This window comes from Neomonachus schauinslandi, chromosome 9 (genome assembly GCF_002201575.2).
Source record: "Neomonachus schauinslandi chromosome 9, ASM220157v2, whole genome shotgun sequence".
In the NCBI taxonomy this organism is placed as follows: domain Eukaryota; kingdom Metazoa; phylum Chordata; class Mammalia; order Carnivora; family Phocidae; genus Neomonachus; species Neomonachus schauinslandi.
In genome coordinates this window covers 7,691,589-7,835,767 of record NC_058411.1, presented here as the reverse complement: position 1 = coordinate 7,835,767, position 144,179 = coordinate 7,691,589, and the positions used below count along the sequence as shown (strand labels likewise).

The 144,179-nt window shown below is 42.1% G+C and overlaps 1 protein-coding gene across 4 annotated transcripts; it reads left to right on the top strand.

Moving 5' to 3' along the window:
* Positions 1–28,939: 28,939 nt before the first annotated feature.
* Positions 28,940–110,781, top strand: VRK1 (VRK serine/threonine kinase 1). 4 transcript variants are annotated; one of them, XM_044917978.1, is made up of 14 exons: positions 28,940–28,995; positions 60,968–61,132; positions 73,102–73,157; positions 80,819–80,888; positions 81,669–81,756; positions 85,273–85,381; positions 85,500–85,592; positions 87,879–88,011; positions 88,791–88,911; positions 89,209–89,267; positions 93,397–93,575; positions 98,717–98,719; positions 105,384–105,471; positions 110,366–110,781. In XM_044917978.1, the coding sequence occupies exons 2-14, from the start codon at positions 60,973–60,975 to the stop codon at positions 110,395–110,397; spliced, it is 1,191 nt and encodes a 396-aa protein (XP_044773913.1). In that variant the 5' UTR covers positions 28,940–28,995; positions 60,968–60,972; the 3' UTR covers positions 110,398–110,781. The 4 variants fall into 4 exon arrangements, 3 of the variants coding, with proteins under 3 accessions (XP_044773913.1, XP_021535362.1, XP_021535363.1); XM_021679687.1 differs by lacking the exon at positions 98,717–98,719; XR_002479789.2 differs by lacking the exon at positions 98,717–98,719 and having other exon boundaries at positions 105,341–105,471; positions 110,366–110,621.
* The last annotated feature ends 33,398 nt before the right edge of the window (positions 110,782–144,179 follow it).

The window sequence follows — 144,179 nt, the reverse complement described above, 5'->3', positions numbered from 1 at the left end:
CAGGACCAGGCATCAGCCGAAGCTAAACCACGGCTTGATCATGGGGCATGACACTCTCTAGGAGGATCTTTAAGGGGAATATTATCATGGGGCAGGGTAGGAACCAGGCCCTGGATATGCACAGAATAGATGTTCATTCCTGTCACCTTGTGTAAGATACCAACTTCCCTAAATCTTTGTCTCCTTCTATTGTAGGAAAACTCAGGAAATAATTCCTCTTCTGCCCAACTCATGGTGACGCTCAGGGTTGAGAATCACATGGTGGGAGGCCTGTGAAAGCTGTCCATAGAATCTATCTGGAAGAGGTGACCATCAGCACTAGTAGTAACCTAGGGATGCCTTGAGAGCTGAATAAAACAGGACAAGATGTGGCTCCCCCAAACTCAAATCCTGTTTCCAGATCAGGAGGCAGAAGTTTGTATCCCCAGACACCCTGCCTCTCAGAAGTCCTTTACCTTGTGTTTCCTGGGTTGTGCATTTCTGTGCACTAACAGAGTCTGGGTCATCCAAGGTTTTTCTGAAATTGAAGTCCCAGCTTGAAGGAGGGGTGAAGAGAGGTCCACTTGCTGAAAGGAGGAGTTCAGGTTTTCCCTGAACCTGCAGAGAGATCAGAGACACTGCACAGGAGGCCCCAGTCTAGAATGATCCATTTTACTTGAGCGCATATATACTATTTTCTCTCTAGCCATTAATATCAAAAGGTATTTTTCAGGAAAAATAACTAAAGAAAAGAGACTTCTCCATTAGTCAAGGGCACAGGGCAAAAACACAAGACAATATAAAAAAAATAAAAAAGACTTGATGCCAGAAGTAAGAAAACCAACACTCTTTCTACTATGAAAGCAATTCAGTTCTTAAAATCTGGTGTGCACTAAAATGGTATCATTCATTCATCCATGTGTTGATGCGTCCATGCATCCATGTACCCCCCTAGCCATCCATCCATTACTTCTTTAACACAGTCAGCTGTGCCCCTGGTCGTACCCATACCAGCCTCTGTCGGAGAAAAGCTCCAATGCCTGGGAGAGGCCTGGAGAGAAATTCTTAGAGCAGAGAAATAGTTAAAATAAATCAAAATAAAATCGGGAGTTGGCTGTGGTACTTATTCTTAATGACACACAGGAAACTATAAACCAGGCATGCTACATAATTGACCACTGAGGATTTTTCGCTCTCAGTCAGTTTGAGATGTACCGAATCCAATATCATATCAGTGATTTGATTTGTTAATAATCAAATTGCAAATACCTTTTCATTTGGCTTCAAAAAGCAAACAGCCATTCGGAATAATTTTTATGGGTCTTGGAAAGCAATATAAACTTAAAATACTGTGTTTGCAAGTCCTATTGGCATGACCATATTATAATTTATATTGGCCTATTTTGATGTACAGTGGCATAATGAAACTTTAAAAAATATATTCTGCAAAGCTGCATCTAAGCCCAAGCCAGCAGCATGGATTAATGTAAGAACATCATGGGGATTCTTTGCATATTTTCTTAAGGCGATTTCTAGGGAATGATGGTTGTACTCAACAAAACTTTAACTGAAGCAGAGATTACAAAGTCTTTCAGAGTTTTGCCTCTTGCCACATTTTCAGAACCCCTGTCTGGCACTCCTTCTCCTGCCCCGTGCACCCCCACCCCTGCCCTACTATTTGTAGTTTTCTGAACGTGTTGTGTATGTACATTTCTGTATTCAGTTTCCTGTTCCCTCTGTCTGGAATGTTCTTCCTCTCTTCTCTGCTTGGAGAATATCTCTTAGATATTCTTTAGCTCCTGGCTAAAATGTCATCCCTGCTGGGAACTTTCCTTCACACTCCCAGCAGTTATTACTTCCATTCTCCTATAGCAATTTAAGGGGGACTCTATTATAGCACTTGTCACAGTGTGTTATTGTTATATGTTTACACACAGGAGTATCTTGACCAAGATATGTTCAATTTGAAAGCCCCAGTGCCTACCACTGTGGTGCATAATACATGCTCAATAAGTGTCTGTGGAATGGTGTTGTGGATGGGTAGATGGGGTGGGGGGTGGATGGATGGGCGGGTGGTAGTAGATGAATGAATGGATGGGCAGGTATTAGATGGGTAGATGGATGAATGGGTGGGTGGATGAATGGATGGGTTGGTGGGTAGTGGATGGGTGGATGGATGGATAGATGGATGGATGGATGGATGGATGAATAGATGCATGGATGGATAGATGGATGGATGGATCGATGCATGGATGCATGGATGGATAGATGGATGGATGAGTGGATGGATGGGTGGATGGATGGATAGATGGATGAATGGGTGGGTGGGAAGGTGGATGAATGGGTGGGTGGATAAATGGATGCATGGGTTGGTGGATAGATTGAAGGAACAGATCCTCCTAGAGGATGATATTTTCTTTGGCATTGGAAGCATTCCAGCACAGGTTGTAGAGAGCCTTCAGGACCTAGGTGGGTTGTCAGACAAACTAATCTGTTAGATTTCTTCCAACCAGAGAGCCCCTGATTCCATTATATTCCTGTAGGGTTTTGCCTCTGCACAGAAATGCAGTAGAGACTTATTTTACTTCCAGAAACTTAGAAATCTTTTTTTCTCTTGTAATAGATAGATGTGTGGGATTCCCGATTATAGCTGAATAAGAAAGAAGGGAAGGAATAGTATTTACTGAACGCCTACTATATGTCAGGCATGGGGTTAGGCATTTTCCAATCATTTTCTCATTTAATCTTCATGATAATCCCATGAGGAACTATTATTCCCATTTTGTAAACAAGGAACTAGAGTCTCAAAATCTCTTATATTTTAGCCACTTATCTCTTACCATTTCTAGTACTTCTTAGTAGGAAAGCAGATAATATTGCCTACACGTAATGGAAATTTTAAAGATTTTATTTATTTGAGAGAGAGAATGAGAGAGAGAGAGCACATGAGAGGGGGGAGGGTCAGAGGGAGAAGCAGACTCCCTGCTGAGCAGGGAGCCCGATGTGGGACTCAATCCCAGGACTCCAGGATCATGACCTGAGCGGAAGGCAGTTGCTTAACCAACTGAGCCACCCAGGAGCCCCCGTAATGGAAATTTTAATTTTCCTTTCTAATAGTTATTATTTTTTTCTCACCTAATTGCTAGGACAAGGCTAGGACATCCAGAAAAATGTTGAATAATAAAGAGAGCAGGTATTCTTTTCTTGTTCCTAATTTTAATGGGAATGCTTCTATGATTCATGACTGGGAATTATGTTTGTGGCGACTTATGGTAACTACTGCATTCGTGCACTGGTTAGGGCATTGGCTAACTGGCACAACAAAGCGAGTTTAGACTGCTGTGGCTTAAGTAAGATAGAAGCTAATTTCTCTCCTACATAAGAGTTCACAGTGATGGTCCAAGGTAAGCAGCCCAGGACTAGTTCCCCCAGTCCCCTTAGGGAGCTTCCACACTCTCCAGGAATTGCTATTTTCCGGCCAGCTGGAAGGTGGAAAGGGGAACTCAAAGGAGAACAAACAGTTCCCTCTTTGGAGCAATAACCTAGCAATTGCAGGTATCATTTCTACTCACATCCTATTGGCTTGAACTTAATCACCTGATCACATCCAACTGCAAGGAACGCTGGGAAATGTAGTCTCTGGCTCAGTGGCCATATTGCCCTCTAAAACTGGCAGTTAGGTACAACAGGGGAAACAGAGTGGATGATGGGGGACTAGAACAATCTCTGCCACAATATCTACTCACATAAATCTCCTTCTATTTCTAGTTAACAAGCAGTTTGTTTTATTTTTAAATCTAGTATTAGATGCTTGGTTTCACCTGATTATTTTTCAGTAACTTTTGAGGTGACCATATGATTTTCTCCTTTAATCCATAAGTGAGATGGACTTCCTCATGTTGAACCATATTTGCATTTCTGGCATTCGACTCTAGTGGATCAAATTGCATTACTCTCTTAACAGACCACTGATCATGTTTTATTTAGGATTTGCTTCTATATTTATAAAAGATACTGACCTATAGTTTTTATGTGTGCACTATTCTTGGTTTTAGTATTAGGGCCACGCCAACCTGAAAGGTCGAACTAGGAAATGTTCTGTCCTTTCCAAGGCTCGGTAACAGGATTGGAGAGGATGTATCCTGAAAGACTCTATTTCTTGAAGGTTTGGGATAATTTGTTGTTGTTGTTGTTTTAAGATTTTATTTATTTATTTGACAGAGAGAGACACAGAGAGAGAAGGAACACAAGCAGGGGAGTGGAAGAGGGAGAAGCAGGCTTCCCACTGAGCAGGGAGCCTGACACGGGGCTCGATCCCAGGATCCCGGGATCATGACCTGAGCCGAAGGCAGATGCTTAACAACTGAGCCACCCAGGCGCTCCGGGATAATTTGTTCTTAAAACCATCCAGCGTGGTGTTGTTTGTTTGTTTGTTGTTGTTTGTTTGTTTTTAAGAGATAGATCTTTGGCTCCTGTGTCACAGACTGCTGGTTGTCCACGGTATCTCTTCTCTCATTTTTCAATTTTTAGCTGGGTATAAATGCCTGGAATGAGACAACTTTTCCTAGCTTCTCTTGTGGCTGGGTGTGACCAAGTCCCAAAGTTCAGGTTGTGGGAGATTTCAGAATTCAGGTTGTAAAGGAAGTGAGGTTTGTGTGCAGTTCCTGGCACATGCCTTTAAATGTGGGCGTGTTCCCCTTCTTCCCTCAGCATGCTGCTTGGAAGCGGCACCTAGAGGTGAGTCAGCTGACAAGGAGCTGAGATGCAGATCAATAAAGCAGAAGGAGCCTAAGATGAGACCTTAGTGCTATGCCAGAGTTGACTTCTCCTTTGTTTTGTTTTTTTTTTCTTGCTACAACCACTGACCCACATCTAATTAATATAAGCTACATTTTCAAAAGCTTCTATTTAAAAAAAAACAACAACCTCTTGTATGCCTCTTCATTGTATATTTGTTCTCTCCCCACCCCTCCGCATCAGTATCTTTCTTGCCTCCTTTGCAAACATAGCAGGTATGCCCCTCCCTCAGGGTATTTGCACTTGCTCTTTTCTCTGCCAGGAATATTCTTCTCCAGATATCTGCAAGGCTTTGTTCCCTCCTCCCCCTTGGTCTTTTCCCAAATGTGCCTTCTCAGAGAGGTCCGACCATCCTCTTCGTAATTGCAAACCAACCCAATCTAAGGTTCTGTATCTTTCTTCCATGCTTTTTTCCTCTCTAGAACACTCATCCTCATTAGACATATTTAGATTTACTTGTTTATTAATTTATTGTCTCCCCACTTCCACCAGAGTCATCTCCACAAGGGCAGGGGCTCTTTGCTCTGCTCACTTTCTTTTCCAGCGCCTAGAACAACACCTGGCTCATTGCCTGTGCTCCCAAAATTTTCAGTGAATCTCTGATGAAACATACTTGCGGAAAGTATGTCTATTTCATTCCCCTCTCAAAGTGCAAGTGTTTTGTTTTTACTGACTATTTTCTGGTTTTCTATTTAATTAATTTCTGCCTTTGTGTTTATTAATTTCCTCCTTCTACCATTTTTAAGTTTATTTTCTTGTTCCTCCCAGCTCTTCAGTTTCCCAAGTTAAGTGTTTAGCTCTTATTTTCAAACTTTCTGATAGAAAGATTTTAAGATAGAAGATTTAGGGCTATAGGTTTTCCTCTGAGTATTAATTTGGCTGCAATCCATGGGTTTTTATATGCAGTGCTCTCATTATTGCTCATTTCTGAAGAGTTTTTAATTTTGGTTTGCTTTTCTCTTTTACTCAGGAGTTAGTGAGAATGGCATTTTAACATTTTGAGGCAGATCGATCTATTTAGCTATATCACAGTTGCTGTTAATTTCTAATGGTACTGAATTGTGGTCAGAAATGTGTTTGTTTTGTTGGGGCACCTGGGTGGCTCAGTCATTAAGCGTCTACCTTCAGCTCTGGTCATGATCACAGGGTCCTGGGATTGAGCCCCATGTCGGGGCTCCCTGCTCAACGGGAAGACTGCTTCTCCCTCTTCCACTCCCCCTGCTTGTGTTCCCTCTCTTGCTGGGTCTCTCTCTGTCAAATAAATGAATAAAATTAAAAAAAGAAAAAAAGAAATGTATTGTTTTCACCTTTTCTTTTAAAAAAAAGACTTTCTATACGGCCTACTATATGATCACATTTTATGAGCATTCCTTGAAAAGAACATGAATTCTCTGCCTGCTGGTTCAAATTTCTATTATATCAAGCTTGTTAATTGTGTTATTTAAATCTTCTACACATTTCTTGCTTCATTTTATCCCTTCATTTTTTTTTTCTTTTTTAAAGATTTTATTTATTTATTTGAGACAGAGAGAATGAGAGAGAGAGAGCACATGAGAGGGGGGAGGGCCAGAGGCAGAAGCAGGCTCCCTGCAGAGCAGGGAGCCCGATGCGGGACTCGATCCCGGGACTCCAGGATCATGACCTGAGCCGAAGGCAGTCGCTTAACCAACTGAGCCACCCAGGCGCCCTATCCCTTCATTTTTGAGAAAAGTACATTTAAGACTTGCAATATGATTTTATGGGAGTAAACTTCCTGCTCTGCATCTGTCTTTTAAACTAAGACTTTAAAATAATGTTGTCAGGTGCAAAAAATGTCATAACTATTACATTTTCTTATAAATTATGCTTTTTATTAATATGAAATATGACTTTTGGCTTGTATCCAATGCAGTCTTATATTAACATTACCACAACGACCTTCATTTTTGACTTGCTGCTGGTCTTATGTCTTTATTTTCAGTATTTGCGTGTCATTTTTTAGTTGTACCTCCTAAACATGATAGGTATTTGCATCAAAACAACTCACTCTGAGCTTTTGACTTTTAATGTAAGAATTTAGTGCATTTACATTTCTTATTCCATAGACATGATTTTATGTTTTTGAGTTACCATACTCCCTCCCCATCTTTCCAGACTTTTATTGAAAAGATTGAGTTTTCTTTATTCCATTCCTTTTTCTTTTCTCAGCATTTGGAAGCCATATGTCTCATTCATATCTATTAACCTTTACCCTTTAATTATCAGCACATATATTTTAGCATATAGTCCTAGCATCAGCTAGAATGGATAATCTCCTTCCACACAAGACAAGAACTGCTGTTGATTTGATGTATATCCCTGCAGAGCATTTTCTGGGCATTTATACACATGTGGATAGTCTCCTAAGAAGTAGACAGAAGTCTAAGAATGACCGCTAATGACCCTTACCCTGTCTGCTCCCTCTGGAGTGTGGGTGAACCCCGCCAATATGGTGAGCTATCAGTCCCATGATTATGTCACCTTCCATGACAGAGGAAGGTTATAAGGGTGGATCTAACTTAATCACATGAGCTCTTTAAAAACAGATATTTTCTCAGGCCAGTGGCAGAAGACAGATCTGAGGTACAAGAAGGATTTGATTTGCTGTTGCTGATTTGAGCATGGACGGGGCCCCAGGTGAGGACTAGAGAGTGGCCGCAATGAGCTGATGTGAACCCCAGTCCATAGCCAATAAGGAAATGGGGGTCTTGGACTTACAACCATAAGGAACTGAATTCTGCCAATAACAGGAATAGCTTGGAAGAGGACCTGAGCTCCAGAGGAGAAGGCAGCAGGCCAAAACCTTCATTTCAGCCATGCAAGACCCTGAGCAGAGAGCCCGGCCACACCATGTGTGACATCTGACCTACAGAGCTAACTCCTCCCTTCCTCCCTCTCTCCCCTCCTCCCTCCCTCCCTTCCTTCCTTCCTCCCCTTCTTTCTCCTCCCTCCCACCCTCCCTTTCTTCTTTATTTTCCCTAGGTCATATGACATAAGACTACCATATACATATGCCATTACATAAGACACTTAGACCCAAGGTTACTATTAAAATGGTCACAGCTTGGGGAAGGAGGCCACGGAAGGCACACTCAGGTGCCTGCATTAAATGGTATAAGACAACATCTTCCAGCTTCAAAGCAGGTGGGCCTTGAATAACCAGGAATGGAGGGGCAGCAGGGAATGAAGTTTCTGTCCATTCAGTGACTTGCCTTATGGGTGTATCTCTCTGGTAGGGCTGCCATAACAAAGTACCACATGCTGGCGGCTTAAGCCACAGAAATGACGGCCTCACAGTTCTGGAGGCCGTAACTCTGAGATCAAGGTGTCAGCACCAGGGAGGCCTGCAGGTGCCCTGGGATGGCTGACAGTGTGCTTCCCAGGGTGGGCGTTCAGTGCTGTGCAAAGCTATTTGAGGTATGGTCGCCTGGGACTCGCACTGCTGACCCATCTGAGCCTCTGTCCTGGACCCCCGGGATTGGCTTTTGAGCTGTTTTATGGCCCCTTCTATTGATGAAACGCACCCAATGTTATGTCCTAAATAAGGATGCTTCTAGAAGAAAGCTTTGAGTAAGGACCGTTCTCCTCAGATCTGAGCTTCCTCCTTCCCTTGTCAACTTCAGCTGTTCAAGTAGGTGGATAAAGGGGTTTTTCCTGAAAGAACAGAACTCTATGAAAAAAACAAAGCCACTCTTTGAACACTTTGAGGATCTGTCTGGGACCAAAGACCAAGCTCTATCTTGACATGAACACACAGAGGTGTGGGTGAGGGAGAGGAGGGGGTCATGGCCAACCCACCTGGAAAAGTCAGAAGTCCAAATTTTACAAGTTCTCAGGCACGGATTTTACTTTTGAGAGTATTATACATGAATAAACTGACATACAGCAAGGAACTAATAAGGAAAATGAGGTAAATTAACATAAAAGATCAACTCATAATAGGCCTCCGTTTCACAATAATGTCTATGCACAAAGGCCCCAGGTTAGAGCATTCATTTTGAATTTGTTACTCAATAAGAATAACATAGATGAGGCTTGAATAATTGAAAATTCCCAATTACAGTTCCGACGAGTGGGGTTTTCCAGCCTCTTGTGAGTGACGTGCTAGACAGTCTCGCTAAACCCAGTCTTCACGGGAGAGGGAGATGCTATCCGTCCTACCTTTCTTCCTCCGAACAAAAGCCGTGATGGCTTTGTCAGGTCCCATTTGGAAACACAATATCAATCTTGCTTGATCCATGTTATTGATGGGTTGTGGGTATTCTACTGTAATTATGTCAAAAATGAAATATTTCAAAATGTGATTGGCAGGCTGATTACAATAATGCATGTGATTAAAGCCAGGGCTTGCTTGTGTAACTAAAGGGAGAATGTCAGTGGCAATTAACTGTATTTTCTTTAAAGTTTGCCAAGATTTCTCTTGTTTTTCATTGTGTCGTCGGGAAATAACCCACCGAGGCACCTGGCGGTAGACATACTCAGTATTCTTCCTCAGAAGAGCCAATGGGATTGGAGGCAGGGACAAAAGGACTCCTTAGCTCCTGTCTCTGTCAGGAAACTTGGACAGCCTCAGGAAAGGACTAGAACCAGGGATAAAGACCATTCAAATTCTCTCTCCATCCCTCTCTCTCTCTCTTTCTCTGGGTCTCCCTTTCTGTCTCAGGCTCTCTTGGAGTCCATCTGTCTATGTCTTTCCTCATCTCTTCAGCTGAAAATCCTTGGGAAAGGTCCTTACTGGGTGGGTCAGAGGCCCATCTGGCTGCCATTTTGTATGATGCACCCTCTCCCTCCCACTTCTCGCCCATCACATTGGCCACAGATGTGTGGACTTGATGAATAGGCCCACAGCCAGATGGAAGGAGCAGGTGGTCACAGTGGGCTATGTGAGCTGTGCAAACACTCCTAGGCCCCTTGGAGCCTGATGACCCCAGAAATGGGCTGGGCTTGAGTTCAGTTCTGCTCTCATTTCAGCTCCATAAACACCTTCAGAGAACCTACCAGGTGCCAGGCTCTGATGTGGACCCTGTTGGGTTTAGAGTCCATGCGCTACAAGTCTTCCCTGCCCCAGGGAGTTCGTATGGAATCGTGAGGTCACTCGGAGGCCTCCGTGACCTTCTCCATGCCTCCAGCCCCTCTTCTGCTAACAAGAACCCCTGTGAAGAAAAAGGAGTCTTGTCTTGGACACACCTTGCCACTTGGGCTTTTATCTTGAGATAGAAGAGCATGAGTGAAGTGCCAGAATCCTCCAGGTGAAACATAACAGTGGGCCTTATCAAATGGGGAACCTGTTCTTCACAGCCTGAGGGGTTCCCCACATCTGCTACGCCACTTCCTTGCAGGGCCTTCTCCGACCCCCTGGGCTGGGAGAGGTGCCTCTTCTCTGCCACTTTTGCACCTGCCGTGGTTTTGAACTTGCATGTGGCTTTGGGATGTGTTTTTCTCTTTGGAAGGCCCTTGAGCGCAGGGAAGGAGTGTGTCTTGGTCATCTCTGTGTATGAGGCCTGAGACATAGAAGAAGCTTGAGAAACGCAAGTTTGTTAAATGAATGACCCCTCGTATGAGTTTCCTCTGGCTGCCATAACAAAATACCACACTGGGTGGTGTACAACAAAGGAACCTTATTCTCATGCTTCTGGAGGCTGGGAATCTGAGGTCAAGGTGTCTGCAGGGTCATGCTCCCTCTGAAGGCTCTAGGGAAGAATGTGTTCTGGGCCTCTGTCCCAGCTTCTAGTAGTTCCTTGGCTTGTAGCAGCTTAACTCCTCTCTTTGAATGGCATTCTCCATGTGCACCTGCGCGTGCATATTTCTGCTTTCTTTATTATTATTATATTATTATTATTTTACTTATTTATTTTAAGTAAATAGGCTCCACACCCAATGTGGGGCTTGAACTCACGATCCTGAGATCAAGACCTGAGCTGAGATCAGGAGTCAGATACTTAACTGACTGAGCCACCCAGGTGCCCCCATACTTCTGCTTTCTATAAGGACACCAGTCACATTGGATTAGGGGCCCACCCTGCTCCAGTATGGCCTGATCTTAACATAACAAATTATCTCTATAATGACCCTATTTCTAATAAAGGCCACTTTCTAGATACTGGGAGTTAGGACTTTAACATGAATTTTGGGAAGACGCATTCCACCCATAACAACCCTTGAGGAAGCTGATCTCAAGGCTCCTTCTTCCGGATATAACAGACAATTTGCAAGTTTCCCTCTTCATTGTGTTCCCACAATACTCCCCGAGACGGATAAATAGCTGTCATGTTACAGAGATCCTTAGGTTCAGAACCAGAACCTGAGCGCAGGTCTCTTGATCACAGAGCTGGGCCAGGGCCTCTCCAGGTGTGGCCTGGTGAGGATGCTCTCTGCAGGGTCCTCTGGGACTATGTTTCTCCCTCCTGCAGAGTGACCCCAACACCCACCCAAGGACTCTCTCAGCCCCTACATTTCCGGTACAGAAAGCCAGGGTGAAGCTGAGCTTTGCCTTTGGCTATTCTAGGCCGACTTTGAGCCTTGGGAGGAGATGAATGGCTTGAAATTCCCCCAAATGCCTTCCTTGAAGGGAGATTTTTGCTGGCTTTGCACTGAGGTCTTGGATTTGACCCAGGAACATAAGAAATTGCCGCATAGATGATCTTGCCATGGGAACAAAATGCCGACTGACATGGTGTTCTTGCTGGCCTGGAATTGCATTAAATTCTTATCAGTGAAACCCACCTACTAATAACACTCTCTATGTTTACACTGTGCTCCTTGTCAAATGGGCCACCATCCATACACCTTCAGAATTGTGGCCACAGGGAGACTCATGCTAGAGTGGAGGTCAGAGTGGGAATGAGCTAGACATAGGAGGTATGTCTGAGAAGTGTGAGCACGTATGTTTGCGTGTGTGTGTGCACACACATGTGTGCACTACTTCCTATCTGTTCACAGGATATATATATATTTTTTTACCAGATCTGATGCTCTGAGCTTGTCCAGTGTTCTGTTTAGCTCTTGCTGTGTAACAAACCACCCCTAAACTTAGTGGCGTAAGACAATAGCCATTTAATCACATGCACAATTTTGTGGGTTAGAAATTGGGGCAGAGAGGCATGCAGGACAGCTGGTCTCTGCTCCACAGTGCCTTGGCCTCAGCCCAGATGACTTGAGCAACTGCAGATAGCTGAGCAGCTCGACTGGGGCTGCAGTGCTTGGCCTTGGTCCTGGCTGTTGGCTGGGCTCCTTTGGTTCCTCACATTGTGTTTACTTGGGCTGGATTATCCAAGATGGCATCTGTCCTCACATGTCTGATGACTGGGCTGGGGTGACTAGAGCAGCTGGGGTGGCTGGGCATCGTGCTGTCAATACACAGCTCCCCCAAGTGGCCAACTTGGGCTTCCTTACAGCATGGTGGTCCTAGGGGATTTGGACAGCTGGTCTCCCTCCAGACTGAGTTTTACTCAGTATTCCAAGAAGGCTGGGTGGAAATGCCAAGGGTTCTTATGACCTAGACTTAGAATTCACACACTGTCTCTTCTTCCATGTTCTTTTGGCCAGCAAATCACTAAGGACAGTCCTGATTCAGGAGGAGGGGAAATACACCCCACCTCTCAGAGGATTGACAGAATTTGCAGCCATCTTTAACCTTCCAAGCACACCCTGCCTATTAGCTGTTGTCCAATGCTTCCAGTGTCTCCCCAAGCCCTTCTCCATGGGGTCTCAGAACCATCATTCTTAATCACAGATCTAACCATGTCGTCTTCCTGCCCCCTCCCCACACGTGTTCACACATGCTCACACGAGCACACTCCCTCACATATGTTTGTGAGCTATCTGTTTAGCTCTTCAGTTTCTCTGAAGGATTCCCATGCTCCTTGGCACACACACTCAGTAAATTCTTCATGGCCTGCCCCCTCCTTACTTTTCTACTCCTTTCCCCTCAGCCTCTGTTCTCCATCCTAATTTTTTTACGTGTAATTCCAGAAATCTCTTTATCTTCCTCCTGGGCCTTTGCACGTGCTGTCTCTGCAGTATTCCTGCCTCCTCTGACTGTTTCTTTGTGCAGCAACTCATCTTTCAAACAAGGCTTTCCTGACATCCACCCCGCCCCGTCCCACCCCACAAGGTGCACATTTATCTTATGGGCCTTCTCACTTTGCATATAATTATCTGTTCTTCCCTTTTAGACAATGAGTTCCTTGCAGCCAGGAGCTGTATTTTGGAGGGTGTTCTCTTTGCCTAGGAGAGACAGAGGAAGCAGAGCATGCTCTGTGAATATGGAATACATGCATGAAAGAATGCTTTGGGAATGGATGGATGGTGTGGCCCAAGGAACGGCTTCATATTGGAATACCTGAATGAAAGCATATGAAGTATTGGCAGGAATATCACAACTAAGAAATCGCTGAAAGATTCCATTTCCGCTTCTGGAATCTTGGAGCCTTGCTCCCCAGGTGTGCTCTGCCTTCCATGAGTGCTATGGATTGGTGACAGATGTTCTGTGGTAGAATTCGGGAGGCCCCAAACTAAACAAAATTAATTTTTTCCCTTTGACTATAAAAGCTAAATATGCTGATGTGCATTGGCGATCTCACAGAAGGTACAGAATGCCATGCTTCCCAAACTTATTTCACCCTGGAACTCTGGTAGGGCCACTGGTCCATGCTACGTTCTCTGGGAAACGCTGTTCAATTGCTCCGACTTCTCGCCGCTGCTCTGCCCACAGCTCCTTTCAGGGGATACCCCTGCCTTTAGCCCCTGACAACCAGGGAGTGAGCCAAACATCCCTGGTGCTCAGCTATGGGCAAAGGGTGGATCAGTAACCAAGAGGTGCTAATCATATTCCTCTTTTCCATGGCAGGTGACTGAGCTGAAAGGTCTCATGGAATCAGTGTTGGAAGTAGCCATAATCATCCATGTACAACATGAGTGACCATGACAGTTCTGTGACATATTCAGCTGTCCCTTTACAACAAGGAAGTGGGGGCTTAGAGAAGTGAATGGCCTGCCCAGGGTAAAGCTGAGAGATTGGTGGTCTCTGGGCTCCAAGTGTGGGGTTCTTTCCACTACATCACTGCTCTTAGGGGGACCCTGAATCCCTCAGCTATTGAAGAATCACATCCACCAGGGACGGGGACCCCACATTCACAGAGCACCTATATGTATCAGGCTTCTTAGCAACTGTAATCAACTGACCCCTCACAAGGATGCTGGGAGCTGGTACTACTGAACTTATTTTGTAGAAGAAGCGACCCAGTGAACACACACACTGGGGGTAAAGGGGACTGAGAACTAGGACCATGGGCATTCTGCATGGCTGGATGTTTTTGCTTGAGCCATGTGCCTGAAGAAACTCATTACGGTCCAGCCAGAATGCCTTCAATATCTGCAAACGGGCGCATGGGAAGTGTGTCTCACTCACTAGCTGGAGGTCCAGCCCCACCATGGGATTTGCTACCGCAAGGGCTGCTTCCAGAGCAGTCTTCTGGGGAAAAGGATCAATGGCAAAATTGGTGGATCCAGCAAGGCTTTTGCAATAAAAGCTCTTTATGCCTCTTGTTCAAAGCATTTAAGTGCCTTTTAGATCACAGATTGAACCATCGACATTATAAAGTGGAGCCTTTTAATACCAAAATACACTTCCAGAGTAAAATTCCATTATGGGGAAAAAGCATTTCATGGCACTGGGCTAGATAATAATTCTCTCACGTGTAATAGGATATATGAAATGTTTGATGATAAACAGAGTTTCTCAGCATTGTAGTAAGACGACTCACACAGCAGTGTGTGTGTGTGTGTGTGTGCGTGTGTGTGTGTATGTGTGTGTTGTATACACATAACAATACACGTCTCATTCCGGATACCAGTTTTTTTATCTGTAAAGAGTGGAATTGGACTTGATGGGTCCTGAGGTGCTTCCTGCTGTCAGATTATAAGGAAAAGCCACTTTCCACTCCCAGTCTCCATTCCTCATCCTTAAAATGAAGGCTTTTGTATCAATCAGGACACTTAGTTGCAATGACAACTTAAAGTGGCTTCAGACACCACGCGGGGACTAAGCAGCTCTTGTAACCACGAACCTCGGAAGTGTTGTGGGTTCAGGCAAGGGTGCATCCTGATGCTCCAACAGGCTTCCCAGGACTTGGTTTCCCTCCCTCTCTTGACATCTCAGCTCCTCAGATGCGCAAGCTGGGGCTACCCTCTCTTTGCTCCGCACTCACATTCTCACACCGTGGCAACACCAGCAGAAGGAGAACTTCTTTCTCCCAGTATTTTCAATAAAAGCCCTGGGATTGGATCTCACTGGTTCAGATGGAATAACACTCCTGTCCCCGAACCAGTCCCCGTTTTCTGGGTGCAAACTGCCCTGAGGGGCCAGATCTGGGTCACAGGCCCACTCAAGGGCAGAAGCAGGAATGGGGTCAGTCCCTCCCAATAGTAAAGTAAAAGTTACAGAGGGAGGTTCCTCCTTGGACTAGAGAGAGGCCGCTCTTAGTGGAAGGGAGAAAGGCTAATGGGCAGAGCCAACACCAGACATCCACTGGGGGTTTGAACCAGCTCTATTTGGCCCTGAGGCTTGCACAAGCTCTAGAAGCCTTGCGCCAGAGGCAATTTTGAGATGATTAAATTCAACCTTTTTGCTTCAAGTTGAGGAGACTGAGGGAAGACGTGACTTGCTCGAAGTCACTTGAGTTGTTCGTAGCAGGCCTTCCATTAAGACGCGGGTCTCTAACCCTCAGCTCCCTGCTTTTTACTTCTCTCTGAACTATGCAGGGAGGGAGGCCTCCTGGGAAGGGTTGGCCCCAGGGAGCCTCTTGGCAGAGTCTGGTGAGGACTTCACTATTTCCACTTGCCTCCACCAACAGCAACCCTTTGGCACAGCCAAACTGGCTGTGCAGAATCAGGACTCCTGGGTGTGGTGTTTGGTTATGCTGCTGATTTGCTGAGTACTCTTAGTGAAGTCACTTAACCTCTCTACACATCAGTTTCTCAATTTGCAAATTTACCCTCCTCCTTATTGTCTCTCTCCCCACATGCATACCCCAGGGATCGCTTGTGTTCTTAAAAAGGTGGTCTAATACACATCTCTACAACCTGGGGTTCTACGAAGCCTTGGGTAACCTCTCTCAGGAAGTGTTTGCATTTTAGCAAAGATATTTAAAGAATAAGGTGACTTTCGGGGCACCTGGGTGGCTTTCGGTTAAGGGTCTGCCTTCGGCTCAGGTCATGATCTCAGGGTCCGGCAATTAAGTCCTGAGTCAGGCTACCTGCTCAGCGGGGAGTCTGCTTCTCCCTCTCCCTGTGCTTCTCTCCCCCCTCCCCTCTGCTGTCTCTCTCTCTCTCAAATAAATAAATAAAATCTTAAAAAAAAAAAGAGAATACAGTGACTCTCTAATAATGGGAGTGTTTCAGGCAGTGTGGGATGGCCATCTCCCTGGCTTTGAAGAGGACATATCTAAGGTCAAACCTTGACTTCTCCATGTGTGTGACCTTGAGCAGCTGATTTAACCTTTTTGGCCTCTGGCTCCTTCTCTGGAGAGTGGGAACCTTGCTGAGTGGACGTACATGAGCCAGAGCAGCTCCAATTTGGGGAGGATGCATCGCAGCAGGAGACATGCCCAACAGCACCTGGGGTCAGTGGGCAATTGTCAGAGCAGGCTCCTCTCTTGATTCCATTAAAGGCAATGATGGCAGCAACATTGGCCATGGCTACTGTAATGGGTTCAATAGTGTTCCCCCCAAAGATATGCCCAAGTCCCAACCCCTGTACCTGTGATTGTGACCTTGTTTGGATGTAGGGTCTTTGCAGATGTAATCAAGGTAAAGATTTCAAGATGAGATCGTCCTGGATTTAGGGCGGTCCTAGGTCAAATGACTGGCGTCCTTAAAAGAGAAAGGAGAGGGAGATTTTGCAGACACAGAGAGAAGGTGGCCATGAAGACAGAGGCGGATATTGGGATTATGCAGCCACAAGCCAAGAAATGCCTGGAGCATCAGGAGCTGCTAGAGGCGAGGAAGAATTCTTCCCTGGAGCCTCCGGAGGGAGCATGACCCGGCCAACACTTTGATTTTGGACTTCCGGCCTTCAGAACCGTGTGAGAATAAATGTCTCTTAAGCCACCCAGTTTGTGGTCATTCATGTGGCAACCACAAAAAACCAAAACAGCTGCCAACCTGTTTATGATAAAACAGGAACTTCGTAAGTTCTGTAGCGTTGACTCAAACTGCCTTTCTAGCTATAAAAAAAAAAAATTCTTATCTCTGATCTCTGTCTTTCTCTCCCCTCCCCGACCCCCACTCAGTCTCAGCATGCCCTATCTTTATGTTCAATCTGATTACCCATGGAAATTTTCCCTACTGAGCTGATTAATCAAAATACTGAGTCATACATATTACACTTAGAAATTCCTGATCGTGCTTAAAAATAGTCAGTAACAGATATGTACAAATAAGCCCAGCTACAAGCCAGAGTGATTATTGGTGATTTAATTCACTCCAGGATCATAAGGGGGTGTGTGAAATTATATGGCAGGAAGGCATTTTTAATCATATGTCTTCACTAATAACAAATATATTAATGCATTATACACATGCAAGCTTTGGTGAGTCATTATTCATTCAATATATATATTTATTGGATGGTGTGTCAGGCACCATGCAAGCCCTCTGCTTGTATGGAGCTTCAGTCTAGTGCAAGAGATGAATAGCTCCATGTGCAATGCCATCAGGTATTGAATTTGGTGACGAGTGCTTTAGAGGAAGGATGTGGGCTGCTTGGGTTGAGGGTTGAGTGTGTGGTTGAGGCTGAGGGCTTGATTCTGGAGCCGGGGCCCTTGGGTTTGAATCCCAGCCCTGTCTGGACAAGCTACTGACATGGTGGGGTCTCTGTTTCTTAGTTCTCTAGTCCTTGAGGCTAGCCTTTCTTCTCAAGTCATGGTCTTTTGTGGGTTTCAGTGGACAGACAGCCTGACATGTCAGTCAAGCTCCGCCAACTTGATAGAACTCGAACTCCTGACTCAGTCTCCCCTGTGGTGGGCAGCAGCTGAGATCTCTGCCTGCACTTTCAGCCTGCCAAATGTCTCCTCCTTGGGCTTCTTGGAGTCTTATTCATGCAGGGGCAATTCATTAATCAGCCAGAGATTTCAGGGGTGTTTTTATGGGGGTCTTAGGGCTGCCCCCGTGGCTCCATTCTGCAATCCTTCTCCATTTCCAATTGCTCTAGCAGTTCAGATCCCATCCTCTGACTCCTAGGGCTAGTAAGATTGCGACTTTCCTTTTGAGTTCTAGTCACCATGTGGTGTGTAGACTGCGGAGTGTCCTCAGTGGAAAGGTCAGATAAACATGGATCTTCCTCTTCTTTCAAGGATCAAATCCCCTTCAGTTGGCTGCCATCCCATGGGAGGTTAGTATAGTATAAGCTCCCCCCCCAACTACCAGCAGAACTATCTGACTTCTTTCTTCAGTCTATACTCGCTCCTTAGGTTAGTTCCTCCATTCTCATAAATAACCCATCCTCATTTCTAACAAGCCAACTATGTGCTGATGACCCCCAAGTTTTTATTGGCACCCTCTGAAATCTGTGTGGATTTGAACAGAGACACAGAGAAAAGGGCCTTAAAGACTCAGAAGTTGGAGCCAAAGAGGAAGTGCTAGCAAAAGGCACAGGAAAAAAAGTTTTCGAAAAGGAAACAGAAACCAGGGCAGAGGTGTGTTCTAGAGGCCAAGAGACCTCAAGAAGAGGAGAATGGCAGGTGGGGGGGGGGGGCTGCTGTGAGGAGGCCCAGTGACCTGAGCAATGGTCACCATAATTAGTAACATGGGGCCACTGGCGACCATTGCGAGAATGCCTTGGTGGCATGAAGGAGGCAGAGGGCATACTGGAGGGGTCAGAGAGAGGGTCAAAGAGGAGATGAAGGAGCAAAGACATAGATGTAGAAAGAGGGCCACAGTTAAGGAAGGTGTAGTCCATGGAGCATCAAAAGACAAAGGTAGCTTTTTACAGTTTCTCAAAAGCACCAAGCCTCATAATCCCATGCCTTTGCTTATGTCTTTCCCCATGCCAGGAATGTCCTTCCCAGCCCCGTCTGCTTGACTCATGTCCACACCTCCTTCAAGACTTCATTCGAGGGTCCAGCTTTGCCTATTGGCCCACTCCCCCTGCTTGGTTAGATATTGCTCCTCATTCATTCATTTTTATTCTCCTTCATCTCTTCCTGCTTACCCCTGGTCACAGCTATTGGAGTTCAGGAATCCAATGAACTAACACCCCATCTCCTTTCCTCTGAAATAAGTTGAAATACGGACTTAGGATCAAACAGATGAATAGCGGAATGCCACCTTTATGATTGGTAAAGCTTCACTGAAGAATGTGGTTTCACCTGTGGACTTGTGAGCTTCCTTGAGACTTTGGCCCCTGATCTAAACCTTAGGATGAGCCCCCTGCCCCATGCCCATGTTCAGTGACTTCTCACAGTCTACCCATCTGACAAGTCCCTTCTTATTTGGGAGGACTCAGTGGGGGAGAGGGCTGAAATTCCTTCCTATTACTGCTTTTCCTGGGATGCGGGATGGAATTTTCCTTGTGGGAACTTGAGGGAAGGAACAGCAATCTCCTCTCATAATGCAGCCACCACTGACCTGTAACAGTCACTTTGTGTCCATCTGCCGCAGCAGAGCGTGGCCTCTTGGAGATAGCAATCTAGTCCTGTCCCTCCCCATCCTGAGACCAACACTGTGCCTAGGGCATAGTAGGTGCTCAGTAAACCTTTGTTCAACAGTACATGTATAATGTTAAGCATGCAGATGCATCAAAGCATGCACCGCAAATGGATGCCAAATGTCCCGAATCCTCTTAAAGCTGCTTGACAAATTTTTAAAACACCTGAGGCCTTATTGCTATGCTAACCTAAGACCAATGACAGCCAGGGGAAAGAATGATCAAGTTCACAAATTATCCTTTGGCTTATATTTTAATTCCCAGAGATAAATGTTACCTCGGTTAAATCAGGCTTTACGCTTCTATTGCAGGTGTTAGCTTATGAAAATATTGGCTGAGCTCAGCTCCCTGGTGTGAAATGTAAATCCTGGGAAAGGCAAACATACCAGTGGATTGCAGCCCGAGTTTCTTTTATTAATGGTCACTAATGGTCTGCAATCAAGCCACACCTGCTAGCGGCAAAAACAATTGGCTTGTTTGCTTGAAGTGAGTATAATTTATCAACTTGCTGATTATTCATCTCTCTCAAGGCATTAGCCAGAGACATTTATGCAGAAAAAGAGAAGAAAGAAAGTGCACTTACCTAGGTTTAGTGGGCAGTGTGGAGTTATCATGGTTCTGGAGTCAGACCGTCCTGAGTATAAAGCCCCATTCTGTCACTAACTAGCTCCAAAGACAGTCAAAGATTCTGTTTCTCAAGTGCAAGGTAATGACAATCAGACCTGCCTTTCAGGGTTGACAGTAAGGATTCAAGAGGTCAACACCCTCTCAAAGTCTCCCTTAACAGACATACACCACATTTCCATTCCTGTGCCCTTCTGCTATTTCCCCGAAATTTATTCGTCTAGCTTACATCTGAAAGCACATTTGCGCCATCTCTCCCTCCATTCACACCTTTGGCCTCATAGAAGTTTCCCTCTAAGCAGAAAAACAGAAGAAGCAGGGGCATCTGGCCTGGTGCACAGCTGGTTTGCCTTACCTGCTGGGGCCCAGTAGAGACAGAGTGCTGAGCCCGGAGCCGGTCCCGGAACCTCGGGAGCGGGCAGGAGGAGCAGACCTGTGCTGTGGGATTGGCCGCCCAGCCCTGCAGCTCGAGGGCTTGGTCACCGTGTGTATTCATTTGCTTGCGCTGCCAGAACAAAACACTGCAGACTGACTTCAACAGAAGAAATGTATTTTCTCTGCAAGTTCAAGATCAAAGTGAAGGCAAGACCGCTTTCTTCTGAGGCCTGATTCCTTGGTTTGTAGGTAGCCCCATTCTCCCTGTGCCCTCACATGGTCATCCTTCTGTGCTTGTCTGTGTCCTAATCTCCTCTTCTTATAAGGACCAATTGGGGTTCCCGGGTGGTTCAGTGGGTTAAGTGTCTGCCTTCGGCTCGGGTCATGATCCCGGAGTCCTGGGATCAAGCCCCACGTCGGGCTCCCTGCTCAGTGGGGAGTCTGCTTCTCCCTCCCTCTGCCTCTTCCCCAGCTTGTCTGTGCTCTTGCTCTCTTTCTCTCTCTCAAATAAATAAAATCTTTAAAAAAAAAAAAAAAGGACACCAGTTATATTGGATCAAGGCCCACCCATATGACCCCATTTTAACTTAATCACCTCTTAAAGATCCTATCTATAAATAAAGGCATATTCTGAGATACCGGGGGTTAGGACTTCCACATATGAACTTTGTGGGGGGGACACAATTCAGTCCAGAGCACCGTGGAAGCAGTGCTAGAGGCCCAACAAGCAGCCCAGGGTCTGGAGACAAGGTGGGACCCATGCCTTGAGGCACATCAGATGTGTCCCACACGGGGTTCTAGCATGCCCACTGTCTGGGGTTGGCCTTCGGAAGGGGCAGGACACACACAGGACCTTCTCAGGGACACCTTGGCACCTCATCCTTTCGCCTCCCTCTTCCTTCTCTGCTTCCTCCATCCTCAGTGTTAGTCTGCGGAAACCTCTCCTATGCTCTGGCCTTACCCCCGAGACCTTGACCTTTGACACTTAAAAACCCAACCTTTTGAAACTCACAAATCTTTTCTGAATTATATTGCTTCTGCCATGAGTTTCAAAAATGTATTTTAAAATTAAAAAGCTGACAGTTGCCATCTCTGCTCTCTGGCTCTCTTCCTTGTGGCTTTCTGTCCCTGACACACAGGACTGGAATGTCCTTATTGCCTGAACCGGGGAGAAACCACAGGGCACAGAAGAGATTAATGGGGGGGAAGGACAGGGGAGTAAAGTGATTCATATTAACAAAATCTAGCCCACTGTACTCTGTCTTCTCAAAGAGCCCTGGCTCACTCAGATTTCTCCTGCAGCTGACCTTGACATTACCTCAATGACCAGATCCCAGATTCCTGAAGGTCAGGGGCCATGTGCCAGCCTACACTGTGGGATCCCACATTCCCTTTGACATAGAGGAAGAGCATAATCAGTGACATTGTACAGCTGAGTTCTAATCTGCTTCCACTACTCACTAGCTATAGGACTTTGGGCAAATTGCCCAAGTTCTCCAAGACTCAATTTCCTTGCCTGGAAAATGGGCTAATAATGGTAGAGCTCCTGGGAAGACCAAATGAGATGTAGGTATAATGTACTTAGGACCATGCCTGGCACGTGGTAACTGCTAAAATCTTTCATGTTTTTAAAAAAATTATTTATTTTATCTTAGAGAGAGAGCACACATGTGTGGGTGTGTGTGAGCGGGGGGAGGGGCAGAGGGAGAAGGAGAGAGAGACTCCTCAAGCCGACACCCCACTGAGCATGGAGCCCAACACAGGGCTAGATCCCAGGACCCTGAGATCATGACCTGGGCCAAAATCAAGAGTTGGTTGCTCAATTGACTGAGCCTCCCAGGCGCCCCATCTTTCAGTTACTACTATTGAAAAATATTTGCCTGTAGATTAATTGACAGGCTATGAGTTTAGTTAAAGCAAGGTAGTGGTGATGGTGATGATGTGTGGAAATTGGGAAAAAAGCATTTTCCATGCAGTGACTATATTGGGCAACAAGTCTCTCCAATTCTCTTGTGATAAAACGATTTTTGTTTTACTTAGGGCCCGTTTGAGTCTCATAACAATGCTCACAAATAGTGTCTTTTGTTCCAGAATCTTGGAGCAGCCCTGAAATCAAAACATAATAGGAACTGGATGGTTGAAAAGAAAAGCAACAATTTGCTTTTGCCTTGGAAGAGCACACCTTCCTTTCCTAAGTTTGCAACCTGGTAGCTGATATGAACATGGCTGTGTATTTGACCTGAGTCTATGGCTAGTCACTGGCAATCAATGATGACAGCCTCTGGTGGCTGGCTCCTGGAGGTAGAGCAATGTGAGAGGTGGACCTCATGATGTTTAGAAGGAGAGAAGTAAGAGAGGGATGAACAGAAGGAGGAAAGCAACTTTTACTGAGTGGCTGAGGGGGCAAGAATTTTACACACACTATCTCATTTAATCCCAACAACTACGAGCAGTTCCAGGCAAGGAAAGAGGCTCAGCGAGGTTAGTAATTTCTACAAGGTCACACAGCAATTAAGAGGCAGAAGGAGTTTCCAGACTTGGGTCTGCCTCATTCACAAAATCCATGCTGCTATCATATTACCACACTGCTTCTCTCTTTCTCTAAGGGCATTTGTATTCACTTTCAGAAAGTGTGGAGTGGGAGAAAGGAGGAATGCTCATGCCCCCAGGAGTTTGAGAGTATCAGATCCAGTGTGCAATGTGGGAAGTGGAGCGAACAGGAGAGATGATCTGGAGAGAGGTTCTAATGAAGCAAGCACCCGGTACCCTGGAATTTATTCAAATCCACCAATCATAACATGCCCCATTATTTTATATGCCTCTGATAAAGATGAAATCACTACCAATTACAATTGGCATTGATTGTGAGACATATCCTGATTTTGGAGACGTTAAAGAGTAAAAAGCTTGCATGTTAGAATTGATACGAGATGTCCTTTATCAAGGCCAGCTCCTATCCTGTCTTGAAGTTCAACACAGGACACAACAACCATTTGAGGTATTCTAAGCACAAAGCAATTTAATGCAAGATTTTTATAAAATTGCTGAAGGGCTGGACTAGCAGAACTAGCTGGAACTCTGCAGAATTGTCTTGTTAGGGAAGCCACAGTCGAAGAGGGGAAGGAAAAGGAGGCTGCCATTGGGATTTGCAAGTTTAGATAAAGTTGTGAGAGTTCTAGCAAAGTCATGGTATATGCATGGGTAGGATACAGATTAAAATTGCCAAGGGAACGAGCGGAGCCCAGGATTCCAAATGCAGAGCATCAGTTGTCCTCTCCCCATGGGGTTAGGAGAGCATTACTTTCCAGCACCAACATGTGATGATACTGTCAGTTTTGCCAACCAGACACCCAAGCCTCAGGGTCCAGAGTTCTTATTGGGGCTCTACCACAAAGGCATGACTGATTGCCCACATGGCTGATCTCAGTCTCTAAACCCTCTGGAGGTTGACTGATACTGCATGACCCAAAGCACCTGCCATAAATTGTGTTGTTGGTTCTTCCAACGTGGTCCCACCCTAAATCATATTGTTGGACCATCTGGTGACCCAAGGCTCCCAGGCAACCAGAGACACTCCTATCAAGCGTGGCATTTCAAGGTCTTCGAGATCACCTCCCAGAAGCCGGGATGATGGTCAGAGCTCTTTTTGGGCAAGGTGAAATTCTTTACTACACATAACAACTGTACTTGTCACCCAGGGATCAAGAAGCTGCTCCTTCCACCAGAGCCACTGCCTTCTGACACTTACGGAATAAGACATACAGGATTGGAATATGGTGGCAAAAAACTTCCAAGGCTCCAAGTCTGTGTTGATGCCTCACTTCTGCCCTCCAAATCTTCCTGAGGAGTCTCACCTGGTGGAGCCTAATATACATTTAGAGCCCTAAGTACTTAGGGGGTCTGGGAAATGCAGGTTTTACCTTTGCAGCCTCTGCAGTAGGAAAGGGCAGTAGAAGATGGTAGAAATGTGTGCTGAGTGTCAGTAGACCTATCTGTCACTCCTACTGAGTAGGAAGAGAGCAATGCATCTACCGGTGTCCTCCGCTGAGAGCTGGTGAGCCAGCACACGGAGAAACAGCACAGTCGTTCTTGGAGGTGCACACATTAAATTTTCCTGTACCATTAATCTCTCAAAACTTGGGGAAGACAAATAACTATGGCATCTTGAAAACCGGCTCAGGAGATAGAAACACACGAAATGATGAATGGTTGGTGCACTGCAGGGGGAGGGGTTAAACATTCAGTCTTCTGCATTGGTTGAAACCTTGGCTTAAAGTCCAGCTGCATCACTTCCTAGCTGTGTGACCGTGAGCCAGTTACTTACCTTCTCTGAGCTTTAGTTTCCTTATCTCTGCAGTGGGGGAAGGGGTAGTAATAGGAACCTCCAAGGGCTATTGTGAAGATTTCTTGAAATTTGGCTGGGAAAGTATTAGCACAATTCCTGGAAAATGCTTAAAACAATGAATGGAAGCTGTTATCATCACCGTCACCTCCATCATCATCATCATCATCATCAGGATAAAGAAAAAAAGGAGAAGGAAACAGTTTCCTAGGCCTTTAAAACCCCCTTCATCCACTTCTGACCTCAGAATAATCTGTAATCATCAATTATTGTGTCATTAAATCTAAAAGGACCTGTTTCTACTATCGTGGAAGTCACCAGATTAGTTCAGTAGAGTAACTAGGTCAATGTTTGTCACCTTGTCTATGAAGCTTGGCAGGAACAACTTGCTCTTTTTTCTGCATTCTCACTGCACAGAGTCTGTGTGCCACCAGTTAGTCCTTACGTCCTTTTCCAACATCAGCAGCTGTAACTGATATCAGGATGGCTATAGAATCAGACAGCTCTATTGGTCACCAGCCCTGACCTTGAACAAATCAGTTCCTTTCTCTGGGGCTTTGTCTCCCCACCTGGACACTGGGGATCATATTATTCACTTCTCAGGGTTACCGGGAGTAGTTTTCCCAGCACATAATACATGCTCATAAAAATTCACAGCTCCTAGAATTTGTAGACATGGCTGGCTTTCCCACTGGATTATAAATTTCTTAAGGACACTGTGCCTGGCATATGGTAGATGCTCAAAAGTCCTTACTAAAATGGCAAGAATGGCTCTGGGCATCTGGGATGAAAAGAGGCATTGAAACCAGGGGCAGGGGACTCAGAAGACCCTCATACACATTCCACTCTTCCCTCCTTTTCCTTTTCCTTCCTCCCAGGAGGTAATGTTTCCTGGGATTGTTGTTAGGTTGCCTATACTGACTAATGACACCCTAGCAGCTTCGTTCCAGGTAGATCAAAGCCCTTTCAAAGCCTTGGGGAAGGCAGAGAACTGGTTGGCCCAGGATGATTATTCCTATTCTATGGATGAAGGCAACAGGGACCAGGACTCAGGAACAGATTCATGAGCAGAACCAGGGACTGTTGGGCAGCCTGCCAGGGCAATGTTGCCTCTTGGTGACTATCATATTTGTTTGGACTTCCCAGACCTTTTCCAGCATGGGCTAGCCAATACCAACATTCTCTCTCTCCTTCAAAGTGCCCTGTTCTATTGTTACCTTTCTGTGCCTTTGTACTAGGGTTATAAGAGCTGGCCGGGCTCCTGGAATAAAAAAGGGCAATCTGGGGCCTGGCTATCTGGCAAATCAATACAGAGCCCATGCATAGATTTTTGGCTGGTCTGCCTTTGCTAGGAAGCTGGAAAATTTTTATTCATTGAGCTGAGCCCACTTATGGGTCACCCTGCTTTATCTATGATGATCTGTTAGCTAGGAATCCCATTAGCTGACTATGACAGCCTTGTGCACAAATCTCTATTCCTGCATTGAAAATATCTCTTTATTAGAAGTTTCCTAATGTACTGGGGCTGTGCATAAAGAGGCAGTGAAAACAGTACTTTGTAGATTCAGGGGTCCTGGAATAATTTGAAGTCTTTGAGATATTTCTCCCCCTTTAAGAACTGAAATAATGTATGTGAAAAAGCACAGTGTCTAACCCATGGTAGAGGCTCCTTAAACATTAGTTAAATCAGAATCCCCAGAGTCCCCAGAGGTTAGCTCATACCCTGGCTGAGAGTAAGTGCTCAGTAAACATTTGTTTGGACTGTAGATGTTTTTGCATAGATAACAGGGTTATATTCATGGACCTTTCCTCTCTAGTTCAATTCTTTTTTTTTTTTCTAATTTTTTTTTATTCTTATGTTAATCCCCATACATTACATCATTAGTTTTAGATGAAGTGTTCCATGATTCATTGTTTGTGCATAACACCCAGTGCTCCATGCAGAATGTGCCCTCCTCAATACCCACCACCAGGCTAACCCATCCTCCCACCCCCCTCCCCTCTAGAACCCTGTTTGTTTTTCAGCGTCCATCGTCTCTCATGGTTCGTCTACCCCTCCAATTTCCCCCGCTTCATTCTTCCCCTCCCACTACCTTCTTCTTCTTCTTTTTTTTTTTCTTAACATATATTGCATTATTTGTTTCAGAGGTACAGATCTGTCTAGTTCAATTCTTAAGTTCTAAAACCCATCCATAGCAAGTTCTCACTGGTCAACTTTCTGCACAACCCTGATCTTGATACCAAGCTATCAACTCATCAAAATTCATTGATGTCCTAGGGTTGTATCCCCATCTACAGGGGTGTATCCCAGGGGTGTCTCCCCATCTACAGCATTTCAGACACACTGTCTCCATGAAGGCAGCTTGGACTGGTCTCCTGCCATGCTCTGCACTGGTAGGACATTCTCAGCATATGTGGGTGGTGTTGGAGGTGTTAGCAACTGCCTGGGAACTTAACTGCACTTAAGTAGCATTTAACAGTAAGCCATCCAACTGAGAGTGACATAACCACGAGCTCCAGAATAAATATGTTCCATTCTCACCTTGGAATACTCCATGCACTGCTCCTGGCTTAATTGTGCTTTAAGGCCAGCCAATTGTGAACCCAGCGTGGAAGCAGGGACATTTCTTCCATATGTGTATGTTGAGGTTAGGGGAACATGGTCACAATGTGAAAGATAAGTCCTGTTCCAAGTCTTCTTAGCACATGAGTCCATGCGCGTGTGTACGTGTGTGTGTGTGTATGTATGTGTAGAGTGTCTTTTTCTCAATGGATTCTAGACACATTGTTTTGCTGGGGAATTCCACACCCATGAGATGTGTGAATCTTGAGACCTCTTTGCTGACAAATACTCATTGAGTGCTCACCTTGTGCATGTGTTTCCTTTGGGGTCTCAAGAGAAAGCAGATGACACATTTGAGATAAGATGATCTGAGGAGGGTTTATTTGCAAGGAGACTATTAACAAAAGTGTGGGTGTGGGAACCACAGGAGTGGAACAGTAGCTTGTGGCTCAGAGTAGTTGTGGTATTCGTCTGCAGATCTGAGGCACAAAGGGAGGGAGCTGTCACTGTAAGCTGGAGGGGAGGGCCAGGGAGCCACTGCTCCTTCAGCTGAGGCCCCAGCCAACTGGAGGTGACCTTGCCAACAACACCTATCCTCATCAATGACCCTTCTCACTAATATCCTTCTGCCTATGGATTTGGTGATTTTGAGCTAGAACATTGTTCCAGTCCGCAGTAAGCTTACAGCTGCATGGCTGATGGAGGTTTAGACAATTTATTGTAAATACAAAGGAAACCATGGCATAAGATAATAGATGAGATGCCACGGAAGGTTAGGTAGACATTGAAGTAGGCTTTGAAACACAGTTAGGATTTAGATGTATGACAATCGTTGGGTAGAATAATATTAATATTATCTACTATTTATTGAGCACCTACTATGTGCAAAGCACTGTCTATAGATCATCTCATTTAATCCTGACGGAAACAGGAAAGCAAAACTCACAGGAGTTAAGTAACTTTCCTTAGGTCACAAAGCTACAAAGTGAAAGAGCTAGGGTTTGCATTGAGGGCTGTTCGATTCCAGACCCAGGCCGTAGTGCACTGAACCAAGCTGCTGGGGGACGAGCCTTCCAGGGTCGTGGAGCAGGAGGTGGGAAAACGCGAGCGCAAGTAGGCAGAGGAGACCTTTAGCCCACGGGACTATAGGGCTTCTACTACATCCAACCCTTTGCCAACACACTTAATTTAATAAATCAAGCTACTGCGAACACTGGCAATACTTATTTCGGTTCCAACATCATTGGAGGGTACAGTATCTCATCAAGACTGACTCGCAGGCAGTAAACCACACTTCCCGGAAGCTCAGGCGGGCGGAGGGACCCGGATCATTTTGAGCCTGGGAAAGACTCCATTTCCCAGCATGCAGCGGGAGCGCCGGCCCACAACTCCCGGCATGCGTGGGGAGGCGGTGCGGGCTGGCGCGGGCTCCGCCCCGCTCCGCGGCTGCCCCGCCTCTCCCGCTCGCCCTCAGCCAATCGGAAGGCTCTATATTGCAGTGTGTGACGGGGCCGACGCCGCCGTGGAGTTGCAAGTCGGCGAAAGCGGCGGGAAGTTCGTACAGTGCAGAAGGCGGCGCGTCTCCGGCTCGGGGTAGGGAGGCCGCGGGCGGCGCGGTGCGAGAGCGCGGGCGCCGAGCGGTGACCGCGGAGGGGCGGCCGGGGGCTGGGCCGGTGCTGGCGCCGGGCGTCCGGGAGGCCGTGACCTCGGGCGGCGCCGCGCGGGCGTCCCTTCCTGCAGGTTCCCCTGAGGCCCAGCAGCGGCCCCGGTTTCCTGCACCTGCCCCGCCCCCCTCCTCCGGCCTAGTTGCTCGTTCTCGCGCGCTCAAACCTGCCTCGCGTCCTGGGCACTCGGGGCCCAGTTTCAGGGCCGGGGACCGGGTGCCAGCAAGGACCGACGAGGTTCCTCTGGCATCATGAAGTTCACATTCGGGAGGGGAAACACCGAATAGAAGCAAATGCTACAGTTTGCAGACCCCGAAAAGCTCCCTTGAAACCAGGACAGGTGATCGTAGGCCAGAGTGATGGGGGTGAGGAAGGGCATCCCAGAGGCGGTGACGTTTGACTTGAGAACTGAGAGGGGAGAGGGAGCCTGCCCCCCTGAGGATAGCGTTCCGGGCCCGGGAACCTTAGGGTGGGGGACTGTCCCCTTACCAACCTGTCTGTCCGGGTAAGGCCAGGTAAGAGCTTGCCCTGGAGGGCATGGTGCAAGGCGGTAGAGCTCCGTGAGTCGTTTATACTGTAAGGGATTTCGTATGCCTTCTCTCTCCCTCCCTGGCTGACACGGTGGCACCCTTTACTGATGCAGTTGTATCTGAGGGCAACACATAGTTTTTCCTACTGCCGAAATGGTTTTTGGTTCTGGTCTCAAAGCTCTTAGGTGATGTAGTTAAAATCGACGGACAGCACCAGAGGCGTTGGGCTGAGAGGCAGACACTAGGTTCCTGTTGAGGCCCTCCATTTTTCTAACTTCTTTTTTGTCAAGTCACTCATTTTTGGTTTTTTTTGTATCGTCTCTTCCCTTTCCCTCCCCCATCTTTTTTTCTTGGAACAACTTGGAAATACCAGTTTTGCTGTTGGGGTGGCGGTTTTAGGGAGCTGTTGACGAGCCTCATTAATCCATCCTCCCTCCCTCCCTCCCGCCCTTCCTTCCTTCCTTCCTTCCTTCCTTCCTAAATTGCCTATCTTTTGAGTCTGAATTCACAAGAGGGAAAAAATGTCACTATTTTTCAGAGTTCAGAATCAAAACACCTTTTTATCATATGCTGAGCATCTCTTTGGGGAGAATTTAATCTACAGTTTTAAAGCAATTTCAGAGGGAAGCTAGGGTTCTTTATATAATCATTTTATTTAGATTATGCTGTTCAAAATGGCACGTAGTAATTGGAATTAAATTTCTGGATAGATAAGGTTATGTTCATCTACCCATAGAAGGAATGTAACTTAAGTAGTCACCTAATAATAGCTTTCTCTGCTGAAGCGATCACAGATGGTTATTCTCTGTGCATCTCAACATTGCTGATCCCATTCTGTTTTAATACAGTAAGACAACTTGAATTTAATAACAAAAAACTTGTGTGAAGTATCACTGTAAATTTAGTGCTAGTATCTGGTACAGATACTAGGTTTATAGTGTAGTGGCTTCTCGTTTCGTACTGCAAAAATTATGAGAGGTTATTTGTTAAACAAATGGGATAATGGAGTAATGTGTCAAGCATAGAACCTGGCATAGAATAAGTTACTAAGTGCCCAGGAAATGGTTCTGTGGAAAGCTTAGGCTAAGTTTTATTCCAGGATGCAAGTGTATATTTAAAATCAGCAGTACATTCCAAATGTTGACAGACCCTAAAATTTTTTAAATAGGCCACTTTTTTTTTTTTTTTTGTATTTGAGAACTAATGTGAAATAAATATGTAAGTGAATGTCTTAGATGTCTAGAAAAGAAAAAATAAGAGTTTATTTTGATAACTGTATATTTTTGCCTTAAAGTCATCCCTAATAAGATACGGTGTACCATGAATAGAATTTTGAATTGAAAAATAAAATTTTGAAAGGATTTTTTTTTTAAAGGATTTTTGATATGAAAAATAAAACTTACTGGAAGCTTTAAAATTTACCTTATATCAAATGAAGGATGAGTCCTGAAATTATGCAAATGTGCAAATGCTGATAACACCATATATCAGGCAGTGAACCTAATGGGAATTAAGTGCTGCCTCTGTGTATGTGGGTGAGGCTTTCATGCAAATTGGTTTTGGTGGGTTATGAGAATGGATTGGTACCTGAATAGGACTGGAGAGTATTTTTTGGACTGGTAGGATATTTTCCACGCTTGCTGAGGTTATTTTTCAGAGTGAGCAGAAATAGACTCATTTATTCACCAGATATCATGCGCCTGCCTACTGTATGTCAGGAACTGGGCTAGCTGGGTATAGTCTCTTCTTGCCATTGGAGTGTTGTGTTTAAACACGTTTTCTTTGTTTTAAATTAATAGAGGTCATTCTTTTTGATTTCAGTTGTCTAGCATCCAGCGCACAACAAGTCAATATATGTATAGGACACATTTGAAAAACTACACCGTTATTGATAAATTTAGAAAATTCGGAATTTTTAACTTTCTTTTTTTTCTTTTAAGATTCCATTTATTTATTCATGAGAGACAGAGAGAGAGAGAGGCAGAGGCAGAGGGAGAAGCAGGCTCCCCGCAGAGTAGGGAGCCCGACGCGGGACTCCATCCCAGGACCCTGGGATCATGGCCTGAGCCGAAGGCAGACGCTTAACCGACTGAGCCACCCAGGCGTCCCTAGAAAATTCGGAATTTTTAATAAGGATATAATATTAGTTTAGAAAGGTGACCGAACCTGACAAAGCACTTAGTTAGGATATGTTTGTATTCTAGAATACGTTTGGCCCCTTGACTGAAACTCCTGTGAATATGTTCCTCCTTGGCATTGTAAATATGAGAAGAGGGCTGCGCCCTTTAATTTTTCCCCAACTTGGTTCCTGAATGCTGTTTACCTAGCACTGAGGTTGCTATTTTGAAGTAATTTCATGCACTTTCCCAGTTCCTCCTGCCCCAGCTCTCCCAATGTAGTCTGTCATCTCTGCACTCAAACCAAGCACAGTCTACTACTCTTCTGGATGACATGGGCAACCCTTTTGAAAAGGAACACTCTAGAGAGCCTAGAGAGGGATGAGGTGTGCCCTTCCCTCCCAGTAAGAGTTAGATTTTTAATATTCATCAGTAAATACTAATGACAAGAAACTACTTAGTAGTAGCATTCTCCAGTAAATTTATTAAGAAATTTGTTAGTCACAGCATCTTTGTCAACTTGGAAAAACACAGTGTGAATTATATTGTTTCTTTAGTCTTTATATAGATACATGGACTTTGATGATTCTTTGCAGTAATTCCTGCCTCTCCATGGGTTTCTGGCCCATTGGATGGGAACCAGTACTCTAGGATTTAAAAATTAAGATAGACACTGTTAACACTGGCTAATATTTAGGGGGAATATTAAATATACGCACATACTAAGATATTTACCAATAAAGCCGTATACCTTAAGTGGGATGATGTAGTAGGTGGAGTCATATAATTAAATTGCAAGGTTATTAGTTGGGAGATTTAAGAGCGTTCTGTCCTCTACCTTTTAAACAAATAGCGTATTTTATTGGAAAGAAACATTTGTCTTAGGACCTCACTATCTAGTTGGTCCCACAAGAGATCTAAGAACTGGAAAGTCGTTAGGAACAAGGACAGCAGCACCCCCTGCCTCCCACTCTTTTGGGGGAAGTTAGAGTTCTTTCTGTGCATTTATTTCATCTCTTTGTAGACTGGCTGTCTTGCTGCTGTTTGCACGAGGATGTCTGCTCCACAGCTAGCTCCTTGTTTTAAGAACCCAAAAGAGATTCCATTATCCATCTTTGTCGTTTATATTTAAAATTAAAAAAAATCACGAAGTTAGAAATTTTACAGCTAACTACAGCTTTATTTCAGATTAATTGCTTTTCTCCAATTGTTTTACCAAGTAACAGCTGAACAAGTGCCATTGTTTGATGATACTATGTATAAATGCATTGTGAACACATTTCACAATACTAAGAGTTGGAAAGTGCTGTTAAACCTTCAGTCTTCATAGGCTATGGCTGGAAGACATAGAAACAAACTTGTACTGTTTCTGTTGGCAATATTGCCTTTTTTTCACTTCTTATTGCAGTTTATAATATGGCAACAGAGCTAGCAACAAAGGGATTATATCTAAGTATACATTTTTTGTTAAAGGTAGTAAGGAAAAGTCTATTATTTGGGAATCAAGATAAAAGTTTTAAAAAATTCATTTTTTTTTTAGCAAGCTAAGCTCAGGTTATAACATTTTAGAGGTTTAATCTTACTGGTTTTTCAGGCCCTTAGAAAATATTTTAGAAATTGTGACTTTTTTTTTTTTTAAAGATTTTATTTATTTATTTGTGAGAGAGAGAATGAGAGAGAGCACATGAGAGGGGGGAGGGTCAGAGGGAGAAGCAGACTCCCTGCCGAGCAGAGAGCCCGATGCGGGACTCGATCCCAGGACTCCAGGATCATGACCTGAGCCGAAGGCAGTCGCTTAACCAACTGAGCCACCCAGGCACCCTTTTTTTTTTCTTTCTTTTTTTAAAGATTTTATTTATTTATTTGACGAGAGAGAGAGGGAGAGCACAAGCAGGGGGAGCAGCAGGCAGAGGGAGAGGGAGAAGCAGGCTTCCTGATGAGCAGGGAGCCCGATGCGGGACTCGATCCCAGGACCCTGGGATCATGACCTGAGCCGAAGGCAGTCGCTTAACCAACTGAGCCACCCAGGCGCCCAAAAATTGTGACTTTCAAACTTACATTACCTCTCATGCTGCTGGTGGGAATGTAAAACAGTACAGCCACACTCTGGAAATGAGTTTGGCAGTTTCTTAAGAAGCTAAACATATACTTAACAATTGTACTCTTGGGTATTTATCCTAGAGAAATGAAAACTTACTCACAGGAAGACCTGTACATGAATGTTTACAGTAGCTTTTTTTATAATAGCCAAAACCCAAAAACAACTCCACCTGTCCTTCACTGGGTAAATGGTTAAATAAAATGTGGTCTAGCCGTATAATGGGACACCCGCTCAAAATAAAAAAAAGGCACAGTATTGTCGACATGCGACAGTTTGGGCGGAGCTTAACGGGCATTCTACTGAGTGCAAAAAGCCAATCTCAAAAGGGTGTGTGACTGTATCATTTGTTTATATAGTATTCTTGAAGTGACAAAATTGTAGAAATGGAGAACAGATCAGTTCCTGTGGGGTTGGGGCTGGGGGTGGTGGTGGGTTAACTCTGAAGAGGTAGCGCAAAGGAGTTTCTGTGTAGTAACGGTTCTGTATCCTGATTGTTGTGATGGTTACACAAATCATTACATGGTGAACTGTCCTAGGACTATACATAACACTCATAAAAAGGGTGTAAAAACTGAAATTCGAGTAAGTAGTTTAGTTACTAATACTGTATCAATGACAATTTCCCGGTTTTGCCAGTAGTAGTGTGCTTGTCCAGTGTATGGCTCAACCACATTTTATTTAACTGTTAACCCACTGAAGGAGCTGTGGATTTTTTCTAGTCTTTGGCTATTACACATAAAGCTGCTATGAACATTCACGTTCAGGTTTCTTTCTTTTTCGTAATTTATTTGAATATAGTTGCTACAATGTTACGTTAGTTTCAGGTGCGCAAAAGTGACTGGACACATGTATGCATTCTGCTACCTGCACCACAAGTATGTAGCTGCCATCTGTCAGGATATATCGCTGTTACGTTATTAACTATATTCCTTACATTGTGCTATTCCTGTGACTCATTCATTCCATAACTAGAAGCCTGTGTTCATGTACAGGTTTTAGTGTGAATATGTTTTTATTCTTATAGGATAAATGCCTAGGAGTGCGAACGTTGGGTTGTGGGGTAAGTGAATGTTTAACTTAAGAAACTGCCAAATGTCTCCACTGTAGCTGTACCATTTTACAGTCCTATCATCACTCTATGAGAGATGCAGCTTCATCACATTCTCGCCAGCATTTGGGGTTGGCAGTATTTTTTATGTTAGCCATGATAATAGGTGTGCAGTAGTATCTCATCATGGCTTTAATTTGCATTTCCCTAATGCCTAATGATGTTGAACATCTATCTTTTTTGGTATGTCTATCTTTTTTGTGACTCGTCTGTTCATATCTTTTGCCCATTTTGTGATTGGATTTGTTTGTTTTCTTACTGTTGATTTTAGAGTGTCCTTTGTATATCCTGAATACAAGTGCTTTGCCAGATAAGTGATTTGTAAATACATACTCTCAGTCTGTGGCTTGTCTTTTCATCTGTTATACTGTCTTTTGTAGTCCAAAAGTTTTTAATTGATGAAGTCCAGCTTATTGATATGTGGGTTGTGTTTTTGGCATCATGCATGTGTCAGAATTCTTTTATCTAATCCTATGTCAGAAAGATACTTATAATTTGATGCCTTACATTTAGATCTATGATCCATTTTGGGTTAATTTTTGCACAGGATATGAGGTTTAGGTCTTCGGTCTTTGTTTTTTCTTTTCCTTTTGCCTATGGATGTCCAACTGTTCCAAAACCATTAGTTGAAAAAACTACCCTTGCTTCATTGAATCATATTTTACTTTTATTAAAAAAAAATCAATTGGCCATACACGGTAAACGTCATACCAAAATGAAGATAGGAAGTGAGTGTGCAGTGAAGTATGAAAATTAATACAGATTTATGAAAGTACGACATGGCTTGAGTCTTAAGTATGTACAGATTTGAGAGGAGTGGGAAAACATTTTAGAGAATAGCATGAGCAAAGACAAGTCCTAGAAAAAATAAGAACTGGCTCTCTTAGGGAGCAGGTAAGTGAAGGGGAGGAGGAAGAGGAAAGATAGTTGCTTCATGAATATAACCATTGGCTAGATTATAGAGTCTCTAATTGGTTTCATTTGCTCCTGCGGTTCTTGAGCAGGAAAATGATCCAGTAGAAATGGGCATTCATAGAGGTTGTTGTAGGCCCTGTGTGGCGATAACAGGTTCACAAGGAAGAACAGGGTATAACCATAGCCCTTGACTTAGCGCTTTGTGTCAGGATGTCTACTGGAAAGCTCGAAAAGTGGTGTAATGTCGGTATTAAGTCCCTAGTATTTTCTAGAAGAATCATGGTAGATTTCAGACTTTTGCCACTGTCTTTGGCAAAGAGAACTCTGCTGCACTTCCAAACTCTTTCAAATTAATACTACTTTCGGTACATTTTACATGTGGGAAGAAGAGTAGTTTCTATTGACTCATTGTTGACATGGTTGACATTTCTTCTCAAGCCTGAAGGTCCTCGAGGTGAGCAACTTAAACGGTGAAAGCATAAAGAGTTAAGAAATTGGTCTGATGAGGAAAGCTAATGGCACCGCCTTTATTTAATCACGGCAGAGAAGAGTCTCGGGTTATTCAGTCAGTGTGTCCTGCTGCTTGTGTATGAAGAACTCTGCAGAGAATGAGGGCCAGCAGTCTTTCTAAATTACTGAGGCCTAAACAAGGACACATGTTCCAAATTGCAGCATTTGGGATGAGCCTTAGGTCAGAATCTGGAAGAATTTCCAGACAATAATAACATTGGATATTTCACGCAAGCAATCCGAAAGATCTTTAAGGCCAGAATAGGAACCTCCATGTACTTTGGGAACATTTTGCTTTAGTCAGGGGGATGTGACAGGGACAGGCCTTGAGTCCTCATTTGTTAATTTTGTGACCCAAATTACTCAGTTTTTGTTTCTTAGCACTCGTTTCATTTCTTGATTTCTTTCTCTGAACAAATTATACTTTTTTCTCCCTATTCATCTGTGGGAATCTCTTGGTTTCTGCTTTCTTGCATTTAAAAGATTATCTTGGATATTGATTGGACTTCTGTCATTTAAAAAATAATCAGCCAACAAATAGAACTTAATCTCAGGCAGACTGCTAAATATCAATGCATTTCTGCTTTCTTACTTAGAACATGGAAAAGCATGTCATCCCATTTTTGAAAACAATGATGACTTCTTGAGCAAGGATTTACTGCCTAATAGATCACCGTGACGTGTGTTCATGAAAGATTGGCAGTGTGAAAAGCTTTAGCGCGACTGCTTGTCTTCAAAGTACCTTTCCTATTTGATATAATTTCTTTAGTCTGATTCTTTTCTACCAGCCTAGATCTTTTTCCCACTGAAATGTTGAGATTGACCAAGAATGTTTCTTTTGTGATTGCAACCCTTCAGTATTACCACAGAGATTTTTTTTTTCTACGCAGAAGAGCAAGCTCTTATAGTGCTATGCAAGCTGCCCATTTAAAACTATCATTGCTTGGCACCTATGCCCTAGTGACAGTTTGACCAACATGTGAGCAGGCACACTGCCATCCTGACAGATGGGCGGGAGTATAGGCAGCCAAGAAACCATGTATCTGCATCTAGTGTATTTGTTAAGGGCAGGATTCCCAGTCGGGGATGTTCAAACGTCTGTCCATCCTGAGCTTTCACGCCTATGGATAAAGGGATGTCATCATTAATTTCAGCTTCTGACTGAGATTCCGTGGGTATATAAGAGCTTCTTGGCTCTTACAGAACTAGGCAATTGGGGACAATCAGGATAATTGTTCTCTCCTTCATCACAGGACTACTTCAAATAATCCTTTCCTCTTTCTTCTAGCCAGCTAGGTTTGCAGTGAGTACAAACCTGTCCAGACATTGTCCCTATCTATACTTCTAGAATATGTGCTGCTTCACTTGTTTTCCAGAGCACAAAAGCCTTGGAAGTCATTTAATGTTTGTGCTTTGGACAGCGATGTATGTGATTGAAGTCAGGTAGATCTGGGTTCAAATGTTAACCCCTGTATGACATTACGGCCACCTGATTTTACCATCAAACCAGAGTAAAATAATATCTATCTCAGGGTGGCTGTGAGAATGAACTGTGAGATGTGTGTCTGAATTACTTGGTATAATGTCTGGCCCACAGTAAGTGTTCATCATTACTACCATCATCGTTGCTTTAACATACCTGAGGGTATTTTGCTCTGGAGAATTATTTGAAACAGGAAATCTTCTTTCAGCTCATCCCCCACCATTTTTGAAAGTCATGTACTGAATATTAGCATGTTGTCTGGTCTATAATGGAATGCTTCCAATGACAGGGAACTCACTACCTCTAGAGCAGGTTTTGGCACTAGTGACATTTTAGATGGGTCATTCTAGTTGGGGCAGGGGGTTCTTTGAATTCTACGATGTTTAGCAGCATCCCTGGCTATGGGGACAAAATCATCCCAGATTGAGAATCACTGTTCTAGAGACAGCCGATCCTGTTTTTAATCAAGTTAGCAAGCTTTGTCTTATATTGAGTGGAAGTCTTCTTTATTGTTTCTCCTACCCAATTCTGTCTTTTGGAGACACTTAGAACAACTGGTGCTCTGTTCTGTATAACGTCTTTTCAAATACCTGGAGATGATCATCAAGTTTTCTCAGTCTTCTTGAGTTGAGACATCTCCAGTTCATTAGCTGTTCCTTACAAGGCATGATTTCATGTCATTTCACCACATTGATGGCTTTCTTTTGATTTAATTCCATTTTTAAACTGTAGTGCTTAGAATTGAATGCAGTACTCTAGGGCTGGTTTAATAAGTAAAAAATAGAGTCGCATCTCTTGTTTAGCATTTTCCTTCTATTAGTGTAGGGAAGAATAATACCTTTCTTCTACATACTTTGTTCTTATTATCAGCTATATAATAGCTTTGATGACCACATCATACATCAAACTTGGGTGATGTTGAGTAGATATGTCTAAGCTGTATCTTCTTCATCCTGTTCTCAGGCATTAGTTTTGGGGTCCAACATGGGAGCTTATGTGTATCCTATTAAATTTTTTTTTTTATTGGATTTCGCTAACTGCAGTATTAATTCTTGGTTGACTTGGAAGTTTCTTTTAAAAGAAGTAGGTGATGATGCCGTCAACTGAGATTGAAAATACAGGAGCAAGGGCTGTGTGTTTGCATGTGTGTGCATGTGCGCATGGAGATTGAAAAGGGGATTAAGATGGAAGCCTGGGGAACCCTGATATTAAGAGGCATTTATGAGAAAGGAAGGAAGAAAGGATATCAAGGGAGGGGTGGGCAGAAGGTAGAATGAAAATGAGAGGAGTGTCTTGGAGGCTGGAGTGACTGTGTGAAGTACTGTGGTAGATACTTGAATACAAAATGAATAGGACGTGGTCTGCTTTCTCTGCACATTTGTATTTGCCCTGTCATTTAACTGTTCAGTTAATGGCACTACCTAGTCAGTTATGCCTGGAAAATTAGTCGTCCTCAGTTCTTCACACTCTTGCATCCATTTGAATTACCAAGTTCTACTGATTAAAAAAAATTTTTTTTCTGAAGTGTAATACACATACTGGAAAAAGAGCACAAATATTAAGGATCTAGCTCAGCAATTTTTTTTTAAACAAAGTGAACACACTGAAATCACCACCACCCAGAGCAAGACATTCACTATTCTAGCACTCCAGATGCCCCTACTGTGCCTCTTTCCAGTAATTACTCCCACCCGAGGTAACAACTAGACTGACTTCTATTGTTATAGCTTAGTTTTGCCCACTATAGAATTTTACCATATCTAATCCTTCTTACTAAGCTTCTTTTATGCAGCATTGTGTCTGAGTTTCATCTTTGCTGCATGTAGTTTGTTGTTTTTTTGTAGCTTTGTTTTTCTGGTTATCTGTTACTGCATAACACACCACTCCAAACTTAGTGGGGGAGAACAGCAACCATTGTATTGGCTCATGGATTCTGTGGGTTAGGAATTTGGTGGGCATAGCTTGTCTATGCTCTCTACGGTGGTTGTGGTCTAAAATCATTTAGAGGTTCCTTCATTCACATGCATGGTGCCTTGGCTGGGATGTCTCAAAGACGAGGATCATCTGGGATTGTTGGCCACAGCAGCTGCATGTAGAATTCTCCACTAGGCCTTGGGTTTTCACAGCATGTCGGCTGGGTTCCCAGAGGAAGCTTCCTGAGAGTGACTTATCCTTGAAAGTCATATAATGTCACTCTGCTATACTATTGGTTGAAATAGATACAAGAGGATTCAAGAGGAGGGAACATAGACCTCATGTCTTTCTGAGAGAGGTGTCAGAATTTGTGGCCATTTCTAAAAGTCATCACAAATTATATACCACAATTTATCCACTGTATTGCAGATGAATTTGAGTAGTGTGAATTTGGAGCAGTTATGAATAATGCTGTTGTAATAATTCTTGTTCATATCTTTTGGTTCACGTATATATTCATTTTAGTTGGGTATATAAGAGTAATTTGCCATAGTGTGTATGTATCTTCAGCTTTGATGGATAGATATTGCTAGACAGTTTTCCAAAGTGGTTGTACCAATTTATACTCCAACTAACAGTGTATGTGAGATCGAGTTGCTCTGTAGTCTTGCCTCTACTTGGTACTGTCATTTAAATATTTAGATTTTTTTTTTTAAGATTTTATTTATTTATTTGACAGAGCAAGACACAGTGAAAGAGGGAACACAAGCAGGGGGAGTGGGAGAGGGAGAGGGAGAAGCAGGCTTCCCACCGAGCAGGAAGCCCGATGCGGGGATTATTACCGAGCGGAAGGCAGACGCTTAACCGACTGAGCCACCCAGGCACCCCTAGAATTTTTTTTTAACCATTCCGTATTTGTGTAGAAGATCTCAGTGTGATTTTAATTGGCATTTCCTTGATAAGTGATTTGAGCACCTTTTCATATACTTGTTAACCATTTGGTTATCCTGTGTTGCAGAGTGACTGTCAAGTCTTGCTCATTTTTGACAAATTGGGTTGTCATTTTCTTATTGAAGTATTGGGGTTTGTATATATTCTGGATATGAATTCTGTGTTGAATATATGAATTGTAAAAATGTCTTCCCATCCTATGGCTTGCCATGTCACTCTTGTAACGTGTCTTTTGATGAACTAAAATTCTAAATTTTAATCAATTCCATCTTATCAGTCTTTGTGGTTAGTGCTTTTTATGACCTGTTTACTTTTGCTGCCCCACAGTCATGAAGTTTTTTTTTTTTTTTAATGTTATCTTCTACTGGCTTTATTATTTTACCTTTCATATTTAGGTCTGAGTGTCCAGGAATTGATTTGTGTTTGTTGTGAGGTAGGGAGGTCAAGATCCTCTCCACCCTCCCCCCCCCAATATGTTTATCCATAGGAGTAGTAGAAGGTAGCATTGGGTCAGGTGGACACAGCTGGAAGTTAGGGTTCCTATATTCCTATCCTTAACCTAACCTTTCATGCACCTTCTGAACTTGGGCTTATTATTAAACCCTTCTGGCCTCAGCTTCATCTGTAAAAGGAAGGATTTGAATGAAATGTGTTCTGATTTTCATTCTAGCTCTGGTTTGTTAGATCATTCTATCTAGTTCTACAGTTTTATTTAGGCTTGTTAGACTCTCCTTAGATCTGAATTCTGTCTGATGTATTCATGATACCTCCCAGCTTTCTGCTATCACCAATTAGTGATGAGTATGCCATTTAGGTCTTCATCTAAGCTACTGATGAAACACAGCTTTTTTGATCACGTTGGCACGTCACTGCCCAAACATGGTCTTCTGATCTTCTTGGTATTTTTTGTCCCCTGCCAGGAACTCATTATTCTGTTTTAGTAAGCCATGGTTCAGGACACCAGTTCAGTTTTTGAAAGCCTTTTGCATATACTATTCCTTATACTTGTCCCTTACTTTAGTTTCTACTTGAACTTCTCTAAGAGTCACAGATACAGTGTAGAGTTTCATGAATCATCAGAAGTTGTTTGTGACCAGCGAGTTCATCTAGGCAGTCTCCCTCTGGAGCATCTTACATATGTGCTTCTGGAAAGCGGCGTACCTTTGAATACCAGGTTTACACACTATAATTGTGTCCTAAGTAGAGTAGTCAGGAACCACGTGGATGACAGAACAGGAAATCTGTTGTTTGCTGGTTCCTGTGTGTTCTTAGAGGCCTGCTTTGGGGTAACTTCTACCCTTCTTTCAGAAGGTAAAGTTTTGTTTCCATAAAACAGTATAACTCCAGTATAGCTATATTGTTCCTTCCTTTATTATCCTTGATACCACATTTTTCTTCTCATTAACTTCTTTAAACACCTTTATTGGGGATATAGGTTCACATACCCTTCGATTCACTCATTTAAGGAGTATTGTTCAGTGGTTTTTAGCATCTCCCGGGGACTGCAACTATTGTCATAATCTACTTGTACAATATTTTCATCAACCTTAAAAGAAACCTCCTACCCATGAGCAGTCACTCCATTCTCTCCTCACCCCCCACAGCCCTAGGAAACTGTTAGTCTGCTTTTGTCTCTATAATGCCCATTTTGGAAATCTTACATAATTGGGAGTTGTATAATATAGGGTCTTTTGTAACTGGCTTCTTTCACCTAGTGTAACGTTTTCAGGCGCATCCATGTTGTAGCAGGAGCTGGTAATTCATTTCTTTTTATTGCTGGGTAATATCCCGTTGTATGGATAGGTGGCATTGGTTTATTCATTCATCCGCTGAAGGGCATTGGAGTTGTTTCGAGTTTTGACTATTATGAGTAGTACTGTCATGAACATTTATGTACAAGTTTTTGTGTGGTTGTATGTTTTCATTTCCCTTAAGTATGTACCTACCAGTAGACATGCTGTGTCATGAGGTAACTCTATGTTTAACTTTTTAAAGAACTGCCCAATTGTTTTCCAGAGTCGGCTGCACCATTTTACACTTTCAGTAGCACTGTAGGTAGGTTCAGATCTCCACATCCTCACCAGTACTTGTTATATTGTCTCTTTTTGTTTGTATCTTTGTGAGTGTGAAGTGGTATCTCACTGTAGTTTGGTTTTCATTTCCCTAATGATTACTGCTGTCAAGCACCTTTTTGTGTGCTGTTGGCCATTTGTACATCTGTTTTGGAGAAATGTCTGTTTAAATCCTTTGCCCATTTTTAAATTGGGTTGTCTTTTTATTATTGAGTTCATTAGCCTTTTAACATTCAGTTTGATTTATTTTCAACTAGAAATATTCTTTTGCTTTGGTTTTCTTTCCTTTGTTTTTCTTCCATTTTGTTCAGGGACCATTCATTCTTTCTGTAGTAAGGGAGAGGGTTAAGGTGGTTTTCAAGCCTTTTGCATTCTCTTGGCAACAGCTTCCCTTGGCAACCTACATAATTGTGGAATACCTTAGACTGGAAAATGTACATCTCCTGATTACTGCAATAGATCCTTTATAGTTCATACTGGTTCTATTTTTTTTCCAGTTTAATAAGTTTATATTTTATTTTATTTTTTCAGTTTAATAAGTTTATATATATATATATTTTTTTATAGTTCATACTGGTTCTAAAATGAACCATGCTTCTTTCTCTACAAATCAGTAGGTAAAACTCCTGGCTTAGACTTCAATCCAAGTTATTTTACAGGTGAGGAAAAAAGACCTGGAGAAGTTGGACCATGTCTAGGTTCACAGCAGGTAGACCTGGAGCATAGCTTTAATTCACTCCATTCTTAAGAAAAATCTGTTGGTTTCTCACGAGGTGACAGCTTCATGTTAGACTTGGGATACCAGGGTTAGACAGGGTCCCTAACTTCCAGATTCTCACAAAATATGTCAAAAGAGAGTGACATATATGCAGTTAATGGTAATACAGTGTCACGGTACTGGGAAATGTGGGCAAGGTTGTAGAGTCTAGTGCTCTTAACACCACTCAGTGCTGAAATTTGCACTTTCCTTTCCTTTAGATTTTTGAGTAGTTGATTTTGTCTGGACCACTTAGTAAAGAACGGTAACAAGAGTGCCATCATTCAGATGCAGAGATTGCGGAAGAAACTGACCTTAGCATGTTTGGGGTTTTACACTGGAATCTGAAGATAGTCTCATCAAGTAGTGTTTTTATGCATATATTATTAACTGTTTTTTCAGATATTCTGCAGTGACTTATTACATTGTTTTTTCCCTGAATTTGTCAATATTTTTTTATTAAAAAACAACTAAAAACTTCTTTCTGAAGATCTTTACATCAGTGATTTATTTCATTACTTCTTTTATTCTTTTGATCTTTGGAAGTCATTCTTTTTATTCAGCAGAGCTGGGCTGGGTATTTATAGTAATATGTGACTGTATTTCTGTTTTATCTTTTATACTGTTTTAATGGCATTTGTAATAGTATTAGATTGTAATATTAAAGCATATATTTTACCACCTTAAGACTTCTTGTTTTGCAAGTGATTTATTCTGTAGTATGTGCTGTCTTTTAATGCTTGTGTTAAATAACAAAAAGGCATTTTTGCAGAAATTTTATTTTCCATACCTGTGTTTTGAATCTTGGTCCTGCTAACTTATTGGTTGTAAAAGCCATGAGCAAATTATTTAACTTCCCTTATTCCCAGTTTTGTTATATGCAGTCAGGATAATGCCACCTATGTTTCATGGTTATTTTAAGAGTTAGAGATAATGTGTTTAAATTAGCCAAGGTAGAGCCTGTCATATAGGTGCTTAATAGTGAGGGTAGCTATTGTTATATGTTAGTTCATTCATATATAAGAGCTGTAATTAATGGTTAATTGATTATTTCTTGTATAGATTCAGTCATCCATATTTTTACTCATTTAGGATTATTTGGGCAAAAATAAATGATCATACTAATGTAAGAACTTCATGTCAGTATTCACTTTCAGTTAATAGTCTTTCAGATTGTATTGCTCTTTAAAGACTGACCTAGGCTTTACATCAAAACACAAAGGTATGGGCTTGTCTGCAAATGTAGGCATTGAGAGTTGTTTTTCTACATAGTCGATTGCTCTGTTTTTAATTTAAGGCAGTGGCTGGGCTGACTTGGGCAGATCCTGATGTTAAAAGAGCACAGGCAGATTCCAAAGTGACAACAATGGAAAGAGCTACTTGGTATTTTATGTAATACAAGTTCTTTTATTATTCATGAAGAATTCTTTAAAGATGTTTTAATTGAAAAAAAAAAGTTTTAATTGAGGGGTGCCTGGGTGGCTCAGTCATTAAGTGTCTGCCTTTTGGCTCAGGTCATGGTCCCCAGGGTCCTGGGATCGAGCCCCGCATCGGGCTCTCTGCTCAGCGGGAAGCCTGCTTCTCCCTCTCCCACTCCCCCTGCTTGTGTTCCTTCTCTCACTGTCTCTCTCTCTGTCAAATAAATAAAATCTTTAAAAAAAATGTTTTAATTGAAAAATAACATGCACACAATAAGAAATTTAGACAGTATAGGAGGATAAAGAATGGAAACTAAACCTACCACAAAGGCATTGTTGCTAACCAATTGATTATATAGGGTACCAGTAATATGCTATATATATACATGGTACATTGTTGCACAAGTCCTGCGAGTGCTAATCATATATATTCGAGCATATGCAGCGTACATTTTTCACTTAACTGTATCTTGTAGACTGTTCCATATTGATGTATATAGGTTTACCTCATTTTTTAAATTGCATATTCATTCTATGGATATGTCATCATTCACTTAATAAGTTCCCTTTTGATGTAAATTAAGGATGTTTCTAGTCTTTTGTTATATTATGCTGCAGTGAATATCCATGTACATGTTAACCTTAAAATACATTTATTTTACTGGCAGAAATGGATTCATTCAGAAATGACAGAATTGTAATTCAGGACAAGGCAAAACTGTGGCAAAACCAGAGGCTAGTCCGACAAAGGAGAGGAACATTTTACAGAGAAGAAAGAGGAAGCTGGGAGAGGGTGTTCTGAGCGAAAGTCCACTGGAGAGAAGCAAGGGTTCTGGGTGCTGAGGTTTCTCAGTGGCTGAGCTGGGCCCCCGATCTATTTCTTGTGGGAGATGCAATGTACATCTTTCCCTGTGGGACCTGTAATTGATGGTTCTTTTCTGTTGACCATTCTTCTGCTGGGTCTGTAATTGACAGTTCTTCTAGTAATTGATGTTGAGTGGTCTGGCTCCCCCTCTGGCCTCCTGACTCCACTTTAGTGAGGTTTCCGTTCGTTAATTTTCACATGCATTTGACAGGATGTGAGTGTACCTATAGGACAAATTGCTAGAAGTGGACTGAGCCATAGGGCTGTGTATGTAACATTTTGGTAGCTAATGCTAAATTGATGGGCCTCATACTCCTACCAATCCAGTGTATTTTCTAACTCTTTGAATTTGGCTAATCCGATAGCTTAAAAATGTGATTTTAATGATAAATTAAGTCATACTGTAATTTTATTTTGCATTTTATTAATGAAGCTGAGCCTATTTGCTGTTGATCTTTAGGTTATAGTGTTAGTGAAAGAAATCATGGTGACAGACAAGGTATATAATGTTTTCCCTCTTAACCTAAGACACAGGTGATGCAGATAAATGTATTTTATTTGTTGCTTAAAAAGAAAAAACGAAGGATAAACTAAAAACTAACAAAAGCAGTTACATGGAGGGAAAGGACAGGAAGGCTGGAGAATGAAAGCTAGACTTCTGAACACACTGTGTGTTGTTTTGGTTTTGGAAGTGTAAATGTTTTACAAAATTATAAAGATTCAAAGAGAATATGTATCAGTTAAATATTTAGGTTAATGTTGTTTGGAACCAAGGATTTTAACAGAGAATAGAGACAAATATAAAGGCAAAGAAGTTAAGCAAAAACCCTATAATCCTAAGTTTGAACAGGAAATATCAATATAAACTTGTGATGTATTTTCTCTTTGAAAAAAATTCTTCTAGCTTTGTCCACTCAAAAGATCTAGAAATAATGACAACTTGGGACCAGTGAATATCGTTGGGCCCAGATTTTGGTCTCTAATCCATTTTCCACTAAAAGAAGACAGGCTCTTTGTAGAAGTGATTAATTTTAGGTTTGGGACAGGAAAATGAGCCTGAGGAACCTGGAACATCTTATACTAGGAAGCAAGGAAAACGTCCAGGACTGTTGGGGTTGAATCAGAAGGATATGGTGGCCAACCCAAAGGGCTTCCATTGTTCATTGCAAAAGAGAAAAGAGCAGCCCTGGCTGCAGAAGCTGCCTGACATTCGTAGACAGGCCATGTCCTCCGGTTAAATGTAAGCAATCTCACAGCATACCTCAGACGGGGTTTCATTCACATTATGATAAAATGAAACCAGGCACAAAGCCAAGGTCTCTGTGTCGTCCACAAAATTCTTTTTTTTTTTTTTTTTAAGATTTTATTTATTTATTTGAGAGAGAGAGAGAGAGCACATGAGACGGGGGGAGGGTCAGAGGGAGAAGCAGACTCCCTGCTGAGCAGGGAGCCTGATGCGGGACTCCAGGATCATGACCTGAGCCGAAGGCAGTCGCTTAACCAACTGAGCCACCCAGGCGCCCCGTCCACAAAATTCTTGATCAAAATGAGTGATGGCTGCTTCTTTACCACTTACAGCCTTATCTTCATTCTAGTCTCCCCTCCCTGACATACCCAGTCATAGAATTACCCCACTTTCTGACATCCAATTTAGGGAAGCTCCTGCTTCCTTAGATCCTCCCCCAAATTACCCAGCCAAAGCCTGAATCCTATAATAGATTCCTTTTAACATTCTCTTACTGAGCCACCCTAGTGTTGTTCCCTGTGGAGTGTGTTCTCCCAACTGGTTTCACTGTAGGTTTGTTCCTGGTGTTCACTGAAGGGCACTGACACCAGATTGATGACGGAGCAGTTTGAGCAACAACAGTAACAAAAGGTGTCGGGGAACACATTCAGTGACAGTAGAGGGACCCAATCAGCAAAATTCACAAAGGGGGAAATTTTACAAGACAAACGACAAGGGAAGGAAAAAAAAAATAAAAGAGGGAGGTGGCATTTGTCCATTAAAGAGATTCAAAGACACATCCACCAGATGCAGCAAGTAAAAAATCAGCTATAAGGAGACACTTCTTGAGACAATTAGGGAGTCTTTAAACTTGCTACTAGATGATATCATAGAATGATTGTCAATTTTGTTAGATGTGATGATATTTAGTGACTACATTTTTAAAAAAGTAACTGTTAGAAGAATTTGCGTATGAAACGATATGGTATGTGGGGTTTACTTTGAAACTGTCTGCAGGGGTAAGTGGATCGGGTATAGGGAAAAAACAGATTGGCCTTGTGTGAATAATTGTTGAAACTGGGTGATATGTATGCAGGAGTTCATCATACTGCTTCTCTACTTTGTATGGATTTGAAAATTCTCCTACTAAGGAGTTTCTAGACGCCTTTTGTATTTCTTTTTCTGTGAATTTCCATCTGCACCTTACTTCCCCATTTTTCTGTTGGGTTTTTGTCCCTTTTTTTTTTTTTTTTTTAAAGAAGGAATCTTTACTAAGAAAATTAGCCTTTTGTCATGTTTTATATATAGTTTTCATTTGTCTTTCGGGTTTATGCTACTTTTAACCTGTGGAGAATTTTTATTTTGTCAAACAGTATGGCTTGACTGTTTTATTTTGTTGTCTCGAAAAACCTTCTTGTCTCTGGGACTCTTTAAAGTTTTTCTTTTATGTTTTCATGAAGACTTTTTTAATGACTGAAGTACACTTCTGATATGCTTGGACTATTTGGTCATCCTAATTTACTTTGCAAGTATTTAGAGCTATTCTCCCCTTGAGCCCTGCCACAAGAATATATAAGGAAAAATGTTGTGCAGTTGCTATCCTGTGCAGATTTAAATGTGAACACCCAGAGAATTAACTGTAAACAAAGTTTGGTTGCTAATTTTGTCCTCAAATAGGAAAACTACTGGGAAATCTATCGTTTACAAAATTGCCAAAACATGCTAAGTACCGTATAAACATATTAACAGTATAGTTTAACCTTTCCAATTTTAGAACAGTTTCAGTGTTTGCTTAAAATAGAGAGACATTCCCTTGTAGCTCCTTTCGTAGGGCCTATGGGTCACCTCCCTTTGAAGTCAGCATCTTCAGACTTGCTCCCCTCTTAGATGTCATGCCTTTGTACGGGCAGAGCAGGAAGTACCCAGGTACCCAGCGTCTACTCTCTGTAGGACGAATGAATGTTACTGGAATGTCTTCTTCAAGGTTGGTTCCTGGAGACCTGTTAGGACTCCAGGGATGGATCTTCTAACCATCACATCTAAAGCCAGAAAGAGAGGTGCACAGCGAGACCTCACCGGAACCTTCGCCTTTCCAGGGAAGGGGTGGTGCGAGGCCGGCCTCCTGTGCTTATGTTTGAAATTGGACCATCCTGTGTATTCTCAGTTGAAAATTAATTCTGCAGTTAGTGCTCCTCTTTTAGAACTTTTAGAAATCATTTAAAGGAAATTAAAGTTGAGGAAGTACACTTGATATACTGTATTTTAAACATTCGCTGTACCAAAAAATGTTATAGTGTAATGTAAATCAGTTTCCCACTACAAGTAGAAAACATTCTGACTAGGAAGAAATTTTTCTTCTCTGAAAATACCCACTTTCTTTCTCAGAATTAGAAGCGTGAGTCTTCACCTAGTTCTTTCCAGCGTTAGGTGTGAAAACCTGACTAGTGTGACAATTGCTTCCAAAGATGGTGTCACAGTTTGAGTTAGCTTAATGTTTTTCAGGAATAAGCCTATGAATTTATAGGATCATTATCTCTGGAGGTTCACTTCTGTATGCTCATGGATTGTTGTGCTGTATTTGACTCTTGTTTTGTTAGTGTCCCCAGAGGTACCATACAGCCGTGAAGGCTTTTCCTACTTAAATTGATACGCCTGGTTCTCAGAGTGAGACCAGGGGGACTGATTGATTGGGTGTCCCTAATAGGAACTCACAATTAACCTTCCTTTGTCACAGGTTTTTATGTTAAATGGTATTGATAATAAGTATATTTTTATTCTATGGATATCCTTACAGTTCAGTCTCAACCATAGGATTTGTGGGGATAAAAAAAGTAAGTATATGAAGACCCTTGGTATGATTGGGAAGAGGCTATATAAACTCAAGATGCTGTATTTTATTTTTTAGATGATTTCTTAGCAGTAATCAAATGCATTAATCAACTTCTGATTAGCTGGCTCATTTGTAAGAGAATTGTCTTTAAATATATTGCTTTCAAATTATTCCTGATGTAATTTAGCAAAAGAGGTGATGAAGTTCTTTGTTGACCTATTATCTCGTTTGCTTTTATTCTTTGACTTACTGTAGTTTGGCAGGAAGCCATTTATACCAAAACATGTAATTACTTTTTAATCCCAAATAAGTTTGAAATGTAAATGAATGATTTTTGATCTGGGATATGAGGGGATGGGAAAAGGGTGTTTTTTTGGGGGGGGCTCTTCTTGAATCATTCATTTACTAATTTCTGTTTTTTTCCAACTTCTGAAAAGAACTGGAGGGAGCTTTTATTGACATCCTCTTATACAGTAGAGTTGTGTGTAACAGAGCTAGTATGTGGAAAATGAGTGACTGAACGTAGAGACGAACATGTGCCATCATATCTAGATTGGTGGTCCAGTCCGTGTATCACCTCCTCTGGGTGGCATTTCAGCACATGGATGCCAGGGCTCTTGTGGAAGAGGCCCTTTCTGGTTTCAGAGTTCTGCTGGTAGTTGCCATGTAGCCAGGACTCAGAGCTGCTGCCGTAGACAATGATACTTTTGTAATTCAGTTTATAATTTTGCTCTGAACTTGCTGGCGCTCATTGAAAAAAATGAGAAAACAGGAGCTTCAGAGATCTTGCTATCTTAAAAACTTGCACCCCACTGGAAGAGGCACTTTGTCTTTGCCCTGAAACCAACAGAGTTTGGTTCTGTAGATGTCTACAACTGCTCACTGTCTTTAATAAATAGTTTTATCAGAGGATTCAGAAACATTCTTTACCTGGAGGGCTTTTTATTGATCCTTGTTTGAAGCTGATGATATAAAAATCCTAACCGTATGAAGGTGTTTCTACATGAACCTAAATGCAGCTTCTTGAGGCCAAAGGTTGCATTTTATCCGTGTGCGTTTCCAGCTCCAAGCATCAGTTTCTGGCACATATTTTGGAGGTGTTTTATAAATGCCTTTGGAATAAAGGAGTTCAAATATTAAATATTCTGATTCTGGTGAACTAAATTGTTGTAAAGATAGAGCTTAGAAAATCTAGAGTAAGAGATGATTAGCATGTTTCCTAGACCATCTGTCACTAATTTCAATTGTTTCTGCTTGGCACTGAAGACTTGTTTGGGGGGTGGGGGGACGGTAGTGCATGTAAAGTTTAAAAAAATCTAAAAAACCTCTTAGGTTATTCTGTACCCCTCTGTTTGGTGGCTAAAAGTCAGTGCAGTGTTTAAAAAATTGACATTCTTATTATCTAGGGAGGATTAATGCAGTCATTGGTTTTTCCAATAGCAACACCATTGTAATAAGTGGTAGCTGTTCTTGTTTTGCCCCCATCCAGTATGTTTGATGGATTCACCAGAGCTAGCCTTTGAAAATGTAAGCCAAAGCATGCTACTTCTCTGTGCAAAACCTTCCCAGGATTTCCCATCTCCCTGAGATCCAAAGTCAGTGTCCTTACAGTGAGTGGCCTGTGTGTTGGGCGTGACCACCAGGCCTGTGCTCTTTTATATCTCTGACATCAGCTAGTGCTGTCCCCTGGCGGATTCTTCTCCAGCTGCACCCACCTCCTTGCCACTTTGGCTTCCAGAACGAGCTGGCCATACTCTTGCCTTAGGGCCTTTGCACTTGCTGCTCCCTCCATGTGGGATGCTCTTCCTCTAGACGACTGCATGGCCAGCGTCCCTCACTGTGTTGCAGGTCTCTGCTTAAGTGTCATTTTCTCGTAAGGCTTTACCAGATCATCTTTTACATTTTACCCCCATCCCCCTCCCCTCTTCCTACTTTATTTTTTCCCTTAGCACTTATTACCATTGGACACTGAGCATGTTTTAATTTTTAACAGTTTCTCTATCTTAAATTTAAAAAAGCTTAATGAGGGCAGTGAGTTGTAATCACTGATCACAGATAACCATAAAGAGTGCATGGCTGAGGAAAAGAAAAGAAACTGGATAACCATTTGGAAAACCATTTGGTCACTGATCACAGATAACCATAATAAATAAAATAATAATGAAAAAGTTTGAAATACTGCAAAAATTTCCAAAATTACGCAGAGACACGAAGTGAGAAAATGCTGTTGGAAAAATGGCGCCAATAGACTTGCTATGCAGAAGGTTGCCACAAACCTTCAATTTAAAAAAAAAAAACAACACAGTATCCATGAAGCGTAATAAAGCAAAGCGCAGTAAAAGGCAATAGGCCTGTAATTAGCATCCGTAAGGACAACCTTTGAGATAATACCACTTGTAATGCTTTTCCAATTGTGGGTGTGCACATGCGCAGGGGAAGGGTGATTCCATAGTCACCAAGAATATATTGGTATTATACTATTTCTGTTTTACCTATTGGGTCTATAGAACTCTTTTCATTCTTTTTTTAATTGTGGGGGAAAAATAACAACAGAGAATCACAAAATTTACCACCCTAACCATTTTTTAGTGTACAGTTCAGTAGTGTTAGGTATGTTCACTCTGTTAACTTACAGGAAAAGCATATCAACCAGTTCTATTTTTGTATATGCCTCCATCTTAATTTCAAAGCTCTTAATTTTATTTCTAAGATCTTAGGTTTATTTAACAGCATGTTTTTTCTTTTATGTAATTTACTTTCACATTATAAAATGTATATTTTGGTGTAAGCTGGGGAAATGTAGGTGGTCTGCTTTTTTAACACGATTCACCCCTGGAAAACCGTATGTCAAAAAGCAGGACAAACTCCTTGAAAAAACAGGCTGTTACTCATTTGTTGTATTTCCCAAATTACCTAGACTGTGAATGGCCTAAACCATAGAATGAGCACCAGGATACCACAGTAGCAAAGGAAGAGAATGTTTCCAGAAGGAAAGAATGAACAACAGTGTTGTATTCTCCTGAGCAGGCAGATGGGCGGGTGCGCTGTCATTTGGATTCAGTGCCCTTAGCAAGAGCAGTAGGAGCGGATCCTGAAGGTGAAGTCTGGACCGAGCCAGGTGTGGCGCCAGGGAGGAGAATGGACAGGTTGGTAGGGGCAGGTGATTATTGAGACATTTACATGAAAGGAAGAAGAAAGTTAGGATGGTAATGGGGAGAGACTAATTAATAGTGTAAGTCCTAAGAAGGTGGGAGGGGATGGGATACGAGGCAGAGGTAAAGGACCTGACATTTGGTAGAGGAGCAGAGCTTCCCTGAATTGTGATACGAGGGAGGGAAGATAGGATGGATGCCCCAGGTGGGCTTGATGTGGGTGAAGGTGGTATGTAGGTTTGGGTCTTAGAAAGATAAAAGAATTCCCAAACAAACAAACAAACAAGTAAGATAAAAGAATTCCCACTTAAACCTTCAGTTTTCTCTGTGAACTGGGAGATGAGGTCATCTGTTGAAATTTATGAGTTAAGAAAGGGAAGGACGGTTTTGAGGAGAATAAACGGTTCGACATAGTCATTGTAGAAAGTGGGAAGAGATGTCAGTTGCCAGGCTTATAGAAGGAGGGCAGTGTCCATTGCAGTTGAGTGAGGTACATTAAGCATAAAGTTAGATACTTGAGAAGGAAAACCCTTTTTGCTGTTTAATTTCACACATTTATTGAATTCCTACCTACTGCATGTGTTGGAAGACAGTTCTAGTACCCAGGGAGCTTAGAAACTTACAGAACATTTATTACATAAAATAAGAGGTGAGAACAGTCCTAAAACTTAAGAGATCAGATCTGATTGAAAGAGAGAGATCTTTGGGTTTGGAAAAGACCTGAGTCAATGTAGATGGGGGAGGGCGAGAAAAAGCTTTACACCCCTGAGTGAAGAGAAGAATCCGTAGGTACCATGTTAATGGTTGGAATGGTGAGTAGTCCAGTTTGTTCAGAATTATCCCTGAGTCAGTATGTCTCCATGCAGTTTAAAAACATAGCAGAGAAGCTTAGTGATTTAAAGAAGATTTCCTAAAAGTATGTGACCACCCCCCCCAGGGGAGCTTATGTGCATATCTATTGTAGGGGAACGTAGGACTAGTCATCCAGTGTATAACAGGCTTTATTGCTGTACTGTAAATTCCCAGTTTGGATCGGATGAATTTGTAGAGCTCATCAAGTGTAATTGATACTTTTCGATCCATTCAAGCTTTTTTTCTGTCTTGAAAATTATTCCAAATTTGAATCCAGGACTTGAGAAAAATGTCAGTTGTCTAAATACAGTACCATATTGTGATAAATATAGCTATTGAAATTTAAAAAATCTCTTCACAAAACTTTATTTTAATATTCACAGCAGAACTTTTTTGGGAATGTTATCTGAGAAACAGGACCATTTTATTATCAGAGCTGACTATTAATTAGGGTATTGTTTCAGATATAAAAGTTGATCTGCCACTGAAATTCTATTTGAATATGTATAGTTCCAAGCTTGCTTTGTGTATTTAATAACTTTAGTACCATAATTACTCTGTTTACAATTAAATTTTGGTGAATATGCTAATACGGAATATGGCAGTGAGTGATTTCAGCAAAGGGCAGTGCTGATTTGCATCTTGATGTGCTTTTCACTTGCATCTGCATTTCATTTACTATCACTGGGAAAAGAAATGGTCAGATTATGTAATGGATTTTGTGACAGTGAAGTTTTCCTTTTCTTTGAAACCTCTTTGTAAGCTACCATAATAGTGGATTTGCTTTGCTCCCAGTGGGCAGAAGTGATGCAGAAAGGTTGAATTTGGTTGAGGTTTGTGTCCTCCAGTGTATTGTTTAATAGAAACCTAATGTAGGTATGGGTTTCATCATTAGAAGAAACCTATAATATATTGAGGTGATTGTAGAATTCAAATTAGTGTTTTAAGTTCTTTATGAACGTCACTGAATAAATGAGGCAGATGCTTATTATGGTTGTAAAACTTAACAGTTTTTGAGCAGGGGCTTCTGGTGTTAAATACTTCTTTCTTCTTTTCAGAAATCACCTGAAAAGGAGCAAGGAGATTGAGAAACACAGCTCTCATATTCTCTGAAACTAGGAGACTTCTGTGACCCTGAACCAGGAAATAAGACGGGTGGCCAAGCGCTGTGAAAGTCAAATGGGGGTGTGGTAGGATGTGGAAAGGGGACACTGGCGGGGCTGGGACACAGACCTCAGACCAAGCTGGAGGACGGGTGTTCACCAGAGTGAGTGGAGCACAACCAGTTGGGGCACAACCAATAAGCCTTTGGTTAGAAGAATAAGAAATGGTGTTCTGGTGTTGGCAGAAAACTTTATATGAAAAAAAGAGAAAGAAAAGAAAGAACAACATTGTGCGAACTTTTTTTGTCCTTAGTTTACTTAGGCCGTATGGTATATTTAAGTTCCTTGAACCCTGTGGATCTCCCTAATGTGCACGCATGGCTGAGGAAAAGAAAAGAAACTGGATAACCATTTGGAAAATTCTGGATTCCTCTGATTATCTTATACCAGTATAAGTGTAGACAAATCAAAATTTCATCAGCAAAATATGAAACCATAAAATAACTAAAAGAAGACATGGGAGATATTTGAAAAGAGTAATTTGACTGGGAGGGGACTTTCCAAGGATGACATAAAGTCCAAAAGCTAAAAATAAACAGTATCAAAAGATAAATAGGGAAGACTGTTTGCAATATAAAGAGCTAATTTCTTCATAGAGAATATATAGAAAGTACCTATAAATAAAAAAGCAAAAGGCAACTGATAGTTCTTAGGAAATGAAGTACAGATTTTACTTCGTGCGTGTGTGTGTGTGTGTGCGTGCGTCTGATTGGACAAGCTCATAGAGTATGAAAAGATTCTCAGTTTCTGTCCCTTGGTGATTGTTAATTATAGGAACAGCAATTTTTTAATGCTTAAAATCATAAAATATTTCACAATACAGAAGACCTTATTAAGTAGATACAGACTTAATGAATTATAAGGTACTGTTAGAACCACCACCCACATCATGAAATAGAACCACCTGCCCGTCCTCATCACAACTTTCTTACACTTCCTGAAAGTAACTTTTGTCTTTTATGGCAATCGCTTCCTTTTTTTATCGGTTCACCACACAAATACGCATCCCTAAACTGCGGTGTAGATTTGCCTGATTTTGTTTTGTTTTGGATATGTTGTATTAAGTCTTTTTGCATCTGGTTCTCTTCTCCCCCATCTCTTCTTTTTTTCCCTTTATCTGTTGAAGAAATGGGATTATATGTACTCTAGGGTTTCTCACCCTTGGGACTTTGCTGATTGCATTCCTGTGCTATAGTTTATCATGTTCTTCTGTTCTTTTCATATCCTGTGAATTGATAGGCTTGATCAGCTTCAGGGTCTATTAATTTTTTATTTTTCTTTTTTGGCAAGATTACTTCATGGGTAGTGGCATGTACTTTTATCAGGAGGCATATAATATGTCTGGACATCTCTCATATTTTGATGTTAGTAGCTATCAGTGCTCAGTGTCTAGATCCATTAATTCATTAGGAGGTGGAAATGGTGTTAACCTAAAACCATTCTTACTCATTTATTAGCTGAAATTTTTCCATAAGGAGAAATTTCTCTTCATCTAATATTTGGTTACCCAGTGGTACAATTCATATAAGAAAGAAAGGATAAATGCTTGATTCTTTTCCTTCCCTTTTTTTTTTTTTTTAAAAGAAGCTTTCAAAATTGAGTGGTTTCCTATTATTCTCTAGAGGTGACTGCTTAGGTTTTATTAACTATTATAAACTCTTGGATTTACCCATTTTATGTGTTTTAATCCATAGTGGTTATTATCTTTATTGACTCAGATTGGCCCATCTCTGGTCAGTGGGAACACCTAAGTTGGTTCCTTAGACATATCTGACATCACTCTCGTAGTTTCTGATAGCTTCCTTGACACCTAGAAATGACAAGATGTTCCAAGTCTGTCTTGTACATTTCTGGCTCCACATCTGGAATCGGTCCTCTCTTCAAGAAATCTGGTTTCTTTGACAAGAAACAGTATTTTTAAGAATACAATTTGTATACTGTTGATACTCATTACTACTGGGTTGGTTATTTGTTTCTAAGCTTTTTTGTGGCTAGGGCTAGGAAATGCAAAGGTGGTGTGTGTGTGTGTGTGTGCGCGTGCGCGCAAGAGTGCATTTTGTAAAAAATAAAATAACCTCTGAAAACTATTTTCAAATAAAGCATTTTTAGTCTTACCTCTTCTCTCATCTGTATCCCCTTTCTTTTGTATTTGAATCTCGATTTTTAAGGATACAAGGGGATGGCAGAATTAAAATATCACATAATTACTCATTTGCATTATTCCACAGCTCTGTGTATAGTAACCTTAGTCTACAAAACCAGGTATCACTTATAGTATGATTACTGGAGAGTTGGGTGTTTTTGCATATGTTCTCCCATGTTTTACAGTTGTACTGTATCTACTTCATCAGAACATATGCCCATTATATATTCTGTCCTCTCCTTATAGTCCTTATTGAGTCTTCTACAAATCAGTGTCTGCTTACTGCTCACTATCAGTTCTTACAGCAACATATCTTTAGGCATTTTGGATATCTGAGGCTTGTTCTCTGGTGGATTCTTATTCCCTTTTTCCATGTTGAGAACACTCTGGTCTTTATACTTGAAATTTAACTTAGTATAAAATCTTCAGTTCTTGTTTTGTCTTAACTATGTTACTTCCCCTTTTTTTTCTGGCATAAGTGTTGCTGTCAGAGTGATGACAGTCTGATTTATTTTCCCTATAAAAGATCTGTTTTTGGCCTGGATGCTCAAAGAATACTTTCTTTTTCGTGGAGTTCTGTAATTTTACTAGGTGATGTTGGAGTGCGGGTTGTCCTGGGCTGATTTCTCGGTGTACTCTGTAAGGTGTGACCTTTAATTTTGTAATTTCACTTTTTTTTTTTAAAGTTTAGGAAAGTCTTCTTAGATTAAAGCATTTTTAGTATTCTCTTCCCTTGCTTTGATTGTCTTTGTTATATGTTCACTGGCTTTTCTTTTTCTGCATTCTAAATCTCTGATTTTCTCTTGAAATGTTTATCTTTTTCACCCTTTTTGATTTTTAAATTTTTTTCCTTTTCACTTTCTATTTTTGTTAAGTCACTGTGTTTAAATTGTCTTCAGTCTGATGTTCCTTCTAGCTTAGTTTTCATCTCTCAAATGTTTGTGACTTTTTAGTTATTTCCTTCTATCCCTTGGTCTCTGAGTTTTTCTAAATCTGATCTCTTGTTAATCTTTCTATATAAAGATTTTTAAGCTTGTTTTGAAATATTGGTTCATAGCTCTCAGCTTTTTGGCAAGCATGTTTTATGTATTTTTTTGCAGGGATTTTTAAAAAAATTTCAATTTGCACGGGACTAGGCCTTGATCCTTTTTTGTTGCTGAGTTTTATAAGCAATTATTTTTCTTTTATGTGCAATTAGTTCTAGATGGTATAGTTCAGGTTGACTTTATGTCATTTTCTAGAGCCTCCTCTTCTGTTCTGTTTTGTTTTGTTTTGTTTTGGTATAGTGTTCCAAAACAATGGAGGCTAACTTATAAATCCACTTTTGTGTTTGAACCTTCTTTTTCCTTTCTTTGTATTAGCTTTGTGATGCTCAGTTTGGATTCCATTCCCAGCCATTTCTTGTCCACCTGGGGAGGTTTTGACCTGAGAGTGTTTTGGCTGGTTGGTCTTGCGAGTTGTGGAGGTCAGCCTGCTCCAGCCCCTCCAGCAGAGCCCTGCATGAGCCCGCTGCTGGAGTGTGCACAGCCCTTCCCAGCTTGGGCTGCTGTTCCCACGTTGTCTCTGTGCTTCTGAGAAGTAACCTGGGGTTACTTGGGGATTCTCAGATTCATCAGAGACACCGCCCTCGCTTCTGCTGCTTCCCTCACAGCTGCTGGTAGCACGTAGGTCATCTTGCTGTCTGAGGCTTCTTCACCCACTCCCATTTTGGGGTTTGTGGATGTAGGGAATACTGTCGCTTAGTTTTGTTGTAGATGTTGCCCATCGGGTTTGCGTCCTGCTCTCCAGTTGTCCTATTTGGTTTTATGGGGAAATTTCGGGAGATTAAACAGGTGTGCTGCCAGTCCCACCATCTTCAGTAGCAGCAAACCTTTGGAAGCAGTGGTTTGTTCAGGGATTCAGGAGACTCACAGTGATGGCTGACTCTGTGAGACTGCTTTTAGGAAGGAAAGAAAGTCATTCCAGACTGCATTAATTGTTACAAGTAGGCTATAGGAATAAAACTCAGAATAAAAGCTAACCACTTAATTTGGAGGAAAAACACTTTTTGTTGACTGCAGTTTATGTTGAGTAGAAGGTGAGCTAGCATATTGCATTTGAAATATGGTCACTTTTGGAAAGGAATTCCAGTAAAACACAAAAGATAGTCTGGTTACTATCTTAAGTTACAGAAAGAGGAAAAGATTTTTTTTTTAACTCATTTTAAATTGTCTTGACTACTGTAAGGAAATCATCAAATAGGAGATTACTCTGATGATTTGTTACAGTGAGGTAAATTTAGAAGGCATCCATTTTAGTATTTGGAAGTGCTATGCCTTGGTTCGTTTGTTCTTTCTTTCTTTCTTTCTTTTTTTTTCCTTTTTTTGGTCTTGGTTATTTCTTGCACTCAGTCTACAACCATCGCTGTAAAAGTCACCTTGTCTGGTGTATTGAGTCTGGTCTGTTACGGTTTACACTGAAATTCCATTCAGGAAGATTTTATAATGATTAAAAATACACATTAAGAGAATTGTTTGATAGGAAGAAATAATAGCCACATTCATTTATTTTGAAGATGTTTTGTTAGAGAAGATTTAGACAATGAAGAGGGATTGGTATTCTATAGGAAAAATTAAATTTAAAAATCCCCAATAAGTTAATAAAGAGCATTTGCATATATGGAGTTTATGTATGTGGTGTGGTAGTGGGTGGAGATTTGCTAAAAAAAAAAAAAAAATCCCCCTCTAGTATTTTGTATAGTACTTAGAATATCTAGGCTCCAAAGCAAACCACCTTATGTAATGTAACAAACCTGTCTTTCACCTGAACAACCATTTCAAGTGTTGCAGACTATAGCCTCTGAGAAAGTATTTGTTTTAAATATTTATTTATTTGAGAGAGAGAGAGAGAGAGAGATAGCATGAGATGGGGGAAGGGGCAGAGGCAGAGGGAGAAGCAGGCTCCGTGACCGAGGGACTCCATCCCAGGACCCTGGGATTGTGACCTGAGCTGAAGGCAGATGCTTAATTAAGACTGAACCACCCAGGCGCTCACTACCCGAGAAAGTATTTGTTTTAAATCTTTTCAATTAGTAATGTAGAACTGAGAGTTTGAGCTCCCCCCCCCAACCTTCCCCCGGGGGTTCTTTCTCTACATCTCAGCGCAGTTAAAGCCCAGAGAGAAGTGACTTGATCACAGTCTCCAGACTAACTGGTATCATAGCTGCAGTGGAATCGGGGGCTTTTGAGTCTAGCCCAGGCGGTTTTCACCATAACACGCTGCTTTCTCTGAATGTTATGTTCACCTTGGCCGTGAGTGAGAAAGGTGAATCCAGATTCATTGCCAAGGGGTGAGAAGGGAAGCATGGACCTCTGGGGGTCACCAGCTTGGCCTTGTCTGTGAAGCCAAATGACCAAAGAGCCACTGTTCCCTTGTCACTGTTTTGAAAGGTCCTCTCCTTCACTGTGGTGACTTTTGTAATTGTGGGCCGTGGTGTTGAGGCTTTGAAGCCAGAAGCCAGGTTAGTCCTCAAAGCAGATTTCTGTTGCTTTGCCACTTTCTAGGTACATAGCCTTGGACAGCTTGCTAAACTTTGCCGAGCCTTCATTTCCTCATCTGTAAAATGGGGATGATAATGTAATCTTCACAGAGATGTGAGGGTGGATCGGGGCCTGTGTGTAAAGTATCTCCTGTAATGTCATAAATCCTCGTCCACATTTGAAAAGCACCTTTGTAGCACAGAGCTTTCCTTAGTGGAAAATGTTTATAGCATTTTGAGGATTAGAATTCTGAGTGTCGCTTTCTTTCATTTTATAGTGAAAATGCCTCGTGTAAAAGCAGCTCAAGCTGGAAGACAGGGCCCTGGAAAGAGACGACTTGCAGAACACTTTGCAGCTGGGGAGATAATCACTGATATGACGAAGAAGGAGTGGAAACTAGGATCGCCCATTGGCCAGGGTGGCTTCGGTTGTATATATCTTGGTAAGTGTACCAGTCCAAAGATTTACATGTTTCTTATCAAAATAGTTTCTCAGTTAGGAGCTTTTCCAGGATGTTCCTAGTTATCTACATTCAATACTGTATGATTTGGCAAAGATGCATCAATGACACAGGAGTGGAAAAAACGGTAGTTGATTTAGTCACAGTAGAAAGAGAGGGTGATACTATCCTTTAGATTTAATTTTATTATCCTTCAGATTTTTAAGAGATTCTGTATAATCTTAACTCTTCTGAGACCCAGAGAAAACCATGGCCATCTTTCTTTCCCCACCTCCACTCAGTTGGGATTTTATTCCCTCTGTTTTGGTTTAATTTGGAGATTTTCAGATAACAGGGATGGATTTTTTTTCTTTCTATATAACCCCTGTAGTCATTGTAGTGGAATTGAGAGAATGACCTAAAAATTACATACTAGGCCTGATTAAATGTGCTATTAATTAAGATACTTAGCCTGAAGTTTTGAGTGACCTATGTGGAACCCTGAGTTCTGTAGGCTAACTAAATTGTTGATATAAAAATATTTTACCTGATTGCTTCTAAAGGTGACTGCTTCACCCAGAGTATTAATAGTGATACAGTATATTTCAGGTTTGCTTTTTTTTAAAAATTTTATTTTGTTATGTTAATCATCATACATTACATCATTAGTTTTTGATGTAGTGATCCATGATTCATTGTTTGTGTATAACACCCAGTGCTCCATTCAATACGTGCCCACTTTAATACTCATCACCAGGCTAACCCAACCCCCACCCCCTCCCCTCTAGAACCCTCAGTTTGTTTCTCAGAGTCCATCATCTCTGATGGTTCATCGCCCTCTCTGATTTCCCCCGCTTCATTTTTCCCTTCCTACTATCATGTTTGCTTTTGAAATTTCTTTCTAACTTTTCCATGATAGGCCTTTATTCCACCTCTAATCTCGATTTAGTTATTTACTTAATTATTTAATTTCTGCCATGAGGTTTATAAAATATTATTTTTAGTAAAGGAACCCTTTTTTCTTTCAAGCAACATCTTACTCAGGATACTAGTATTAGTTACTAGGTCAGCATTAGTAGTGGAAACTTCTTAGCTCTGAGATTCTCGGGTCCTACTCTGGGCCTAGGAATCAGATGCTGTACGTAGGGAGAGGGCCTAGTAATGCGACTGAACAAGTCTCCCAGGTGATTCAGATGCTTGCTGACGTGTGAGAGCCACTGGTGGAGATCAAGAACTCTTACTCAGGAGGGTCCGACTCCAACTCCTCCAGGACCAGCGGGGTGTAGGGTTAGTTGCAGCCTCTAGGTGTGTGTTCCTGAGACAGCTTGAAGCCTAGTACTCTGTTGTATGTTGTAGATTTCTCTAGGTCAGCTGCACCTGCCTTTGGGAGACAGGTATTGATTCTTTAGGTTTGTTCAGGGCCAAGCCTCTTCTAGTAAACTAGGCTATCTGTTAAGGTGAAAATCCTCATAAACTATGAAAGGTTAGCAACTATCTTGGCCAGGTATATAGGTTTTGACCTTGTGGGTTAGCGATGGTAGATTCTATAAGCTGTTTATGCTGCAGAATGTGTGGACTTAGGATATCCCATGTTCAGAAGGGGAACTTGAAGCAAGTAGGTTCTTCATTTTGTATTAGTTAATTTGCTTTTGTAACTTTTGGAACATTTGCAACTCACATTGCATTTGTGCTATTTTATTGGTATTTATATTTATCATTAGAAAGTGCCATCTAATAGTGAGTACTATTTTTAAAAAAATTTTTTATTGTTATGTTAATCACCATACATTACATCATTAGTTTTAGATGTAGTGTTCCATGATTCATTGTTTGTGCACAACACCCAGTGCTCCATGCAGAACGTGCCCTCTTTAAAACCCATCACCAGGCTAACCCATCCTCCCACCCCCCTCCCCTCTAGAACCCTCAGTTTGTTTTTCAGAGTCCATCGTCTCTCATGGTTCGTCCTCCCCTCCGATTTCACCCCCTTCATTCTTCTCCTCCTGCTATCTCCTTTTTTTTTTTTTTTCTTAACATGTATTGCATTATTTGTTTCAGAGGTACAGATCTGTGATTCAATAGTCTTGCACAATTCACAGTGCTCACCATAGTACATACCCTCCCCAGTGTCTATCACCCAGCCACCCCATCCCTCCCACCCCACCCCCCAATCCAGCAACCCTCAGTTTGTTTCCTGAGATTAAGAATTGAGATTAAGAATTCCTCATATCAGTGAGGTCATATGATACACGTCTTTCTCTGATTGACTTATTTTGCTCAGCATAACACCCTCCAGTTCCATCCACGTCATTGCAAATGGCAAGATCTCATTCCTTTTGATGGCTGCATAATATTCCATTGTATATATATACCACATCTTCTTTATCCATTCATCTGTCGATGGACATCTTGGCTCTTTTCACAGTTTGGCTATTGTGGACATTGCTGCTATAAACATCGGGGTGCACGTACCCCTTCGGATCCCTATATTTGTATCTTTGGGGTAAATACCCAGTAGTGCAATTGCTGGATCGTAGGGTAGCTCTGTTTTCGACTTTTTGAGGAACCTCCATACTGTTTTCCAGAGTGGCCGCACCAGCTTGCATTCCCACCAACAGTGTAGGAGGGTTTCCCTTTCTCCGCATCCCCGCCAACATCTGTCGTTTCCTGACTTGTTAATTTTAGCCATTCTGACTGGTGTGAGGTGGTATCTCATTGAGGTTTTGATTTGGATTTCCCTGATGCCGAGCGATGTTGAGCACTTTTTCATGTGTCTGTTGGCCATTTGGATGTCTTCTTTGGAAAAATGTCTGTTCATGTGTTCTGCCCATCTCTTGATTGGATTCTTTGTTCTTTGGGTGTTGAGTTTGATGAGTTCTTTATAGATTTTGGATAGTAGCCCTTTATCTGATATGTCATTTGCAAATATCTTCTCCCATTCTGTCGGTTGTCTTTTTTTTTGTTGACTGTTTCTTTTGCTATGCAAAAGCTTTTTATCTTGATGAGGTCCCAATAGTTCATTTTTGCCCTTGCTTCCCTTGCCTTTGGCGATGTTTCTAGGAAGAAGTTGCTGCGGCTGAGGTTGAAGAGGTTGCTGCCTGTGTTCTCCTTTAGGATTTTGATGGACTCCTGTCTCACATTGAGGTCTTTCAACCATTTGGAGTCTATTTTTGTGTGTGGTGTAAGGAAATGGTCCTGTTCCATTCTTCTGCATGTGGCTGTCCAATTTTCCCAACACCATTTGTTGAAGAGACTGTCCTTTTTCCATTGGACATTCTTTCCTGCTTTGTCAAAGATGAGTTGACCATAGAGTTGAGGGTCCATTTCTGGGCTCTCTATTCTGTTCCATTGATCTATGTGTCTGTTTTTGTGCCAGTACCATACTGTCTTGATGATGACAGCTTTGTAATAGAGCTGGAAGCCCGGAATTGTGATGCCGCCAGCTTTGCTTTTCTTTTTCAACATTCCTCTGGCTATGCGGGGTCTTTTCTGGTTCCATACAAATTTTAGGATTATGTGTTCCATTTCTTTGAAAAAAGTGGATGGTATTTTGATGGGGATTGCATTGAATGTGTAGATTGCTCTAGGTAACATTGACATCTTCACAATATTTGTTCTTCCAATCCATGAGCATGGAACGTTTTTCCATTTCTTTGTGTCTTCCTCAATTTCTTTCATGAGTATTTTATAGTTTTCTGAGTACAGATCCTTTGCCTCTTTGGTTAGATTTATTCCTAGGTATCTTACGGTTTTGGGTGCAATTGTAAATGGGATCGACTCCTTAATTTCTCTTTCTTCTGTCTTGTTGTTGGTGTATAGGAATGACACTGATTTCTGTGCATTGATTTTATATCCTGCCACTTTACTGAATTCCTGTATGAGTTCTAGCAGTTTTGGGGTGGAGTCTTTTGGGTTTTCCACATAAAGTATCCTATCATCTGCAAAGAGTGAGAGTTTGACTTCTTCTTTGCCGATTTGGATGCCTTTTATTTCTTTTGTTGTCTGATTGCTCTGGCTTGGACTTCTAGTACTATGTTGAATAGCAGTGGTGATAGTGGACATCCCTGCCGCATTCCTGCCCTTAGGGGGAAAGCTCTCAGTTTTTCCCCATTGAGAATGATATTCGCTGTAGGTTTTTCATAGATGGCTTTTATGATATTGAGGTATGTACCCTCGATCCCTATACTCTGAAGAGTTTTGATCAAGAAAGGATGCTGTACTTTGTCAAATGCTTTTTCTGCATCTATTGAGAGGATCATATGATTCTTGTTCTTTCTTTTATTAATGTATTGTATCACATTGATTGATTTGTGGATGTTGAACCAACCTTGCAGCCCAGGGATAGATCCCACTTGGTTGTGGTGAATAATCCTTTTAATGTACTGTTGGATCCTATTGGCTAGTATTTTGGTGAGAATTTTTGCATCCGTGTTCATCAAGGATACTGGTCTGTGATTCTCCTTTTTGATGGGGTCTTTGTCTGGTTTTGGGATCAAGGTAATGTGGCCTCATAAAACGAGTTTGGAAGTTTTCCTTCCATTTCTATTTTTTGGAACAGTTTCAGAAGAATAGGTATTAATTCTTCTTGAAATGTTTGGTAGAATTACCCTGGAAAGCCATCTGGCCCTGGGCTTTTGTTTGTTGGGAGATTTTTGATGACTGCTTCAATTTCCTTAGTGGTTATAGGTCTGTTCAGGTTTTCTCTTTCTTCCTGGTTCAGTTTTGGTAGTTGATACATCTCTAGGAATGCATCCATTTCTTCCAGGTTATCTAATTTGCTGGCATAGAGTTGCTCATAATATGTTCTTATCATTGTTTGTATTTCTTTGGTGTTGGTTATGATCTCTCCTCTTTCATTCATGATTTTGTTGATTTGGGTCATTTCTCTTTTCTTTTTGATAAGTCTGGCCAGGGGTTTATCAATCTTGTTAATTCTTTCAAAGAACCAGCTCCTCGTTTTGTTGATCTGTTCTACTGTTCTTTTAGTTTCTATTTCATTGATTTCTGCTCTGATCTTGATTATTTCTCTTCTCCTGCTGGGTTTAGGCTTTATTTGCTGTTCTTTCTCCAGCTCCTTTAGGTGTAGGGTTAGGTTGTGTACTTGAGACCTTTCTTGTTTCTTGAGAAAGGCTTGTATTGCTATATACTTTTCTCTTAGGACTGCCTTTGCTGCATCCCAAAGATTTTGAATAGTTGTGTTTTCATTTTCATTGGTTTCCATGAATTTTTTTAATTCTACTTTAATTTCCTGGTTGACCCATTCATTCTTTAGTAGGATGCTCTTTAGCCTCCATGTATTTGAGTTCTTTCCTACTTTCCTCTTGTGATTAAGTTCTAGTTTCAAAGCATTGTGGTCTGAAAATAGGCAGGGAATGATCCCAGTCTTTTGGTACCGGTTGAGACCTGATTTATGACCTAGGAAATGATCTATTCTGGAGAATGTTCCATGGGCACTAGAGAAGAATGTGTATTCAATTGCTTTGGGATAGAATGTTCTGAATGCTTGTGAAGTCCATTTGGTCCAGTGTGTCATTTAAAGTCTTTATTTCCTTGTTGATCTTTTGCTTAGACGATCTGTCCATTTCAGTGAGGGGGGTGTTAAAGTCCCCCACTATTATTGTATCGTTGTCAATGTGTTTCTTTGCTTTTGTTATTAATTGCCTTATATAATTGGCTGCTCCCATGTTAGGGGCATAGATATTTACAATTGTTAGATCTTCTTGTTGGATAGACCCTTTAAGTAGGATATAGTGTCCTTCTTCATCTCTTATTACAGTCTTTGGTTTAAAATCTAATTTTTCTGATATAAGGATTGCCACCCCAGCTTTCTTTTGGTGTCCATTAGCATGGTAAATGGTTTTCCACCCCTTCACTTTCAATCTGGGGGTGTCTTTGGGTCTAAAATAAGTCTCTTGCAGACAGCATATCGATGGGTCTTGTTTTTTAATCTAATCTGATAGCCTGTGTCTTTTGATTGGGGCATTTAGCCCATTTACATTCAGGGTAACTGTTGAAAGATAGGAATTTAGTGCCATGGTATTGCCTGTAAGGTGACTGTTACTGTATATTGTCTGTGTTCCTTTCTGGTCTATGTTGCTTTTAGGCTCTCTCTTTGCTTAGAGGACCCCTTTCAATATTTCTTGTAGGGCTGGTTTCGTGTTTGCAAATTCCTTTAGTTTTTGTTTGTCCTGGAAGCTTTTTCTCTCTCCTTCTATTTTCAATGACAGCCTAGCTGGATATAGTGTTCTTGGCTGCATATTTTTCTCATTTAGTACTCTGAATATATCCTGCCAGTCCTTTCTGGCCTGCCAGGTCTCTGTGGATAGGTCTGTTGCCAATCTAATGTTTCTACCATTGTAGGTTACATATCTCTTTTCCCGAGCTGCTTTCAGGATTTTCTCTTTGTCTCTGAGACTCGTAAGTTTTACTATTAGATGTCGGGATGTTGACCTATTTTTACTAATTTTGAGAGGGGTTCTCTGTGCTTCCTGGATTTTGATCCTGTTTCCTTCCCCAGATTAGGGAAGTTCTCTGCTATAATTTGCTCCAGTACACCTTCTGCCCCTCTCTCTCTTTCTTCTTCTTCTCGGATCCCAATTATTCTAATGTTTCATCTTACGGTATCGCTTATCTCTCGAATTCTGCCCTCGTGATCCAGTAGTTGTTTATCTCTCTTTTTCTCAGCTTCTTTATTTTCCATCATTTGGTCTTCTATATCACTGATTCTCTCTTCTGTCTCATTTATCCTAGCAGTTAGCACCCCCATTTTTGATTGCACCTCATTAATAGCCTTTTTGATTTCGACTTGGTTAGATTTTAATTCTTTTGTTTCTCCAGAAAGGGCTTCTCTAATAACTTCCATGCTTTTTTCAAGCCCAGCTAGTATCTTTAAAGTGATGATTCTGAACTCTAGATCCGACATCGTACTAATGTCCGTATTGAGTAGGTCCCTGGCAGTCGGTATTACCTCTTGTTCTTTTTGTTGAGGTGATTTTTTCTGTCTCGTCATTTTGTCCAGAGGAGAATAGATTCGAATGAGAGAACAAAATGCTAACAGGGTAACAACGTCCCCAGAAAATATACTGTAAACAAATCAGAAAAGACCTGAAGCCAGGGGAAAAGAAAGGGAAAGAAAGAAAAAAGAAAAAGAAAAAAAAAGAAAAAGATAAAAACAAAAACAGAACAAAACCAAAAAAACCAGAATATGATCAAATATGATCAGGCTGGTGCATAGATCAGTGCCACACACTAGATTTTGGGTGTATTTTGGTCTGTTAGAAGAAAGTGCCTCCCAAAATTTTAAAGAAAGAAAAACTTACATATGTACAAAAATAAGGGTTGGTATGATGAAAGGATGGAATATGACTGTAAGGATGGAAATTATAAAAAATTTTATAAAAGGAATTGATAAGAAGTTGTTTGAAAAAAGAAGGAAGAGGATTTAAAAAAAGGAGAGAATGTGATCAGGCAGGAGAGTAGAACAAAACCATACAGTAGAGATTTAGGGTATATTTTGATCTGTTAGAAGAAAGTGTATCTCAAAATTTTGAAGAGAGAACAACTTATATATATATATGCCAAAAATAAGGGTAACTACTATGAAGGGATAGAATATGACTCTAAAAATGAAAAATGAAAATGTTTTTTAAAAAAGGGATTGATAAGATGTTGGTTGAAAAAGGGAAAAAGAAAAATTAAAAAAAAAAAAGACAGTTAAAAAAAAATTAGCTTTGAAAGACTAGAGAATCATGGTAAAAAAGCCATGGATTCTATGTGCATTATTCGGAGTTCTGCCGTTCTCATTGATCGGTAAACTTGGTCTTGGCTGGCTGTTCTTGCTGATCTTCTGGGGGAGGGGCCTGTTGCTGTGGTTTCCAAATGTCTTTGCTGGAGGTGGAATTGCCCCCCCCCTCCCCCGCCCTTGCCAGTCCGGGCTAAGTAACATGCTTTGGTTTGCTCTCGGGAGCTTTTGTTCCCTGCAAGCTTTCTGTACAGCTTTGGAGGCCGAGAGTGAAAATGGCGGCCTCCCAATCTCCACCCTGGAGGACCCGAGAACTCGGGGCCCCGCTCCTCAGTGCGTCCCCAGAGAAAAGCCGTCAGTCACTCCCGTCTCCCCGGTCTCCGGCCGCACTCCGTGCTCACCCGGCCTGTGACCGCGCGTTTCTATCTCTGGCACCCGACCCCGGGTGGAGTCTCCAAACCCAGCAGATCCCTGCGGCGCACTCCCGCGGGGCTCCTCCCGGGGGAGGAATGTGAGTCTCCCCGGATCTGCCGCTTGTTGGGTCCCTGCTGGAGGAGCAGTGGCCCGACTGTGCCGCGGATCACGGTTTATGGCAACCCCGAGCTGAGAGCCTGTGCCTCGGCTCTGTCTCTGCAGCCGGCTTCCCCGCTCCGATACCTGGGAGCTCTGCCGCACTCAGGCACCCCCGGTCTTTCTGTGACCCTGAGGGTCCTGAGACCACACTGTTCCACGAGGGTTCCACCCCCTGCTTAGCCACCAGAGTGACGTCCCTCAGTGGAGTAGACTTCTAAAAGTTCCGATTTTGTGCTCCGGGGCTCTATCACTTGCCAGAAGCGGCTGACGGAGGCCCCCTCCCCCACCGTCTATCCTCCCAAATATCGCCTCGGATTCACTTCTCCGCACGTCCTACCTTCCAGAAAGTGGTCGCTTTTCTGTTCAGAGAGTTGTTGCTCTTCTTTTCTTCGATCTCCTGTTGAGTTTGTAGGTGTTCAGAATGGTTTGATCCCTATCCAGTTGAATTCTTGAGACCAGACAAAATCCAGGTCTCCTACTCCTCTGCCATCTTGCTCCGCCCCCTGAGTACTATTTTTTAATATTCAATGATTTGACAGATTTCTGTAATAAAGCTTGGCTTTTGTAAAGCTGGATTGATCAGTCTGGATTTGCTTTAGTATTGCTGCCTCCAGTTTGTCTCTCTGTGCCCACTGATACTCAAAAGCAGCCATATTCAAGATCATCAGCAGTTTTTACTGATGAATTAAAAAGATAGCTTTTGAATTTTCTTCGGATATTTTCTGCAGCATTTGCTACTGTTTATGTTTCCTTCTCGGAAAGATTGCTCCGGTGTCTTTCACGGGAACATGTCCCCTCTTGCTTTCCTGCTGCTTCTGGAGGTCCATGGTCATTCTCAGAGCGACCTCTGTGTTCTCCAGCTTTCCTTCCTTGGCTCACTTTTCCTTCCATGTGTTCTCTCTGAGTTCTCTCATCGATTTCATGGCTGCTCTTGATGTCTTTTTACTGTCCACTTCCCCATCTCTTATCTGTAGCCTGGGACTTGATCTCCTGAGTGCAGGTCCACGGCCAGGGGCCTATAGGGTGCTCTCCGTGGATGCCCGCCAGCTCTCTCGTGACCAGGAGAGGCGTATATCAAGCCAGACACCGGAAGGCATTCTCAAGTCTTCCTTCACCAGTGACCCTAGTACTTCTTCGTCTAGTCCTGCAGCTTTAACTCTGCGCTTTCTCTTCGTCTTTGCTGACACTGTCTTGGTGCCTGTCATTTTCAGGTCTTGTTGGGATCCTCACTGCGGCAGTGACTCTTCTCTGCTCGGTCTTGCCCCCTTGTATCCCACTGTTCACGCTGTGGCTTGAGTGATCTAGCCTAGTTAAATTTCCAGAATGGCTCGCCCTGGGCTGGGGATAAAGTGCCAGACATAGGAGAATGGCATACGAGACCCTCCCTCTGGTCTGGTCCCTATGTAGCTTTAATCTTCATCAGTCTTATTTCCTCAGGATCTGTGCTTCAGCCATCCTGCTGCCCTTTGCCGCTTGATCTCCATATGTAATGCTTTTCTTGTTTCATTTTTCCCAAGCTGAGGTTAGGGCAGGTACTATCTATTTATATAACCTTTGTGTTAACCCTTTCACAGTTCTTTCCATACTGTATTGAAATTACTTTTCTTTCTCGGCAACAGGGCATCTCTTCTTACTGTGTTCCTAGTACCTGGCATATTTTGTAGCACATAAAGTTTGAATTATTGAGCTTCCTTTTCCTCCTTTCCTCATTTGAACTGTGTCGTATTATTGGGATACTATCCTTATTTTAATATTTAATACATTAAGTGCTTATTTAAAAAGATCTAATCTTGCTTTATTACTAATCAGCATCTGAGTGATGTGTCTTGGAGCTCACACCTTTCCATCTGCCTATGGTAGCTGTTTTTGTGACTCGCGTTCCTTCTTCACTCTGAAGTACTGTAGCTGCGGTTTCTTCAAAATCCTGCCGTTCCCAGCCGATTTGTGGTTTCTTGTTTTCCTTTGCTGGTCCTTCTTCGTCTTTTCACTGTCTAACGGGAGAATGCCTTAGGGCTCAGGCCTAGGGTTTCTTCTTTTCTCCACTACACTCATGCCCTAGGGTCTTGGCTTTAAATGAGTAGTGTTTCGATGTTGGTGACTCTTAAGTTTATTTCTCCAACTTGGACCATTCTTCTGAACTCAAGACTTGTATATCAACTGCCTGCTTAACATGTGGACTTGGATGTTTACTAAGCATCTCAGGCTTAAGGCTCCCTAAAGCACCAGCTCTTCCTGCAGCTTCCTCCATCTTAGTAAGTAGCAACTTCCTCTTTTCAGTTGCTCAGGCTGAAAACCTGGAGGTCTCCTTACCTCCTCTTCCCCTCTTGCGCTCCATACCCAGTTTATCAACATCTCCTTTTGGCTCTTCTTTGAACATATGTCCACAGTGTGACCACTTATCACCACCTTATCTGCTACCATGTCTCGTCATAGCCTGGCCAACCTCCCTGCTTCTGCCCTTGCCCTCTGCACTCCATTCTTCACTAAGAAGCCTGAAGAATTCTTAAAAAATCAAAAGTCTGATTTTGCCAGTCCTCTTCTTAGAACCTTCCAGTGGCTCTCTCAGTTCATAGTGACAGCTTTACATCACCTGTCATGCTGGTGTTTGGTCCCTGCTGCTTTTCTGATCTGTCCCTTGTTACTTTCCACCTCACTTTTCTCACTTTTCTCCAGCTACTTTGGCCTTCTTGCTTTCCACAGACTTGCAGAGGCTTCCATGTCAGGGCCTTTGTGCTGGTTTGCCTGGAATGTTCTTCCCAGATATTTACATGACTTATTCCCTCCCTACCTTCAGACCACAGCTCCAGGGACACCCTGTCAGTGAGGTTTCTCTTAGGAGCTTGCAACACACCTGCCTTCCTTTCCCGCTTTGTTTTCCCCCTGTAACACTTACACCATCAAGCATACTTTATACTTAATTGTTGTCTGTGTCCTACCACTGTCAGCTTCCTAAGAGTAGCATAGCGATTATTTCTTCCTGTTCATTACTAAATCAATTTCCTAGAAACTGGCATATCGTAGGTACCTGGTTAAAAATATTTGTTTCATGAGTGTGGGCAGCCTTATATTCCTGACTGGGCACCTGTGCTTTACTTGCATGAAATACAGTGACAGCCACATGATGATTATTATGGATGGCAGTTCAAAGTTCTAGTGCCAACAGCCTGAACTATTGATACAGATGAATTCTTTTCCCCCCAAATTAGTGCTTTTTCGAACTTTAGCTCCCCCTTACCTTTTTTTTTTGCCCCTTCTTAGAAAGGTTCCCTGGTTTGTGAAATTTAAGAAATGTCATCAGTTACCATCCTCTTGGGAATTCACAACTCACATTAGCATATCAAAGGCCATGAGTACTTTTGAATTAAAGAAATCTTTAACTCAGAGTTTTCCATACTTAATTGATGATCCTCTTGAAGATACCAGCAATTATAAAATGCCTTCCAATTTCAGATATGTTAAATCATGAAAAAAAAAAAAGGCTTCAAATTGATGAAATATACTGTAATGATATCCTGAGACACCTATTTGGGAACTGAAATTTATTCTATCAAGGAGTTATAGATATACAGACCTAAATATTAACAAAGGGTTAGTAACAGGCTAATTAAAATAATGCTGCTTCTTGTTCTGATATTACATATATCCCTTTTTCAAACAGCTGATATGAATTCTTCAAAATCGGTGGGAAGCGATGCACCCTGTGTTGTAAAAGTGGTAAGAAAATATTTTAGCTGATTTTCTTGTTTGTTGAATGGGTGTAGTATTTATTTTGTAAGACATCCTCTTTGATAACTAGAATTAATGAAACCATAAGGTACTACATTTTTAACAATGTTTGATAAATGTTTAATAAGACACAAAAGTATCTTTATAGTTTTAAGTAATTTAGTTCAAAAAGTCCATTTCCTCTCTTTTAAATTAGAGTGATCCTGGTATTTGGGGGAAAAATGAATGAAAGTATGGAGGTGTACAAATGTGGAATAAAAATACTCAGCTCATTCTTTTTATTTCAGCTATATTTACAAAAGATGAGCTACTTTTTTATTTATATCCCACAAGACTATACTACTCTAATGAAATTTTATTGTATTTTATCTTGCATTTGCTTCTGAACTTCCACTTGGTCAATTTTTTTCATTTTATTTCCAGTTTTCCCTTCCCCATCCATTTTAGTAAATTTTTTATTTAATTGTGATCACTTTGAACCTTCTTTTTGCTAAACTAATGTTGAAATTAGTTTGTGATGAGTAAAGGTTGACAGCATCCCGTCTGATATAAGCATACTTTGAATAGTCAGGTCAGCTTACACACTGGTGCACTAAAAGGCATTTTAACTACTATTTTTTGTTAAGAATATATTATGCATCTTTCTGCTTGCAAAGTTACATTTCTAACTCCTCTCAAAGTTCTTTACTCTGTGTGAAGAACATGTTTTTGTTAAATAATAGAAGAGATAACAGGTTCTGTTAATTTGGGCAAATTACATAAGTTCCCCACCCCTCTTTTTTTTCTAACGGCTACAGAAATCAGAATTATCCTCAAGTTTTGTGTTTTGGTTTGTTTTATTTCACTTTCTTTTCAATGAGGAATATATTTGATCCCTTGTGAATTAACTCTTTTGGACCTGAGTTGTTTTAGTGATTGTTTTTAATACTTTTTATTCAGGCATAGTTTTTACAAGGAAATCCATGGATACTAAATAATTTGAATACTTTTGACAAGTGCATGTACTTGTACATCTCCCACCTGTATCAAAATATAAAACATTTCTATCACCCCAGAAAGATTTCTTATATTGTGTTCTGGTCAAACCCCTACATCCTGCACCCTTGGAGGTAACTACTTACCCGAGTTTTTTTTCTGAAAAAAAATTTTTTTGTGTGCTGTGGATTATTCTTGCCTAGAATGTCGTATAAATTATACAGTATATACTGTTTTGTTTCTGACTTCTTATGCTCCACAAAATGTTTAATAGACTCCTTCATGTTGTTGGTGTATCAATTAACTCGTTCAGTCTTACTGCTCAGAAAATTATATAGACATAGTCTTTTTTTCCATTTCCTGGATAGAGTTTTTGGCTATTATGAATAAAGCTTTTATAAAAATTTTTGTACAAGGTTTTTATTTCTCTTGGATAAATATCTGAAAGGAGAATTGCTGGTTTATAGGAAAAGTGTATATTTAACAATTTATAAGAAAGTACCAGACAGATTTCCAAAGTGGTTGTGCCATTTTACACATCCACCAGTGAGGTAGGAGAGTCCTGCTCGTTCCAGATCCTTGACTGTGTGGTTGTCAGGTGGGCGGGATTGTTTTGCAGCCATGGTGTTGGGTGTATAGTAGTGTCTCAGAGTTTTACCTGATGGCTGATTTTGATTAGTTTTCCCAAGGAATTGTGCTTACTGGCCATTGATATATTTTGTGACGTGCCTCCTCAGTTTTTGTTTGTTTGTTTGAAATAACTAGGTTGTTTTGCTTTTTATAATTGAGTAGTAAGAGAGTTGTTCTGGATGCAAGTCCTATTCCAGATGTGTGCATTGTAAATATTTTCTCCCAGTTTGTCGTTTGCCTGTTTGGTTTTTTGGATGCTTTTTCTGCACCTTTTGAGATGGATCATAGGATTTTTCTCCTTTATTCTGTTAATGTGGCAGTAATATTGATTGGTAATTTGAGTGTAAAACTTTTATTCTTAACATACACTCCACTTAGTTATGTTATATTATGCTTTATACATAATGCTGACATTGATTTGCCAGTATTTTGTTAAGGATTTTTCCATCTTTGTTCATGAGGGATATTGGTCTTTAATTTTTTTACTAATATTTCTAAATTTTAAAAATGTCCACTCTCATTGTTTAGTTTTGGCATCAGGGTTATTGGCGCTCGGTTTCCTTCTTGCCCTGCAGAACCCTGGATCACCTCCTTTTTACTCCTGGTGCCTCTGTGAGGAAAGCAGAGTCTGGCCTGGGGCTCATTGTGTTTGTTTCCCCCTCCCCTTTTTTTTTTAAGATTTTATTTATTTCTAGATAGAGCGAGAGAGAGAGAGAAAGAGAGGGAGAGAGAGAGAGCAAGGCAGAGGTAGGGGCAGAGGGAGAGAATCTCAAGCAGACTCCCTGCTGAGCGCAGAGCCTGACTCCGGGGCCCTATCTCACGACCCTGAGATCCTGACTGGTCACCCACATGCCCTGATTTGTTTCCCAATTTTTAAAGACCACGGTCTATACTGCCTGAAAGGAGGGATTCCATCTGTTTTGTCCAGTTTTTATATTTGTTTATAGCAGTGGGCTAATTGGGTCCCAGTTACTCTGTCAGGCCTGTAAGTAAAGTTGATACCTTGATGGGCATATCCAGGCATTTTGCTTTTCTTTAAGCCCTTTCATTTTGGATTTTTCTCTCTCTTTGTGGACTAATATTTCTTTTGAAATACTCAGTTTGCTGCTGTATCAGAGGAAGAAAGTTCTTACTATTAAATTGGGTTGTTTGTATGGAAACACAGAATGTTATTTGCATTTGTCTTTGATATGACAGATTAAAATTAAAATCTGCAGGCAAGACCACTTTCTTCTTAGGATCTTAAAGTTTCCATTGTTAGAAGAGAGCAGGTCCACTTATGACTTCTCACAGTCTTGAGGTTCAAAAAACGTGGTTGGCTGTGACTACCTTGCCGTTGGCTGACCTGCACTGCCCTCCCCACGTGTTGGAAGGACAGCACCAGGGCCACACCTGACAGGTGGGGCTGGTGTGTCACCGTGTCTGTCTTCTTCTGGATAGCCTGAGATTTTTCTAACCGTGGTTTGGTTTAGAGTGAAGATGCTCTTCTTTATTATGGGTCATTCTAAGTATTTTAGTTGTTATTTAATGTAACCTCACTTGTACTCCCTGTTTTACTTAAAGAGTTATGAAAAAAAATGAGTAGGAACAAGCATTTCCTAACTGCTTAATAAGGTAGTAAATTACTCTTTATTTCTAGTTTTAAAGCCTTTTGTTATCAAACCTAGTTTAGTGCTCTGCATCTCTCCTGTCTCCTAATTTAGTTCTGTTTCCATTGGCCTGTATTACTTCTCTTTGTCATTAGGACAATGGTAAATAGTCAGTTGATTTCTCTTTTGCATTTAATATCTTAGCAACATTTTCAGTGTGGTAGTTTGTGATCCTGGAAGAATGCCATAAACAAATCAGTGTTACTGACTTTCCTTTTCCTCCCTCGGGGAGAGCCTTGTAGCTGCTATTGCTGGTTCCTTCCCAGATCCTTATCCTCTCTGAATTCCTTGGAACTCTAGTAGCATTCATTCTGTTTACATTTATTTTACCATTTCAGATGCTAATATCCTTCCCACGCCATAGTTGCTTTTAATTTTGTATGTGTTTTTCTGCTTAGCAGGATTTCAAGTTGTTTAATGCTAAGGACCTCGTTGTAAACTTGTTTTCTTTATCACGTTTTTAAATGCCTATTTTATTCTTCTGAAAACTTTGTAGCCATAATTTCCCGTCACCTTTTGATTTCTTGGGGCCACCCACTTTCATCTCTGGTCTGTGTCTTTTCAAGTAGCATCATTTGCCTTCACTTGTGACGTGCTGTGACGTAGCTCTGTCTGCTACTTATTCTGTAAGTCTTTTGCTCTCAGAGCTTTATAATATTAAAGGTGGAAATGGTTCACCAAACACAAGCCTGTAAAATGAGTATCAGATCTTTCCAGTATGAAAATCAAATGTTTATGAACATTTGCCATTTAAAACATTAAGGTCTATTAAAAATCATGTTTTCAAAGAACAGGTACTACTCTTTGGAGGAATTTCATAAGTAATTACTAAAAAAAAGCAAGATACAAAACTACATGTAGTATGGAGGTAATTTTATAAAACAGCCATAAATGTGAAGAAAATATGTCAAAATATTTCCAAATTTTCTAAAATAAGCACATATATTATCTTTGGAGAAAAATCACCTTAGCAAATGTTATTTAAGAAATAATCGAAGGCTGGGTGGCTCAGTCGGTTAAGCGTCTCCCTTCAGCTTGGGTCATGATCTCGGGGTCCTGGGATTGAGCCCGCATTGGCCTCCCTGTTCAGCTGGGAGTCTGCTCCCTCTCTCTCTGTGTGCATGCCCTCTCTCTCTCTCCCTCTTTCTCTGTCTCAAATAAATAAATAAATAAATAAATCTTAAAAAAAAAAAATCAAAGGCAAGTTGATTTTTAATGTGAAATTAGACTTAATAATGCAATGGCATATCAAATCAAACAGTGGTTCTCCACTCCGGTTGTGCGGTATAATCAGAATCTCTGAGTGCAGAGCCTGGTTATTTTGGTTATGGTATTTTTAGTAAAGCTCCCCACAGGATTCTTTTGTGCCTCAAGGTTGAGAACCACTGGTAGAGTGGTTCAGCACCTTCATTATTTTCAGTGGAATCATGCATGCTCATGTGTACTTTTGGGGATCCTTTCATTCAGTGAGGCGGCAGGTTCCCTGTGCTTCTGGTAGGGCTTCCCACCTCAGTGTGGAAGATTTGTCAAAAAATGTGGTTGCTGCTAATATGCATCCCTGCTCTGGGAAAGAGCTTCGGATAGTGAACCCACGAATTTCTTACATTTGGTCTTGAAATGAAGTTAAGACAGACATATTCAAGATAGATGTTTAGGTACATACTGAATATTTTCTCTCTCCTACCAAATGACCGTTCTGGTTTTGTTTAGGGCCTTATTCCTTATTGACTTAGGGGAGCAGCCTTGGAGCCGTGGTGCTGGGGTCACCAGAGATGGTAAACTTGTATTCTCTGCCTTTAGATAACTGAGATACCCTATCTGTATTTTATCTCAGGAAAGATGATGTGCAGTGAGAAATGGGAAATTGGTAAAAAGTTGGATAATGGAAGGAGGAAAAAAATATTCTTTTGTGTTTTCTTGTTAACAGCCTTGATAACGAATTAGTTTTCAGTTACACTTCCCCTTTGCAGTCATGTCAGTGAGCTCAGAGCAGAACTGAGGGGGAGGGCGGGCTTTTGGGTCTTGTAGCCTAACATAACAGTTCCTTATTTCGTGGTCCCTTTACAGTGTGAATGGACATAAAGTCTGTATTTTGAAGTTCCCTGGCAAGAAGTTTGCAGACTGATGTTTAATTTCTCTCACAGACTTTATGAGAAGTGACCTGAATTTTCAATTCATATATCATAATTTTTTGGTAGGAGGGGGAAACTTTATACAGCTTCATTTTTAAATGGCAGCCAGTTGCTTTTAGAGGGTGCCATTGAAATATATCACATTTTAATTTTTTTTCTGTTGTCATCTTCATTTTGACACTTAGAAGTCTTAAAGAAATGTTTAGTGATATTCTAGTTAAAATGTCAGTCCCAATTTCTTTTCTAAATCTTGGCTATTATAGAGTTGGCAAAGTATTTTAGATTTGAAATATGTTAATAAAATTTTAGTTATGAGTTAAGGTATTTTCTTCCACAGAAATAGCGAGCTTTGGCCAGAGTGCAATGCCAAGGAAGTAGCTCCTTTATTTTGTTATAATGGAACCTTATTGGATTAGAAAAAAGTATGAAATGAGCTCAAAGAGCCTTCATTGTAGTGGGGCTTTCATTATAATAGTCTGATTTATATAGGTTGATTCTTATTATTATAAGTTTAATAAATTATTGCCCGAAGGGAAGCTTGGAAATTAAAGTTGATATGACATAGGTCGAAATGGAATGAATCAGAATTTTATACGATGGTAATAAGCCAGGATTTGTCTTAGGAAAACCCCTTTCAAACTTGAATTATATTAATAAGCTATTCTAAAAGTTAGCCTTTGGAGAGAACTTCACCAAAATGTCTTCTCTTGAATTTCCACTACTTTTTTCATTTCTTTCATGGAGACTGCGGCTTCTGCTGAAGGCCTGGCTGTGGGCTCTGAACAGGTACAGGTGTCTATCCAGAGAGCACTGATGGCAAGAAAAGAGCCGCAGGTTATGGTGACACTAGAGGTACTTAGTCCAAAAATTAGGGATTTGGACTCATACCTTATATGTTGGTTAGCTTCTACTTCTTAAGAGGTGATGAGATGCCAAGCCCTGTGTACCATTCTGTATACTTACAGACAAGTATACTTACCTGGAACAAGGCAAGTTTATTTTCAGGTTCTGATCCACGTGTTAGTTGTGTATGTTGCCTATTTGCGGTTGAGTGCTCGTTCTTAACTAGATGCTGCCTGACTCTTTGCAGATTGGCCGACCAGTCTTCCTATACGTGCTTTAACTAGGGATTCCTAAAGCTAGTGAGCCTTATTGTCATTTCTTATAATGCTCTGCTGACCTTGGAACTCCAGCTGCACAGATATTCTGTCCAAAATGACTTTCTTCCCATATTTCGTAAAGGAAGAGCAACCCTAGAATTAGTTTGGAAATGTTAGCTTCCTTATTTGAAGTTTTCACTGCTTTTCAGAATTTTTCTCAGGTTCTCAATAAATAAGATAATACCAACAGAAATGATCAAACATGACATACTAACCACTTTTGATTCAGACACAACTTACTATTTAAAAAGTCCACAAAATTGTAAGGTCTTTTTTACCCTTCCCATGTGTATTTAACAAGGCAAACTCCCAACAGGCTGATACTTCTTGTTTGTCCATGCCTTTTTGTGCATACATAACTCTTTACAATCATTTTAACTGTTACTATCCCTTAAAATGTAAAATGAATGTAGTCCAGTAAAGTTGGTGGAAAACAATTATTACCGAGCCCCAGTTTCCTCTTGACTTTGAATTATCACGTGGGAAGTGAATTGTGGGGCTCCTTAGTTTGAAAAAGGCGGGAATCAGTGCCAGCAAGGAAGGGATGTCACTAAGTGGACAGTGCTTGCTCGCTCTGGAGTTCCAGAAAATTCCCTTTGTGACAAGGTTGGTTTCTGCCAGTCCTGATCAACTAGATACAAGTGTACTGAGAAACAGGGAAAAGAGTTGGATTTTGCCACTAATTGGTTAAGTCGGGTATTGGAATTTTATTAGATCTCAGAAATAAAATTCTGATAGCCCCTTGGTGAAACAGTTTACATGGTTGCCAGTTATTGCTTAAGAGAAAGCTTAACAAAGATGAAAATGAGTTTAAATATTTTTCTTAAACTTCTGTGAAGATGGAGCTGTATATCTGATTTTGAACGTTTTATCACTTACAGAAGTGGACCTTGACAAAAATACAAGATTCATGGACTCTTCTGAGAATATCTAAAACATTTTGAAAGAGGGTGTGCCTTAAACATAGTTACAAACTTAAGTTATCACAATTACATTGGAAAGAAACACTGATGTTTTTTGACATCAGTGCTTTTTGAAGTTTCATTAAAAATGACTCCATAATGTTAACGACTGCTAGCGCCAATTACCTCTTATGTTTTAAGGAGCCCAGTGACAATGGACCTCTCTTTACTGAGTTGAAGTTCTACCAGCGAGCTGCCAAACCAGAGCAAAGTAAGGAATAAGGCACACTTACGCCTACACTCTTAAAGTGACTGCCGCTTGTTGTGTGAAGTCAAGACTAGAGCACTGGATCTGATATTACCATGCTTTTTGTTTTTTACTTGTATGAAAGAATTCTGATCTCTTACTGGGTTTGATATGATAAGATTTCACTTATATTGATATATAGAATAAAGTTAGTAGAGGATATAGGATTTAGTAAATATTGTTAAAAATTGAGAAGTAATCCTAATTCATGTATGGGACTCCCAGTCTTTTTGAGAATTTTTTCTAAACTCTGGAGAACATAACCTGGGCAGAGGGGGATGCTGTAATTGATGAATCAGAACAACCTGCAGGGAAGACAGCTAGACCTCTTCAAGCCCCCCCCCCCCCCCCCGCGGGGGCTTTATTTCCTGGTTGACGACCTTTGGAAATGAGGTAAACAACTTCCATATTGGGTAAAATGTCTTTCTGGAGAAGTGAGTAACCATTTATATCATTAGAACTAGTAACAGCAACTGGCATACTGTGGTTGGATTTTCTTTTTTTAAATGCCTTTCGCAGATTTTTCATTTTAAAGACAATGTTTAGAGCAGGATAAAATTTTGTGGGTTAATAAAAATGTTTTGATTGCAAAGTACTTGTTATTTGTTATTATAATGTATTGTTCACTTTTTTATGAAAAAAGATGAAATCTTATTGCATGTATAAGTACATTCTGCTCTTAATGATTTAAAAAATCATGTAAAACAAAAGTGAAATCACAGGCCTGTGTTTTTTAACTTGTAGTTCAGAAGTGGATTCGCACCCATAAACTGAAGTACCTGGGCGTTCCTAAGTATTGGGGGTCTGGCCTACATGATAAAAATGGAAAAAGGTAAAAATTTGCATGTTTTGTGTTTCTTCTCCTCCCTGTTTTGAGCATTCACTGTCCATGGTTTACTGAGCACCTGCAATTCTGCCGGGCCTCCATCTGGGCTGCAGGGCATGCACTTAACAGAGATGAACAGGACATTATCCCTAGTCTGGAGGACTTGTGCAGAGCACTAGAACTGACTAGAGCCCAGCTGATGAGTAGGAACAAAGCAAAAGCACCCTGCATTTTTTTCCTCTTACAAATAAGCAAGCAAGCAAACAAAAACTCCATGTCATTTATGGGAAAGGGAGCCCTTCAGGCTTCAGTTTGGTGTTTCATATTAGATACATGATCTGCCCATGGCAGCATCCTCCTCTTTATGACATTTCAGTCTAGCTGGTGAGAAAACACAAACAAGTATGAGACAATTATAACCACTAAGTGCTACTAAACTGTGCGACTCTGCTTCGTTCGTGTCTTAGGAGTTCTGAGATTGGAGAGAGAACCTTGTTGGCACCGCTGAATTGGAGAAAACCTCCCATACTTTGGTGCATGATTGACATTTTAAAAATATTTGAATGAATGAATGGAACTTCCTGGAGTAAGGCTGGCAGCTGTCCGAGAAGTAGATTTAGTTCGGTCCTGGGGGTATATTGGTTAGGGTGCTTTCAGCTGCAAGTAAAGGAAAACTTTGACTCTGCTCTCTGAAGTGATCGTCAGGGATCCAGGTTCCTTTATCTTGCCCTTTTTCCCCTCCTCCTCTTGGCTTTGTGCTGTATTAATTCTCCATTGTGTGGCCTCAGGGTGGCTGCCCCATTTCTAGGCATCACATGCAGACACAGCAGCCCATGGCAGTAGAAGGTATTGCTTGTTCTGTGTTTCACTTCCCTGGCAAAGGAACCTCCCTTCCTCTCATGTTTCTTGGTCCGGGTTTTATCGGTGCTCATTCTTAAACCAGTCACCGACAAGGGCCAAGCGATCACAGTGATTGGCATGGCAAAGCATGCGGCCATGTGGAAGAGGATGGAATGCTTGAACCCAGTTGGTGCTCTGTTGGAAAGGATGGAGAGGAGAGGTAGTTGTTGGGTGGGCAGCCAGCGCTGTTTTTCTCTTGGCAGTTCTTATCCTGGGATCTGTGTACCTCTTAGGGAATATGGCGAACTTCCTGAAATGATAGCATTTTTTGGTTACATATGGTTTTGCTGGGACAAGTCTCTATAGTTTTTATGAAAATTTCTGGAGAAGTAGTATAGAGCAAGGAATAATTATATATAGAGCAGGGATTCTAGAGCCAGACTGTTTGGTTTCAAATCTGTGTTTTGCTCCTTAAAATGTATGTGACTGGGTAAGTTACTCCTTTTGGCCTCAATTTCCTCATCTGTGAAATTGAAGAATAGCTACCCACTTAATAAGGGGGATGAAACGTAAAGCTGTTAGAATATATGTAAAATACTGTGTTAGCTTTTACTTTAGCTTTTACTCTCAAAGGGGTCTTAATCCCTTAAATGTTCAGAACTACCGATTTAGAAAACCATTGGAGAACATGATACGTCTTAGGCCGGAGAGTATTGCAAATGCAGGGGCCTGGTAGGTCTCTGGCCTGCCTTGTGGCACTTGGCATTGCTCTTTCTCAAGGTATAGGATGTGCATGTGGAAGGGGGAAAGAGCCTGAGGCCAGTAATGGAAACCATCAATGTGTACTTTCCTGGAGTCTTGGATAAATGCAAATGATAAAATGCAAATGTTGGAAAATCAGTTGATGTGTATAATTTGAAACAGGCGATTAGGGGATGATTTACAGTACTGGTGGAGTGGTCTGTGAATAAAAACAAAGATGTACTCAGTGTGATGTATTAATAGATCTCATGTTGAATTAAGCAGTTGTGTTTTAGCCCTCTTTTAGACTCTTAGCAGAGGTTGTATTTTTGTTACCCCTGTATTATTTTATACTAATTACATCACTTACTGTAAAAACAAATGTGTGTGTGTGTCCTGTTCTCATCCCTCAACCTTTCAAAACCTGTTGTACAAAGGAAATCAGGAAGTCAGAATTATTGTTCCTTCTTTATGATGATAGAGTTCGCAGTGTACTGGAAAATCTTATATGAATGAATACATTTTGCCTCTCACTAATTGCATGACTTTGGACAAATCACTTTACCTTTATAGACTTAATTAATTTATTCATTAAAATATGTTTAGACAAGTTGATCTCTCATTCTCTTCCAATTCAAAAATGAATAGAATCCTGATTTTTTTTTTAATTTGGCATGTTGTCTTTTAATGTTAGCTTTCCTTCCCTGTTGAACGTGTCATGTGGTATGTGTTGTAGGCTTCTCAAATAAAAATAAGGGGATTTTTGTGTACCACTGACGTTTATTTGTTTGGATATGTTTAGTGTAGAGGTGAAAAACCATGGTGCCACCACTTCCTACAGGACAAATTACCAGTCATCGGTTTTCTTCTGCTGTAAAATGGGGCGAATAGGAGCCCCTGCCTCACGAGGGTGATGTGAGGTTGACACACACTAGCACGTGTGAAGTACTCAGAACAGTGCCGTGTTCAGACCAAGGCTTTAGTCCGTGCTCGCTGTTGTTACGATCATCATCCCTAATCTTATCCCCATTGGAATGTACATTGTGAGTGTGGCCTTGGTTTTTACTGATTTATGGAGTGATTTAACCAGACGAGTCAGAATTTGGAAAACTTGATAAAGATAAAAGTGATCCTCAGAGCATACGGTGAACTGTGTTACTGGAGTGAGGTGTTGCTTTTCGGGCACACACAGAAACGTCACTTACGGTTGTCAGATGTTGGAATTTGAGTGCCAGAAAAGATCTCAACACGCATAAGGCCCCACGCTGTCATTCCATATCTGTGGGAATTAGGTCTCACAGAAGTAATGTGACTCCGCCAAGGTGACCTAGTGGGTTTGTGGCAAAACCAAAAATCTGCACGTTTCCCCAGGATATTTGTTCTTCCCTAGCTTTTGTCCTTTGAGTATTTAACATATAGCCCTTTTATACCATTTAAACAATTTTATTGAATTTAGCTATTATTACAGCATCTCTTGATAGTCTCGATTTTAATAAAATGTTAATACTGCTAAAATGTGCCCTGAAAGTAGAGAAAAACAACAAGCTAATATCCAGAAACATAAATTAACTTTGGTGTGAGGAAAATCCATGATACTAGTCTTACATGGATGGTCTCCTCTTTCCTGTGAATGAATCGCGAGCATCTGTCTGCGGGCTGATTAGCTCACGTTGAGTAGTGTCGCAGGAAACCACCTGGCTGCCACCAGGAGGAGGCCCTCTGGGCAGCACAGGGAAGCACTCCCAACTCTTGAGATTTCTAGTTGGAAGAAAGGGTTTCAAATGTTTGTCTTTCTTTCCTTCTTTCTCCTTTTTTCCCTTTTCATTCTGCTTTCTCACTAAACATGGCCTTGAAAAAATTACTGTGAAGGGAGAGTAGTCACTGCAAAGTAGGTTTTCCAGACTTCTGTTTTGTTCATTGACTTTTCTTGTTTGTCTTTAGTTACAGGTTTATGATAATGGATCGCTTTGGAAGTGACCTTCAGAAAATATATGAAGCAAATGCCAGAAGGTTTTCTCGGAAAACTGTCTTGCAGCTAAGCTTGAGAATTGTATGTGAGCTACATTCCTCTTGTTTTAATCCAGTAGAGGCGAGTTGTGTTGAAGCTCGGTCCTCTGCTGGCTGGTGTTAGGTACTGCATTAATTTATTCTATATGATGCTTTCATAGCTGGATATTCTGGAATATATTCACGAGCATGAGTATGTACACGGAGATATCAAGGCCTCAAATCTTCTTTTGAGCTACAAGAATCCTGACCAGGTAGCTTTATTAACTTTAATTTCTACTATTTAAAAGCTGTTGTTTGAAAACAAATATGGTTGCTTTGAACTTTTGAACCTGTGCAGAAGTTTTACTTTTTGGAGTAGATATGGTAATAATAATATTTCTTCGTGACACTTTTATCTAGTTAACATTCTACATTTCTGATGCGATTTGTTGGCACTTTATCAAGTTGGCTATTTTGCCCTAAATAATATTCAGAAGAAGTACTTGTGATACAAAATGAATTTCAAATAGCTGTTTGGGGGTGGAAGCTTAAAATTATATAGTGCACCGATGAATTATGTTTGCTTGTCTGCTTTGTCATTTTTTTATTTCCTTTGTTCAAGAAATCCATCAAATATAAGTGTTCTGTTACTTGGAAAATTTGGTCTTTAACATGTTGATTATTCAAATCAGTTGGTTTACAGAAATATCTTAGCTGTCTAAATTTGTATACCCTTAGTGTTTAGAATTCAAATGTGCACTTTTTTTTAGTTTATTGTATTCACTTTGTAATTTTTACTTTTTAAGGAAAAGAGAAAAGCTAATGCTATTATACCTTTATTTGGATCAGTTTAGTCGGAGTGGAGGGGTTTATGCAATTTTCTTGAAGCTGTTTCCACAATTTCGGTTAAAGTAAGGTTTGGTTGGCACTCCTGGTCAGGCCACTGTGTGGAATCTGTCCCATGTATGTTCTTGCATCTTATTGATGGTGTATAAGAAAGGGCTATCTAAGTATTTTAAGTGTGTTTATGTTGACACTCCATTTTATTTTTTTCTCAAACCAGTCTTTAACTTTCTCTTGCTTAGTTTTCCCTTTCCCTTCACCTTGCCTCTATTTTCTACCATTTCTGGTATTGCCCCCATCCCCCGTCTCTGTCATGGTGGCGGTCAGGGATCTCCATGTACAACAGAGGAAAGTCCCTATACGGTAGCATGCTCGTGGGGAAATCTTACAGGCACTCACAGGATTCCCAGACGTCTTGTGTTAGATGTTTTTAAAAAGGTTAAAAGCAAGCAAGCAAACAAACAGAACATGGCTGAGAACCTGAACCATAAGGATTCCATTAATTGAAGTGAACTGGACTTGTACAATGCAATAAATAAAAATACAGTTTAGTTCAGTTTGCAGTTAGCTAAAATATGCTGCCTTTTGTTTGTAGGAAAATATTTTTGCAGCTCCGTTATCCTTCGGGCATATGCTTTGGATGGGATTATTTTTCTAGTGTTAGATGTGTGTGCTAGATCCATCCCCATATTTTTACTTCAGTTTCCTCTTGTGATCACATGCATACATTTGTGAGACAGTTACCCAGAACCAGAGATGTGATATGTGGCTATGGAATAGAAGAAAGCCAAATTTACTGGCTTTGTATGCTCATGAGACCCACAAGTACATGCCCACAGATATATGCTTTGTAATATTAAAATTTAGTTTTAATTATGAAACTTGACTTTAATATATATTTAAAGGGAGGTAAGAGCCTTATCTAAAGATTTTTCAGATCATTATTGTTATCGGAAATAATTTTATGAAGTGAATTGATAAATTGATTATTTCATAAGTGGAGGAGCAGAGGAATAGAAAATAATTAATTATCATGTGTCATCTAAGTAGGTAGTCTTATACTTGCTGTGGGGCAGTTGTATTGCAACAAGTATTGATGGTTTCCTCTGTGCTTAATTCTGTTTTGGACTCTGCAAGAAAAAGTATAAGATTTATAGTCTTTGCTCAAGTTGAGGAGACAGGATTAATTACAAGTATAATATATTTACCTAAAGTGTATAGAGGCAGGTGATATTATCTGGACTATAGTGACATGAGCATTCACATTTTTCTTGAAATAAAAGGTCTTTCAGAATTGGGGTGCCTGGCTGGCAAAGTCTGTAAGGTGTCTGACTCCTGGCTTTGGCTCAGGTCATGATCTCAGGGGCCTGAGATCAAGCCCTGCACTGGGCTCTGCACTCAGCATGGAGTCTGCTTAAGACTCTCTCTCCCTTTGCCCCTCCCTGCCTGCACACTCATGTGCATGCGCGTGCTCTCTCTCTCTCTCTCTCTCTCTCTCTCAAAATAAATAAATAAATCTTAAAAAAAAAAAAAAAGCCTTTCAGGATTAAGTATTTGCTTTTGTTAGCATATTGGATCTCACTTGTTTCGGGTACAGTGGGGTGGCCTTGCAAATGAATCCACCTTCGAATGACAGTATTTTGTCTCTGGGCCATAAAGGAGTATATGTGCAATCATTTTGGCTTTGATTTTTCTTGGTGCTTGGACATTTATAGGTGTACTTGGTAGATTACGGCCTTGCTTACCGGTATTGCCCAGAAGGAATTCATAAAGAATACAAAGAAGACCCCAAAAGATGTCACGATGGCACTATTGAATTCACCAGCATTGATGCGCACAATGGTGTCGGTATGTCAATGACACCTGACAGAAATAGGCTGCTAACATTTCAGTTGAAATCCTGCATGGTTCTTAATTTTGTACAAATAAACAAGCAGATAAATAAGAATCGCAGAGGCAGGTAGGGTGGGGAAAGGGTCGGGGGAGGAGGTTGGACTCCTGTAGTCGTGTAACGGGGCCACCAGGGTCTTTCCCTGGTGGTCTTCTTCTGACCTTGGTTTTAGCAGGGAACGTGGTTCAGTCAGCTCACTGAGGATTTCTTTTTGGTTCCATTTAGCTTAGTCGAATGTGGGGAATTTTTTTTCCCCCTAAAAGTCTGTAAGTTTCTTAGGCAGCCACAACTTTGTAGCAGGCACACTGACTTTGTCACCTCTGAAGTCGGCCTATTCCTTTAGCAGGCGTTTTCCTTTTCTGTGCCCAGCCCTGTGGAGGAGCTGAGACCCCAGTTCTCTGGGCCTCTCTGTAGCTTACAGCGTTTTAGTGTCTTTGAACTTTCCAAGGATAGTATTAAATGTGTGTCTGCTTTATAATCTATTTCCTAGACCAGTAGTCTCAGTTTGAAGCTCTAGAGTTTGTCTGTTTGGATTTTAAAGTAAGTTCTTAGTTGGATGTAAATTATTTCTTTCATATTGCCCAATATTTATTCAGTACTTTTACTAAATGCAGTGATAAGTTTTGATGAAAAACAAGACTATAAGATTGACTGTTTTACCTTATTGGTTTATATATATTTGAAACTATACCTCAAAGTGATTTTGGTGCTTAACCTGCTTCTTTTGTATTCATAGCCCCGTCAAGACGTGGTGATTTGGAAATACTTGGTTATTGCATGATCCAGTGGCTTAGTGGCCATCTTCCTTGGGAGGATAATTTGAAAGACCCTAACTATGTTAGAGATTCCAAAATTAGGTAAAGGAAAACTTACAATAAATTATTTTGGGCAAAATCATGATAAGGTACATGTATTTAAGTCAGAATTTCTTGATGGAGACTATAGTTTAAACTGCTACTAATGTAGAAACAAGAAGGTATTTGCTAAATGGGAAGAGTCTTCGGTCTTTTGTTCAGTTTGTTTTAGAGGAAAGCCTAAGCGTATTTAGGATGCCACACAGCGCTGCTTTATTGTGCTATTTATTGTTATTAAATATTAATACATTTCCATGGTGTAAAGCTTCAAACAATGACTCAGTCTTTAATTTTTAACAGATACAGAGAAAATATTGCAGACTTCATGGACACATGTTTTCCTGAGAGAAACAAGCCAGGTAACCTGGAAAAGACTTCTTAAATGTTCATAGGGGTTTCATTTTCTGAGGAAAAAAGACTGAGAGTCATGATGTCTGTGGCATATCCCATAATGTAAAAGCTTAGGTATTTTCAAGTGTGATCATTGTAGTGGGGCCTGTTCTCATCACGACAGCAGTTCCGTTTCCAAAGGTGGGCTAAAGGGGTACTTGAGCTTCCTTAAATTATTACTCAGCTTTCAGGAGAGGAACCAAATTTCATTCATTCATTCAATGATTTTTTTATTGAGGCTTGATTGTGTGCCAGGGACCATTCTAGGCACTAGGGATACACCAGTGAACAAAATAAAGCAAAATTCCTGTCTTTATGAAGCTTATGCTCTAGTTGGGAGAGATAGTGAACACATGAGTGAATTTTAGAGCATGTCATTTGGTTAGTACTATGGGATAAAAAGAAAGCAGGGAATAGAATTAGTGGTTGTGGGGATGAAGTGGGGAATAGAGTGGGAGGGAGTTGGAATTTTAAATACGGTGGCCTTACTGAAGAGGTGACGTTTGAGCAGTCGGAGATAGGGAGCGAGCTCTGCGGAAGTCTGGGGAACAGTATTGTAGGCAGAAAGAATGTAAGTACCTGGTGTACTTGCGGAGTGCGTTTTAGGCCATCCATCATAAGGGCTTTGACTTTTCCTTTCAGCAGGAGTGTAAGGTTTGGAGTAGAAGAGTGACATCAGTGTCTACCTTTAAGGGAAATCTCAAGCTCCTGTCCTGAGCATAGACTGCTGAGGGAGTAAGGCAGGTATGAGCAGGAGCAGGTTAGGAGGCCACCACAGTAATCCAGGCAAGGAAGGGAAGTAGCAGTGGGAGGATTGAGAAGTGGTCACTTTGCATATACTTCGATATCTTTTCAAGCCTTTGCTCATTTGTCTCCTTTTCAGGGAAGTCCACCCTGACCTTAGGCTATTTAAAATTGCAGTCTTGGGGCGCCTGGGTGGCTCAGTCGTTAAGCGTCTGCCTTCAGCTCAGGTCATGATCCCAGGGTCCTGGGATCGAGCCCCGCATCGGGTTCCTTGCTCCGCGGGAAGCCTGCTTCTCCCTCTCCTACTCCCCCTGCTTGTGTTCCCTCTCTCGCTGTGTCTCTCTCTGTCAAATAAGTAAATAAAATCTTAAAAAAAAAAAAAAAATTGCAGTCTTACCAACCACACAAGAAATGGAATGTTAGAGGCTTCTCAGAGTCCCCCCTTGTGCCTCCTACCAATCACGAGCCTCTCCCTCCGGCCTAGTAACTAGCCTGACTTCCAACCCCAAAAATTTGTTTTTGAGCTGTATAAAAATGGAATCATAGAGTGAACAACATAGATAAAAATCCCTGCCCTCATAACATTAACTTCTAGCTTTGTTAGAATCCTGTTTCTTTTCTTCAGTATAGTATTTGTGAAATTCATTCCCATTGTTGCATGGGTTTTTTTTTTTTAATGTTCCTATTTATTTTTTAACTTTATTGACAAATATAATTGTATACATTTCCAAGTGTACAATGTGGTGATTTAACATACATTTATATCGTAGAATGATTAACAAGATCAAGATAATTAACACTTCTATTACCTCACAGTTAACTTTGTGTTTGTGTATGTGTATGTGTGGTGATGCTCAAGATCTACTCTCAGCCACTTTCCAGTCTGCAGTACCAAATTATTAACTGTAATCCCCATGCTGTGCATTAGATCCTCATGGGACCCCGTTGTTGCATGTTTAACAGTGATGTGTTCATTCTCATTTCTAATAGTATTCTGTTGTATTTATATCCTATTATATAACTTATCTATTCTGCTGTTGACTATTTCCAATTTTTGGCAATCATAGATTGCCAGTTACACATATAGATGTATAGTCCACCTGTAACTGATTATTGTGCCTTATATGAGGAGGGGCCAGATTCCCCCCTCCCCCCCAGTATTTATAAACAGTTGACCCAGTAGCTTTTCTTGGGGGAAAACAAACAAAAAAACCGCTCTTTCCGTATGGTGCCACCTTTGACATAAATTAAGTGTGGATCTGTTTCTGGACTTCTTTCTTTTTATTATTGTTTTTTTAAATTTTATTTTATTATGTTAGTCACCATACAATACATCATTAGTTTTCTTTTTGTCTGTTCTTGGGCAGCAGTGTCATAATGACTCTGGCTTTATCTTGAGTCTTGACATCTGGTAGTATAAGTCCTCCAGCACTGTTGTTCTTTAAACTTGACTTTGCTATTTTGCAATTCTTGACCCTTTGAGTATCTGTGTACATTTTAGAGCCACCTTGTCAGTTCCACACATATCCCCTCCCTTTCCAGTTTGCTGGAATTTTGAGTGGGATTGCATTGACTCTAGATCGACTGACATCCTTATACTGTTGAGTCTTCCAATTCACTAATGTGGTATATTCTCCACTTCATTTCTTTCACTATGTTTTATAATTTTGTCTGCAAAAAATCTTGCCTGTCTTCATTGTATTTGTTGCTAGGTATTTGATGGTTTTTTGATGCCATTGTAAATGAGCTATTATTTTAAGATTTTTATTTTATTTATTTTAGAGAGCGCATGTGTATGAGTGGAAGGTGGGGCAGAGGGAGAGGGGAAGCAGACTCCCTGCTGAGTGTGGAGCCCGCTGTGGGGGGTAGATCTCGTGACCCCGAGATCATGACCCCAGCTGAACCAAGAGTCGGAGGCTTAACTGACTGAGCCACTCAGGTGCCCCAATGATTTATTTTTGTTAAATTTTATTTTCGAATTGCTTATTGATAGTACATAGAAAACGATTTTTTAATATTTTACCTTATATCCTGTGACCCTGGTAAATTTATCTATTAGTTCTCCTAGTTTTTTATAGAGTCCTTAGGATTTTCTGCATACACTGCTGTGTTTGTGAATAAGCCCTTCCACTCTTGATGCCTTCTGTTTCTTTTCTTGCCTTACTGTACTGACTGAAAGCATATATAACTATTACACTGAACAGAAGTGGTAAACATGGACATGCTTGACATTTTCCCCTCTCAGAAGGGAAGTTTTCCATATGAAACTATATTAGGTGATGTTTGCTTTAGGTTTTCCATAGATCCCCTTTATCAGATTAAGAAAGTTGAAGGGAGGGATTTTCATTTCTTTTTTCCTCATGTTTCCCAAGTACCTAGAATTGTGCCTGCCGTGTAGTGAGTGCTGGTCAGTGTTGGAATGAACGGAGGCGTGTATATGTGTGTGTGTAGCACTGACAAATTCTCTTGGTTTATTGCATGTGGGGTGTGGGAAGAGATTTCTGGTTTGAGGAGCTGGAAGAATGGAGTTCTTAGTAATGGGGCAAGGGAGACCACAGGGGAACAGGTTTAGGGGTAGGTCAGGAGTTTGGATTGGGATTTGCTGGGATTCCAAAGGACAGTGAGAGATCCAGGAGCCAGTGTATGAGGCCGTGGGTGCACAAGTTCCTGGAGGCTGGTGGGAGGATGAGGCTGGTGAACGTAGGAGTTGTTAGCCTAAAGATGGATTTCTGGTGTTGAGGAGTGTTGATCTTGACTGGTAAGATTTCTTTTTAGGGGAGTGGTCCTGCCTCAGTGTACAGTGGGCCTTTCATCATTCAGAAGCTGATTTTTCTCTTTTATGGGAAAACTAGGTCTTGCTTCTTTCTTCCTTCTTCAACCTGGTTTTGGTATGTTTTATTTCCAATTTATACAAAGAATGCAGCTATTTTCTATAGAACTAATGGCTTTTGTGGGGAAAAAAAATATGGGCTGTGATAGTCCTTGTACTTTAGTACTTTTTACTTTATAATCTATTCGAGGTCCTTTCCTGTTTTGTTTCTGTAGCCTTAAAAGTACAGGAGTTATTTCATGCATTTTTAAATTCTAGTATGTTCCTTACCTTTTGTCCCTTACAATTACAAAAATGTCTTTTACATTATATCTCAAAATAAGTTTCTTATTTCACTTGCCTGACAGTTCCTGACTTCAAAAGTGTACTTTTCCATTGAAAAAGTGATTTATGTAAAAACATATTCTAGCAGGATAGACATTTGCATTCTAATGTTGCTATAACCGTGAGTTATTTTCTTAGAAGAGATAAATATGTTGTATTTGTGATTAAAAAATTACAGAATAATTGTGTTACTCTTTTAGATGAGATTGCTAAATACATGGAAACAGTGAAATTACTGGACTATGCCGAGAAACCTCTTTATCAGAATTTGCGAGACACTCTTTTGCAAGGACTGAGAGCTATAGGAAGCAAGGATGACGGCAAGTTGGACCTCAGCCTCGTGGAGAACGGAGGCTTGAGAACAAAGTCAATAACAAAGGTGAATTTTGTTAAGTTATCCTTTGGCTTCCTGTGATGGTAATTGCAGCAAACACTAATTTTAGGGAAGTAAATCAGTAAAGAAAAGTGTAACGGATTGCTTGGCAATTAAGTATCTGTTACCATTAGGTAAAGGGACACTCTTTATGAGACATGAAACATGTAGAGGGCTGTAGAAGAATGAATAGATATCTATTTCTTTTTTTTAAAAGATTTTATTTATTTGTGTGTGCATGTGCCTGCGAGATAGAGTGAGAGAGAAAACAGGCAGGGGGAGGGAAAGAGGAAGAGGGAGAAGCAGACTCCCTGCAGAGCAGGGAGCCCGATGTGGGGCTCGACCCTGGGATTATGACCTGAGCCGAAGGCAGGTGCTTAACGACTGAGCCACCCAGGCTCCCAATAGGTAATCTGTTTCTTATGTCCAGTAGCAAGTTTGTAAATTCCTGGAAAGATTCTAATTTGGGATACTGACATCTGGCAGGGGGATTTGGATGGGGCACTCGATTCACAGTGTGGGTGTTTTTTTCTCCCAGGCCACATAGAAGGGTTGGTCTTGTCTCTTAGCTCTTCCTCCTTTGTTGGTGCGGTCAGAGTGTTTATCATTTGAAAATTGGTGTTTGAAAATTACTATTTGAAAATTAACGTTCGAAAGTTTCCTTGTTTGCTGGTGTGAAGTGCTTACCGTTTGAACATTATTTTGCTCTTTATAGAAATGTCATTATGTAAAGCTATGTAGCTGCATATAAAGAGGTTAATTTATCGGAGAGATAGGTTAGCAGTGAACTTTACAGGCAAATATTGTGCAGGCATGTAAATAACTCCTGGTATCACTTTAAAATTTAGATTTTACAGGTATGCATTAACTTACTGATTATTTTTAATAGTTAAATTATTGATTAACTCAGATTTCCTTTATAGTCTGAAATTATTGAATACAATAATGCTTTTAAATGGAAAAGAACTACTTTTAGAAGAAAAAAATATGTATTTTTTAAAGATTTTATTTATTTGAGAGAGATAGTGTGAGAGAGAGAGAGCACAAGCAGGGGAAGCTGCAGAGGGAGAGGGAGAAGCAGGCTCCCTGCTAAGCAGGGATCCTGATATGGGGCTCAGTCCTGGACCCTGGGATCATGACCTGAGCTGAAGGCAGACCAACTGAGCCACCCAGGCACCCCAGAAAAATAGATACATATTTTTGTACACTATTGACTATTTTTACTGTCACTGACTCTGTAAATTCCAGTAGATTCCTTTGGAAATACTGTATTCTGAACTATGAGAAAAAGGGTTTAAAAACAAATTTTCTTTCTTTAAAATAAGCAGCATTATTAAAAGGTTTTTGTAGTTCTTTTTAACTTATAAAGGAGATGGAAATTTTGAAATTGTATCTTGAATTTGACTTTTTTGGCAAATAGTAGGTCTCTTTGTAGTTTCACTCCAAAATCTGAAATTACACACACACGTCTACGTATACATTTTTTTTTCTTTTGTAAGTTTTTTCTTAATTACATCGCTCCATTTTTGTGGTCAACAAGTGTGTTGAGAACCACATCCAGCTTTGAAATTAAGAGGATAAAATGGAAGCCCGAGTGGAATTTTTCAGTAAGGTAGTGAACTTAGAGTTTGCATGTATGTATAAACATACAGAATGCATCTTCCTGCTCAGGACAGATTTCTGTGCATTAATATTTATAGATAGCTTCTGTGGTGTTTTCCTCTAAAATTTTGCTGATTGAGAAGTAAAGATCTCTGTTGCAGTGAGAACTTGTCCAGTACCATACCCACTTACTTTGCAGATCACTGTTATTTGGACTTACATGCTGGAGAAAATTTGGTTTCTGCAGCTTGGCTGACTTTATAGCTGAATAGGTCAGTCTGCTGCAGAGCTAACATCTGTGACCTTACAATTCTCTTGTGTCCTTGGGTAGTTCAGAAGGCTGGAAATTTCCTGCTGGATCATCCCCCACATGTATAAAGCTTTATTTAGAGGGGAAAAATTAATGAATAACAAGTGAACTATTAGATTTCCTTTATTAGTTTACTGCCTTTCTCCCCCCTCTCCCTCATAGCTGACACAGGGCTATTCTTTGTATTAAAAAGAAGTTAATAAAAGTTAAGATTAGGTAAGATCATGAAGCTGCTTGATGGCCATGTAACGAGGTGAGTTGTTAATTTGGTGGCCATTTGTCTTGTGTTTTAATGTGAAAGAGTTGGACCAGCCCAGTTTTCTCTTTTAAGATTTTCTTTCTTTCTTTCTTTTCTTTCTTTTCTTTCTTTCTTTCTTTCTTTCTTTCTTTTTAAAGCCCCAGGACATTTTCTTCAAATAAATTGTAAATACTCCTTATTTAAAGCAAATAAAAGCAGAGCTCCACCAACTGAAAAGTTAGGGGCTCTCTACAAGGAAAAGCTTTTGCTTTGATAAGTTAGTATGCCATCTCTTCTTTTAGCAAGGGGTATGTAATCAAGATGTCATTTTTTGCTCTGGTTACTAGGAAGCTCAGAGTTAATTATGATGCTTAATCATAGAAATTCTGTTAATCCTTATAATTAGCATATTTTCTCCTTTCCCTTTTCATGATTTCTTAAAACTTTTTAAGATACATTCTTTGTCTTTATGACATTCAAATCTCTTTTGAAAAGGGATAGTTTTAATTAATACAATTTGTATTTCTCTTTATGTTCCTGAGAGTTGTCCATTATGGTAAAAACCTATGAGAATTGATTAGCAGTGGAATGAAACAAGGTTTCTATCCATTTTTAAATAGCCATGCTTGATTATGGTACAGTAAATTTGGAAACTAGAGTGAAATATGAATTTACCCACTTGAAAATGTTTTCAACCTCAGTAGCCCGAGTTTTATTTAAAGCACAGGATTTTGGGATAACATAAGGCTGAAGTGGAAAAAAACTAAGCATCAATTTACCCTTAGGAAGTACACAGCCAAAGATTTTCATTGTTAATTATAACTGAACACTTGCGTTAGAATTGGGCAGTCCAGTTCCAGCAGTTACTGGATTCAGTGTGTACTCTTAAACCAACATTCAACAATGTAAAGGTCTAATTTATGTACCTGGTCTAGGCTAGGTCCCTGGGGCTATAAAGATCAATAGCATGTAGTTCCATCCTTAAAGAATTCCTTCCTGTCCCATCTGGGTTAAGAACAGCTTAATTTACTGGAAAGAACTCAGCAAGTTAAAAGGACATTAATACCTCCATTAGCTATTTTCTTGTAAGGTTTTGATTAAGTTGCTTGCCCAAGCCAACAAAAAGGGCTGTTCATTAGAATTTCTCGAGTCTCATCCCTGGAGATTCATTGAGTAGGTCTGGAGTGTGGCCCTGTGATTTGCATTTTTTCATTTTCAGACAGTATATACTGTTGTTTCCTATGAATGACTCGCACATACCCTTCTCTCCACTCCCATATTTTTTAGTTCTTTTAAGTTATATTATGCTAGTTGGCCTTCCTAGAGTTTCTCTGAAAAATGATTAACCATTAAATAAATCCCTGCTGGCACTCAGCTTGGAACATGGTACAAAGAGACGAATAAGAGTCCAGGCCTTCCATTGCCAGCCAGTGGCCTGCAGCTCCTCTGGTGGACACCTTCCTGTCTCTTGAGGTGACTGCATCCCGTGCAGCCTGTAGTTTCAGTTAGATGGCCCCAAATAAACCCTCTGAATTTGGCGAAAGTCTGTCTAACTTGGTTAGCATGCTAGAATAATAGAAACTGTATTTTCCTTAGATAAATTTAGATGGTTGAAGTCAAGACACTTCTTTGTTTTCTGATGGGGATTTAGTCTTAGTTTTTTATGTAAGTGGATTCATTGTTTACTAATGATTCTTTCCCTAGGTGCTTGAGCTCTGTATTTTAAATCTTGTCTTATTTGGGCTGAATTTTGTCAGGTAGCTTTGCTTCCCTATGTGTGTGTGTATATATATATATTTTTTAAGATTTTATTTATTTATTTGTCAGAGAGAAAGAGAGAGAGCACAAGCAGGGGGAGCAGCAGAGGGAGAGGGGGAAGCAGGCTCCCCGCAGAGCAAGGAGCCTGATGTGGGACTTGATCCCAGGCCGCCGGGATCATGACCTGAGCCAGAGGCAGACACTTAACTGACTGAGCCATCCGGGCGTCCATTTTCTCTATATTTTTAAGTAAGGTTATGACATATGTACAGAAAAATGCACAAGTAAATGTGGAATTTGAACTTTACAAATTGAGCATGCACATTTAAACATCCCCCCCAGATCAAGGTATGTATCATCACTTGAGCCCCAGAAACTTCTCTCAGGCCCCCTCTCAGCCATTATCCTTCATTAAGAATAAGCAGTGTTTTGACTTACAACACCATAAATTAATTTTGCTATTTAAAGAACATTCATAGTAATAGCACCATACAATGTATACTTTTTTTGTGTCTTTTATTCATTATATGTCTGAATTTCTATGCTGTTGAATGCAACAAAAGTTTTCTGTTTCTTGTTACTGTATAGTATGGCACTCCATTATATGAGTACATCATAATTCCTTTATCTCTTCTATTGATGGACAAACGTTTATACTGTTTCCGGTTTTTGGCAGTTGTAGTAATGCTGGTTAAGAACATTCTTGTAATTTCTTTTGGGAACTGCATATATTTATTTCAAGTGGGGTGTATACGTAGCGGAAGTACTGGGGTAGAGGGCTTACTTATGTTTAGCTTTAGTAGGTGCTGCCAAGCAGTTTCTCCCAGCAGCTGTCCCAGTTGATGCTCTCACCAGCAGCTTACGAGAGGTCCAGTTGCTTATCGACACTAGCTTTTGCATTATATTTAATTTTATCCATTTTGGTAGGTGTGTACTGGTGTTTCTATGTTGTTTTAATTTAATCTCCTTTAGAATATTGATTTTGAACACCTTTTCATATGTGTATCAGTCTCCATTGCCCTTTTTCAGTGTGGTGCATTTCAGATTTTTTGTTCCTTAAAAAGGGGGGAGGTTGTCAGCTTTCTTTTGATTTGCCAGACTTGACTACTTTGTATATAAGCAATCTATGTATTACACACATTTTTTTTCTTTCTTTCTTTCTTTCTTTTTTTTTTTTTTTTTACAATTGGTAGGTTATCTTTTCATTCTGTTAATGTGGTAATATCTCTTGATGAACAGAAAGTTCTTCATTTTAATGAAGCCTAATTTACCAGTCTTCTTGTTTATGGTTAGTGCTTTCTGTATTCTATTTTGGGAAAATTTTGCCTACCCAGATCATGAAGATAATTCTGTTATTATCAAGAAATATTATCTTTTGTATTCAGGTCTACGATTTAACAGCAACTGATTTTGTGCATAGTGTAAGTCTGTATTTATTTACCTCCTGTGGATAGCTAGTTGATTTCAACCATTTATTGAAAAGTCTATAATGTCCCCACAGCATGTAGCAGACTTTCAGGTAACCGTATATGTTTGGGTCTGCTTCTAGAAACTCTTTTCTGTGCCATTGGCCCACTTACCTTTTTTGCCAAGCCACAATGGGTGAACTACTGGCTTCATAATGATATCTGATGGTGGAAGTCCTCCAACTTTGTTGTTCTTCTTTTTGTCTTAGCTATTCTTGGCCCTTCAGCTTTACATATAAATTTCAGAATCAGCCTATTAATTTCTACACACGTACTTCTGGGATTTTGATTGAGATTGCATTGACTCTGTCATTTTGGGAAGAATTGACATCTTCACAATATTCTTTTCTGTCAATGAATATGGTACACCCTTGTATTTAGGTGGTCTTTGATTTATCTCAGTCATGTTTGCAGTTGTCTCTGGCTGTGTAGAGATCATATCCATCTTCCATGTCTGTTTTCTTCTAAGTGCTTATTAATTCTTCATCTGTTTCTTTTGTATCATCTGTAATTACCATAGAACTTTACTTCATGTCATTTGGTTGTCAGCTCTGTCTGCTGTTTTTTGATGTTTCTAATATAAGTTCTGTAGTGATTATTGTTCTATTTATTGGCTGTGCAGTTTCCTTGTTATCTCTTCATTTTCTCATTTTCTTTTTTAAATTATCATTTCTCATTTACTCAGTTTTTAAAAATTTTTTTTTTTTTTTAAGCCTCCAGTGCATGTTATGAAATTTTCTTCTTTTGGGAGGAATGTGTTTTCTTTCAGAGTGGAATCTTCAGCTGTCTTTTGTGTGCTATGACCATTTATCATCTTCTCTTTTTGTCCCCAAGATTTCTAACTTTGTTGGTGTGCTTCTTCTCTGGATCGTATTAATAGTGAATAGAATAGCTTTACCTGGGCTTAACAGATTATTGTATTTGTGAATCCTTGGCTTTGCCATTGGATTAAACTGTTTTGCTTTTCCTCAGGGTTCGGATTTGAGGGTTTGGCATTGTTAAGGGACTTTTTTTGCCTGCAGTTCATACTCTGGGAGGATCTGGAGGGCCATGGCTCAGCTGGTACGCAGGTCAGATTACCTGTCTTTCCTCAGTACCTGCTCCATTCCGTTCCTGGCCAGAGGAGGCAAAAATTTGGTAAAATCTAAATCCATGGGAGAGAAACCTCGTTGGGGATTCTTCTCTATGGCTTTAGCTATGTTTTACTCATTTTCTGTTTTGTCGTATATTTTGGTAAATCATTGTTTATTGTTGAAAATAATTAGTCTTGAATGATTGTGGTTATTCTGCCCTCTTTCTCCAGGGAAGAAACAGAATCACATGTCCTGCTTTCAATGAGGGACTGTGGGAGTAGGGAACGTCTCTTCCAGGGGGCTGTTCCAGTCTTTCTTTTCAAGCTTCCTAGTTATATTTTGTAAATTGAAGGTCAGTGGTGAAAAATTTCTGAATGGTGTTCACTTAAGTTCTTTTCCCCAATATGGTTCTTCAGGAGCCACATGTTTCTTTCTAAAAGTGTCTGACTCTTCTTGGCCACAACTTCCCAATGGTTATGGTGAGAGGCTCTGTCACTGTTGCTGCTGAAATATTTTTTAATTGCTATTTTGTGTTCATTTCTTCAGAGTTTAGTGGGGCAGAGGTTGAAGTACTACCCCCCAAATGTCCCCTATTTTACACACAATTTAGCTTGTTTGTGGGTGTGAACATTTCAGGGTCACTGAAATCTGTGTCCTTCCCCCACGAGAGTAGACTGCGCGTGTTGTGCTGTCACCCTCTCAGCTCCTCATAGACCGTCTCCCACATTACAGTCACCTGACATTTCAGTTTTTGTACACGTGGTGGCATTAATTCATTTTCGGATAATGACAGTAAATTCTTCATTCCTCATGGCATCTTAAGAGTGGAGAACTTGAACTAGTGAAGAACACAATATCCCTAACTTTGTTAGTCTTATGTTGTAGCATTTTATTTTGCTAAGCCCTTTCCCCCAGACCTGTTAATAATTAGCAGAATTCACGAGTTGTACTTGCTCTTCCTGCCTCCAGAGTAGATACCTAAATGTGTTGACAGGACATCTGAACAAAGCAGTAACAACAGCAACTACAAATACAGTGAAGTCCTGCATGGGCTCCATTTACAGTGCATCGATACTTCACCACATGGCATTCGTGCATGTGGGGTTACTCTGGACACTTACCTAAGATGATTTACAGAACTCTGAAGTGATTTCTTCCAGGACTTAGAGTTTTCGAGACTTAATGTGTATGTGTTTAATGTTTTGATAAAAGCTAAGATTACTCTTTTGCTTTAATCTGTTTTTTAGCATGTATTTTTCACCTTGAGGATGTAGACTGTAACAGTGCCAGGCACATAGTGGGTGCTTAGTTAGTATGTGGTGGGTTCTCTGCCCCTGGTAACGTGAAGGCCCATGTTATTGCAGAAGGAAATTGTAATATTCATGATTCTTGTTACAGCCTTTATCACTAGAACTCATTTAAAATAATAAATCACTTTAATGCATTCTAGCAGAATATTTTTAGATTATTCTTTAAATTAATCTGCCCCTCTTTTTAAGTCACTCACTTCCTGACCCACTTCCCATCTTTTCATCTCTTCTTTTTCCGATTATGTCTGACCTTTTCCTGCTTTTCCTCAAAATATATCTGTAATTACTCAAGTCCACTTAAACATTACACAGTTTGTAAAGGGCTTGGAGTAAAATAGGAAGTCAGCTCTTTATGATTGCAACACTAGTTGAATCGTTGCTCGAGAGGTGCAGACCCATAGATATTTCTGTGTAAAATAACCATGCTAGGCTCCACGAGAGCTCCGCACATATAGAAGGGAGAAACAGGAGTGTGGACGAGGCTCTGCCAGGCACACAGCTCGGTGGACTCTCCCTCTTTAGGAAGGGATGTGCTAACGTGGGAGCACAGCAGCCGGGGACTGTAAGGGAGGCGGCATAGCTCTGAGACGGAAATTGGAGCAGGAACGAAGAGCTCTGAGTTCTAGTCTTTCCCACGCCCAGCTGAGAAACACTGAGCCAGTTCTCTTAGCCTTCTTCTGTCTCCAGCCTCAGCGTTTTCTGTCTATAGTGTGAATTTTAACTAACTCTGCTGGTTTGTAAGTATTGTGTAACACACATGTCTGCTTTGCTTTCATAGAAGATAGGTGTTCTGTGTTTTTTTAGTTACTGTCGAGTAACAACCTGTTTTTTTTTGGTTGCTGTTAATGAATGTAGGAGCATAGATGAATCATGCTATTAGTTTATAAAGTCTGTACCATTTGCATGGTGACTTCAGGTGGTCTTAAGTAAATAAATAAGATGAACTGATTGGTGCAGTCAGTCTCTAAATAATTATATTTAGAGTTCTTTGTTCATCGACACATGTATAGTACCAAACATTTAGAAATTTTAGGCTGTATATTCTAAGTTTCTATAATAAACATTTGTGATTTTTATAATAAAGAGTTAAAAACCAACAACAGTCCTGAATACTCCTCACCTTTGATATAGCCATGGATCTGACTGGCTTTTCTTAGAGGCTGTTGAAAGCATCTAGAGGTGATCTTTTGATGTGTGACCTGGTAAGCAAAGAATGAACGGGTCTTCGGTTTTTGCCTCGCAGGATTTTTATTCTTTGTCCTGTTAAAACAGCTTTAAGTCTCTAAGTGGTCTCTAGTCAGTGTTTAGACTATTAGTAAATTATCAGTCCAAATGCATCTAGCTGATTTGTCTTCCTGTTTCTAAGCTGGAAGTGAGAAGCTGCTAATTAACTAAATTTTAGCCTAGCATATCTGAACACTTCAAAAATACAATGTGTAATACATTCGCTAATGCCCTTTGAAATAAACCTAATTTTCTGCAGATATTTTAGCTGTGCTGAATTAAAAGAAAACTCTATTCTAAGTTTATAAGTCATTCTGGTGTATTGTATAATATTTTGATTTCATTTATAGATGCAGAAGCACTTTGTGGGACCTGGTATGGAATATGACAGAATCAGAGATTAGCGTAGTCCCTTTGTGAAGCCGTTTTTTGTTCAGAGAGAACCAAAATATGCACTATCTGAAGCCCAAGATGTTGACAAATAACAAAGTGAAGCATTAGGAGATATCAGGAGAAAGAAGCTGCCAGTGAATTTGTTTGGAATTTTACTCATTGCCTTATAGAATTAATAACACACTTCAATGCTATTAAATATGAAAGGTTTTTTTTTTTGAAATTGGTCTTTTCCTGTAGGCTATTGGCCCCTTCTGTCAAAACTAAATACATTCTCAGAAAAGTTGGGCAGAAGATACCCAGCTGAAGTATGGACTAATGAAATTCAGTGCTTTATCTATCTATTGCATGATGCTTAAAATACAGGTGTTTTTTTTTGTTGGTTGAATACTGGCTGATTTTCATTCCTATGTAATTTACTTGCATGGAGATTAAGAAAGCTCTTATTAAATAAGCTTGAGAACAAGATGAATGCACTAGGTTCTTGGGTAGAATGTATTGGATAGCTCCCTTTATAATGAGCATTTAAAAATCTGCCTCCTTAAAATCGGAAAATGCATTCTTTCCTGTATGGAAAGCAATAAAGTAGTGAAATATTCCTCCTTAATTTTGGTCCGAACGAACAAAAGTGTCTGTGTTTATTCCTGCCTAATGCATCACAAATCTGCTGACATGCTAACCTTGGAGTCTTGGCTGGCGTTAATCAGGCCTGTGCACCGGCAGGAAAGATGCACCTAATGCACTCCATCAGTGCAGTTTGCATATGGAAGTTCTCACAGGGGAGCTGCCCTGTGCCAGCTGAGGGTTACCTGCCCACTGCAGTTATTGTATGTAATTATCGAACCAATCTGTTCAGCCCAGCAGGGTTTAGATGGTAATCATGAAGCAACACTTTGGAAAAGAAAGAGGTAAGGCACTCTCCCCTTTTCTCATCAGTTATATGAAGTTACAGCCATTCTTAACAGCTATTTTTGAGAGGCAATATCTCCATATACAAATCTGCTAAATGAATGCCTTTGAAAGTTTCTTAAGGTTTAGTCAAGTTATTTTTGTCTGTGTGAAGCGTTTTCTTCAGGAGCGTGGCAGGGATCTTGGAGTGCTGATCTTTCCACGGCCACCTTAAGAATATTTTGAAACAGTGGGATTGTTTGTAATATGTAGATAATAACAGTTCTGACCATTTTGGGGTTTTAAAGTAATGTGGTTTGAGTAGAGTGGAGCTTTCTCATGCAGCTCTCTGTGGAACAGAACCCGCGGTTGCCATCAGGCAAGAGAACGGTGTGATGTCAGCAGGCAGTGTGGGGAATGGCCCGAAGCAAGGGAAATGCTTAGATGAAGTTTAACTTAATATTAATTGTTAGAAAATATAAGTGAGGATGTTCCGATGCATTGTGAATCTGAAATTTGGGACAGATGAGAGGACTTCCTAAACGAAATCTGGGCCACCCAGGGAAGCTTTGAATTATCATTTGGATTTTAACGCATTTAAATTTGAGACTATATGGGATAAAGTTATAGGAGAAATACAAAGTTGTAAAGTTATTACTAAGTCCTTCCATAGTGATTCCTACATGTAGACGTGTGGAGTAATTTAAAAACTTCACACAGGACTGAACTAGTTAGAAAATGTGTCATAGTGATAGAAAATAATAAAAAGAAACTGAACGAACACTTGGGAGAACCACCTGGTGACAGAATTTAAGCATTAACTCCTAAGTAACCCTCAACTAGAAAAAATAAATAGAAAGCTGGAAAAAATAAATAGAAAGTTGAGGAGAATCCAACCTATTTTGGAGATTTTAGGAAAGCTGTGTACTTTTAAGACTCTTCCTTTACAGGAAGGTGTCCCCCTTAAACTTTTAATGAAAAGTATACCAAAAGAAGACCTTTATTGGAAGTTTGTTGTTATTGATTCATGAGCAGAATTTTGCCATTGATTGATAGAGTATAACCGGTGATATACTATATGCACAAGGTGTATATTTTCCCCTTTATCAAGTAGATTACTGTCCCTCCCCCCACATAGCCCACATACATTGTAAAATGCGGAGAATAAGTATCGTTGGCCTGAGTGATGAAACCAAGTTTGTTAAATGCTTTGCTTTTAAAAGAGAGTTTCTGTATCATCAGTCCTGATGGTTAGGCTTTCAATGATGAACTATAAAAAGCATAAAAGCTTGGGGTGGTTACAACAAACAAGCTGACATTCAGACTAACTGAATAGTTGAAGATTCTCTTAATCCCATTTTCTTCCATCCACAGCCCCTTCCCCTTAGGTAACTACCGCCCTGTAGTTGTGTGTATTCTTACTGTATGTTTTGATTCACCCACACCTGGATAGATTCACATATATACTAGTATATGGTAAGTTTGTGTCTTTACTTCTTTGACCATCAGACCACATCTCTCTCTCTTTTCAAAAATCTTTGTGTGTACCAAGCGCAAGAAAGGAATCGAGGAGAGCACTGAATCCAGTGTTGAAGATATGGAATGCTCAGGTACACAGACAGAAGAGGCCACAAAAACCCGTAAGTTGAACAGTCTTGCCTATTAGCTTTTTCCATATATAAACACAGATTTCATTTCCTTCCGCTAAGTAAGAGGTTAACTTATGGTCATAACATTTTGATTTTATGATAAAATATCATACAAGAGGATCTTCTATTTGTATAGTATTATCACAGTGTCCTTTGTATACATTGTATTATTTACTGTTCACAGTAGTCACAAAGTTGGGGTGGGGAGCTACTCTCATTTTGCATCTAGAGAGCCCAAGACATGGAGCACTGAAATGGCAGAGCCAGAGCTCTTACCTCTCAGGCTGCTCTCTTTCCATTTCTGCACACGGATTACACATCATGGGATACAGGGGAAGGTCCAGATCCGGCGAGTAGTACCTGGGCTTACTGCGGCTGCCAAGTTCCACGGGCCTGAGCCATCCGTGTGCCCCCCACAAAGTCTGCCAGCTCTTCTTGTCTCTCAACAAGTTGGGGCGCAAGGAATTAAAGCCTCAGTCATCACTTTTCAAAGCTCTTGAAGCAAAAAGCAGAGTATAAAGTCATTTCTGAGATGGCTCGTAAACTGGTGCTGAAGGCTCTTCCAGTATGGAGCCGAGCTGGCGTTGGCATCAGCAGGGCTGCATCTGCAAAGGGCACAGTGGGGTTGGGCTTCCGTGTGGTCCACTTCGTAGACGGCTGGTGCGGATGTGTAGGTGCACCTCTGGGCGGCCCAGAAAAGGGAAAACAGGTTCCAGGTTTCACAAGAGATGATTCCTTGGGTGCGATTAAGAGATTGAGCGCTGGTTGCGGTACCAGGCTTTTCTTTTTCCAGACTTCTCTCCTATCTCGCTGCCTTTTATTTATTTATTCTTTTCTTGGTCCTGAAACATTTCTCACTTTCTAATAGAAAAGGCTCATTTTTGGTAAACGTTTCATGAGAGCCCAAGTGCCCTGTTGAGTCGGGCCAGGGACGTATTTTACCTTCCCTTTGGTAGTGTCCGCCTGTGCACATCTGTGGAAGACAAGCCTTTGACTTTCAAAGAGAATCTTCTGCACTCGAGTCTGTTAACACTGTCTTTCTTGTGTAGTATGGATAGGACATCCTTAGGTTCACATGAATTCACCCCAGACAATACTGGGGGTATCTAGAGAGGGAGGATAGAACCTCATCCTGGAGGCTAAAGGTTTTGAAGAAGTTCCTTTCTGTCTCCTGCAGCCATTTTCCGATCCCTGCTGTTCTCCCCGCCTCCCGTCTTGTTCATTTTGTTATTAGGAAGTGAGGAGTCCCGAGGAGCAGTGCATGGAAGCCTGTGTCAGCCAGAGGCTAGCGGCAGCAGCTACGACAGTGAGTGGGAGCAAAACTAAGGAGCATTTGTAAAGATAGAGCAATATTCTTACTTTAAAAAAATCCCTTAAAAAGTTTTTAAAACAGAGAGTTTCAGTTCAGCAAAGGAACCAGCCCACATTGTGATAATAAGGTTGATACCCATTTAGACTGGAGTGAATTCACAGCTGTGTGTGGAGAAAACTCATGCCTCTCCTGACTGCCTGAAGGTCATTTGTTACCTGAACTTTGCTTAATGAGCATCAGAGTTATTTGTTTTGATACATCAATAATTTTAAATTGGACTATAATTATGAAAAAATGTTTCTCATACCCCAAATTTTAACTTAAGGTCCTTACGCTGCTGGTTTTCACTGGGAGAAAATATATGAGTATTTTTGTTTTATTTATTAATAACAAAAGAAGAGTGTGGACCCCATTGCATATTTGAGGAGAACAATCCAGATCTTTTGTTTCAGTTTAAACAAAAAGAAGATAGAGAATAATCACATTGTCCCTGGTTTATATAAACTCCAAATTGCTTTACTTAAATGCTGTTTCTCTTCTTATTGTAATTTATCCTTTCTCCTAAAGTATAGGGCTAGTTAAAGTATTTTATTGTCTAAATATTCATAAATGAGAGAAATACTACCTGAGATGGTAAAATGTTATTGCTTCTGGCAAAAAAAAAAAAGGCCAGTGTTCATGAAAATACGTATTTGTATTCATCATTTTAAAATAACTTGAAGGAGGAGGCACATTATTATGTTTGAATTTTGTTTTAAAAAAATATATAATACAATTCAGTGACTTCTGTGTCCTAGAGCTTTAAGATTTTGTGTCATAAACGTGTTTCAAGAATGGTTACCTCTAACAGCAGCTTTAGAAATGTCAGTTTCTTCATTAACAATTTTATTTTCAAACACAATTTATGGTTTACAATATGGTAAGAGATTTTTCTCACTGTGTGATCTTTCAGAATGCTGTGCCTGGCAAAATGGGAGCAACTTTCCTTTAATATCTATTTAGACCATTTTAAAAACATGTATAATTTTCTTGATACACCTAAACTCATTTTGACTAGTTGGTGGTCTATTGTGTAAGAACACATTCTGAAAGCTTTCAAAATGTGTATTGTGTAGGTTTTCTCAAAGAAAGAGAGGGGGTGACGGGGTGGTTTTCAAGAAGAACAGAGGCCTCTAATCCTTTTATTTTTATGCAAGGCATAATTTTTACCAATTGAGAAAATTTGGTTATTTGCTGCAAGTAATTTTTTCCCCCACAAAATGATAAGCCTTAAAAAACCATGCATATTCTGGCATTTCAAAACTGTCCCAGTACTTCAGAATTGTACTAAAAATTAGTTAATGTAGCCATGATATTTATGGCTAGCTGCTTTGTCCCTCCCGTTCATAAAATGGACAGTACTCTACAACCTTCTCTTGTGAGTGTTGTATTTGAAGTAACCTTGAATTTTGGTCCATTCTTGAGAAATCTGAGGGAAGCAGGATTGACGGTTGGTTACCTCTCGAATATCTATGATCTAGTCAAAAAAGGGATATTTTTAAGGGCACACTACAAAGAAACTTCCCACTTATTTTAAATTTCTGCATTAATAAAATCATAGAAGAGTACTTTTCCTTTTTCAGATACCAAATTTTACGCGTTAGTCTTGAGATTGCACCTTTTACCAATAGTAATAAATTATGAAAATGGGTATATTTTTTTAAAGAGACGAGAAGAGGAAAAATATTTTTTCTGCCACAATTAGAATTGATTATTAGGGAAAATACTGAATTGATACCTGCAGCAAAGACTTCACGTTGCAGGATCCTGATTACATAATAAATTCCACGTAGTGTTTTTAGTTGCAGTGAAAAATTTTAAATCTAGATTGAAGGAGATAAGCAGCAGTGGTGTTTAAGAGTAAAAAAAAAAGCATAAAATGACAAATTAGGATGTTAGTGATAATACTACTACTTGAACAGAGTGATAACTATTGTTAAGTGTCCTTTGTAATGTGACTATTCCAAATTTATTGAAAGGAAGATGTACTATAGTACTGATTATTGACCTGGATTTTGTGATACCCTATTACGCCCCACCTCAGCCCATCACAGTATTCCTCCTTTTCTATGCAAAATTAATTTCAAAATTCTTGAAATAAAAAATTAAAAATCTACCATGGAATATTTTTTATTTATCACAAAAATTGAGGAAAAAGCTCAAAAGTTTAAACCAGCTGTAGTAAAGGCTATCTATTATCAATGGCAGGAAAAAAAAAAAGATATCCATGTAAATTTGAAGTTTGCTTTAATTGAAATATATGGCGGGGCGCCTGGGTGGCTCAGTCGGTTAAGTGCTGCCTTCGGCTCAGGCCGTGATCCCAGGGTCCTGGGATCAAGCCCGGCGTTGGGCTCCCTGCTCCGCGGGAAGCCTGCTTCTCCCTCTCCCTCTGCCTTCTGCTCTGCCTATCTGTGCTCTCTCTCTTTCAAATAAATAAATAAAATCCAAAAAAAAAAAAAAATATGGCAATGAAATAAAAACTGGAACTTGGAAAAAACAAAATAAAACACTGCTTTTTAAACTGATCTTCCACACAAGTAACTAAGACTATAAACAGAAAACCTTTAGGATTTATTATTAGATGTGGTAAATATTTTGTCCTAGATTCAAAGAATGTTTTGTACATTTCAGAAAAGAAGTATTGATCTGTTGCTTAGTGCATTCATTGATTAATTATGGGTGACCATGCTGCCCCTCACCCTGGTACCGTTGCTCTTTTCCGGGCCAAGGGAGGCGTGAAGCAGAGGGAAGGCACACATCATTGGCCCATGCTAGGCAGCCGTGATCAGGCTTACACGTACCCTTCCGACTGCTGTGCTCGCCTTGGAGGTAGAGTGGGGGTGCTAGGTGGGAACAGAGTCTCCTTGGTGAGGTGGAGTTCCTGTAAAGAATTCCGCCCCCAGTAAAGAATCACGGATTTATTCCAACTCAGGAATAGTTGGATGGGAACTGTCATGAGGTACTTTGACTGGTATCAGATGTGATGCATCTTTAGAAGGCTCCTCAGTTGGGATCTCTTTAATTCCTAGTGGAAAAGACTTTGGGTTTTGGAATGGCCAGGGCTCTCCTGCCTAGAGAGTATGGGTAACAGGCTTTAAAAAGCAATACATTTTATTCCTTGCTTTTCAGAATATGCGTTACTTCATCGCTTCCCTACAGGAAATGAAGGCCTGTCTTGTTGCTATAGCTTACATTAGGAGTTATTGTTTTAAATTGCACAATAAAAGTTTTGGGGAGAAAGATTTCAGTGCCTTTGTAAATTGGATGTGTTTTACCAGTGGGAGAGTTCTGTTGTGACTTAAGACTGAAAGGTAGATGTTAGCATATTTTTGGACATACTAAAAAATGGACACAATTTCCTAAGATTTTCAGGCTATTAGCCATTACTTTTGTGTAGGAATTTAATCTCCACAAATCCTCATAGTCAGTTAGATTTTTAGATACGAATAAGTATATACGGAAATGCTTATATATCTGTTCTTTAGTTTTTGTAAGTTAATGATTTGAATTTCTTTGTTTTTTTTTCTCTTCAAGGTTCAAAAACCAGAAAGAGAGTCCAGAAGTAAATCAAATGCTGTCACCCGACTTTTCTTTTCTTCCTGTCATTTGACTTTTTCCTCTTTTTCTATTTTAAATGTTATATTTTCATGTGAGTCTTTGAGGTTGGGGCTGACCATGAAATACTATGTCTTTGAAAAATATAAACTTTTTTATTAAGTAAATACTTTGCACAATTTATTAAAGGCTAATTATAAAATTGAAAATCTATAGGTCATACTCTTTCAGCTGATCCCAAGCTGTATGTGTTTGAGGTTCTGAAGCAGCTGTAAGAAAAGCCACCATGATGTGTACTTTCTAATCATTGTCCATTGCCCCGAGTGTATAGAAATGCTTGGCAAAATCTTCCCCTTTAAGCAGATATACAAACCTTAAAATAAAGGTCTCTTTTTGCATGATACAAATACACCATTTGTTGTGGCCATAAGATTTGGATTGCATTGGTTCTGTTCAGTTCCACAAGCATTTATTGAGCACCTGCTGTATGAAGCAAGAGGAACAAAAAAGGGAAAGGGTTATGAAAGCAAAAGTGGGGTACTAAGCAGGTCTGTGGGAGACCAAACCCACGTATTTGAAAGTGAGATTGCAGAATGACTACCTACGCATGCAAACTGTATGAAAAGAAAATACGATAAAGTATCCAGTGAGTGGTAACATGATTACAGATTTATAGACTGGCTTCTTTTAAGGAGATCCTGTGGGGAAAAAAAAACAAAGCAGACTTATTGCTCATTCACAGGAGATTATTTTTCTTATAAGTGTCGTTTTTGTAGCATATGATGTCTGTGCAGTAAACCAAAGCACTCCAGAGTTTTAGTGATCAGAGATTTTCAGATTTGAACTTTTTATAGTTTCCCTGGTAATAAAAGCTTGGGATTTAAACTATATGAACAATTTCAAGGTTTACTTTGTTGCAGAAATTGGAATTGGGTTGGATTTCCCAAAGGGTGGTACACCTTACCGCTTAATGGCACATTCCATCTTTGTAGATGACATAGAGACACACTTTTATTTCAGCATTTAAGCATTAAGCATGTATTTTAATATGTGTTCAGGACATAAGTAGCACATGAAACTGGTGATTTCTCTGTTAGGACAAGCTTCAAGGAGGTATTTCTGTATTTAAAAAAGTGAGTTGATTTAAAGAAAATGTTAAGTAATAGTACAGGTGGAATGTCAACATACCCCAAATTGTCAAGGTGGAACCACGTTGGAGGAGCTCTGAGCCAACACTGAGACTCTAAAACTTTGGCCCCAAATGTGGGTGTTTAGGTGTCACATGGAATATGTGTCACTGTAGTGGTCAGATGTTGAAAAGTGCAGACCAGATCTGCAGACTTTCCTTTGAAAGTTCATCTTTTAAATGCCTCCTGAAGTTCTTGAGCTGTGTGTCTTTGCAGAAGAGAGAACTAGATTTTGGTTAGAACCTCCTCCTGTTTTCTGTAGAATGTTGGATTTTCGTGCTCATCAGTGTTATGGTCCCAAGTTTATTTGTAACACCTAAATCAACTCTCAAGTTCTGTTTCAAACACATTGATGCTTAAAATAGGATAAAATGTGTGTGGTGTGTTTTTGTGTATATGCCTTAGCCTTTTTTATTTTCCAAAACACAAAAACATAGCAAAACCTGTTGGTTAAATATTAAGAAAACAGATATTTCCTCACATACTGTTTTTAACAAGTGCTGGCATTTTCTCGAATGTTACTCTGTTGGCAGGGCTGCGGAAATTAAAAACTAGTAGCCATAGTAGCCAGTTGGATTCATTGGCTGCATCTCCTTACTCCGCTGCTCTTCTCCTTCCTACCTTACACTGTGTTTTTTTTAGGCTCCCTTTATTTTAAATCAGTGATCAAATAGCCTCGTCATTCGGCGTTATGCTTTTTTTTTTTTTTGCCTTTTTCAGTTTTGTACTTACTATTTTTATCTTGCATCATTTTTGTTTCCTTTCCAGTCCGTATTTCAGTGGACTTTGCCAGTCTTTGTTCCTTCATAACCCAGCGTCCACGTTCTGACAGGTGTTCCTGGCACCATGCGGTCCTGCCTTCTCTGCCATTTTCCTTGGTTGTTAGTGAGCTGAGATGGTCTGGTCTGCTGAGGATCGACACCTGTGCCGGGCTCTTGTCCTTCACACCGTGGGGGCAGTACGTGCTCTAGATGTTCTAGAAAGCAACTGATACATGTTTGGTAACCAACTAAGCCCTGAAGTAAAATAGCTTCTAGGTATTCTTCAGTAGTGATCTCTTAAGACAAATAAAATGCTAATAGGCCAGAGCTATAAAGCCTCAATTATTTTTTTGAATTACTAAATTAAATGTGCATATGAAGGCCTAAGTCGCCTAGCAATAAATTAGTGGTGGAAATATAAATAAATTATATGTATTTATGTGTATGTGTTTATATGTGGTTGAGCAATATGTGCTTGATTATCCCTTAAAATGCTATTTTGTTAGCTATATTCTTGTGATTACCAAAGTTTATTAATAATACCTGGTCACTAGGAAATTTAGAACACACAGAAAAGTATCAAAAGACAAACCAGCCATATTACTCCCACCCACAGGCAACCACTGTGAATGTCTTGACACATTTTCTTCCAGGCTTTTCTATGCATTTTTATTTCAAATAATTATTATACTTGATATAAAACTTCATATATAGCTTTTTAAAGCTAGAATTAAATACTTTCCACATTATTATAGATACTTCATGAATATAATTTTTATGTTTCTGTAATATTTTTTCTTGTGGATTTATGACGCTTTCCTGACCATTTCCCTAATATTGGACATTTAAGTTGTCTTTGGTATTGGGATATTATAAGTAATTTTTTTTTTAAGTTTTTTTTTTTTAAGTTCATTCAAGTAATCTCTACACCCAACGTGAAGCTCGAACTCACAACCCCGTGATCAAGAGTTGCATGCTCTGCCAACTGAGCCAGCCAGGAACTCCTATAAGTAATATTCTTGATTAAACTAGGCAGAAATCTCTGTCCACATGTGCGAATCTATTTCCTTGGATTTTCAGAAGGGAACCACTGGGTCAAAGACTATGAAAATGGAAGGTTACTGATGAATATTAACAAGTTGCTTTGCAGAAATCCACCAGCCAGCACTTTGCCCAGCAAATCAGAGTGCACAGCTTGGATTTGTCATCCTTGAATATTACTAATTTTTATCATTTGATAAGGTAAATTTTTTTTCATTGCTAGTGAACCTGAGCAATTATTTTTTATTTGTAAACTAATTGCTCTGTTTTCTTCCTGGTGTATTTGATTGTACTGTTTGTATAGTGGTGATCTTAACCCTTGGTTATATTTGTTGCTGACTTTTTCCCATTTGTTTTTTGTTGGTGGTAATATTTTTTATTTTTGTGAAATTTAATATTTATGGCTTTAATCTTTTGATCTTTTTCTTTTTCTTTTTTTTTTTTAAAGATTTATTTATTTATTTGAGAGAGAGAGGATGAGAGAGAGTACATGAGAGGGGGAGAGTCAGAGGGAGAAGCAGGCTCCCCGCCGAGCAGGGAGCCCGATGCGGGACTCGATCCCGGGACTCCAGGATCATGACCTGAGCCGAAGGCAGTTGCTTAACCAACTGAGCCACCCAGGCGCCCTCTTTTGATCTTTTTCATTGTAATTTCCACAAGTGTTTTAAAATATTCCTCATCCTGAAATCAGAAATATTTACCATAGCTTTTTCTAGGCTTTTTGTCTTAATGCTCCTAAATTTTTCATCCATATGGAATTAGTTTTGGCATATCTATGCCAGGAGGTAAGGATCACAATGTATTTTTTTTTTCCAAATAGCTAACCGGTAGCTCCAATACTTTTTTTTTAAGATTTTATTTATTTATTCATGAGAGAGAGAGAGAGAGAGGCAGAGGGAGAAGCAGTCTCCCAAGGAGGAGGGAGCCCGATGCGGGACTCGATCCCAGGACCCTGGGATCATGACCTGAGCCGAAGGCAGACGCTCAACCATCTGAGCCACCCAGGCGCCCTCCAGTACTTTTGTTAAATAAATCTTCCCCAGCCCCTTATACCCTGGTTTGTGTGATGCCTGCCTTATTGTATATTAAGTTATTTTACCAGGGTGTCTTTCTGGACTGTCTGTCTGATTTCACTGATCTGTCTGTCCTTATGCCAGCACCACACATTTGTTATTAATGCCGTTTTACTTATTCTTGTCTCCTAGACCACATTAACAGAAATCAGAATGAAAGAAAAAATTCACTTATGAGCTTACTACACTACAAAAATCAAACTCCTGTTCTTTGGGTAGGATATTTTTTAAGTCCTGTTACCATGCCTTCGTGATTTCTCATAATTATAGCAGTTGCATAGATAAATAAGGTTTTGTGAGTTTTGGTTTCTTTTAAAGTTCTACAGGTATTCTATGCCACTCATTCATTAAGCTCTGCTGGTATAAGGAGGACAAGGCACACTGAGGAATCAATACTGGAAAAGGGTCTCTGGATACATAGCAACAGCCTCACACATTGGATCAGTGATTCTTTGCAGTATACCGCTGACCAGGTGGTTTAGGCAACTCTGTATTCTTGGGTGTGATTTTGCAAATAAAATGTTTACCATTTCCACTGTACGGAGCATGTATTACTCATATAGTGGTGAGCTTTTTATTATGACAGTAGTGTTTCGCAATCTGTGAGTAGCGTTCCTGAATTTTTGTAATTTTGGCTCAAGTTAACCTGTAAAATTTCTGCATTGAACAAATTATGGTTTTATTTAAGTGAGCCACCGTAAATGATCTCTGAAAATTCTTTCCTCTTTTTGATTTAAAGTGTAGCACTCGTTAGAAGTCTGAATTATCGGAAGGATGACTGGAAATGATCTGTAAGATAACTTTTGTCCCTGGTGCGCGGGGGTGGGAAGAAGTTCCAAGGGCCAGTCCAGAGTTTGCAAGGGGAAGAGAGGGGACAGTGGTCTGAATCTGTTCCTGCTTTTCTGTAGGTTGTCTTTCTGCTGCTAACACCTTTCAGAAGCGAGTGAGGAGTGATCACAGTCATATACATGAAGACCTTGTAACAGCCAGGCTAGTTTGTTTAAAAACTGAAAAATTGCCTATTCAGTAATTCTTTCTGACCTTGACACAAGAATCTTAGTACAGAAGTTCACGCTGATCCTTCTTGGTATAATTCTCAGATGAGAGCGATGCCCCTACATGCTTTCCCAAACTTTCTTCACGAGGGTCCAGTATGTGCTAGCACTATATAAATGTCAGAGTTGAGCCACTGAAGGGTCTGCTAACTCTGAACACTGGAAAGTTCCAGGGCAATAGATCACAGGGAAAGTTACAGTTGGGTAGTACATATTGATTCTATTGATTCCATTCCATTTCCCAGTGAAGGGAAAAGGGAGAAATAGTTCTTGTACTTTCCTAGATAGAGAAATGTGCCTAAGATCTCTAGGAAGAGCTCACCCCCCACCCCAAACTGGGGAAAGAAAACTGTGTTCTTTTGTCTTCTTTTATTTCATTAACTCGTCAGAACATTTTGGTGCTAAGGCGTGAGTCCATTCAGCTGGAGAAGTATTGTGCACATCCTGATGGGTTTTAACACTGTAGTTGCAAAGCTGTGTGATCTGGTCCCGCATGCAACAGCACACGCACACCCCCTCCCCCCCCGGCCCTTCAGGTTTCTAGTCCAGAAATCCTTGGCAGAGATTGAAATGCTCATGACAAAGATACATGATTTGTCCTACCATTTGTAATTTAAAGAAGGATCATTTAGACATTTCTTAAGATACACGTTTAGTTGTGGTGGGTTTTTTCCTCCCCTTTTTTTAAAGTTCCTAACCAGGTTTTTCAAAGAAGTTGTCTGTATTCCAGGTGCTGCAGCCCCGAAATAAGTCTTTGCTCTGCCATGCAAAGTGTTCAGAAAGCAAAGGTGGCTGAAATTACATGAAAATGGCTTCCAAGGCCCTGTCTGTTCCTGTAGAGGTCAGAGAAAGCACAGCCTGCAGAAACACAATTGGAGGTCAAGAATCCCAGACACCTGCTGTTCCCAGTGAACTGTGTGATGCACATAGAAAATGTTTGGAAGCGAGGGTTGAGCTAAGTGAACAGTCAGGATAATACCTGGTTGGTCTTTTAGCGGCAAAATTGGGTGAAAATATGAAACTTTTTAAAATGGTGGGTTTTTAATTTTTTTTTTAAATTTTTTTGGTGTTATTGTTGCTATCCCTATTTGAATGTAAAGTTCCTAACAAAAGAAGCAAGCTGCCTTTAGACTGCATTTACTGCTCTTGATGACTCCAGTTGTGTGTAAATATTAGAAAACAGCAGGGTCCTACATTCCAGGAATCACTTGAGCAGTGCCACGAAGACAAGTGTCCTTACTGGTATTGTAGTCATACTCCCAAGCTCGCCCGCTGTTTCTAATCTGTGCGCACAGCCGTGAAAAAACTGGACTGACATTTACAGGCACAGCAGGGAGACACTTGACTAGGGAATGTTAAAGACTCTGGTACCTCCGATTCAAAGTGGCCACCACACATGACAAATCTTCACAGGAGAGCTAGTCTGCACTTCAGCTGATGCCATAATGAGGGTATCTGTAATGAAGCAAAGAAGTAGAACATTTTTTTCCCTAAGCCCAACTTTTTAGCAGTCAGATATTTATTGTTGTCTTTTTCAGACCTAACCATCTACAGGGAGACTCATTCTGGGTAGGTGAAGGATCTCCTTTCGACCGGTGCTTTTCGGAGGGCCTCTTCCTTCCGTGCTCCGTCCTCAGTCCCTGCCGGGGCTATACGGGAACTTTCCTCAGTGAAACAGCACTTACCCATCAGCTGTGAATAAGAAGAAAATTTCCTGGAATCTGCTCTAACTGGGATGTAAAAGAGGGTCACTTGCTTTCTAACTCGAGTCTGACAGACTTCACTCCCGGTTTTGTCCCCGGGAGCTGCCAGATTTGTATGCCATAATACCAGTAATGCAATTAGGTTTGCTGCACATTGTCTGGTTGACTTCTCAGTTAAGAGTTTCTTTCCCTATGGGAATAAGACTAGACAGACTGTCATTTGCTATTACTAATTCTGCTTAGCATTATCACTGGGGCTTTTTTTTGTAATTAGCTATCTTAGTTGGCTCTTAAATTTTAATAGCCAATTGAAGCTACATTTTAGCCAAGTTCCATATCTAAATTGCATTCAGTCCATTAACAAAATTGGTTAAAAGGCTATTAAAACAAAAGCCAATATATGGTGGTTCGCACTCCCCATGTTAGTCGCCGCAGCAATGCCAGCCTCCCGCACGTTCTCTAAAGGAACTCACTCTCCTCCAGCGAAGTGACACACAAGCTGGACTGAACTTCAAGCGGCAGGAAATTCATGTCGACAAGATTTTTGTTAGGTTCACATATTCAAAAATGTCACCGCTCACACCCGGTTCCTTTTTGTGAGGGTTCTTTTGGGGTTGGGCTTTATTTGCTTGGTGGCGACAGAGGGGGGAAGAAAGGGGCATTTAGTGTTCCAACTGAAAATTGACGGTTTTTGAAAGTGAATAATTGAAATGATGTTTTTCTCCATTTCAGCTGATCAAAATTATTAGCAAAACCATCTGAGGCACCTTCTGGTAGAATTGTAGTCTTGCTGGGTTTAGTTTGTAAAACATTCTGCCAGACATTAAAAAAAAAAAAAAATTGTAGCCGAGCCAGCACATAGGCTCCGAGCGCCCGTTGCCTAATTGATAGTCCCCATTGTCATTATTTTTAAATTCAGAAGACCATTTCTGACGCTGACATCCCCACCCTTTGCAAATTAGTTTACCGTGATTTTAGTTTCCACGTGGAGTCTTCCTCCTTCCAGATCGGGATGGTGGGTCTGTGTTCCATGTTCAAAGATACTTGATTTCAGAAATTTGTATAATTTGTGAGGCAGGCTGTCAAGAGAAATTAGACTGGTACGGGGTGTGTTCAGTTGACATTTCATCTCTGAATCCTTGGAACCCTGGGAATGAAGATGTGGAGAGAAACCAGCAGGCAAATGAGTCTGTCACCTTGACTGAGCCGAGTGCGTCTGAAACGCTTCCCCACCCCCACCCCCACCCCCCCCCCACCCTTTTGGCCAGTGCCCTGTTTTGAAATGAACAGGTAGTTTCCTACTTCAAAAATATGTATTTAAAAAAAAAAAAAAAACCCCAACAACTCCACAAAGAGCGGTTGTTTCTATTTCCCCATTCAGAAGATGTTGGAGTTGTAGTTTAACTAAATTTTTAAAGCAGTGAGTGGGTTTGAGTCCTTTCTATTTCGTAGTGTCTGGCCATTCTTCTCCTTGGCCTTCTCTGAGGCTCTCAGGCCTGCTGTCCAGCTTCAGCTTTGCTGCTGCGATCTTCCTCACCGAAGGCCGCCTGGCAGACAGATTCTAGTGAAGCCCCAACCGCTCCTCACACTTAGTCCTCCACGTGAAAAGGCCTAGTAGCCCATGCTCACGTAACAACTTTGGTCCTGACTCGCTTCTCCAGCCTTTGGCTGCGGGCCTGAGGTGCCATCGGTGAAAGTGTGGTCTCAGTGACAAAGGTGAGCAAGACCAGAAATGCTGGTGGCCCTCTCTGGTGATTTTTATTCTCTGCCAGCAGCTGATGGAAGAGGGCAAGAGAGGCCATTTTATCTGGCCCTAGATTATATGTTAAAGTGAAAATTAACATACTGTTAAAAAGGTGTATGTGACTAATTGGCCTTCAATAAAGATGGAACTGGCTCTGAAGATCAGATCACAAACTCTCTAAAAGGTCAGGGCCTGAGGGCCTCTCCCACCAAGACTGAAGGCAGGGCCAGCCCTGCCGTGGCTTTTAAGGGACCCCTCTCGCTATTGATGGGTGAGCTTTGAGGGCTTTAAGTGAATGTCTGCAATGTATGTTAGACCTCACCTGACCATACATCATTTGAAACTAATTGTTAGGAAATTCCCCTTTTTTGAATAGGTAGTACATGCACATGGCACATGATACAGAAATCAGTAGGGAGAGAGCAAGTAGTGAGAAGTCTTCAATTGAAGATCATGGGCCTCCAAGGGATCTGGATGGAGAATAATCCTGTTTTATTTGTTGCATTAAAAACTGAAAGAATCTATGGCAGAAAAATTTAAGACCGAGACCCTTTCCTTCCCCCTAGTGCCAGCTCCCCTGTGTTACAGGTTTGGATAGCTTTCCAAAGCCACAGTCCATATATCTGCGTGTGTGAGTATGAGAAAGAGAGCGAGACAAAGACAGAGAGGGAGAGAGCAAGGCAGGGTTGCAGGGAGATGGAAAGTTCTTAAATTTTCTGTGTTGTGGTTTATTGGATAAAGGCTCGAGTCAGGGTATGGGGCCAAATGCCAGATTTTAAGGTAACTCCTCATGATGTTAGGGGACATACTGTCTCATCATTTGGTCTCCGTTTTACATCATTATCTTTGAAGATCTCTTAATGACCCATCAACAGAGGTGATTGGCTTTGCCTGTTCACACTGGAGACCAGTGGCTCTGGCTCAGGAGCCCAGCACAGACCTCGGGCGTAGATTTGTAGGCGACGTCTGTTTGCACAAGCTTTCCTGGTCCCCTTCTCTCCCATCCTGGGGCTTCCTCTATGTATCCCCTGTGTGGGATCTCCTGTTTCCTGGTCCAGCATGTTTCTCTTTCTGGGTTTACTCCTCTTAGCTGGTGGAGCACATCCTCCATTAATTGCTGGAGGAAAAAGATGTATGGGAGGTAATTGTTTTGAAATCTTCAGGTCTAAAAATGTCTTTGTTCTCCCCTTCTCTCGACTGATAGTTCAACTCAAATAGAATTGCAGATTGGAAATCATTTTCCTTTGGTGTGTTGAAAGCATCACTCTGATGACTTCTGGGTTTCAGGATTGCTGTTGAGCACCTGTCTGGAACTTCTGTTATTCAGATGTTGGGAATCCTGGACTGATCTCAGCCCTTTTTCCTTCCCCCCGCAACCCTCCCTAGCTGCTTTCTGTCGCTTTTGTCTTCTTTCCTCTACTCCCTGGGAGATTTCTTCAATGTTTTCTTCTATTCTTCTGGTTCTTAAATTTTTTTCCAGGAGCTCCTTAGTTATCCTAATTTCTTTAAAATGTCATCCTGGACTTAGTTTATGGATGCAGGATCTTCTCTCTCTGAGGACATTAATTGTAAGATCTGGAAGCTTTCTTGTCCCTACGTAGTCTCTCTTTCTCCCTAGTTACATTCCTATTCTCCTATCTTGTTTGTTTTGGTCTTTGTCTTTCATTTGAGATGGTTTTCTCAAATGTCTGGTTTTCACGGCTGTCTGTTTATATAGAAGCCACTGAAAAGGTGATTGGGAGTTCTGAGTCTATGGGATGAGGAGGGGTTTGGAGCTGTCATTTTTTTGGCTTCCCTGTCTCTTAACCTGGTACCTTCAGAAAGTCGAGCTGGAGATAAAGGCTTATGTGCAGGTGGTTTATTGTGGATGTGGTCCCTGGGAGAAGTGAGGGACAGGGAGGAAGGGAGCACAGTTACAGTGGTGCATCATCAAGTTGGCTGTGAATGAAGAGTGACTGGCACTCAAATCTTGCAGGACCTTCTAGATAACCCAGTGAAATGTTTCTTTCTCACGGCCTTTCTTTGCGTGCTAACTTCCCCACAATCCTGAGTCACACATGTGGAATACCCACTGTTCCTGCCAGGTGTTTCCTGCAAATTCCAGAAATGGAAGTAAGAGGGGCTTTCAGGTCACACTTGGGAGCGGGTGGAAGCCTGTGCAGAGACTGTCTCTGCGGCTTGGGCTGGAATGAGAGGATTTGAAGCAATGTATAAGAGGTGCCCCATGCCCTGCCATCTAATTAATTATCTTAGTCTTTCCTCTTGGCCTGGTCAGTTTCCCTGGAGAAAATTCTTCCTATCCCTTGCCCAGAAGGTTGAATTGTTAAGAGAGCCCAATCGTCTTACCTTAGGCCGCTGTAACAAAAATCCAATAGGCTTGAGTGCCTTATAAACAACACACGTGTACTTGTCATAGTTCTGGAGTCTGGAAGTCCGAGATGAGAGGGCCAGCATGGTCAGGTTCTGGTGAGGGTCTTCTGGGTTGTAGACTGCTGACTTCTTGTGTCCTCACGTAGTGGAGAGCAAAAGGGAAATAAGCTGTCTCACGACTCTTACAAGGGCCCTAATCCCATTCATGAAGGTTCCACCCTTGACTTCATCTACCTGTCATTTCCTCCCAAAGGCCCCACGTCCTAGTTCTGTCACACTGGGTGTTGTGAGATACGTTTCACTGGGGGTGATTAAAAGAGCCTGCGAGATCTGTGTGCCAGGTAGAGTTCAACATGAATTTGGGGGAACAAACATTCACCTTTATCACCCATCCAGTGTAACCATTTTTGCCTTGAATGGATTGTGCTGTTGGTGTCAAGTCTAAGAACTCAGCCCTAGACTGAAAAGATTTTCTGTTTTTCCTAAAAATTTTATCATTCTGTGTTTTATATGTACATCTGTCATCCATTTTGTTAATTTTTGTATAAGGTCTGACTTTTAAGTCAGGTTTCAATTTTTTTTGCCTATACACGGCCGTTTGTTTCAGGATGAGTTTTGAGAAGGCTACCGTTTTTCCATTAAATTGCCTTTGTGCTTTTGTCAGAAATTAGTTGGGCATATTTGGGCATCTGTGTCTGGATCTTCTGTTCAGTCAATCTGTACGTCCATCCCTTCACAGTTGCAGACTGTTGATTCTTGGTAGCTGTATATCCACCTTAACATTAGATAGGGTGATTCCTTCCACTTTGTCCTTTTTTTTAAGATTATTATAGAACTTTTGCTTTTCTATGTAAAATTTATTTATTAAAGATTTATTTGAGAGAGAGCAAGAGAGCGAGTGTGTACAAGTTTGGGGAGGGGCAGAGGGAGAGAATCCTCAAGCAGACTCCTCGCTGAGCAAGGACCCGGTCATGGGGCTCAGTCCCACAACCCGTGGGATCGTGACCCAAGCCAAAACTAGGAGTTGGACACTCAACTGACTGAGCCACACAAGAACCCTGTAAATTTCAGAATAAACTCATTTTATCTTCAAAAATAACTTGCTGGAATTTTGCTTGGAATTGCATTAAAACTATAGATCAGTTTGGGAGAGTTGCCGTCTCTGGTATGTTGAGTCTTCTATCAACACCATATGTTTTTCCATTTACTTAAGTCTTCTTTGATTTTTTCATCAGTACCTTTTAAGTTTCAGAATACAGATCCTCTACTTATTTTCTTAAGTGTATACCTGGGTCTTTTTTTTCCCCCTTGAAGCAATTGTAAATGGTGTTTTTACTTTTAGTTTCCACATGTTTATGGTGAGTATAAAGAAACGCAATTTTTTGTGCGTTCATCTTGAATCTTGTGACGTTGATGAACTCACTATCAAATTTAACACTCAAGTATTGAGTTCTTTTTATGATAGATGAGATCTTCATTCTTTGCTGTCTTCCATCCTCTCAACACAATTATGTATCTTTACCTAAATGGGTACTTGGTGTTTTCATTATTTTGACTAGGTAGGTATTGTTTATTTCAATGTACTGGGATATTTCCTCTTTTTTTTTGTAAAACTTTTTGTTTCTCCTGGCATTAAAAAAGACCTCTCTAATTTTTTGTTATTTTCTAACTTTCCTACATAGTTTTGATTCTTTACAGTTATTCTGTTGATCTCTTATGTCACTAGCTTTTTTCCTTTAAATGCTCAATCATATCAGAAAGTCCACCAATTTCTTTATTTTCCTTTTTTGAATTGGAGGCCTCCTTCCTGCTCCATCCAATATCAGTGAGGCCCTGGGCTCCCACACGGCTCTCCACCCAGAGCTCCCCTCCCTGTACCACTGGCTCCTCTTTACCACTTTGCTGTATTGTGTCTCCTGTTCCTTATTTCTGTAGCTTCTTTTCTTAATTTTCTCTCTTCCCACTAACATCCTCCAGAAGCTTCCTTAAAAACGATTATTTTTTTTAATCCTTGCATGTCTAAAAATGTCATCTTTAATCTACCTTCCCATCTGAGAGAAAGTTTGGCTAGGTATAGAAGCCTAGGTTGAAAATTCTTTTCCTTCAGATATTTTTAGTATTGCACCACTATCTTCTAGCATTTAATGTTGCTGAGGGGAAGTGTGATGCATTCCAATTCCCTTTGCTCTCTGAAACTCTTAGGATTTTCTCTTCACCCTTGCCTTGGTGAGGCTTCTTGTCATTTGTTATACTGGGAACTCAATTATTTGTCAAATATTGAACACTACTTTGTCCCAGGTGCTGTTCTAAACCCTGGAGATTCTGCAGTGAGTAAGACAGACAAGGTTTTCACCTTTATGGAGCTTACATTCCAACAGGGGGTAAAGATGAGAAATGGGAAAATAACTCAGTAATTTCAGGTAGTGACAAGTACAATGAAGAATACAACACAGGAAAATTATGCTGAAAGATGTCTTGGACAGTGAGTGCTATGGTAGGTGCCCAGGGAATTTCTCTGTGAAGAGGTGATGTTGGAACTGAGGCCTGGAGGATGAGGAGGAAGGCACCTGGGGAAGAGAGTTCCAGGCGGAGGCAAAAGCAAGCATAGAGGTGCTTTGAGGAGGAGCGGGGAGCAGAGTGTGGCTGGGGAGAAGTGGACAGAGGAAGCAGGGGGGGGGCAAAGTGAAGTCCCAGAGTTGAGCAGAAGCCATAGCTCGCGTTCAGGACTGTGGAAGGGAGTTAGGGTTCTGTCCAGTTTGCAGAGAGAAGCCCTGGGAGGGTCACGTGCAGAAAGGCGATAGGCTCCACTTTACCCTTTCTAAGACACCCCAGCTGTTTGGGGAGGGCAAGCCAGAGAGGAACAAGGGTGGACTGTCTTGGACTTCCATGCAGCACGGCCTGGTGGCCCTTTCAGACCAGAGGACTTTGTTTCTCACTTCTGAGAAATGCTCTTGCCCCATATCTTTGTTTCCTCCCTTCCGGTTTCTCTCTCTTGTGTTTCTGAACCTCTTAGCACTTACTTTGTTAGACCTCTGTTTTATTTTTTTTCCTCTATTTTTTCATTCTGTTTTTTTGAAAAGTTTGTTTTAGCCTTCAACGTGTTTGAGTCTTTAAATTTTTTTTTTTTTTTTTAAAGATTTTATTTATTTATTTGAGACAGAGAGAATGAGAGACAGAGAGCATGAGAGGGAGGAGCAGACTCCCTGCCGAGCAGGGAGCCCGATGCGGGACTCGATCCCGGGACTCCAGGATCATGACCTGAGCTGAAGGCAGTTGCTTAACCAACTGAGCCACCCAGGCGCCCGAGTCTTTAAATTTTTTTGGAGCTGTTAGGCCTTGCTGAGTGGGGAAGGAAGGCTGGGGTCGTGGTGAGCACCCTCGTTTCCAGCCCAGCCCCTCTCTCCACAGCTCCCGGGAACCTGGGGTCCTTTGCTGACCAGGGGGGCCTCTGTTCTGCTAGGTCAGTTACCACCCTTCATCCTGTCTTCAAAAACTTCACATACTTAACAAATGCTGATTTGGTACCCACTGTTTTTTCCAATGAAAGAATAAGCAGAACTATTTGTGTGTTAATTCATTTCAGTTTTCTTAATGGAGGAAAAATTTTCTTAAGGGATGCTCCAAGCTGAAGAGAAGTACAGACTTGGGAGGCATACACTCCAGATGAATCTAGGTGCCCAGGCACTGCCCTGTTGCCCCCCTAGGGGGCAGTTAGGATGTACTCGTGTGGTGGCGGAAATACTGTTGATTTTTTGAGAAATGGAAAAAGTGAAAAATGTCAGAGACTTGGAACCGGCAAATCTTCAAATTTGGATTTAGTTATTCAAATTGATGATACTAACCTTTCTTTTTTTAAAAGTTTTCTTTGGTTTCTGTCCCTCCTTCCCTTCTTCCTTCCTTGTATACTGATTTTGCTAGCATTTAGGAGGAATAAACAGAGCGAACCTTTACTTTATTTATTTATTTGAGATTTTATTTATTTGACAGAGAGGGAGAGAGAGCGCGCACAGATAGGCAGAGCGGCAGGCAGAGGGAGAAGGAGAAGCAGGCTCTCCGCTGAGCAGGGAGCCAGACTTGAGGCTCAATCCCAGGATCTTGGGATCATGACCTGAAATGAAGGCAGCCGCTTAAGCAGCTGAGCCACCCAGGTGCCCCACAAAACTTTATTTTAGCAAGGGAGAGGGCCCTGGAAAAAGTGCAGAAAGATGGGCCTTGTCCTGTCAGAAAGACTCGTAGCTGGCTGACAGAGCTCACCCAGAGTCCCCACTGTCCTGCTGTGATTCTCCGTCCTCTCCACATTTTAATTGTGTTTTAGATAAAGACATAAAAATCTGCTTATCGGGGCGCCTGGGTGGCTCAGTCGTTAAGCGTCTGCCTTCGGCTCAGGTCATGATCCCAGGGTCCTGGGATCGAGTCCCACGTCGGGCTCCCTGCTCAGCGGGAAGCCTGCTTCTCCCTCTCCCACTCCCTCTGCTTGTATTCCTGCTCTCGCTGTCTCTCTCTGTCAAATAAATAAATAAAATCTTAAAAAAAAAAAAAAAAAAAAAAAATCTGCTTATCATATTTACAGATGAAATAATTTACTAGGACTAGCAATTTATACTTTGAATGATACGAAGAGTCAAAAGAGTCTGCACAGTCTTGTTGATTACTGATGAGTCTCCCTCAGCTGCCTGTGAGCATCTTGTTGTCTTGGTCTTTGTAGCCTCAATATCGAGCAGAGTGTTTGGCACATGGTTGGTGTGGGATAGATATTTGTTGAATGAATGAATGAATGAATGGTTGGAAGACAAGGAAAACCGGGAAGTGAAATTAATCTGCCAAGCATTTGTATTAAGGAAAGAAATACCAGTTACCTAAGAACAGGATGAAGGAGACATGGCCCAGTAGCAGATAGAGGGGAAGGGCAGGGGGTTTGGGTTGATCACCATCTCCTGGGCTAGGTCAGCAGAGGGGGATGGCCATAGGGAGGTTGCTTTATGACCCTCTAGTCTGCACCCAGTAGAGCACATCTTGGTGCTCCCCCACTGGATGGCCCTGGACGAATCGAGGGGCTTCCAAGGGAGAGTCCAGGGATGGAGGATGGTTAAGGAGCCATGTCACATGAGGAAACACTGGAAAAACCAGGACTGTTCACTCTGGAGAAGACAACAGAAGTGGTCATTGGAGTATGGTGGAGAAGGTCCGTGTGTACCAATATTTGAAAATCTGTCCTGTGAGAGAAGAATAGGACTTTACTGAGTCACCAGAGACGCAGAACGAGGGCCTGAAGAGGCGGAAGTTAAACGGAGCTGGCACAGGGCAGAGAGGTGACTGAGGGACATGGTCCAAATAGAACCAGCAGCCCTTGGGCGCTTCCCGTAAAGCTTGCTAAATGTATTGTGGTGGGGAGTTTTATTTTTAGACCCTCCATCTTGAAATAAATATAAAAACATACTCCTATCAACTCACTTTCATTGAGTGTTTCCTGCGTTCCAGGCACGGTGCTATGTACACGCAGCATCCCCTGTGATCTTCCTAAGAGCCTGTGACAAGGGTGCTGTCATTTTCCAGGAACTTGATGCTTAGGTCAGTTGGCGCCCAAAGTTGCAGGTAGGACTCTTTAATGGGGTATGAGGTGAACCTTGTGCAGAGCCACCCTTTTTGCTACTGCCCCTGGTGGCCACAATCTCTGTGAGTGACTTGATAGCCCATGCTCAGCCATTGCACCCTGGCCTTGCACCCCCCAAATATTTCCAACCCTGTTGTGTCAGTGTGGGATAGGTCATCCTGCAACAGCAAACAATTCTAGAATCCCAGTGGCTGAAAAATCACGGGGATTTGTCCTTTCCCATGTTTTAGGACCCAGGCTGCACTGGAAAAGAGATCTGGAAATAACTTGGTGACCAACAGAGGCTCTCACGTAGGCCAATAGGAAGTTAAAAATAACAATAAATTATTGGGGTCAGATCACGACCTAAAGGGCATGAATGTTACGTAACGAGACTTTCCGTGTAGCTCATGGAAGGCGATCTTGTAGTTTTGTCGTTACAAATGGACTGTGGGGACTGTTTCCTTCAGCAGCTGCCTGGGGTGCGAGCGTTGGTGGCGGAGGCGTGGCCCATGTAGTCAGCAGAAGTGTGCAAACTCGTGTCTGCACCCAGCCTTTCTCCTGCCATTTGGTCCGAAAACACAGGAGGAATGCAAGCATTTTTTGTCTACAGCTGAGGGCAAGTCCTGTGCTGCACACGGTTTCTGATTTACCTCTGCCTCCCTCCCTCTGCCTTCCCTCCCTGCCCTACCTTCTCAGGTATGCTGTAGTCCTCTGCTCTTGCTTGGAAACTGAGGCACCAAATCCAGAAATAAACTACCTTGTGAAGGGGCGGAGGTTCTAAACTTGACTCAGGCCCCCTCCATTCTCAGAAGGGCGTGGAGAAGGTGCAGGAGCTCCCCATGGGCAGGAGCTAACTACTCATGGGTCAGGAACTGAGGTCAGTTAGAGGACATTCCAGATGGCCCAAGCTGCGTTCAATGTGTGCCGTTTGGGGGACTTTTTCCTCTGTTTTTTTCCCCTGCTGCTCAGCGATTCCTCCAAAATTTATGATTCAAGGCTGGGAAGTTCGATTTCAAGTCTTTAGAATATTGCCATACTCCATCTCCTCTCACCGATGGGCCTCCCCCAGCTGCTGTGTACAGGGATTTGGGTCGGCCAGGGAGATGGCTAACGATGCACACCTCTGGTGACACAAAATAAGAAAACTGGCTGACACGGCTTTGAGTTGAAGCTCACAGATTTCTCTTACTCTTTTTGATTTCTGAAAGTTCCCTAAAATTTGGGTTGCCAGGTAAAATACAGGATGCCCAGCCAAATTTGAATTTCAGATAATAAATAATTTTGTAGTATAAATATGTCCCAAATACTGCCTGGGACATGCCTATCCTAAAAACATTATTATTTATTTGAAATTCAAGTGTAACTGGGTGTCCTCTGTTTCTGCTTGCTAAACCCCACCTGAAATGCAAGTGCTGCTAATTTTTAAATAATCTGAGACAGCTCAGGAAAGCACATTGCCAAAGAGCTACAAGGAAGCAGTGTCTCCGACTGCATTCCCGATAATACACGTAATTTGGGAATCGGTAAGGCACACAACAGAATGCTGAAGACAAATGGCTTTCATCTGCTTCCAAGAAGGCATGATTCTGCGTCTTGGGTTACTGGAAATCCTCCTGATGACCCTCCATGAGGAGAGAACTGCAGTAGCAAATGCACTGCAAGGTGACTATCAGCCCTCACTCGAAGCTGGACGAAGGTAGATGGGGCAGAACGAATCTCTTTTACGAAGCCGGAGTGTGACGCCAAAACCCAAGGCAGACCCGGTGCACCAGCCAGCAGCCTAATGGTGGGAAGCACAGCAGAGTCATTCTAAAGACGTGGTTTAATTTAACAATTTGTCCGTTACAAGCCGCTCCTAGAATTCTCGATTATCTTGTTTCTGGCAGCATCAGAGAAGAGCAGTGTGAGTGAAGACCTTAATTCGTGGGGTGCCTGGCTGTCCTTTCTGTCCATGCTGTGTGCTCTGTCACCGGACACATTGTTGAGCCACCAGGGCCTGGGCGAGTAAGGAACGCTGCCCTCGTGGGACCATGGCCCGAGAGTGCTCCATTCATATGCAGAGAGAGCATCTCAGGCTGGGCACCAGCTTGGAGCCTTTTGTTCACTGGTCTCATTCATTCCTTGTGACAACCTGAGACTGGTCCCCATCGTATAGATGAGGACCCTAGGGCTGATGTCTCTGGCCGTGCTGGGACGAGATAACCTTTTCATGACCTCACTGATACCCTGTGCAACCATGCTCCATGAAACGCGGCCCAGAGTCACAGATGTAGGCCAAGCCTCTCACTTGAGATGCAGAAACTAAGGCTCAGTGAGATTAGGTGAAATACCCCAGTCCCCATGGTGGAGGCAAGGCTGGTTTGAAGAGGGGCCCCACCTGAGGTCAGCTAGCACCTTCAGTTGGGCCCCCAAGAAACAGACCCTGAGATGGGGAGGAGTCTTGAGTTCAGGAAGCTTACTGAAGCATGCCTTGGGATCGGTTTCCTAACAATTTCCTGGTGGGGAAGAGTCCTGACTCGTGCTTTGCCAATTTCCATGGTGTCAGTTCTCCCACGGTGGCCGATTCCTCGTTACCAACCTGCCCTTGACACCCGAGTTGGGAAGAGGGGATTGGCTCTTGGCAGCCGGTGGCCCCGGGCTCCAGCACACCACTGCCTGCTGGGGAGTGAGGGAGACCGATGGGGTAGAGGGGACGTTCAGCTGCGGTGCAGGCACCGTGGAGGGAGGCTGGGACCGTCCTGCAGGGCAGTCCCACGCTCAGGTGAAGGGCTGAGCCTCTGTACACCTTTTTCCCGCATCAGCCTGCTACTGGGTTCGGGCTGCCCACGGTGTTCAAGGCGAGGCCAGGGCTCTCTTCTTCCTCTAGATGCCCAAAGCGCCGCCCCCATGGCCCTCGTGAGCTCCAAGGCTGGGCGGCAGTCACATTGACTCTTCTTGCCCTTCGTTGGCAAGAAACACCTGGCTTCTGAATCACCCTTGTTTTCCCCACATTTTGTGGCACCTGGACGGCGCTTGGCAGACACTGAATGACAGATAGATGGGGGAACGTGTGATCCAGCTAACGTTCAGTAAAGATCTGCTGAACTAGATCTGTTCAGCACTGCCTCCAGGCTCCCGGCTGGGTTCTGTCACGTACTCTTGTCTCCTGTGCAGAATCTCGTCCCCCACCCCCACCCCCCAGAGACTTTAACCCCCAGGCACTGGACCCGAGCCCTCTGCTTCTCTTGTGAGCCACAGGGCAGCTCGCCTCGCTAGCGCTTGCTCTCCGGAGAGACTGGGTGAGTGTGAGAACCAGTGGCTTAGCATGATCAATACACCGGATAAGGAATTACCCTTGGGCAAATTGACTTTTTGGAAGTGTTCTGGTTTTATATTTCCCTTTGGAAAAAGTTTGGGAAATTAAGAAGTTAAGAAAACAGTTCCAAGTTCCTACAGGGTTACGGAATTCCAGTGAATGGAAAGCCCTGGAGGGTATTTGTGTTGTCCCCTGGGTCTGTGGGCACTGCAGAGAAGCAGCGTTTCTGCAAGGCCTCAGGAGGTCAAAGTCGTCTGCTCCCCCCACAGCCACAGACACTTTCTTCCCTGAGTGGACACGTGGGATCTTGAGGATACTCTTGAGTCTGTGACTAGTGATTCCTGGGACGTAGACAACTCCGTCTCTGCTCTGCAGTCATTCCTTTCTGACCAAGTGTCTGCCTTTACTTCTCGGTTTTCTCCCCCAGGCCGCACAATCACTATTGCTGGTCTGATCAACCCGAAATAATGACCCAGAGCTCTCCCAGACGACCTCGGTTTGTGTGTGTGTGTGTGTGTGTGTGCATGTGCATATGCACGTGCCCACAGGGAGGTGGGAGTGCAGAATCTAGCCCTTTTTAGAGGTTGACTTTGCATCTACCATTTCCTCCTGTGATGGTCAGAGTCGCTTCCTGTGGCCTGTGGATCCGCATTTCACCAGCACATCCGAGAGCCTCACTGCCCTCACTCCCCATCCATCTCTCTAGAAATCTCTGTTACCCTGGCTTAGACAGTCTCTCTCCTACTGGCTATCTTCTAAAAAAGTATAGACTTATGACACTGATTCACGATCATACCGAGGGAAAAAGAAGGAAGACTCGAGAAAGTGTTCTGTTTATTGTGCAGAAAAACTAAGTTGAAACAAAGGGCTTGCTCGTCCTGGTCCGTGTTGATGCAGTGCATCTTAAAGGAACACTGTGCAGGTCTTCCGGTGAGCTGCTCTGTCCAGCCTCCCTGTCTGCACCCGGAACTGCCTCTGCTCCAAAAGCCCTTCCTCAGCTCTTTCCCCTTTAACTAATTCCTAGTAATCCTTTAAGAGTCGGCTCCACTTCCTCCAGGAAGCCTTCCCTGATACCACCAACCTGGCTTGGCTATCCCGCCGGTTTGCTCTCTGTTAAACAGCTATTTTTATAATTAAATATCTATAGGTTGTCTTCTTTTAAAAAGCTTACAGAAATACTGGACCAATAATTGTCTGCTGACTTAATCTTTAATGCCCAATGTCTAGAACATAAGGGACACCCAACAAATTAATTTTTAGTGGGGTTAATGAATTATGGTTATTTTAAGGGGATCGTAATTGTATTGCTTCCAAAGGCATTTGGTCCTTGAATAGAAATTGATAAAAACCCCTATTTGCAGAGTTTGGGGCACAGAGAGATTGGATACGAAGGAATGAAGAAGGACGTGATGGCGGACACGATGTTCACCCATCTCTTACTTCAAACTCTGACTGAAACAGACAGAAGTCAACAAAATTTAATTCATTCAAATAACATACTGTGTATGCTTCCAAACCTAATGGGTGAAAGTTATACCTTCTGAATTTTCATAATGAAATTGAAGGACACAGAGTAAAAAACAATGATTAGTCACATTATTTAAGTATGAAAGGAATACAAAAGATTCTAATATAAATGACGTTTTCATGCTATTTTTACAGAGATTGCTTTATATGTAATAATGTGGTGGGGGTGGGAGCTAAAGAATTTTGCTGTTTTCTATGCAGCTGGAGCAAGCTGAGGTCTGGTGGGTCTACACAGCTCCAAGGTGTGCTCCCCCTCATACATAGCCCTGTGGGGGTTAGCTGCTCAGAGTAATATATGCTCTTCCATATCTTCCCAGTAATTAGGCAATTTTTATGTACGAGGTGGTTTATAACACGCACACCTACATCATTCTGACCTTTCTTCCGTTTACCTGCAGCGTGTGGTATTTTGGGAAGTGAACTTTTCTTGGTGAGTGACGGTGTCACACTGCTCGCCGGCTCCGGTGGAAAGCAGGGCAGCCAGCCGCCCTGGTTGCCCTCAGGAGCAGGAACCACAGACCCCGCTAGGGCACCTCCATCTGTAATTCCCAGCCCAGAAATGCCAGTCCTCCTCTCGGATGCCCTGTGCGGGCCCGGGTTTTGTTCTCAGTAGTTCACAGCATGTCATTCCAACAGCCAGGGTGGGAGTTGTACGACTGCAGTGGCCTCCTTGAGGTGATGGATCGGGGCCGGGGGCTCCCACCACAGCGGGGGGGGGGGGGTGCCCCAGGCATGAAGACGGGCACCTGGTGCCCTGAAGGACACCCCTGTGACTAGCACGCTGGTCTACGAAATGGGCTCTTGGTTCCCATCATCTCTCTCGATTCAGAGCCATGCTCCCTTGAAAAGGATTTTGCTGACGTTTTTAATGGAAAATGCTTTGCTACCCTTCCTCGCATTGACTGTGTGCGAGGTGTGGCTTTTAATAAATCACCAGAAGTTTTGAAACAAACATTCCACATTGTTTGTATCTTAATGAGTATGTTGTCTATCAAAACAAACGGAGCATTTTTTTATTATTATTTTAAAGATTTTATTTACCAGAGAGAGTGAACGAGCAAGTGAGAGAGGGGCAGCGGGAGAGGGAGAAGCAGACTCCCCACTGAGCAGGGAGCCTGGCGAGGGGCTCGATCCCAGGACCCCGTCATGACCTGAGCCGAAGGCAGCCACTTAACTGACTGAGCCACCCAGGCGCCCCAGCAGAGCCTTCTATATTCCAGATCTTAGGGTCCATGGTGGGGTTGGGGACAGGGTGCTACCCAAGGTTACTCAGGGTCCTTGGCCTCCGGGCTCCTGGTCGCCTGCCCAGAGTAGCCCAGCCCGTGTCCTGGAGCTGACTGGTCAGACAGAGTTTCCTTCCCCCGGGGAGGGGTGACAAGGGCGGCACAGAGAGGGATAACTTATCTACAAGGGCAGGTTTCTTTGAACTCGCTCAGTGCAGAGGCCATCACCAACCTTTGGGGTCAGATTTGATGTTTGGAGATAGTTCAGATGCTCTGGAGGCAGATCTAGCAATGGAATGGGCAGTCGTGCTGAGGAGTATGGCGCTGGAGAATCAAAAACAATGTATGGCCATAAAAACAAAGCCATTATATGGTTTACAAATGGGCTCCAGTGGCAATTCCAAAAGAAGAATCCAAATGAGGTTGGAGCAGTGACAGTCCCAATCAAATGAGTATGTGGCTTCCCAGGGGACATCATAAAAGGTCCCATGCAGGCACAGAGGGGGATGTATTTGCCAAGCAGTTAGGTAGCCCACAATCACAAAAATGATGGCTGTTGAGTCAAGGCCAGGGTCTTGTGGTCAGTCTACACTCTGCCATGCCCCTGGCACACGGTCCTGGAGAATCTCCCCCTCCCTGCAGCAGGCATGTTTGCTGCTCTAACCAGAGTGCCTTAACCCCCTTGCCACCAGCGTGGCTCCTAGACATCCTTCAAGACTCGACTTTCTCTTCCTCCATCCCCACAGTTAGTTCCCTCGGCCTCATTTTGCGCTTGTGTAGCTCTCCATTAGGTAGACTTTCCCAGTGTGTTGTTACAATCTGCTTGCTTTTGCTCTCCTCGCACCCCCACGCCCACACAGTGGACACCTGAAGGCGGGCGCGGCTGCCTTATTCACGTCTGTGTTTTCAGTGCTTGGCCTGTAGTAGATGCGCAGTGAAATGCTTTCTGAATGACGCTCCAACTCTGATGAACCCGTTGTGGGAATTCTGTGATCATGTGCGTGGTTGCTGTGTGCACACGCACATGACACCATGATTTCTTTACACTGATACTTGTGGGAATGTGTCCCGTGGGCTTGTGTTTCTTGCGCACTGATGTGTGGCAGGCACTGTTGGGGGTGCCCTAGATCTACAGAGCTGGTTCCTCTGATGAAATCCACCTCTACATCTGAGGTGCAGCTCAACCCTGCCAGAAATACTCCCATTTAAGTGCGATATGTAACAAGTAGTATTTGAAAGTCAATTACCAAAAGGATACCACTGCAGAATAAAAAAGAACTAACTGTGGAAAATTAGAAAGCTATGCAGAACAGTCTTTAGTCTCAATTAGCCACATTTCCCCGTCTTCCAGCAGCTGAACTCGGAGTGTCATTTGAGCAGGAGCTTGGGCCTGGCAGCTCGCGGCACTCTTGCTTCTGATGTCCCCAATTATGCAATAATGGTAATCACTGATCGAGGGCTCAGTTGAGAAATGTCTGTTTCCCCATGTCTAGAGCTCAGTAATCATGGGGGAGGAGGACGTCTGAGCAGAATTCGTTGATTTCAAATTATTGTTTGAGAAGACAGCAAGTGAGATCAGGCTATCAGCGCCAGGAATGTGGAGGCTGAGGGCTGGGAACACCACCCTCAGAAGGATGCCTCAGGCAGAGAGAGTTCTGCCCACCCCCTGAAGAATGTCTGCCCTAAGCCTGGACTCCCTCCCCATCCTCAAAAGTTCAAGGACCATTTGAGATGGAATTTCTGGCATCAGCTCACTTCCAGCTCGAAATGACTGGTTTTTATCATAGAGGGCTGGAAGCAGGAATATAGGATGGGACAGGCTGGTTTTCTCTTTCTCACCCCAGGAGGGCTTCTGGTCTTCCATCAAATCTGGCCATTGGCAAAGGCTTTCTGAATTCTCTTGAGATGTCTTTAGCATTTCTGAAAAACACCGGGGCCCCAGTAGATGGTGCAAATGGCCACAAATTCTTGTGCTCTCATCAAGAGGTGGAGTCTACCTCTCTACCCCTTGAAGTTGGGTTGGCCGTGTGGCAAGTTGTGGCCAGTAGGGTATGAGCAAAATGATGCAGGCAGAAGCTTGATGCGTGCTTGCTTGTTGGGGCTTGCTTTCACTCTTTGCTTTTGGGGACTGCCACCACCGCAAACAGATCTGAGCTGGCCTGCTGGAAGACGGGGGGTACACACGGCCCTGGTACCCCTGTCACCCCGGCTACATCCAGCTAACTGTCTGGCATGGGAGCAAGGTCACTGACTGCCCGCACACGGAAGAGTGAGCCCAGCCAAGACCAGAAGAAGAACCTTGTAGTGGAGGTCAGCCCAAACTGCCAAACGACAGAATCGTGAGTTGGATCAATGACTGCCACTTTAAGTCCCTAATTGTGGTGGTTTTGTTATGCAGCACAAACTAACTGGTACATGGCTAACACATAGCATATATTACGTTCCAGGCCCTGTTCTAAACACCACAGGCGTGAACTCCTTTCACCCTCACAAAACCCTACGGAGGAGGTGCTATCGTCATCCCCATTTTGCGCACGAGGTTGCTGAGGTTAAGTGGCTTGCACAAGATTGCCCAGCTGGCCCGTTGCTGCTCCCCTGCAGATCTGGAGCCCGTCACAGGCCCGCTCAGACCCTCCAGTGGCCACTCTGGCGCCTCAAGGAGGAAGCCACCGCACCCCTTGGCGTGGGATGTAAGATGTTCTTGATTTCAGTCATTCAGCAAAGCTTTTACCGGGGTCTGCGGTGTGCAAGCACCGTTCTGGGTACCCGGGGTGCAGCAGAGAATAAAGCAGGCAAAGCCCCCCCCCCCCCCCCCCCCGTGGAGGTTACAGTCGGCCAGGGCAGAGCAGATAGCACGTTGGAAGGAGAGAAATCCGTCCAAGGGCGAATGAAGCTGTCTGCCTGCCATGGAGTTTCATGGCGGCAGTTGGGACCTCACCACCTTGCTGGCTGCAAGTGGAGCCGGAGACGCCAGGAGGGGAGATGGGCTGCAGTTCCCGTGGGGTGGGCAGGGGGCCTTGTCAGAGCCTTGACCAGAGCCCCTGCCCGCCACGGCCTCACTTCCATCCTCCTCCCTCTGCCCTCCGAGCTCCAGCCAGAGGGAGGTCTGAGGTTCTCCCAGCCTGCTTCCCTTTGGGACAGCCACCTTTGCCCCAGTGGTTACTCTGCCTCATCTCTCCCCCTAGACTGGGCACAGACACATGCCTGGGAGGCTGGAAGTAAGGACAGATGAGGGCTCAGGTACGGATGCTTGGAGCCTCGCCTGGAGGTCTACGCAGAGGATGAATGTGGCAAAGATGCTCCTGCTGGTCTGTGCACCAAGCCTGCCCGTGTGGCCATTCCTGTCTAGCCCGGGTGAATGAGGCCATCTGATAGCCCCAGAGTTCCACAGTGTGGGAAGGGAGTTGCCTCCTCCCCGGCAGGTGCACCCCTCCCCTCTCCTCGTCAATGTGCAGAGCTGGCTTGGCCTTGAGCTCCAAGTGCTTGGAATTTCTTCTGCCTCCCTCTCTTGGCCTGAGCTTTTCATGGGCACTTGGGGAAATAGGCAAATTGTGGAAAAACTAAGTTCTGGAGTCTCAGCCTGGTCCTTCTGAGCTGTATGTCCCTAGGCAAGAGAGCTCCCTCTCTGAGCGTCAGCTTCTGCATCTGTAAAGCTAGGGCAGTCATGCCTGCCTTGGCAGGCTGGTGTGAGGTTGAGTGAGTGAGTGCCTGGTGCACCCTAGGTGCTCAATAAATGGGAATTTTCCCTCTCTTGGACCCCTTTCTCCTTCCCACTTTCTCAGAGCCTCCTGGGAGTGGTCAGAGCCGTGAGGATTAAATGAGCTGAACATGTGACCTCTCAGTCTTTTCAAGACCTCTCTCGCTCTTTCACTCTTGCTCCCATTGTTACGTATTTAGATACCTGCTCCACTTTCTCCCCACTCCCTTTGTCCTTCCCTCCACATAGACAACCATTTCCATAAGTTTAATGAGAATTACTGCTTCGGTTTACATAAGCAGGTGCGTGTGCACACCGTGTCTGATGCTTCTAGGCACGTGGTCCTCCATGGTGTCTGTGTCTCGTTTTTCCCGTCGTTCCCAGATGGGCTCCCAGTCCACAAATACCATGCCTCAGGGATCCTAACAGGCATGTTCTTAGTTATTCTTTTTTTTTTTTTTTTTTTAAAGATTTTATTTATTTAACAGAGAGAGACATAGCGAGAGCAGGAACACAAGCAGGGGGAGTGGGAGAGGGAGAAGCAGGCTTCCCACAGAGCGGGAAGCCCGATGTGGGACTCGATCCCAGGACCTTGGGATCATGACCTGAGCCGAAGGCAGACACTTAACGACTGAGCCACCCAGGCGCCCTGTTCTTAGTTATTCTAATATCTTGAAGTTGGCTGGCCCCCTGTGCCTGCTGTTGGCCATTGTGACATGTTGCCCCTGCCTGCCCCCCACGGATGTCATAACATGGGCACGGGGACAACCTGTGCAGGGCGACTGCAGCCTGGGAGAATGTTGGGGGCTGATGGCCAAGCCCTCTTTCAAGAAACGCCCATGATTAATGCCGTGAAGGCAACGAGGTTTGGGAAGGATGGGTGCTGCCAACACCAAAAGCTGGTGCATGATTGCTGGGCCCGGGCGGGAAGGAGGGCTAGGAAGACTCCACTCCATTTATTTCACTAATCTTCTCCTTCTTCTGTGAGCCTAAGAGCAGAAAATAATTTTTTTTTTTTTTTAGATTTTATTTATTTGAGAGAGAGAGACAGAGATAGTGAGATAGAGAGCACAAGTGGGGAGGAGAGGGAGAAGCAGGCTCCCCACAGAGCAGAGAGCCCGATGCGGGACCCGATCCCAGGACCCTGGGATCATGACCTGAGCCGAAGGCAGACACTTAACCGACTGAGCCACCCAGGCGCCCGAGCAGAAAATAATTTTTAAAAAGAGCTGTGTCTAAACAAATCAAAAAGAGCCCTTTCAATGAGTATAAAAATCCTAAGTGGTAAGAAAGCATTTTGGCATTAATGGTGGCAATTTGCCCTTTATTAGGGACACACAAGACTGGTGCTCCTCACGGTGGAGTGAGGCTTGGCTTTGGGAAAATACTGTAGGGCCCCAGCGGGCGCCCTCACAGGGCGTGTTTGTATCGTGGGGCCTGTAATCTGACCAACGTGCCACAGGCCGCATCTTCACCAACACCTGGCGTAACTCGGCTTTCTAATTTTTGCCAGTCCAGTATGTGTAATGTGCTGTCTTTGTTTTAAATAGCACTTCTCAGATGACTAGTATGTTCCAGCATCTCTTCACATACTTGTTGGTCCTTTGTTTTCTTCCTCTGCATGTTGCCTGTTCTTTCCTTTTGCCCAATTTTCTATTAGGTCTGCTCTCTTTTTCCTCTCGATCTGCAGGAGTCTCTTGCACATTCTAGCTACTAACCCATTGCAGGCTTAGACATTGTGAATATAGTCCTCCCCCCACCCCCATCCCCTGGAGCTCTTTGGAAATGGTGGTGGGCCTGGCCAATTATAGGTTCTCACTGTCATGTGGAAATGATGACACTCAGCTTTCCAAATGACCACTTGGCCATGACCTGGCCCTTCAGTGCACCTCACCTTCTTCTAAATCAGTTCTTCCAGGAGCTGTGTTTTGAGGGAATGCTCATGAGACCCACTTGCAGCTGCAGAGACCAATGTGATTTAACTTCGCAATTACCTCTGTCTGCACCTCTGGGTGTCTCAATTAAGTCAGCTAGTATGTTCTGAATGTCTTCAAGTAGAAATTAGGTTCTAGGCTTTCAGGAACAAAGGAAGGAGAGCTCAGGCATGACAGAGGCTTGCAGATCCACAAAGAATAAAGTGACAAGATGCTCACCACCTGCTCCCAGGGCACCGAGCAGGGGTGGAGGGACCAGGAAGGCTTCCTGGAGGAGGCAGCATTGGGATGGTGCCTCGAGGACTGGAGGCATTTCTTGCCTTTCTTCCTTCCAAACTGTAAAGTCCTGAGGGCAGTGACCACGTTGGGCAGTTCTGCTTCTTCTGAAGAACGACCATGACTCCCATGTAGAGAGAGCCCCGCCCTTCCGAGGTGGCCAGGCACAAGGACAGGAGAGACTGAAGCCCACACCCAGCCCTGGGGGCTGACCCCGACTCTGCAGAGATCACACTGAGGCTCACCGGGGCTCTCTGGGGATCAGTGACTTTCCTAAGGTCACTCACTCAGAAAATACACCCTCTGCACCCAGCCCCAGACTCTTCAGGGTGCTGGAGCCACCCCTGCTCTCTTGGGCAGAGCAGGCCTTCTCTTCAGTGGGGGTGACATCAGGTGCCGAGGGTCCAGAGTCACCAAACCCCTGTCTACCCTGAACCTGAGCACGCACAGGCCTCGAGCCCCAACGCTTGGGATGACCATGAAGACTGAGCCTGCACTGTGGCCCTGGGGGGCGGTTCTCAGTAGGCAGGTGAGCAGTGGGGAACTCGGGGTTTGGCAGGTCCTGAGGACAGGCCCAGGAGAAAGAAGGAACTCCATCCCATGTTAGTTTTCCCTTCCAAGAAGTCAGACACTCTGGAGTTTAGCATGCATGCTGTCTCCTCCTGTAATATTGTGGTAGAGAAAAATTCATTCATGTTAAAAAAAAAAAGTTTCAAAAGATACACATTGATAGAAAACACATTGGGAATAAAAAGAAAGTAATGAATAACATTCCACATAATAGTGACTAAAAGCAAAATAGTCTTCAGTTGAGGTTACAAGTTGAGTTCAAATTGAAGGTGCTTTGTAATACTGTTAAAAGAGCTGTCCTTTCCGAGGGGGAAAATACTGTACTGTATTTTATCATGGGGTCCAAAGAGGGGGAAATTAAACAGGAGGAAGGGAGGACAGGGATGGCAGGCAGGTGGACGGAGCTTGTGCCTGGGTCCATGCGCTGCTGATTTCAGACAGAAGCCACTGCAGAAATGCAGGGTTCGACCCAGAGGGACAGTTCTTATTCACAGTTACCTGCTTCATCTCTGCCCTCGCACTTCTTCTGATGCCGAAGGGAGCACCTCTAACCCGACCTCATGGGCTGACTCTGGGACCTTCCAGCTCACTCCTCACGTGGCTGGGCCGGTGGTGCTGTCCTGGGCTGTGGGAGGCTGGGGCACATGTCCCATCTCTAGTTCCCTATGAGCCTCGTGCTGCACGTGTCACTTCTGGCCTTGCCTGGCGCCCCTCCCAGGTCGGCCTGGACATCTCCATCATGCAGCCTCCAGGGCGCCCCACTGTGCGGCTGGTTTTGAGTAAGGCTGTGTGGCAAAGCCTATTCTATACTTCCCTCACCCTTGCTCACCTTCCATGCTAGAGGCTCAAAAATCCTGTTATTCCCTTTGCCAGACTCCCTTTTGTCATATGTAAGGCAGTGGTCCTATATTCTAGTTTGGGATTATGAGATGAACAAGAAAACTTCTGGGAAAGATTTTCCTCTCTGACAAGAAGAGAGAGGTATATATGAGGAGTTCCTTTGGCTAGAGTCTCCTTTTTTGCTTCTTGGTGTGGGTGCTGCAGTGTGAACATGTAATGCTTGGGGCAATGGCAGCCTTCTTGCAACCATGAGGGATAAGTCTAAAAACAAGAGCCAATTCACTGAGTGTGCTGAATCCCATGCTTGGGGTAGACATGCCTCCTAAATTTCTGCCCTCATGGAACTTGCATGTGTCCTTGTAGGGGAGATGGGAAGTAAGCAGCCCCCTGGCCCCCACCCATCATCCAATTCTTTCCCCTCTCTGTAAATTTGATGCAGTTGAACACGGAAACATTGGAATCCTCATATTGAAAGGAGACTAGCCACAGGGTGGAAGGAGCCTGGGTCCCTGAGTCATACTTTGGAGAGGAGACACCTGCCAGCCAGAACCCTGCTTTGGGCTTTACAGGAATGAGCCATAAACCTCTATTATACTTGGAGCCATGAGTCACTTGTGAGTTTGCTTTTGCTTGCTGCTAGGATTTCTTTAACTAATAGAGTCTTCTTGGGGTTTACCCTATTTCCAGTCTTATACTTGAAGGAAGTAAAATATTTCCTTTGAGATCAAGGCAGTTCAAGGTGGAGTTTTGGTTTATTACAACCCTTAGCATCCCAAGTGATTGGATTGTTAGGGTCTTCCGTTAAGACCTGTGGGGAGTGATCTTAGCGAGTAGTCCTGGGAAACTGGAGGTCTCCTGCCACCCTCCCTCCACCCCGACCCTAACACTCTGAGTCAAGGGTGGCATTTGAAAAGCAAACCACAAGTCCTTGTGGTCTCAGTGAAGGGCGTGGCAACAAAAGGGCAGGACAGGAAGCTTGGGCGAGGTGGCTTAGAGTGGCTGGTGGGGCATGGCAGAGTGCCTCTAGAATCAGTGTCCAACTCTTGGTTTCAGCTCAGGTTATGGTCTCAGGGTTGTGAGATCGAGCCCCGTGTTGGGCTCCATGCTCAGCAGGGAGTCTGCTTGAGATTCTCTCCCTCTGCGCTCCCCCAGTCCTGATCGCACGTTCGCTCACTTGCTCTCTCTCAAATAAATAAATAAATAAAATCTTAAAAAAAAAAAAAGACCATCCCCTCAAGCCCCAGTCAGCCCAGGAAGCACCAGACTTTCCTAAAGCTCAGACGGATTCCTGGCATTGCCTGGTGTACATCCCTATTCAGGCTTCAAGGGCGACAAGGTGTTGGTTTGCTTCCTGCTGGTGCAGAAGCCACTCCTCCCCAGCTTCTCTGGCCACCTGAGCCAGCTCCGTTCCTGCCGCAGTTCTGGCTCATCTTAAATCCTTCAGGGGCTCTCCAGGCAGAGGTGGTCAACCCCGGAGGGCGTGGACTGGCTTGGGAGGGTCTGGAGGCCTGTGACTTCGCGTCCCTCGTCTCATCAACTTAGAGTTTGTGCCCAATTGCACTTTTCGTAGGTGGTCACTGCAGTTTCTCCTGTCCCTGTGCTCTTCTAGAATGTTGCCCCCTTCCTTCCAGAGGTGAAGTCTGATTCCCTTCCCCTGGAAGCTGGCTGGGCTTGTGTCTTTTTTCCGTAGAGCCCCAACAAAATTACCATGAACTGGGTGACTGAAAACAACAGAAATTTATTCCCTCACTGCTCAAGGTGTTGGCAGGACCGTGCTCTCTCTGCGGGGCCCGGGGAGGAGCCTTCCTGGCCTCTTCCTAGCTTCTGGTGGCTGCCGGCAGGCCTTGACCTTCCTCGTAGCGGCCTTGCTCCAGGCCCTGCCTCCGCGTTCGCATGGCCTTCTCCCACTGTGTCCCCTCTGTCCCTCTGTCTGATTCTCCCTCTCCTTTACGGACACCAGTCATACTGGCCCGAGGGCCCAACCTACTCCCGTATGACCTCATCTACCTGATTCTGCAACGAGCCTATTTCTAAATAAGGTGACCTTCTGGTGGCTTTTGCGGGGACCCTCTTCAAGCGGGTACAGTTCGTGACTCGAAGGAGGCAGTGGAAGTGATGTGCTGCCCGGTCGTCCACCTTCCAGCTTGTCGGCTGGATTGCTCATGCTGGAGCCCTGTGCCGTCCCCATGACGATGGGAGCGGCATGGCTGCCCGCGCAAGCCCAGACCTGTCCACGTGCACAGACCTCCCGGAGAAGGCTTGAGATCATGAAGAAGAGAGAGAGAAATGCCCTGCCGGCCCCAGAGGCTCCAGCCCTCTGCCATTCCAGCTCCAGCCGCTGCCATCTGACTGCAGCCGCACCATCGGTCCGCTTGGCCCTACCGTCCAGCTGAGCACTCCCAAATTCCTGGCCTGCAGAACCAGTGGCAGACAATGTCAGGGGCTGAATTTTGCGCCTTCCTGCAAGTGTGTTTGTGGCAGCCCCGACCCCCGGATGTTAGAATGTGACGGTCTTTGGAGTTAGGGCCTTTAAAGAGAAAATTAAGGTTAAATGAGATGCTAAGGGTGGCTGGGCCCTAACCCAGTCTGGCTGGTGTCTTGATAAGAAGGGGAGAGACACCAGGGATGTAGATGCACAGAGAGAAGGTAGCCGGTGGCTGTCTGTAAGCCAAAGAGAGGGCTTGGGAGAAACCAACCTTGCCAGCACCTTGATCTTAGACTTCTACCCTCCGGGACTGCGAGAAATAAATTTCTGTCGGTTAAGCCGCTCAGGGTGTGGTGAGCTGCTGAGATAGCAGCCCGAGCAAAGTAGCAGCCGCAGAAGGTGATCGTCGTCGTTTTAGGCCGCTATGTTTTGGGGGCATTTGTTACGCAGCAAGGGTAACTGACAGACTATATAGAAGCAAGAGGAGCTAAGGGGAAACTCTCGGCGATCCGGGGTTCTGCTCCTGGCTCTGCCACCACTGCCCTGGGTGGCCGTGGCCAATTCTTCTCTCCTCTCGGGGACTTGGTGTCCCTCTCTGTAGAGAACGGGCACATCACATGACGTGTAAGGTCTCTCACAGATCTGTGAGGCCCTGACTTTCTGGATGAGCCCTGGGAAGGAGTGAGTTCAACAGGGAACCAGATTTGCGGCCTTGTTCCTGGAGACTTGGCTGGTTCAGGAGACGTATGCCGAGAGTCAGTAACCTAAGAATGACACCTACTGCTTGAGAAGCTCATTTCATGTCAGATCTGCAGCGATCTACGTACATTATCCCGTTAAATTAAACCGTCACAATCACACCACAGGGAAGGGGTTCTTTTTATGGCTAAGACAGCCGAGCAGAGAAGTCCGGTGACCTGCCCAAGGTCACACAAGGAGTACGTGAGGGACCAGGGTCCTGACCACAGTCTGTCTGACTCCCAGGTTCACCTTGTGTCCTCAAGTTGAGACTTAGGGCCAAGGTGGGCGAGTTTCATCTGTCGCCCCCATTAAAGCGGTTCCTCTGCCTGCAGGTGGTTTCGTCAGCCTCACCCGCACATTAAACTGGCCGTCCCCACCGCCGCCGACTCTCCCAGATGTTGGGGCAGACACAGGATCAGGCGACTGTCCAGCCATCTGTGCGGGGACGGGGTATAAATGCTGTTATTGTTTCTTAAATAAGAACAGATAGGATTTGTACGTCAAGGCCAAGTGAGGGGAGAGGTGCCCTTTGAGGTCTTCTGAGGGCCAGACCCAGGACAGGTGGCAAACTTGTCACTTGATATGGAATTAGGCCAAGTCGAAGTTCAGGTTGAGAGACTGCGGTTCAAGTTTCCATTCAGCTGTCGGGAAAATGAGCTTGCCTAATGAAGGCCGCCCCCCCGCCCCCGTGTGGCCACTGGGTTCCCCTTTTCATTTTTAAGAGCAGTTTTTGTGTCT

Excerpts from the sequence above, each read along its gene's own strand:
- VRK1 (XM_044917978.1), top strand. The coding sequence starts at position 60,973 with ATGCCTCGTGTAAAAGCAGCTCAAGCTGGAAGACAGGGCCCTGGAAAG. Across the intron at positions 81,757-85,272 it reads CATGATAAAAATGGAAAAAG|TTACAGGTTTATGATAATGG; the intron begins GTAAAAATTTGC and ends GTTTGTCTTTAG. Across the intron at positions 85,593-87,878 it reads GCTACAAGAATCCTGACCAG|GTGTACTTGGTAGATTACGG; the intron begins GTAGCTTTATTA and ends GGACATTTATAG.